Source organism: Canis lupus, chromosome 27 (genome assembly GCF_011100685.1).
Source record: "Canis lupus familiaris isolate Mischka breed German Shepherd chromosome 27, alternate assembly UU_Cfam_GSD_1.0, whole genome shotgun sequence".
Taxonomy (NCBI): Eukaryota; Metazoa; Chordata; class Mammalia; order Carnivora; family Canidae; genus Canis; species Canis lupus.
This window is the reverse complement of record NC_049248.1, coordinates 27389574-27533752: the sequence shown is the minus strand read 5'-3', so window position 1 is coordinate 27533752 and position 144179 is coordinate 27389574. Positions and strand designations below refer to the sequence as shown.

At 37.5% G+C, this 144179-nt stretch overlaps 1 long non-coding RNA gene, 1 other non-coding gene and 1 pseudogene across 7 annotated transcripts; 1 reads left to right on the top strand and 2 right to left on the bottom strand.

Moving 5' to 3' along the window:
* Window positions 1-20161: 20161 nt before the first annotated feature.
* Window positions 20162-20257, bottom strand: LOC119866486 (annotated as a pseudogene).
* Window positions 20258-37883: 17626 nt separating this feature from the next.
* On the bottom strand, window positions 37884-136692 carry LOC102156632. Of its 6 annotated transcripts, XR_005379990.1 has the most exons (10): window positions 136608-136692; window positions 134807-134896; window positions 128144-128471; window positions 115213-115446; window positions 85168-85285; window positions 67274-67392; window positions 58663-58796; window positions 42946-43038; window positions 41479-41626; window positions 37884-40916 (listed from the first exon to the last, which is right to left on the bottom strand). It is a non-coding gene; the product is annotated as an uncharacterized LOC102156632 (long non-coding RNA). The 6 variants fall into 6 exon arrangements; XR_005379991.1 differs by lacking the exon at window positions 115213-115446; XR_005379993.1 differs by lacking the exons at window positions 37884-40916; window positions 41479-41626; window positions 42946-43038 and adding an exon at window positions 52347-52626.
* On the top strand, window positions 135762-135866 carry LOC119866483. Its single transcript, XR_005380231.1, has one exon. It is a non-coding gene; the product is annotated as a U6 spliceosomal RNA (small nuclear RNA).
* Window positions 136693-144179: the final 7487 nt, after the last annotated feature.

Here is a 144179-nt window from a genome sequence, read left to right as displayed (position 1 = left end):
AGCTAATGAGAGGAGCTCCCCTCATTATGCACATATAGAAATGAAAGCATAGGTTAAATAGTTTGTTCAGATATCACATCTGGTGAAGGGTAAAGCTGACAGCTAGTTCCGTTCCTGACACCCAATAATTCCTTATATCTTCTTTTAAATATCCTTTTAAGGAATTTTTTTGATTTTACAAGGAACAAAAATGTTGGTTCTATACAGAAGTTAGAAAGTAGTAGGAAAAAAGCTCCACCAATGGATCTTATTATGGACCACCATAATAAAGGGACCATCTTCTGCATCCACATGGTAGATCTCTTCACTGACCCTGATGTAAGCCACATCTTAGGCACACTCAGCATACTTTCTCTTCTATCTAGCATTTCTCCCTCTATCCAAAATCCTCCCTTCTGAACCCAGTTCACCTCTCTCTGTTTCCATGAAGCCAGCTCTGAGTGCAGAAGACTCCAGTGGGCTGGTCTTTCTTTCTTTCTTTCTTTCTTTCTTTCTTTCTTTCTTTCTTTCTTTCTTTCTTTCTTTCTTTTTCTTTCTCTCTTTTTAATCTCTTGTTTTACTCTAGAGAGCTTCAGACAGCTTAATTTATTTAAATTTATACTGCTGTATATTTTTACTGAGCATCTTCTTATTTGCCTTGTCTCCTTACTGAGCTTTCTTTCTTTCTTTCTTTCTTTCTTTCTTTCTTTCTTTCTTTCTTTCTTTCTTTCTTTCTTTCTTTCTTTCTTTTCTTTCTTTTTTTTTTTTTTCCTTTAACACTGTCCAGCAGTTGACATGAATTGAGGCCTATAGCATGGAAAAAGTGATCGGTAATACTTGGATGAGTAGAAGTCCATTTGATTTGTTGAGTAAAAGTGTATCATTGATGATACAGTAAAGGACTTCAGCTCAGACCAGAATCCTAATCCCACCCTCAGTGACACAGTTTAAGAACAAGAAACAGTCGCAACTAAAGGTATCTGGCTTTTCCTTTCTAGTTTTGTGCTGAGCCCTTTTCTCTGTTATATAACTGCTATGGACTGAATTGTACCCCCCCCCCATCCTCCATACACACACACATTCACATGTTCACATGTTGGAGCCCCTAGGTCCCAATTTGCTATTTGGAGGTGAGGACTTTGAGAAGTGCTTAAGGTTAGAGGAGGCAATGAGGGTGGGCCCTCATGACTGGATTCATCAGTGGCTTTATAATAAGGGGAAGAGAGAGAGATTTTCTCCCCATGTGAGGCTATCGCAAGAAGGTAGCTGTCCACAAGCCAGAGGAGAGCTCTCACTAACAACCGAAATGGCCAGCATCTTGATCTTGGACTTTGAGCCTCCAAAACTGTAATATAAATATTTGTTGTTTAAACCATCCAATCTAAGATATGCTGTTATAGCAGCCTGAGCAGATTAATACAAGGATTACAATTGGTCATGTACTAAACCTATTTTCCCTGCTCCTGCTCAATTTCTTCCTATTACAATGGAGCTGCTGATACCTGCATTTTATCACTCACCAGCTAAACCAAAACAGCTACCAAGAGGGGCCTGAGCTTCCATAGCACAGGGATTTGGGCTATGTTCTGAAATTATTGAATGACCTCAAAGTCTGACCCAGGCTGGTCCACTGTATCAATCTCAGACAGTTAGGAAGGTTGCTGGAGACTTGTCCTGGCAGTGGGAACAGCCAAAAACCCACCCTCAAGTGATTATTACTCTGCTCTCTCCTCTGTTTCTTTTTAATCTTGGGCTAGGGGTGAACATCATTCTTGAAGATAGCATGAAGAACAATGACTTCTGTAAATATTGCCTTTTTTTTTTTTTTTTTTTTTTTTTTGCCAGAGAAGTATATGCCCAAAGCTAGAGAAGCATCTCCTGTGGTCTGGAAACGGAGCAACCTGGGACTCCTAGCCCTCCTAGAGAATAAACTTCCTACCTTTGGCAATCCTCCAACTGGTACTTAATGCTGAAAGAATTGGTCAAATTGCCAAAGAATCCTGTTTTTCAACTCAGGCCCCTTTAGACATTCTACTTAAGCCCCAGGGAAAACACTGCATAGATTTACTTCTTGTGGGCACCCCTTTAACTTGAAGGATGACAAGGGGTTCCTTCACCCTAATGATCCAAAATATCTTTGAAGAAGAAAAGTAGAGTTTTCCTTTGGAAATACTGGAAAAGCTAATTCGAATTTTGGAACAAAAATCGCCTGCAGCTCTGAAAGTAGAAATCTTCTCTCTTGATGGGGTTAAGTCTTTGGTCATGCCTGGCACATACCTCGTATTACAAATTGAATGGCTCAATCAATGAGACAGACAGCTAAAGAGAAAAGGAGGTCACACTGTACTACAATTTTTCTTGAAGTGAAAACCATAGATATCATGAACTGTTGGATGAGGACGACACAGATTCTATTGCAGGAGTCCCTATTCTACATTTGCTTGAAACACCAGTTGCTGGTTGTGATGGAAATTACTTGGGCAGAATCCAAAATTATTGAGCAGCCCCAACTACTTACACCGGGATCCCAAGTCCATCTCTATGTAAGGTACACTCTGCATTGCTGTGTATGGCTTTGGCTGTAAATCCATAGCTGGTGAACTGTACTAGATCCCAGAGGAAGCATTAGACCTCACATCGTCTTTTCATGGAGGAGGGCGAAAGTTGGGAGCTGGGTAGTGATATATAGGGCATACTTTCAGATGTTGTTCCAGATAAAAGGGAAGACTCTATTCAAAACTCTGGATACCGTCTGTGCCTCGCCAGTAGGGGTAGCTGCTGAGCTGCCAAAAGATGACACATTAATAGAGAAGTTCTTTCGGGCCTGGTGGGAGCTTCAAGACCTGGTCCAAATTTTCCAGTTTGTTTCTGGCCACTCCCCCTAAAATATTGTATCTTCCAGCCATGCAGAACTATTCAGTATTGCTTTACCACACCCAAATTTGCTTTCGTTCATGTTTTTCTCTCTCTGTTGGAATGTTACCTCCGTCCCATTTTTCAATGCTAGATCAGATTCGACCTTCTCTGACCAACCATCTCAGAACCCCCCCTAAGTGGAACAAATCCTCCCCTAGATGATATGGTCTACCTACCAATCTGCCTACATATTGTTCACACTATTTTACGATTGTTTCCTTACCTATCTATTCTCCATCTGGAATCATGAGGTGCCTGAGGGCAAATTCGTGTGGTGCTCACTTTCTTTCTGAGTACCTGCTACACGGATACTTCCCTGGTCAAGGAAGAAAAATTTCAAGAGAAATCATATTGTTGCTCAAAGAGTCCATGTTCCAGAAGATACCATGATTACTAATGGCTGAAAGGATTTTTATGTTTAACTTTCCGTCTAAGACATCAGAAACTCACTTCCTACTAGAGTCCATAGGCAAGCATACTGGTAAGTGTGAGGTGGGTAATTCCTGTTTGAGTCTGTGTTGTCACTTTGAGGGATGTGTTGTTCATAGGACAGGACTGGAAGGGGAAATTGAACAGTTAACATTATTAGAAACATGTAGAAGAGAGGAACTTGAGGTGCCCAAGGCATGCCCCGGACAGACAGTGCACGTATGTCTGGAGCACATGAGAGTCGTTATCCCAGGCAAGGGGAGCCTGGGCCCATCTCAGTCATCACCCCAACAACAGAGCTGATTTTGCTTGCAGGTTAAGCTCTGTGCGGCTTACAGGATTGTTTCCCACTGACTTCTTTCACCACCAGGTAGTTGTAGGAGATGAGGGAGAAAGAGTGAGAGGGAGAAGGAGATTCAAGAATCAGAATTCTTATAACAAGGAAGAATTTCCACATCAAAACCTAGATCTGTTTGTGCCAAGTGTGAAAAGGCATGAAATAGCTAGGCATGAGCTATTCCCCAAAGACTTGTATTTTACTAGAAAGAACTTTGTAAATGTTAATAGGTATTAGACTAGCTGGAAGTGGATTTGCTCTGGGCCCAGAGACATAAAATAATCATCACTTTGTTTGTCTGATTCTAAATGGGCTTAGTATTGATTTGCATTATAAGAATTCCAAATTCCCACTACTCTGGGAAAGTAATCCAAACCCACTACTTTTCAGTCCTGGTTGTTTCCTACACATGAAACGTCTTTGAAATCCTGCACCAAATGTGGAGAAGAATACATATGAGGAAAAGCCTGACCAAATATTGCATCTACTCCCCTTGCATGGTTCCATCTCAAACACCTCAGGGTGGATTTCATTTCAGCTGGTTCTCAAGGGTGTGGCTCAAGTTCAGGCCATACACAAGGGGAAGGGTTCCGATTAATAAAAGGTCTAAGAAAACTTGAGAGAACAGCTATGATGTGTACCAGAGGGCTCACCTCTACTACATGGGACTTAGGAACACACATGAAAGATACATTCCATGTCATTAAAAACATGGAGTTTAGAGTTTTAGAGTGAAAGGGACTTTAGAGGTTACTTTCCCCCTATTTTGCAGTTAAGGATTAGAACAGTGAGTTGGCAATACTAAAGCCTGACACCTGTCTGCTGTCTTCCATAGCTGTACTTCTTCCTCCCTGCCACAAACTCTCTCTAGTACAGAACATTCTAACTTTTAAATCCTGTGTATTCACAGTGTGAACTTAGTGCATACAGAAAGTCTCTTCCTTTACCTGTGAAAGTAACAAATAGTAATCATTGATCATGTACCAGAACTCGTCTAGCTGCCACGTGGGATAGTGGAGGGAACAAAACGGACTAAAGTGAGTACACTTGCAGGGTTTATACATTCTAACGGGATATGTGAGGCATGTGTATTAATGCTCATCTGACAGATCAGGAAATGGAGCCTCAAGAAAGAGAAGTGGCTTAGGAAACAAACTAATTAATGACAGCCTTGGCCCTATGATTTAGACTTCTTGCCCCAGGTCTTCCCTAGCATGGATATAAATCCATGGTTCCATCTCAAAACATGTTCAGAGCCTGAGGACGTGAAAAATTATATTCACACAATCCTTCTTATTTAAGTCAGGCAAAAATCTACCTAAGGATGGAAGCTATATGAGGAAGGAGAGCTAGAGGGTTTTATTCAAGCCATGCAGACTTGTCAGTTTTATTTGTTTTCTTTATTATTATTATTATTTTAGATTTTATTTATTTATGCATGAGAGACAGTGAGAGAAGAGCAGAGACAGGCAGAGGGAGAAGCAGGCTCCATGCCGGGAGCCCGACGTGGGACTCGATCCTGGATCCCAAGGATCACACCCTGGGCTGAAGGCGGTGCTAAGCCGCTGAGCCACCAGGGCTGCCCTATCAGGTTTATTTGTAAACCTCCACAACATTTTGTTTTCTTGGTGCTTGTTATGGGTTGGCCTGCCTCCCCGCAAAGAAGATGCGTTGAAGTCCTGGGTACCTCACATGACCTTATTTGGAAGTAGGGTCTTTACAGACATAATCAAGTTAAATTGAGATAAGCAGAGTGGGCCCTGATCCAATAAAACTGGTGTCCTTATAAAAACAGGAAATTTGGGTACAGGGCAAGACACTCATTGAAGAAGATGATGTGAAGACACGTGGAAAATGTCACTTATCAGCCGAGGAATGTCTAATGCTACCAGAGAAGAAGAGAGAGGATTGGGGCAGATTCTTCTTCAAAGCTCTCAGAAGGAACCAATCCAGCTGACATCCTGATTTTGGACTCCCAGGTTTTAGAGCTGTGCAGCGATACCTTTCTGTTGTCTGAGCCATCCAGTTTGTGGCACTTTGTTGTGACAGTTCTGGGGAACTCATGCAGTAATCCTAGCATATCCATTTCTTTTATGTTCTTATAAAATGAAAGCACCTTTTTTTAATGAGAAAAATCTTCCCATACCCGCTGAATTCTCCCACATTTTCAGGTCAGGGACACAGATCTGCTGAGGTTAGAGGCGGAAGATAAACCGATCTCAGACAAGTATTATACTGACAGAGACTGAGCGAATGTCTGCCCCACCACCCTCCCCCAGTCAGTCACTCATACATTTCATTGCTCTGGGCTACTGTCTGTAAATGACGGGAGACCCAGCCCCAAAGATAAAGGAGTTCTGTTCTCTTACTGTTTATTGTTAAGTCAGAAATTTTCAAAAGTTTTAACCATATGACTCACGCAATGAACAGACCCACACAGATGTAAGGGAAGGAAATATTCTGATATCATTTGTACCAAAAAAATAAAAAAAACCCTCTTGATGATGAATCATAGAAGAATAAAATATATGAATTTTCCTTTTTGTGCACTACCTTTGAATCTCATAAAGAGTTTTTCTTACATGTTCTCAGATACCACCAGTCAAAACGAAGGACTTTATTTATTTATAGTTGTAAATCAGTGTCAAATTTAGGGATGGCTAAGTCTGTGCCCTAAAATGATGAAAATTATATCAACTTGCTGGACTGAGTAAACTTCTTGAGGACAGGAACTCTCCGGGACATAGTAGGTGCTCATCATAATGTTTGTTGAATTGAAGTAAACTAAAAGCTAATGATCAAGTGAAATAGATACCACTTTATTATCAATCAGAAAGGTGTGGAGGGGGCAGCCTGGGTGGCTCAGCAGTTTAGTGCTGCCTTCAGCCCAGGGCGTGATCCTAGAGTCCCAGGATCGAGTCCCATGTCAGGCTCCCTGCATGGAGCCTGCTTCTCCCTCTGCCTGTGTCTCTGCCTCTGTGTGTGTGTGTGTGTGTGTCTCTCATGAATAAATAAATAAAATCTTAAAAATAAAAAGAAAAAAGGTGTGGAGGGCTGAGAGTAAACAGGGGACAAAGGTACACTATTCTTACTGTGCCTACAGTATAACTATTAAAATCTACGTTATAATGTGTTTCCCTGCACAGGGTTGTTTATAATCATCTCTATACACGTTTACATGTATAGATGCCTTCAGGAAAGTACTCGAAAATGTCCAGTCACACGATGCTACCTGTCAGGGGTTCAGACTTAACCCATTCAAGTGACTGTATTTGAACTATCACATTCTATTCCCTTCGAAAATCTCATTATTGCCACAAAATGAACTCAATACCTGTGAATCTGGTCTCTTCTCTTAGTGCATTCACTGTAACACAATAAACTGAAGGGTGCAAAGCACCTGCTTAGTGCATAGCAGTTTTGTACACACTACAGGAACACAACAAAAACAAAGTAAGGAAATAGGTAATTTTTATTGTAGTTGTGCCTGACGTACTCTCCTATGAAAAGTTGACCTAGTAGGTCAACTTTTTTCAAAACTTCTATATCTTGGTGCCATCACTATGGCACCATCTTTTTTCTTAGTTTCCGCCTCTGTCCTTCTCAGAACATGATGCTCCTAAGAGCACAGACTTTGGAGCTGGTAAGTCCAAGTTCAAATCCAAGCCCTGCCACTCATTTGCTCTGTTACCTGGGAAAAGTCATTTAACCTTTCCGTACTTGATTTCCTTGTGTGTTCAATACAGATAATGACAACACCTGTATCATAAGGTTGATTTAAGTAGTTAGTGTGTTAATATACATACAGTGCTTAGAACAGTTTCTGCTACATAGTATATACTGTATAAGCATTTCCAGCAATTCTTACTGAACGGGCTCACTAGATAATATATAAGAGGTGGAAGAAGGAGAGCAGCCATATAGAACAACATTAATAGAGGCTTAGAAGTCTTCCTGTTGTCATTGAAAAGGAAAAGAAAATGGACAGATACTGGAAATTCAGAAGAGAAGGTAATTTTGTGGCTAAAACGCACTGGTCTTTACCAAGGAAAGGGGGGCAAAGTATTTGTATCATTTTAAATAGCAGGCTCTTGCTGAACACGGTTCTACAGTTCAGCACTTGAGGCAGATGGTAAAAGCCACATGCTTGTGGATTTTCCCACTTTTTCCACACTCACAGACTCACAACCACTTTTGGTGCCCGTGGTTTAACCTCTGTTTCTCTAAGTCCTGTTTATGAGTCAAGCGGTTTCATGTCATCAGATTGATGGGGAAAGTGTGAACAGGGGGTAAGGATGTGGAAGCAGTTTCCACACTGGGCAGGACCACAATGTGCCAACGCTAAAAAGGAAAAAAAAAGAATTCAAAGTCTCCAGGCTTTGAGGGATTGGGTTTAGTTAACTTTGAGAGCTTGAATGCAATCAAAGTAGCTATCTGAGCATTTGAGAGGCATTTTTTTTTTTTATTGGAGCATAAATAAAGGTCTCAGTTGTTGGAGGAGGCTATGCTGAGGCTATGATGGCAGCCAAGCAGGGTGGGACTGGGGTCAGAGACAGGCAACCAGATTCTTGATAATCTCTCTTCCTTTCGGCTCCGAAAGGCCATAGGTCAAAGTCCACCAATGATGGCAGCATTCTGTGTGGTCACAGCAGAGTTCAGGAATGAGGGCAGCAGGGCACTGTGATGGGAGCCCACAAAGCTGTTTGTTTCAGCTGGCACGCTTATGCAACAATTTGCTGGTGAAAGCTGCTGAGGAAAAATCCTATCCTTTCTTCTTTGCTCCTGCTTGACCCCCAGAAATTGTCTCAGAATCCCATGGACTTGTAACTGATCACAATGCCCTAAGCCCTCAGAGATCCCTCATGCTCCCATTTTCACCTAATGTCAGAGATGAAGAAACAAAGCCTAAAGAGATTAAGTGACTAACCACCAGTTTTTAGAAGAGCCGGGACTGGAAATTTCCTGTCTCCTAAAGAGGAGATCTTTCACCTTTTCCACTGTCCCATCCACACCTTGCTGGATTCTGGTGGTCATCTGCTGCAGTATTATTGAAAGAACAGAATATTTTTAGTTTCCAAATTACCAAAAAAGATAGTTGACAGCAATTCCAGGGTCAAAGACGCAGTTCCTTTATGGGCATGTGGGTAGGTCCTTTCCCATTGACCCTATTACTTGTGTTATGTCTAAAGACAAGTAAACTTTCTTTGTCGGGAAGAGTGAAGCGCAAAGGAGTATTGAGGGGAAGGATGGTTTATGAGAAACTTCCATTTAGAAAAATTTTCTTAACCTCCCTAAGTATTTCCAACACTTAAATAATTAATGGATCTTTCAAAAAATCTAATCTGCCCTTGCTGTAGTTAAAAATGACTTTCCTCCGGTTTGCCTCATATCATCTTCTTCTTAACCTAGCACTATTTCTCCTTTTGCTGAATAAGTCTCATTTTTCTTTCCATTTTCCTTTACAGACCATGGTTTCTAGAATTCCCATCATTTTAAGTAGTTTCCATTGTAACCTCTCCAGTATATCCACATCCTTCTTAAATTGTATTACTCTTAACCAGACATAAAATTCCATTTGAAGAGTTCCCAGGAAGGAAGTGAGACAGTAAGAATATATTCGTTATTCATGTGCATTATATAACATACAAATACAAGTATAATACATTTGGCAATTTTCTGCTTCTGAGGTGAGGGCATATCAGGACTTTTGCTGAACTTGGTATGAGCAGCTTCTGTCAGTTTTCCCCACCCAGCTCAAATGCTATTAATTTATTTTTTTTCAATCCACCCATTAAAACTGTAATTCCTGAAATAATTTAAAAGATTTCCATAATGGAGATAACATTTGAAAAAAAATCAAAATTCAATAGATGGAGGGTTGAGATAATTATTTTCAAATTTTAGTGATACAATTAAGCATAAATTTAGCTCAGAATTTCCTGGAAACAAGGCAAAAAGAGAACATTTTCTACTTTAAGTAATTTTAAGAATTACTTTGCTTCAGAGGAACAAACAAGATAAAAGCTTCTCTGCTCATAGCTCAGCTAGTGATTCAGCATTTAAATAATTTCTACTCCTCAAGGCTGTGGGCCTCTTGAACACGGGTTTTATTTCTTATAATGCAGTTTGTACTGGGTAATGCTTGTTGAATGAAAGAATATTACTTTTTCTGATTTCCCAGGAACCCTTTAACAGGTCCTCACATTTCCTAAAATATAAACTCGCTACATTAATGTTTTCACTGTCTAGACTTCTTATACTTGAGTGCTAGATGCTCTTGGTTAAAAAGTGGGCTTTGAATATATCTGTGTATTTTTAAATTTCCTTTTGTAAAAAAGGTTTTTAGGACACTTGCTTTGAGTGGTTTGTCTGCAGATTTTGCATAACTTTACCCTGATCTACACCTCATCTTCCACAGCAGGTGAGGATTAGGATGGCATGGAGCAAGAGAGCTCCAGCTCTGAGATGAAGGCAATGGTCTTACTTATTAATCAGTCATTTAGAAAAATACTGATTCTTAATTGTGTTGTTTTTTAAGCCAAATCAATATACCTTTATCAAAATATTTGATATCAAGGGAACTTCTTCAGATACATGTAGAGTCCTAACATGAAAAGCACTTAAAAATTAGCATGCCCAATTTCTATAATCTCTTAAAATCTCACTTTATTTTCATTATTACTTGATCCCAAGTCTACTAATCATTCTTCTTCCTCTTATCCATATAGCAATAACAAATAAAATTGCTAAAAGAGACAACTAAAAGGACACACATACTCAAAAGCGAAATATACTTTCTAGTAAACTAAAAACAGAATTGAAATGCAAAGCAATAAGCATGATGGAAGTCACAACCTTGCTGGCCTCCATGCCCAAGAGTAGGTATGATAACCAAATCTTGACTTCTCAAGGAAAACTGATACTAAAAGTCTTCCATGCAAGATAGAGGATGAGATCGAGACTTACTCCTTGATATCAATGCCCTGAACTCTATGTTAAGATATGTTTTAAAAATAGCTATTAGCCTTTTGCGTGGACTGTGGCTTTGCAAAGTATTGTAGGTCTAAGAGAAAGAAATACTAAGACAGTTCTGTGATCAGGAACTAAGCCAAACTGCTAACTAGCCTTATGACTGTATCTAGAATAGTCCAATGTCATTGTAGGACAGGAACCCCAAAGTCATTAGAAAACCTGGTTCTAAAACAGGGAGTCCAAAGGAATTGACACATGTACAAACAAAATAGGAAAACCACTGAGGTGTGAGGAGAGAGAGAGCACATTTAACAAGGAGAAAAAAAAGAAGAAAAAAATGACAAATGAACAAAAACTAAATTTCTCATTGAAAATGATTCTGCCAATCCCAAATCCATGACCTAACACAAATAAAATTGGTGAGAGGATGGAGGGAGGCAGTGAGGAGGTAAGGGCCAAGAATTAGTCTGCACTAAAGAAACACATGAGTCTTTAAACTGAAAGAGCTTCCAAGTACTGAAAGGAAACATTTTTTTAAAGATTTTATTTGTTTACTCATGAGAGAGAGAGAGATAGAGAGAGAGAGAGAGGCAGAGACATAGGTAAAGGAAGAAGCAGGTTTCTTGCAGGGAGCCCGATGTGGGACTCAATCTCAGGACACCTGGATCACACCCTGAGCCAAAGGCAGATGCTCAGCCACTGAGCCACCCAGGCATCCCAAGAGGAAACATTTAAAACAAACTTGGACAAATACACACTTTTGAGAAACTAAAGAATATAGAGAATGAAGACAAACTTGTAAAAACTACAGCGAGAGGAGACATTGATACAAGAAGAAAAATCGAAGGCACTTTCTTAAAAGAAAAAGAGAAAGAGATTGACTATAAATGAATAAGTGCTCCAGATAAGAAAGAAAGGGGCACCTGGGTTGCTCAGTTGGTTGAGTATCCAACTCTTGGTTTTGACTCAGGTCATGATCTCAGGGTTGTGAGATAGAGCCCCACTCTGGGCTCTGGGCTCAGTGGGGAGTCTGCTTGATTCTCTCTCTCCCTCTGCCTCTGCCCCAACCCCTGCTCATGCTCACTCTCTCTCTCAAATAAATAAATACATATTTTAAAAAAAGAAAGAAGAAAGAAACACAACATACGAGAACTAGATGGCAGGAAATAAAGGTAAGGGCAGACATCAGATGAATTAGAAAACAAAGGCACAGCAGATAAGATCAATAAAAATCAACAAGTAGTTATTTGCAAACTGCTACATGAAGCAAAACATAGTGAGACTAATCAAAAGGAAGAAAAGTCATGAATCAACAATACTGGACCATAAAGGAATAATAACTAAAGATAAAGATAAGTTGAAATTTAAAAAATAAGAGTGTTATCAATAAATTTGTCAATATATTTGCAGACCAGTTTATATGAATACCACTAAAATCAATCATTAAATAAGTTGAATTGATGATCAAAAGTCTCCTCCCTCAAAAGATAATAAGCTCAGAAAGTTTCCCAAGTGATTATGAGATAATTTCTATCATATCCAAACTTCCAAGTACAGAAAGAGGAGAAACAAAGAGCATTTTATGGTTAATATAATTTTGGCACCAAAATAGAAAGGTAAGGTACAAGAAAACAAAATTATAGATTTATTTTACTTACAACATATCTTCAAAAATCCCAAGTAAAATATTAGTAAGTAGAACTCATCAATGATTAAAAAATATAACATCATATTCAAATGGAATTATTCTTAGAAATCTAAGGATGATGGCTCAACATCAACAAATCTAATAATGTAATAAACATGATTATAAATTAAAAGAGAAAAATATTATTCTCTAAGTAAATGCAAACATTTGATAGTAAATGTACATGGGTGATATAAAGCACTTAACCCACTTAGTGTAGAGAGGAATTATCTTCATCTGATGAAGCCATCCATTAAAGACCTGCAATAAAAATCATATTTAATGGTGAACTTTTAGAAGCATTTCCTACAAAATTAGGAACAAAGTAAGAAGCTCAGCATTGCCACGTGTATGCAACATTCTACTGCAGTTTCTATCTAATGCAGGAAGACAACAAGAGGCATAAAATGAATAAAAATTAGAAATGAAAGGTCAAAGTATCTCTATTGTAGTTAATGTGATTGTCTATGTGGAATATGCAAAAGAGTCCACCAATAAACTTTTAAGAAATAAGACAATTCCACACTACTACTCATTAAAATATCAACATAAAAATTATTCAAAAATGCAATGAGAAAATAAAATCCATTCATTCACATTTGCAACAAAAACTTAAGGTATCTAAACATAAATAACAAGAGACATGAAATTTTTATAGGGAAAATCACAGAAACATTGCTGAAGACAATAAAAAGAAGTAAAGAAATAGACTAATAGTTTCACAAATGGTACAACTCATGATTAAGAAGATGTAATTTTGACAATTTCAATAAAGAACAAAGTAAAAGGGTTTGCCTTATGTAAAATCAACATTCTGTGTAAAATAATAGTGTGATAACCTGCAATCAGCCCAAGTATAGACAAATAGACAACTACATCAGAATTAAAATCCTAAATGAGATTCACACATAAAAAATGATTTGGATAAAAAAAAATAGAGTGCCAGCTGCCCTAATCCCAGAGTCTCCATAACTGATTAAAATGTCAAAATTTGTGGTTTTACACACAGTAAAAAATTAACTTCTTTATTCTCTTTGGAACCTCAAAGGAATGATGGCATCAATCCTCCTCAAGCTTGCTTCCCTGAATTATTTTGACCTTGTTAAGTACATCTCCTGTTAAAGTTCTCTTCTCCTTTGAACACTATAACACTTTACTTCCTGGCTCTTAGTTCTTGATTTGCTTGGTTATTTTTCATCATCTACCTCCTTAAATAGGTGTTTCTCAGGATTCTAGCTTCAGGAACCTTTTTTCCTTAGATTAAATTCTTTACTGTTAGAGCCCCAGCACCTAGTGTTAGTAACTATCAAGATTCTTTGCTTTCCATAAATTGAAGAACTAACCATTTTATTAGCAGATGGTTATTAAAAACTATTACTGGGGATCCCTGGGTAGCTCAGCGGTTTAGCACCTTCGGCCCAGGGCATGATCCTGGAGTCCTGGGATCGAGTCCCACATTGGGCTCCCTGCATGGAGCCTGCTTCTCCCTTTGCCTGTGTCTCTGCCTGTCTCTTTCTAGGTGTCTCTCATGAATAAATAAATAAAATCTTTAAAAAAAAATAAAAACTATTATTATGCTATATCACCGTGTGATATTTGGCATCAAATTCAGAAATTCAAAGGGAGTGATGTTGCTATAACAAAAGCCCTTCATTTGTTTTTTTTATGAGAACAAGCTTTCTCAGCACTTACAGCTATCACAATAAAAATAAATACGGATAAGAGTGATGCCAAATACAGCTCATTTTTATAATAAGCAATAGCTGGACACATCAACTCACTGAATAAACAAAAGTCCCAACCATCTTAAAAAGAAATAACTTTGTGGAGCACGTGGGTGGCACAGTCAGTTAAGTGTCTAACTCTTGATTTTAGGTGGCTCAGGTCATGATCTCAGGATCCTGAGATTGAGCCCTGCATCTGCTTCATGCTCAGTATGGAGTTTGCTTGAGATTCTCTCTCTACCTTTCTCTCTGCCCCTCCCCCCAACTTGTGCCTCTAATTCTTTGTTTCCGCTCAGGTCACAGTCTCAGGGTCCCGAGATAGAGCCTCATGGTGGGCACCATGGTCAGCACAGAGTCTGCTTGAGATTCTCTCCTTCTCCCTCTCTGCTCCTCTCCTGCTGTCTCTCTCTCTCTCTCTCACAAATTAATAAATAAAATCTTTTTTAAAAAAGAAATAGCTTTCCAACAAAATTTATATTAATATTTAATAATTTTTCTAAAATTTATATAGTTTTATTAATTTTGTGATAATTATAAAGACTCAATTCAAAAATAAGCATTTTGAATTTAGAATCTAATGTCAATGTAATTTTTTAATGGATTTATATAGTTTTTTAGTTGTGAAAAATATGATGACTTGAGCAATAAAATAATTTCAAGTCTAAAAACATTGAATTAGAAAACAAATATTGTGAGAAAGTGGGACAGAAATACAAGTTCAAGGAGAAAAAATTCTCTCTATTAAAGATCAGCTTATTCATTAAAAAAAGAAAAATTGTAACATGAGTATTTATTAACATACTATTTAGATGCCATTTGATTAACTTAAAATGCATCTAAAACATCAGTGTTAAAAAATTTTAAAAAAATTAAAAAATAAAATAAAACAGTGTTATAAACTATCATAAATTACATTTTTTAAAGATTTATTTATTTTAGAGAGAGAGAGTACAAGTGGAAGGGAGGGGCAGAGAGAGAGAATAACTTCAGCGGACTTTGTACTGAGCGTGGAGCCTGACAGGGGGCTCAGCCTCAGGACCCTGTGATCATGACCTGAGCGGAAACCAAGAGTGGCACCTAACCAACGACACCACCCAGGCGCCTCATAAATTAGATCTTTTGCAACTATTTAAACTCATTTTGAAATTTTTTAGATTTCAACTTGAAAATATGTCCAAAAGTACATGTTTTTTCCAAATATTTTTAGGGATTTTATGAGAAAAAATGGCTTGAAGTGTCCTCCTTTACTTCATAGGGCCAATTACTGCTGGTGTGCCTTGTCTTTCAGTGTATCCTTACTAGTTTTAAATCCATATTATAAAAAAGCTTTTTAAATTAAAATTTTTAATTCTTTTCAATATAGATTTAAGCTGCTGTCTTCAAGCCAAGAGAAATATATGCATCACACGTTTTCTGCAATTAATTTTAGCTTTCCATGCTCTCTTCCCCTTTTAGGTGAATATTCATATTTAAAATTGTAAGACTATAAATTCACAGAAAATAGGTATCTCCATCGAAGCACACACACCTATTCAAGCTCTGTCTAAATGATGATTCATAAGAAGCATATGCTTGTCCATCATATGCTATCCTAGCTTCCGGTTTCTGCAGCCTCAACTAGTTCTGCAAGTACCAGTGCCTGTGTTATTCCCCCATGAAGCCTTTTCCTGCACTGTCAGGCAGAGTGGATTGCTTCCCCTAAGGTGCTTCCAAAGTACACCGAGACCCTCATCCATTTTGGTCAGGTCTAGAGCAGTGAACACATAGTTGGTCAAAATTGCTTCAGCTGTGAGTTCAAAGTCAATTGGAAAAATAAACTGGAGAGGAGAGACTGAGAGGTAAAGACCACAATCCTGAACATGACACTACAAAGAGTGGCCATTGGGATGCCTGGGTGGCTCAGTGGTTGAGCATCTATCTGCCTTTGGCTCAGGTTGTGATCCAGGGTTTTGGGATCAAGTCCTGCATGGGGCTCCCCATAGGGAGCCTGCTTCTCCCTCTATCTATGTCTCTGCCCCTCTCTCTGTGTTTCTCATAAATAAATAAATAAATAAATAAATAAATAAATAAATAAATACAATCTTTTAAAAAGGGGGGCCATTGATGTAGGCTTAGGGGTCCTGGAATTGTCACATCTGACAACTTTTCCCACTCTGATCATATGGAAAGAGGAGTTCAAGGTCTCAGAGAGAAGGGGAATAAAGTAAAAGGAGTACGAGCAGAATGAAGCAAAGGGTAGGTCATTTTCCATCCAAGGCCATCCCACAGATGCTGGAGCAGCCATTAGCCTACTTCATCTTGTAAAGCTGTGTTTGTTTACTCAGAGCTGGCAGCTTTGAACCTTTGCCGAAGTCTGGCTTAAAAATGCAAACCCATAGAGAAACTTTCCATCTTGTTACACATCCCATCATGAGATCGACATTTTCTGTTCTGTTTGCTATGGGTCGGTGGGTGGCTCTAATTTGGTTTTCCCTCCAGTCCCCAAGTCCCAGTCTTGGCCAAATCAAGAAGCAGGCAGGGAGGGGAAAAGAGGGAATAATACATATGCATTTGCATTCACCAAGTGATCTCAGAAGTAACTTAATCCTGGTTCGGGTTGTCCATGTCTTACAAATCAGCTTCGTTCTGTGGATTGTTTACATACCACTTCTAGTATGTCTCTAATAAATTAAAATCTGCTGAAATGGTAAAATATACTGAAGATATAGTGAATGGTCTACAGGCTACACAGAGGGGCCATTATTCTAAGAGGAAATAGGAAAAGCAATCATAAAATTTTGAAAAATTATGCAATAACTTTGTACTTATTGCCCATTTGTATTCATTACAATGATCTACTTCATAGACATATAAATAGAATGGGAAAGTAACAGATCTACAGTGTGCTCTAGACATGGCTTTCAACTTCAGTCAATGAAATTCAATTAGAGTCTTTAATAAAGAAAACTCGAAAAAACGCCAAGTATTTGTCTGCATATTTCTCCATGCTGTCCTGGAGTCACTCGTGTTCTTTCCAGTTCTTTCCCTTTTTCTTCTCAGAAAGTCTCTTTTGTGGAGAGATGAGAACACACCTTTGCTCAGGTTTGCTGGGGGTGTGGGTACATCAGTGGCATCATTTTTGATGGGCACTAAGCTCTCTATATCACATCGTCCATAAGCAATTAGTTGAGCCCCAGCAGGACAACATCATGCTGAAAGTTCTCAAAAGGAAAGGACCACACAGATAAGACTGTAATTGCCAGAGACTCAGAACAGGTTTTACGACAGGCAGGCCGATCAAAAGGGCTTAACCAAGATGGTTTTTAATCATGTTTGGGCACTGGAGAGTTCTCAGGTTCAAAGAAATTGTTCTGCATTTTGTTTAGTTTTGGCAAACTTCTCTTTTCTTCAATAACCTCGGAAAAACAAAGCCAACAGAGTGAGGCCATGCTTGATTTTGTTTCCCTATTCAAGCAAAATATACCACCTTGAGGAGGTCTTTTTCTTACAGTCAGTTCTGTATATTTTTAAGACTCTTTTGAATAGGACATGCTCAGTTGAACATTTACCCTTTTGAAACTAAACCACTTTTAAATTGTGCTGGGAACCATACAAATTAACTGTTGTGGAAAAAAATGTTCTGGCTGTGTCTTTTATTGTTTTGCAAAGTTCAATGTCAAAAGATTCAGCATCACTGTTTTTTTTTTTTTTTCCAGCTTTTTTTTTTTTAATCCCCAATACAAAAGAAGTAGATATAAAGTGAAGCAATCATGTGGCCTAGAGCAAGATGGGAAACTGACCACTACTGTACTCCAGGGGCCAACAAGTGAAGGAAGATCTTAAATTAACTGAGGCTCACTGTGAATACATAGCTGCTTGCTTATCTTCTGCTTGCTTCTTTTTCTCTCCCCTCTTTTTCTCATTCTCCATTTCCTTCTCCCCTTCCTCCCTCTCTTTTCCCCCACTGCTCGCCAGTCAGCAAACCTGTGCAAACTTTAGACACTCTGCCTAATTCCCTGATGGGGTGGGCAGAGGGTGACTTCACTGAAGAGAGAGCTTCCCTTTGTTTACTTAGGAAAGTACTGATCTTTGGGAACACTGTCCCATTGGGCTCTTCTAAAGACTTTGCCAGCTTTTTAACAAGGAGAGAAGACAAATCTCTGATTTTCAACTACCTCTTTATTTTCTTTTTTTGTAGAAAATAAATTTTTTGTAGAAAAATAAAAAAAATGAATATGCATAAATAGTAAAAATATTTCAGGCATCTGGAGTTGCAAGAACATTATGTAGTACATCACTTAATCACAGAAACCACAATGCAGGGGAAAAAACCCTAACCCAAATGTGCTGTTTAATAATCACCGAGGGTCAGAAAGAACCCACAAGCATCCCAGAATCTGTGTCCTTAGCTTACCTCAGATTTGGAAGGGGGTGGGGAGATAATGGACAAGGAAACACGGTATGTATTTCGAATTGCTATTTACAGGTCCCCACACAGCTTTTAGTCATGAAGCCAATTAAGAGAGGAATTGGAGTCTGGACCTCTTTCCTAGCTTAGTAGATCTGTAGTAGGTCCCTGAATGGCCTGTTTTTGTTTAGTTTTGTTTTGCTTCCCTTTACCCAAAACTCTGAGAATTAGTCTTGGAAAGAGGTAAATATTGAGGAAACATTGAATGAGGGGGAAAAGAGGAAAATTTCAAAAAATGCGTTTGTAGAACATCATCGTGGAGATGCTGTGGCGGCCAAGGGAATGGGGTAGGGTGAGTGTAAGGCCAGCCGGAGGTGAACAAGGTCAAGAAAGTGGGCGCCTGAAGCCAAGGTATTAATTTCATCCAGCCCCACAGAAACATCTTATAAAGAATCAGGGAGAATCATCCCCAAAGATGAAGGCTTGGAGGACATTTGAAAATCAGACAAGGAGGAGCGGTCAAATCTGGCAGATGGAAGAAACCCAAGAACAGAAGCTGGCAGGGCATGGATGGGTTTAGGGATGTGAAGTTTGGGCCGGGAAAGAGACGCCCACGTGGAGATACTCAAGGCCTTCTTGCCATAGTAAATGTTCAATGCTCTCAAAACCAAAATTCAGAAGTTTCTAGGGTTTATCATGTAAAAGCATACTTGAGGTAAACATGATGACATTCTGTATATTCATTCACCACAATGTTTGCCTCCATCCAGATCATTTTAATTGGTAGGGGTCTGCACTGGGCCCTGTTCTATTCCTATAAGGATCCTGCAGAGTGACTCTGATGACCTCATTCAAACTAATAAGCTTCACTTTCTTCCTCTCTTAAACTCACATCACTAGCCTCTTAAACATCATGGAAAGAGAATGTGATATTTTGGAAGGTGTTGTGCTGACAGCCCCACAAACCGAGGCTCCATCTAAATGAAAAGGAAGGCTTACGCTATAGCCATTAAATAAAAATCTTCTCTCTCTTCAGTGTCCTCCGTAAGCTACTTAACCCAGCCAGGCTGGCATCATGAAATAAATTAAGTGCATTCGGTATTAGGAAAATGCAGACTGCACTGTAGGTATTATTCCCCTCTTTAAGTGCTAATCCATGAATTTCTTGAAGGCAAAGGCATTGTCATACTCATCTTTGAGGAAGACAATTATACTTACTGTGAAAAAGACAGCATCTAATACATTGCCTTAGACCATAATAGGTTCTCATTAATTGCTTACTGGACGGTTGGAAATTATTTGGCTCCTGGAACTCAGTTTCAGAGACAAAAGTACATCAGTGGAAAACTTCAGAGTAAGAATGTTTTATTAGCCTTGAGTAATTTTTTTCTTTGTCTGAGGAGTATTATCAGGTACCCCAATCCCTGCCTCTGAATTTTTAGAGTTCTTTGGTACAAAGCCGTTACTGTGATTTGGGTATTCAATTAACACTCTCATAACATCAATCGAAGATTCATGGTTCTCTCTCTCTTTCTCTCTCTCTCTCTCTCACCTGCCTTTGTGTTTTATCTACATCCGAGTGACTTGACACAACAGCTTGAGAGAAAGAACCTATTCCAAACCCTCACCAGGGAGTGAGAATGCTGGCGTGTGGCATCTCAGATCAAGTCTCTGGACTGAATAGGGTCAAGAGTCTCACTCCATGGTGACAGGAACATCTTCCACATCTAAAAAATATGGAACACTTCAGGAATTTGCACGTCATCTTTATGCAGAGGTCTTCCTAATCTTCTTTGTATCATTTCAGAAGTTAGCACCACGGTTCTCTTTTATATAAATGTTCAAATAGATCCTCATGCTTTTCTTCTGACAGCCTTTGGAACAAGCCAAATCAAAAGCAAGTGTGTAATACTGTAATAGAATTTTGTATATCATACTAGATCTTTATATACCTTTATGTTGCCATTATTTCTTCATTGCTATATTTCTGTGATAAAGAGATTTCAATGGCATTGCTCTTCATTGTGTAGTTTATGTCTTTGGTGCTCTGTTTAGGAAGGTTTAAAAGCTGTAAATTTATACACATATTAAACTACGGTTATTTTTATTGTTTTTATTATTTCACATTTTGAATTCAATTTATTTGGAACTGAATTTGATGAGAAAATACAATTTTATATCTGTTTTTCCCCAAACAGCCAATTGTTCTAAAACTACATATTAAAGAATTTAACCTTTATCATTTACTAAACTCCTATATATATTTGAGTCCACTTCTGATCTACTTTGTTTTTCACTGTAATAAGTTTCTATAAAAGTGGGAACATTGTCTTATAATCTCTTTGTACTTCTAGAAACTGCAGCAATGCTTAGTCCCCAATAATTATTGAATCAATGGATAAATTCTCCAATTCACTTAATCAATCCATCAGACTTGCCAAATTTACTGTATAAATATCTCTGCAGTAATTCCTCATCCTTTTTTACCCATTCTCCTTCAGGCCCTAATAATTATGGAGATGCTCCAAAACATCTTACACACAAATGGAATATGGCTCTAAAATGCAAATCTGATCAAATAACTTCCCTAATTAAAATCCGTGAAGGACTACCCATTTCATCTCATGTTCCATATCTTGGAGGATCACCAAGACCCTGAGCTCAACCAAGTGAAACTTGCCTGTAGCTTTCCAAACATGCCTGGTTGGTTTTTATTGTATTTCGTTTTGTTTTAAATCTTTGCCTTTGTAAAAGCTGCACAGCTTGGTAAGTGCTACAATAGAGGTTTGGACAAAGTGGACCAGGATAAAAAGAGGAGGTTCTTGAGAATAGAAAAGTGAGCTTTGACCAAAAACAAAGATGCAGACGTATGGAAGAGCATCGGTACTGTCCTAGGACCAAGGTCTTTGAGAATGACTAAGGGGGCCTAAGAAGGTGAAAACACCACTGGGGCCAGATCACTAATGCTTTTGCATGCCATACCATGGACTTTGAGTTTTTCCTACAGGAATGTGGAGTCAAATTTAAATGGAGGAGGTAGCTTGATTACAATTTTTATTTTGGGGAGGGAGGAAAGGTAAGTTTAACAACAGTCCACTAGAGGGATTGACAGAGAATGAATCTAAAAGCCAGAAGCCATATCTTCCATCAAATAAGTGACATATGATAAGGCCAATAGTTTTGAGACTCAGAAGAAGGGATACATATGAGGTTAATAAAGAAAATTCTATAAAAATTTGTGACTTATTAGGCAGAAGTGTGACTAAAAGGGATAACTAATGAATTATCTCCTCACCCCCACCCCCAAATCTTCCACTTACTGCCATTTCTGGCTTGACTAATTGGATAGATGGTGATGCTCTTTGCCAAGACAGGAAATTTAGGAAGAAGACTGGTTTAGGGGATGGTGAGGTAGTGGGGGAGAAAGGAGAGACAATATACTTAATATTGGACATGTGGAGAGTTTCCAGAAGGAACAAGCTGTGAAGAATGTCAAACACGTTCAACAGGGCAAATCAGATGCAGACAGAAAGTGCCCATTTGGACTTAACAGTGAGAAGGTTTGAGCATTCCTCCTATGAGAAGTTAAGACAGTAAAGACTGTCAATATGAACTTTTCTAGAAATGAGCTTAGCTGTGAAGGGAAACAGACAGGTAGCTCAGTGGCTATAGGAGGCACCTGCCCTACACCTTTTATTTTGCCATGGGAATCATGGGAGCTAATATTGTCTCCACTCTGGAGTGGAGGCCTGATACTGTGTCGTGGTTTCCTGGATGACCACTTGGTTCTCAAAGCCCTAACATCTTACAAGTTCTTAATCCTCCGCAGTGTCTATAATTATCCTGGTACTTGGGCAGTAGCATTCAATTACATAGTTGCTAAACTGAATACTGTGGATGGGTGACTCACAGCACTGAACTGGATTATTCAAAATGTCAGTGCCTCAATTTCCTCCTCATCAACAGCAATTACTACTGGAGTTCTTTTAATAGTAAATTGAACATGGAAACATTGTCCTTGCTGTCAAGAAATGTTCACATTCATCTACTTAATGAGAAGGCCAGTCTTCCTTCCTTCCTAGAAATATTATGAGAAGTAGCGGATATATGAGGGCGAATGCACGCATAGTGCGCTAGGACATGGCTAAGACATAAAATCTTTTTTCATATGTTATGCGCTCTGGGTAGGTACACCACGAGTCAGCTAACCACACGAGATGCTTTTAGGTCTGGCAAGTGGGATGGAAAGCTCGCTGCATCAGTCTCCTCTGTGAGTGCCTGCACGCTTTCTGGTTTCAGGCTGGAAACGTCCTGTGGTGTGTCTGGCCTGGCCAAACCCAGGAAGTACTGAACTTATTAAAATTTAAAAACAAACCAAAGATGTTTGGAACCTCCCAAAACACTCACGTTGTGTCTGAGGGTGAGGGCTTGGATTCAGTTCTCATTCGACATGAGCACCATACATCAGGAAAACACAAACAGTGCAGGGCAATTTTATGAAAGGGCTACACCCTTGCATTCAGTCTCATGACAGTCTCAAAAAGCAGCTCCTGTCCAGGGCCTAAGGGAATTTTCTGAAGCATTCCATCTTCTTTCGGTTCTTTTTTGTTAGGCTGCCATAGGAATCTGTGCTTGTGAACACACTTTTAAGCAGTTTGACATGAACGTTCTGAAACAGAGCTGCAGATACCTTGCCTTGGGCTCTACCAACCTGTGGAGACTGGCATGGTTCTGGCTCTGTATTTGGATGAATCTGGCCTATGCTGGGGCTTGAGGCAGCCCCCAGTCTACTCTATTGCTTATGAAGAGCCAGACCACCCATGGGTAATCCACAGGCATCTGTGAATGGGTAATCAGAAGTTGGCTAAATCAAGCTGATGACCAAGAATGAACCTAATGGTCAGAAATGAAGCTTCCGGAACAACATGCAAGGGTGTGTTTGCCTACAAATTATGTTTAGGTCATCAAAAAGAATTATAGAATTATCTAGAGTTGGAAGTAACCAGAACAACTATGTAGCTCCACCCCTCCATTTTTTGCATGAAGGAAGTGAGGCACGGAGATTTTTATGTGAGTTATCCAAAGTCAACAGCAGTTAGTGATGCAGCCAGAACTAAGAACCCTGAGCTGACCTTTCTCCTTTTCAGTGCTAACACACACACACACACACACACACACACACACACACACACTGATCAAGTTATTTTTAAAATAATTTGTAGTTCATTAGAAATTTATAGAAATCAGCTCTTTAGCATATAAAAGGACATCTAGTGTATGGATGGCTTCTTTAACTTAATTCTGACACAACCACTTATATAGTTTGGAAGTTGTAGGAGGCAAAATAAATTATTTTACATAAGATTATAGAGGCCTTCTAAGGAAGAAATGGACTGAGATCTTCATCTTCTAAATTAAAAAGAATTAAATTATACTAGTTCACCTGAGGTAGCCTTGTTTAAGGAGAGGAAGGGGCACCTGGGTGGCTTAGTTGGTTAAGGCATCTGACTCTTGATTTCAGCTCAGGTCATGATCTCAGGGTCTTGAGATCAAGACCTGCATCAGGCTCTACACTCAGTTGAGTCTATTTGAGATTTCTCCCTCCTTCTTCCTCTAACTCTCCCTCCTGTGATCTCACTCTCTCTCTCTCAAATAAATAAGCAGATTTTTTTTATAAATGAGATGAAGTTATTGAAATAGAATTTACCTGAAACAGAATCTACCATGATGATGTACCAGTAGATAAGCCTGGCATCCAAGGACTGGGAAGAAAATAGTTGTCCATACCAGCATACCTGACCAAGTCATTCTAGAATCAACTTGTTTTGGGGATGTGGCTGTCCTGATGTATTCATAGAACTTAGGACAATTTTGATTCAGAATGCCCTTAGCTTAGTGTACCATATAGAAAAGAAGCCACCTTCTCAACATTGTAAGGAAGTGATACATTCTGAGCAAAGATCGATTCCAGCAGCGGTGATCTGCACACAGGACTGCTATCAAGCCACATTTTTGAGAGCAGGCACCCTGCTGTGGTTTTAGTATTCACAACTGCAACAGGTGGGTACAAGGGACTTTCTCAGTTTATAGTTGCAGGCCAAAGACTGCTGGGATTTTTAGGATTTTGGCTTTATCAATCAATGAGGACAGCAATGATGCCATGGTTATTTAGGCTATGGGGTTGGGTAGACACCTTTAGCTTGGAACATGTTGGGGTGACATCAGCATATTAAACTGAAGTTTCTAGCTATACATACTGTCTAAATATCAGAAGAGTGATTTCCTCTAGAAATAAAATATTGAGAATCATCAACATACAGGTAGCATTTTATGCCATGGTAGTAGGTGATACTGATTAGGGAAATTTATAGAATAAGAATAGGAAACAGTGTTGTCAGAGTCCTAGGGAACACTGTTATCTAAGAAACAGAGGAAGAGAGAGCATCAAAAGACACTTAAAATAAATTTAGAGAAATAGGAGAACCAGATAGAAGAGTATCTCATAAACCATGGAAGGAAAACCACTTAGAAAATCAATATTACTAAAATCACAAATAAAAGAAGATATGTTACCACTGATCAAGTAGAAATACAGAATATGATAAACAATTATATGTCAAGAAACTGGACATCTTTGATGAAATGGATAAAGTTGTAGAAAGACAAAATTATCAAAAATGATAACAAGAAATAGAAATTTGAATGGTCTATAACAAGTAAATATATATATATATATATATATTTTTTTTTTTACAAGTAAATATATTGTGTTAGTAATCACAGAATCTCCCATAAAGAAAAGCCCAGGAACAGATTACGTCATTGGTGAATTCTATCAAATGCTTATAGAAGAATTAATATCAACTCTTCACAAACTCTTCCAAAAAGAAGAGTCAGGTAACGCTTCCTAACTTATTCTATGGTTAGTATTATCCTGATATCAAAATGGATAGATATCACATGAAAACTATAGAACAATATCCTTTATGTATATAGATGCGAAAATCCTCAATAAGATACAAGCAAAGTGAATCCAGCAGCATAGAAAAAGGAATATATGCCCTGACCAAGTGAGTTTCAACCCAGGAATGCAAGGTTGGGTTCAACATATGAAAATCAATGAATGTAAATATTGCATATTAAGATAAACATCCAACACCATATGATATCTCAATAGATACAGAAAAAACATTTGACAAAATCTAGCACACTTTGGATTTATGACAAAAATATACAACAATGAATCACTAAATTCTACCCCTAAAAGTTATAACACAGTATATGCTAACTACTTTGAATTTAAATAACAATTTTTTTTTTTTTTTAAAGAAAGTCAAGAAGAAAAATACAAAACAAACCGGGCATAGAAGGAAATTTCCTCACCCTGACAAAGGACATCTTTGAAAACATCAGAACTGGGCAGCCCCAGTGGCCAGCGGTTTAGCGCCGCCTTCAGCCTGGGGTGTGATCTTGGAGACCTGGGATAGAGTCTCACGTCGGGCTCCCCGCATGGAGCCTGCTTCTCCTTCTGCCTGTGTCTCTGCGTCTCTCTCTCTCTCTCTCTCTGTCATGAATATATAAATAAAATCTTAAAAAAAAAAAAAGAAAGAAAAACTCACAACTAACATCATAGTTAGTAGTGGAGATTGAAAGTTTTCCCCTAACAGGAATAAGACAAGGTTGTCTATTCTTAACCACTTCTTTTCAACCTTGTAATGGAGGTTCTAGCCAAGGCAGTTAGGCAGTAAAAAGAAATAAAAGGCATTAGGATCAGAAAAGAAGAAGTAAAACTATATCTATTTGAGGATGACATGATAATATATATCCTGAAGAAACCACAGAAAAACTATTATACCTAGTAAGTCCAGCATGTGTTGGATATGAGATCAACACATAAAAAAAATAATTTGTATCTTTATACACTAGCAATAAATAATCTAAAATGAAATTAAGAAAACAAGTTCATTTACAGTAATATAAAAAATAATATAATACTTAGGAATAAATTTAACTAAGACGTATAAGACTTGTATATTGAAAACTACAAAATATTGTTGAAGGAAATTAATTAAGACCTAAGTAAATGGGAAGACTTTCATGCTTGTGAATTGGAAGACTTTGTTAAGATGTCAGTACTCCCCAAATTTATCTGTAGATTCAGCACAATCCCTATCAAGATTTCAACTGCTGTTTTTTTTACAGAAATGGACAAATTCATCTTAAAATTGATATGAAATTGGAATGCGCCCAGAGTAGCCAAACTATTGTATAAAATAAAAACTAACACACACTTCCCAATTTCAAAATCTACTAAAAAGCTATGGTAATCAAGAGAATGTTGTGCTAGTGTACTGACAGACATATACATCAATGAAAGAGAATTGAGAGTCCAAAAATAAACCATTAGGGGATCCCTGGGTGGCGCAGCGGTTTGGCGCCTGCCTTTGGCCCAGGGCGCGATCCTGGAGACCCGGGATCGAATCCCACATCGGGCTCTCGCTGCATGGAGCCTGCTTCTCCCTCTGCCTATGTCTCTGCCTCTCTCTCTCTCTCTCTGTGTGTGTGACTATCATAAATAAATTTAAAAAAATTAAAAAAAAATAAAATAAAATAAAGTACTTAGTCCTTTAAAAAAAATAAAAATAAAAATAAACCATTAATCTGTGGTCACCAGATTTTTACGAGTATGCCAAGAGCACTCAATGGTGAAAGAATAATCTTTTCAACAAAATGTTGAAGGTACAAGTGGTTATTCACATGCAGAAACATAACTGGAGCTCATACTTCATACTTTACATAAAAATTAATAAAGCGGCCAAAGGCCCAAATGTAGCGATAAAACTTTCATAATAAAACATGAGAGTGAATCTTCATGACCTTGGATTAAGCAATGGTTTCTTATATATAAAATCAAAAGCATAAGGAGCCAGAGGGGAAAAAATAGGTAAATTTAACTTTATCCAAATTAAAAACTTTTGTGCTCAAATAATGCTCTCAAGAAAGTGAAGAGACAATCCACATTATGGGAAAAAGTATTTCCAAATTGTATATATATATTGTATATATATATATATAAAAGTATTTCCAAATTGTATGTATATATATATATATATATTCCAATTGTATGTATATATATTTCCAATTGTATATACACACACACTTACAAACGTATATATTTGAAAATATTTGAAAATCATATATATGTACTATATTATACATATATTTAGTAGTATATGTAAATATATACATGTATATGTATATATACTATATATACTATATATACACACACAATATGTATATAGTACTCTTACAAAATATAAAAAGTATTCTTAGAACTCAACAATAACAGGACAAATAACTCAATCAAAAATGGACAAAGAATTGAATAGACATTTGCCCAAAGATGTTCCAATGGCCAATAAGCATTTGAAAAGATGACCACCATTATTAGTTATTAGTGAAATGCAAATCAAAACCAAAACTACTTCTCACTCACTAGAATGGTCATATTTTAACAAAAGAAACAAACAAAAATATACAATTTGTTGGGAAGAATTCAGAGAAATTGGTAGCCTAATATATTGTCAATGGAAATGAAAATGATTCAGCTGCTGTGGAAAACAATTTAGCAATTCCTAAAAAAGATAAACCTAGAGTTACCATATGACTAAAATATTTTATTTCTAGCTATATATGCAGAAGAAATGAAAACATATATTCATACAAAAACTTGTACTTAAATATTTTTAGCAGCATTATTCATAACAGGCCAAACGTGGAAACAACCCACATGTTCATCAACTGATGAATGGATAGACAAATGTGATATTTGCATAAATTATTCAATCATAAAGAGGAATAAAGCACTACATCCTACAGAATGGATAGAGCTCGAAAACATCCTCCATGAAAAAAAGCCAATCACAAAAGCCCATATGATTCCATTTATATAAAAGACCCATAATAGGTAAATCCATAGAGAAAGAAAGTAGATTAGTGGTTGCCAGGGAATGGGAGAGGAGAGAATAGGGAATGACCACTAATTGGTATGGGATTTCTTATTTGGAATGAGGTAAATATTCTGGAATTAGATAGTAGTAATGTTATCCAACCTTGTGAACATACTAAAAACAATTGAGCCTTACAATTTAAAACTGTGAATTTTACTATGCAAATGATATCTCAATAAAAATTGCATTTCTCTGATGACTAATGATGTTGAACATCTTTTCATTGTGTTTGTTTGCCTCAAGTATACCTTCTTTGATGAAGTGCTTGTTCAAATCTTTTGACCAGCTTTTACTGGATTATTGGTCCTCTAATTGAGTTGTGTTATGTGTTTGGAATTTTGAAGTTCTTAACAGATGCATGTTTTAGAATTTTTTCTTCCCAGTTCCTGTCTCCTACTATTAATCATCATGTACTCACTTACTCCATTAAGAGAGATTCTTTATCTTTTGTGTTGACTCCATTTTTCTCATGCATGTATGGTAGAGATTCCATGCAAGAGAGATTGTGAGTGACTGCTAAGCCCCTTTATGCTTGAGACCCCCAGATATTACAAACAAATATGCTGGCCCATATTTAGTTTGTCTTTACAAGTGTGTTAAAATTTTAGCAGAATTTTTCTTACCAATTTGGATGATGACCATTTCTTCCATTCTTTGCCAAAAGGGAGTTTGGTTATTCTATTTCTCCTTAGTAGTACTTAGTCACTCTAGAATTCAGATCTGTTGCCCTCTGATGGGCTGAAGAAAATATATTATTCAAGTATTTTATTTTTATTTATTTTGTAAATTATCCCAGATTTTCCAAATGTTAGTGAAGTGACGTTCACCTGGGACTTTCTATATCATATACAGAAACATAACCTTCCATTTCTCCTTATGTTAATTTCAGTAATTTATCTCTTTCAAACTGTCCATTTCAGCTGTTTTCAAGTTCAAAATATTTTTAATGCCTTCTGTCTGTATGTAGTGATTCATTTCTGATTCTAGTAATTTCTGATTCTCTGCACTTTTTGATCAGCCTACTTACATGATTACCAATTTTGATGATATTGTAAAAGAGCAATCTTTCATTTTTATTGTTTTTCATCTCTTGTGCTCTTTATATTAATTGACGTTATGCTTATATATTCATATACTGAATGTGTGTTTATTATGCCCTTCCTTCTAATTTGTAGTTGTTTTATTTCTAGTTTCTTGGACTGTTAATATAGAATTTTCCTCTTTTCTAAAATGAATATTTCAAATTATAAATTTTCCCCTAAATATTTTTATATGTATTGTGTAATTTTCATTCAATCAAGGTATTTTCTGTTTTGTGTTTTCTTCTTTGATCCATGAGTAACTAATAGAGAAGTGTTTTTATATTTCAAAATATTTGAAGTTATTTCAGATATTGTTATGTTATTTATTTCTAATGGAATTCCATAGAGATGAGAGAACAAACTATCTGATTTCAATTCTTTTAAATTAATTAATATTTGCTTTAAAGTCCAGTATATGGATTATTTTGGTGAAAAAATCCATGTGTGCTTCAAAAGGATGTGTATTTTGTAGCTACTGGATATAGTTTCCAGAAATATCAATTAGGAAAAGATATTGATAACATTGTTCAATGCTTCTAAATTATGATTTTATTCCTAGTTTCTCTACCAGTACCTACAAGGAGACCATTTTTCACCCTTTGGTTCTCAGTTCTTGCTTTATCTATAAAGATTTATAACTTTATATATATATAAATATATATATTTATTTTTTTATTTATTTTTTATATTTATTTATAATATTTTTTATATTTATTTTTAATATTTTTTATATTTATTTTTTATATTTATTTATAAATATATTTATTTATTTATTTATATAACTAACACGTATTATGTCCTCTGAATTAATTGACCTCTTTATAATGAAAAAGTGTTCCTCTTGATTCTTAGTAATATTCTTTGTTCTCAATGCTAATTTTTCTGATGTTAATATGGCCATTTCAGCTTCTTATAATTGGTGTTTTCATGGTATGTAATTTTCCTCTTTCCTTCTAACTTATCAATGTCTTTATATTTAAAGTGGGTTTTTTTATAGGCAATGCATAATTAGATCCTGATTTTCTAATCAGTTTCATGATATCTGACCTCTAATAAGAGTTTTTATGGTTTATATTTAATGTAATTATTAATATGATCAGTTTTAATTTTATCATCTTGCTAGTTAATTTCCGTTTGTTCTTTGTCTTTTCCCCTTTCTTCTTCTTCCTTCTTTTGAATTTATTGGCTAATCTTTATTCTTCTACTTTACGTTCATAATTGTTATATCATCTATACATCTTTTTGTTGTTACTGATTCCTGCATGGCTTGAAAAAAAATGAGTCTTTAAAACATTTCAATCTGCTATCAACTAGTACTGTTCCACTTCATCTACAATGTGACAATCGTTAGCCCTATATTTATATTTATTTCCTTCCCATCCTTTGTACTAATTTTTGACAAAATTTACTGTTACCTGTAAATGTCACAATTCATTGTTTGTTTGCTTTTAAGATTTCATTTATTTATTCATGAGAAACACAGAGAGACAGAGACACAGGCAGAGGGAGAAGCAGGCTTCCTGCAGGGAACCCAATGTAGGACTCGGTCCCAGGACCCAGAGATCACGACCTGAGTCAAAGGCAGACGTTCAACCATTGAGCCACCCAAGCATCCCCAGTTCACTGTTAATATTTTTGCTTTAGTCAGTTATATTCTAGAGAAAGTTTTAAATGAGATAAAATATACTTTAAGATTTTTATTTATTAATTCATGAGAGACACACAGAGAGAAAGAGAGAGAGACCAAGGCAGAGATACAGGCAGAGGGAGAAGCAAGCTCCATGCAGGGAGCCTGACATGGGACTAGATTCCGGGTCTCCAGGATCATGCCCTAGGCCGAAGGCAGGCGCTAAACTGCTGAGCCACGCAGGGATCCCTGATAAAATATTTTTTTATATTTACCCACTTATTTACTAATTCCACCATTGTTTTTTGTATATAAATTTCCAGTTAGTACCATTTTCCTCCTACATGAAATATTTCATTTAATATTTTTTATAGTGTGACTCTACTGGGGATGATATTCCCAACTTGTTAAAATCTGCCAAATTATTTATTTTGCCTCTAATTATTAAAGTATATTGTTATTGGCTGTAGAAAGATAGGTTAACTCTTTTTTTGTAATTTTAAAGATTTCATTCCACTGTCTTCTGTTTTGCATAGTTTCAGGCAAGAAATGTGTTACAGTTCTTTTTTTTTAAAGATTTTATTTATATATTCATGAAAGACACACAGAGAGAAGCAGAGACATAGACAGAGGGAGAAGCAGGCTCCCCGTGGAGCGTGATGCAGGACTTGATCCCAGGATTCTGGGATCACGACCTGAGCCAAAGGCAGATGCTCAACCACTGAGCCACCCAGGTGCCCCTGTGCTATAATTCTTATTCTTACTTTCCTGTATATAATGTCTCCTCTGGTGGCTTTTATTTTTTTTCTTTAATTAGCAGTTTTCAAAATTCTCTATTTATCCTGCTTGGGTTCGTTGAGAATCTAAGATCTGTAAGTTTATAGCTTTCATTAAATTTGGAAAATTTTTACCTGTTGCATCTTCAAATACTTTTTCTCTCTTCTCTCGTCTGGGCTTCTACTTACACGTAATGTCTCCAACAGTTCACAGAGGCTCTATTACAATTTTTAGTCTTTTTTTCCTCTTTGCTTTATCATGGATAATTTTGACTGCTATATTTTCAAGTTCACTGACCATTTCTTTCACAATTTCTAACTTGCTTTTAATCTCTTAAAGTGAATTTTTAATTTGAGATATTGTATTTTTCATCCTTAGAAGGTCCGTTTGGAACTTCTTTTTTGAGAGAGAGAGAGAGAGAGAGAGAGAGAGAGAGAATGAGCACAGGCATGCCTGGGGGAAAGGGGGAAGGGGTGAGGGAGAGGAGAGAGAGAAACTTAATCACATTCCATGCTCAGCACAGAGTCCAAGATGGGACTCAATGTCACAACCCTGAAATCATGACTTGAGCCCAAACCGAATATTGGTTACTTAATTGATTGAACCACCCAGGTGCCTTTCCATTTGGAAATTTAAAAAACATCTTCCATTTTTCTATTCATTATGCATATGCTTTCTTTTTAAATACTTGAACATTTTGTTTTTTATTTTAATTATTTAAAAGATTTTATTTATTTATTTCAGAGAGAGAGTGAGACCAAGAGAGAGAGAGAAAGAGAGCACAAGAAGGGGAACGGAGGGAGGAAGGAGAGTAGACTCCCTGCTGAGCAGGGAGCCAGATGCAGGGCTTGATCCCAGAACTCTGGGACCATGACTTGAGCTGAAGGCAGATGCTCAACAGACTGAGCCACTGAGGCGCCCCAATTCTTGAACATTTTAAAAATATATCTATTAAGTGCTTTAAACTTCTGTTAATTCCATCATCTCTGTCATTTCTGGATGTTTTTTTATTGGCTGGTAATGTGTTACATTATTTCTAGTTTTTCCTGTTAATGTGTCACATTTTCTGCTTCTTTATATGTGTAGAAATTTTTATGGATTGTGTTTTCATGTTCTCAAGTTCTAGATTTTATTGTATTCCTCAAAGACTGTTGGCTTTTGTTCTAACAGATAGTAAATTACTGTTACCAATTTATCATTTGGAGGCTTGTTTTCAAGCTTTTTAAAAAAGAGAATCTAGAGTAGCTTTAAACTAATGGAAGTTTAGTTCTGCTACTAAGGCGTGATTTTTCTGGTTCAGGTATTTAACAAGGATGCTCTACTCCGGGTGGTTAGAACTTGAAGGTCTCCCAGATCTGTGAGAGCTCTAGGAACTACTTATGACTCCACAATCTTTTTTTTTTTTTTTTTTTTTTTTTGCCTAGCCTCATAGGATTTTATCCTATGTATATGCATAATATTCAGCTGCCATCTAAAAGAGAATCTTTATGCTGATCTTTGGAGCTTTCTCTCTATGGATCTCCCTTTTCTTGGATAGTCTTCCCTAAAAATTCCAGGCATGCTTTCCTGAGCTCTATCTTGCTAATTCAGCAAGTCTGTATGCTTTATTTGGAATAGCTCCATCTGGTCCCTACCTCTATAAAGGCCCAGGAAAGCCTGTGAATACAGAACCAGAGCAATTGCAGGGCTCCACTCATTCATTTTTCTTCTCTCAGTGATCAGAGCCTTCTGTTTTCTGTTATCCAATGTATGAAAACCATTGCCGCGCATATTTTTTTAGCTTTTTTGTTGTATACCGTAGAATGACAATATCCCAATTATTCAACTATAGCAGGAACTCAGTAATTAAATTTTAAAGTTGTCTTTTGATTATAAATCATAAAGCATACTGCTACAAGACAATATTCCGTAAGTCTCTGATACTTTTGTATGTTTTGTGAGCAAGGCATGGATTACCTTTTATTCTTCCCACTATGTTTTTTTTTTTTTTAAGATTTTATTTATTTGTTCATGAAAGACACACAGAGAGAGGCAGAGACATAGGCAGAGGGAGAAGCAGACTCCAAGCAGGGAGCCTGATGTGGGATTCGATCCTGGGACTTCAGGATCATGCTCTGAGCCAAAGGCAGACACTCAACCGTTGAGCCACCCGGGCGTCCCTCTTCCTACTATATTTTTAAGGGTGTTTGTATAGCAGTCTTGAGAGGTGGAGTTAAGGTCCTTCAGAATTAAGGGTAGGTTTCTTACAACTTTGGGAAAAAGCTCCCTATAGAACAAATGGCAGACATACTTACTTGCCTTTAAAAAGAACTGGTTCCCCCCCTGTAAAGCAACTCACTGTATTTACAGACATTTTCTGGATTTCTTCACTGTGGGAATTGGTACTTGAAGAACTGATATCAAAATGTTGATAATCTGTCCACTGCCATTGCTATCAGTAATAAATTGTCTTTTGTTTCTGATCCAGGGGTATTATGTTTACCATGAGCATCCATGAAACTGTGACAGGCTAAATTATTAGCTTGCAAGTAGGGTAAAGTCTCAGACCCTTCCTAATTTTTAATACACACTTTCTGAATATACCATTTATATTGAAGGGGATAAAAATAAAATATGTGACAACTTATAATAGCTAATATTTGTCTAGGGAATACTTGCAAAAGTTGCCTTTACATAAAATCATTCAAAAACTGAGCAAAGTTAAGTTTTGTTTTCTCATTTTTCACACGAGCAACCGAGGTTCAGAGAGGATGTGATTTGGGCAGAGCCAAATGGGTAGTTAAGAGCAAGCCAACATTCCATTTTAAGCTTTTCTGTTCCCCTTCCGATGTCTTGAAAGCTCCTCACATGCACAATTACAATATTAACATAAAAAAGCATATAATTGAGGTTTACATTATGTGGTAAGCTAAAATAACTATAGAAATTCAGAAGAAATGAAGTATAGTGCCAGCTATATTTCTGTGAAAAGACTGACCGGAGGAAGAGGGACCAAGTGACCTAAGCTAGTGCTCACAGCTGAACACGCCTCGGCGTTCTTGGGAGGGTTTCTATAAATCCTGCAGTCTGCAATGGAGCTGTGCTATTTCCTGCCTTGCAAGTGAGGATATAAATGAGAGCATATACACGAAACATTTTGAGTGCTAATTCCTTTCCCTGCATATACACCATACACAACTCTCACTTACCCACTGAGCTGCTCATGATTGGATTGCAAGCTGACAAGAAGGGGTTTTAGTGGTTATGGGCAGGGTGGGATGTACCTTGGTCTCCACAGGTACTGGTAGGGTTGTGGGATGTTTTCTGGCAAATGATTTGACAAAATTTGTTTTTTAATTCTTACTCTGAAAAGTAAATAAGTTAAAATACTCATTACCAAGTAAGTACTTACTTGTACTTTAATAACCCATTTATAAAATCTTAATAAGGCATTTAAAAGTCCTTGTGCATACCAGAATGTTGAAAATAAAACCTTCTCTCTTAAATTCTCTGCCCTCCCAAATCCTAAATCTAACATGACAGGACCCAAGAAGGAACACAGGAGCCAATAGGTCCTATTGGTCATTGGTGTCAGAGGGGTATAGAAATTGACCAATAGCAAATGTCCTTTGAACATGTTCAAAAATCAGTCTTAACACCATTTTTTAAAAATTTTAAAATTTATTTTAGATAGATAGAGAGAGAGAGTGAGTTCAGAGAGGGGCAGAAGGAGAGGGGGAGAGAGAGAAAGAATCTCAAGCAGACTTCCTGCTGAGCACAGAGCCTGATGCAGGGGTCGATCTCAGGACCCTGAGATCATGACCTGAGCCAAAATCAAGGGTCAGACGCTTAACTGACTGAGCCACCAAGGTGCCCCAAAAATCAGCCTTAAATTGCTATTTTAAATCTAACTTTTTCCTCCAGAGGGCCAAGTGGAAAAGAGGGGAACAATATGATCAATCTTCCAAGTTCTAATGGGAACATTAATAACTTACATAAACAGCAAATATGACTAGCAGAGAAAAATGGATATTATCTTGAACGGGATTCTATAACCAGAAGCTTCTTATATTTGGCCTTGAATCTCTGGAAATCTGCTACGGAGAAACAAATTGGGTTCTTTTACAAGTTAAAAAAAATGACACCTTAAATACTTTTTCGCAACTGAGGGGTATTTCGCAGCTACAGAAGATGTGAAGGCAAGATATAGAATATGTCTCCAAAATTCAGGGAGAAAGGAAAATGGCAGAAGCCGAGAAATTTGCAATGGCAAGAAATGCATTTGAATGAGTGTGTGGAGTCAGGGCTTAATAAGGAGGTAAGTGAAGTGGACATAACAGAATGCAAAAGGAGAGCTAGTATTTACTGCCAGATGAGGTACAAAGAGCCATTCCTGAGGACATGGAGTTGTAGGAAATCTGAAGCTGGAGTCACATTGGAGCGCTCAAGGTCAAGATCTTAAAGACTTTCTATCACTCTCATGGAAATGATCCTTCAGAGAGTACAGATAGCAGAAGGAGGTAAGATAAGCATGATTGCATTTGGAAGTAAAGCAATAATATTAAGACAGTGCCATAGAGGTTTGAGATTACAATATATTAAATTGTATTCTATTCTATTTTTTTTAAAAACTAGCACATTATAAAATTTTCCTAAAATTTAAACAATGAAGTCATAAACCAAAAAAGTAAACTATCTAACCACAAAATGAGATAGATCGAATTTCATTTCACCCATGAGAATAGTTGATGGGTCTAAATGTAGTCAGTAGGCACTAGACTACAGCCATTTTTAGGAAAATATTGTGACAAAATATTTAGAAAAGGAAAGTGTGAGCCTGAGGACACGGATTAGATATTCCCTACAATGGGAAAACAAACCACTCTGTCCAAGAAGTCAACTAGACCTAGTTGAGAAAAACAGGAGAAAGAATAATGTAGAGGCCAGAGTGGTGGGTAACTGGAACCTCAGTTGGTGAAAGAGGCCAAGAGGGCTTTTGAAGAACGAGGCAGTCTAATATACAGTTCGAAATTAACTGTGGGATGATTCCATATCCTTTTACTGTTGCCATTAGACCTCTAGTTAACGCACACAGCTGTGGCACGAGAGTGGTCTTCAGAGGAAAGGGAACCAAGGGAGAGGGGCTCTGCAGGGAGAACTGCCCAGCTGCCAGAGACAGATTGGACAACCCTGGCACATGGCAGAAACCAGAGCCAGATGAGTCAGCTGTAGCTAAAAGAAACCAAACACCTACAAATTAAAGGAATTTGGGGGAAGGCATTGGACTTCTTAAGGGCAAGGTGACCCAAGCTGACATCTGAGTAACATGGATAAGAAAGGACTCTTTTTAAACATTGTCTAATTTGTATCTTGAAATGGCAAGGCCCTGATTGTCCTGCGGAAAAAGTTTAGATATATGTAGTTTGGCAAACTTTAAAGCAAAGTGTACCAATTAACTGTTCATGTGGGCTTTAAGAGTTTTACTGGATGAAGATTTGTAGGAATATCAAATAGCAGTATATATTTTCAATCAAAAAAATAACTTCAGGGGCACCTGAGTGGCTCAGCCAATTAAGTGTCAGCTCTTGCTCTCAGCTCAGGTCATGAGCTCGGGGTCCTGGGATCGAGTCCTGCATCCAGCTCTGAGCTCAATGGGGATTCTGCTTGAGGATTTCTCTCCTTCACCCTCTGCCCCTCCCCGCTCAGATAAATAAATAAATCTCTTTTTTTTTTAAGATTTTATTGATTTATTCATGAGAGACATAGAGAGAGAGAGAGGCAGAGACACAGGCAGAGGGAGAAGCAGGCTCCACGCAGGGAGCTGGACGTGGGACTCGACCCTGAGTCTCTAGGATCAGGCCCTGGGCCGAAGGCAGGCTCTATACCGCTGAGCCACCCAGGGTTCCCTCTACTAGTATTTTTAAACAATAATAATGCTGAGTGATTAACAAGTACCAGTTTCTTTTTTAATGACAGGCTTTATTATGTGACTAGTTGGGCTGAGTAGAACAGAGGCCCAAATAAACACAGCTTGAAGAAGATCAGAGGTTCTCTTTTCCTATATAAATGCAAACATATGAGGCAGCTCTGCTCTGCAATGGTGTCAGGATCCAGGCTTCTTCTGATTTATTGCTCCACTATTTCTGGGGTATCTCCCTTTCTGCAACAACCAAATGGCTCACCAGCAGGTCTTCATTATGCCAGCAGGAAGGGGAGAAATGAAACTAAAAGGGGGGCATCATTCAAGAAAACATCCTTGATGTTAGACATATCTGTTTCTTGTCTACGCTGCTAGCTAATCTTAGACTCAGGGCCACACCAGTTGTGAAGAACTGCGACAATGGCCACTTTCACAGGTGATGATGAGCCTAACTGAAAGAGGAATTTCTGTTGCTCTGCACAAGAAGCAATATGGGGGACTACTAGCCATCTCTGACTCCCTCACTAGACTGGGGGGTTCCACAATGGGGAAATAGAGAATTTCCATATCCTCTGCCTCTGAGTAAAAGTACACTTGTTTGGAAATGGATGAAATTGAGGCCACTTGTGGGTATTCTTTAATAACCATCACAAAAGTCACCACAAAATCTTCCCAGCCACCGCAAAATCTTTCTATTTGCTTACCAAGTTGGAAAGTGGAGTACGTCCCATGGAAAGCCAACTCACGTCAGAAATGTCTAAAATGAATTTTGAAGGGTGGCAGTACTTGTTGAGCTCTCCACATGGCATGGCCTTATTCCTTGCTCTGTAAGTGATCAAACTGTGGCTGACAATAGCTACATCCTCAAAAGCCTGGTGTAAGGAAATTTAAATGCCAATTTGCTAAGTTAGAGTAAAACTCACAAATCTTGAAGGTGAAGTCTGGGTGCTGCTCCAGTATTCTCTCCCAATCACTGCGTGCTGACTTGTAACTGAGTTTTAAAAGTCCTACAGTTTTTATCTTTAACAGAAGCTTCTTTCTTGTAGACACTCCTCACTCTTGTCGAGATCCATATTATTAGTTCCATGTACTGCACTTAAATATTGAGCCATCGCACAGTGTCTGTGTTGTCATTAATTATGAGCATGTCTTACATTTTTTTTTAGATGGTAAGCTTGCAAGTCTCTTCAAAGTAGGGGTATTCATCTTTGTGACCCCACTGAATAAAACACGATGCTTTGTGCACACAAGGGGATGAATAATTTACAGGGCAAATTAAGCAAAAGAGCGACACAGATTCCTATATGGAGAGTATTTGCTGTGAGGATGGAGGTGTTCTGTATCTTCTCTAATTTGGTAGTCACTGAGGTACAAGCTATTGAGCACTTGACTTACGGCTAATGTGACTGAGGAATTGAATGCCTAATTTTAGTTAGCTTTAATCACTTTCAATTTAAACATAACTAGCTGCATGTGGCTAGTGGCTACTTCGTTAGACAGGGCCAACAGAATATCCAGCAAAAATCTCCACCTTCTTCATTTTTTAAGTCATGTTTTTCTTTCTACTCAAAAATAAGTAGTGTTCTCAGGAAAAACTTTGTTCTGGATGCCAGGCTTGGCTTTGGGTTCCAGGCTCTGTGCTGAGAGCTCTGCTTTTATCAATGATTCATACCTCACAAAAACCCTGTGTGGCAGATTTTGTCATTCTCCACATTTGACCAAAGCAAGGAGATGTGAAGACTATTGATCCTGGTCATCATTTAGCTGGAGCTGCTTCCCAAAAATTGAATGGATTAAGAAGTGGGTGAATGAATGGGTTAAGATTAGTGTCTCAGACATTGTGCCAGGGCTAAGTGAATACACTTTCCTGTAATCAGGGTCCTTGGCCTGGATGAGAAGATGAATTCTAGAACTCCCATATGCCTAAACACAGAATGTGAGTTACAGCCCAGCCTCTGACTCTTTCCACACTGCAGATCTAAGTGCCCTTGCTTCACTTGGAGAGCACTTTGCAAACACATTTTTAGATGAAGGAGGAAGCTGGAGCACGAATGTTTCCTACATTCAGGTCCTAAAGAACAGCAATTAGAAAACAGTCTCCCCCCCCGCCACCCCCGGGAACTAAACTGACTGGCACAAAAATGTTTGCTCAAGGAGGGCAAACTTCCACAGACAAAAAAGATTATATGCTTTTTATATGGCTTTTTTTTTTTTTTGATGGAAAAAGGATCTGGAGCAGGGAGAAGGGGGCTCAGAAGGACCTTTTTTCTTAATATATAAAATGTTCTTAGGGTTTCTGTTTGGGCCTTGTGTGTGTTTATTTGCTTTTTGTTTCTTAAAGTCATAATCCAGTGTCTAACTAAGGTCTCACAGACTAATTTCAGTAAAGACCAGAAAGAAGCATTCCTTCCACCTGCACACAGTAAGGCTTGCTTTAAGGTTGGTGCTTAAAGAAGACATTAGATCATGCTGTTTGGGAGAATAGGACTAGAAATTCATAACACAAATGGCTCGTTATGTAGGATACACAATGGAGCAAAAATATCTACCCCAACTGGGTCATGCATGATCTTTTGAGGTTAACAAAAGGCATGTCATGGTAGGAATGATGGAAATTTGCAAGAATCAAGTCCTTGCAGCCAATCTTGTCATTCTCCCTGCTTCTATTTCCCCTAGAACTGGCTCATCATTACTAGAACAAAATATACCACAGAATGAAGTTATGTTCCAAAAACTAAGAAAAAGTATTGCCTTGAGCATTCTCTATACAGGGATATTATTTTCCTTTGTGATATTAAACATGTATGTAGTTAAGTCAGCCTAGCAATTAGTTGGATTGATGCAAGTGTTTATCCTGTTCTTGTTAAAAGATGACTCTGTGATTTGGTTTAAGTGTGTCTGTATAAAAAATACGTTTTCATCTCTAACTGTTGATATATATTTGGATAGGCTGCTGTAAGCATCCACTACACTCAGTGACTTCCACTGTGATGTTACTTACTTTTGCATATTGCGCAACAAGCAGGTGGTGATGGTAATAATATTCTTGAAAGAAGACCTATATTCTCATGGCAACAATTTGCAATAGTGCTGTAGGGGTAAACAGGGAAGCCAAGATGGGAATTACTGTTAACAGTTGGGTTTGCACACCTGTATTAATGACACCCACCTACAGAGGGAAAAAAAGCGAGGGGGGACATTCCTGTAGGCTCCTGGCAATTTGTAAACATACGTACAACAACTGCCTACTGAGACCCTACTATGTGCATGTGTGCAAATCAATGAAAGCATCAGGCTCTATCAGAGGGAAGAAGATATGATTTGATATCTACTATAGTAAACATCTGCTATTTTTGCCCAGAATCCAATGTCTGTTTGGATACAACATTCTGATTTTGCTTATGGGAAATCCCAACATAGTCAGGGTACATGTATATGTGCTAGTACCCCTGGCTCCCAAGTTTGGTTTCTTGACCCAAGGCTGGCTAACGAGTCAGAGTGCTTAGTTCACTGTGGGCATATGACCAAACCCTGGGCCAATGAAGAGCCAAATTGTTGTGGAGCCAGTGAAGAAGAGGCACTTAATTTCACAGGAGGTTACAAAACTGGGATTTATCTCTAGATGTCTTGCCACAGCATGAAAAGCACTTACCTAAGAATAAAGCCAATAGAAAGAGAAACAGCTGGGAGAAAGAGACCTATATTCATTGAAGGTCTAGATTCATCTGTGCTAGAAGTTCAGCTTCTTGAATTTCCCAGTTACTGGGGGAATATGTCCCAAGACTTCCTCCAGTGGATGCCTGAAACCACAGATAGTACTGAACCCTATATATACTATGTTTCTTCCTATACATACCTATGATAAAGTTTAATTTGCAAATTTGGCACAGTGAGAGATTAACAAGAATAACCAATAATAAAATAGAACAATTATAACAATATACTATAGTCAGTTATGTGAATGTGATCTCTCTCTCTCTCAAAAATCTATACACTCTACTCTTCTTATGATGAGGTGAAGTGATGTGAATGACATAGGCATTGTGACATAGCATTAGGCTACTCTTGCCCTTCTGGAGGTCAAGATCTGTTAGAAGGAGGATAATCTGCTTCGGGACCGCGATGGACCACAGGTAACCGAAATTGCAAAAAGCAAAATCTCAGGTAAAGGGAAATTACTGTATCATCGGTGTTCTGTTGAGTGGTTGCACTGTAATTTGATTACCACATTCACACAGTTTTAGACATTTAGATTGCTTTAGGTGCTCTCATCACCAAATAATAGGGTAACTATGTGAGGACCTAATATGTTAATTAGCTTGACTGTCTAACTATTTTACTAGGCTTCTATATATCAAGTCATCATGTTTACTTTAAGTATATATAAATGTTATATTAAAAAATAAAAACAAATAAGACAAATAATACCAATCCAAAAATGTATTTTAATTTATGTAATACACAAAATTGTTTGCCTTAAAAATAAATAAATGCCTACACAGTTATAAGAAGGCAAACCTAACAGGACGATAAAAATGATGAAGGTGTGTTTCTAGGCATTAACCTTGCCTGTGGTTCACAGTGGTTTGAGGTATGTTTGGAAATTAATGATAACTTTTATTTTAGTGACAAAATAAGTGCTAAGGGGAATTTAAGTCTACTTTAAATGAGGCTATGAAAAAGAAACATTCTTTTAAAAAGAAATGTGATAGCCCTCAGGTAACATAAGCATTCAAATTTGTAAGTGAACTGCTCCCTGTTGACACATATAATGGCTTTCCATGTGATATCCAACAAATACTTGTACATTTACAGCTCTTTTGATCCCAAAGATTCAATGAAGAAATCTCCTTTAAAATATAATTAGATTAAAATAGATGTGGCAAAGAAAACCAAAATTGCATATCTTGCCATTAAGCCCAGTTACCATGTCAAATCTATAGATTGCCCTACAAGCAAAATCTCCATCTTGAGAATTTTATTTTGTTCAAACAAAAAGTGAAATAATTTTGTATGTTATAGAAAGCTCAAACAATTTGGCAAGGATTGGGAAAAATCCCATGTTTTACTATTTTATCAGATTCATTTTACCCAAATATAAAAGAACCATTTTTCTTACTTTGGCAAGATATTTCCATAAAAGTCCTGGAATTAATGCGATGGCCTGCCAGGTGAAAGACTTTGTTTTCCTCCATTCTGAGAATCAGCAGACCTGTTGATAAGATCATTATCATATCCACTAAAAATGCTGAGTCCAAAAAAAGCAAAAAGCTCTGTTTTTACGAACTGGCAAGTTGTGATTGTACGTTAGTGGAAACTAGATAGTATATATTTCTAAAATTGTGCTAATCTAATTGTATTTGATATTTTACTAGATGAGAAAAATATTCAAACACAAGTGTATGAAAAGAAATATAAAAATTATTTTTAAAATTTTATTCAAACAAAATACAGGTAACTTTTGTTTCTAAGCATATATTTTTGAGAAACTTGACCACTGCTAATAATAATAATAAAAGTAATAATAATAAACTGGTTGTTATAAGCTTATTATTATATATATTTTTTGCAGTTGGAAACTTTCAATTTTAAGAGTTCTTGAAGATACTATTTCAGAATTTTCCTCCCAATTTTTACCATGTTACCAATCTCTTCCGCAGAGCTATTTTCAAAGTATAATATAATATCAAAGTGGAACGTATGTACAATAACAATTCTCACCTAAATTTAGAAGAAAGAAAAAAAATTCTAAAATTTGGCAATTCAGAGTAAAAGAATTAAGGATAAATATGGCTAATAATGTACAAACAGCTATTTGAATCTGTTATAACCTATAAAGACTGTTGCTCTGGAACCAGATATTTTAGTCAATTGAAAACTTTGAAAGAATGATCTTAATTGTCCCTATCATTTATTCTAGGATTCACAAGGCAAAAAAGAAAGATTAAATGGGATACTTGGGGGATGAGGGGGAAATATTTAAAGTAAGCTTCTCATTTATTTTTCCTGCAGTTATCCTGGAGATGAGTTTGCATTTAGAGTTTTCTCTTAACAATTACTAAAAAATGATCAATGAGAAAGTGTTTATATGTCAGAGGGCTTAAAGATATTTTAATGTTTTAGCATGTATATGAGAACATCAGAACAGCCATTTATTTCTTCTGCTGCTTAAGTTCTTACAACATGAATAGTCATGATTTGACCTAATACCGAGTAAACGCAAATTACATTACGTGGGACATTTTATTAATCTTAATTGGGATCTAGGACTTGCAACTGACACCTAGGAGGAAAGGCAAAAATGAAAAAAAAAAAAAACATAGAGACAATAACATAACCAACAAAAAACAGCTATCCAATGCAATTGCTTTGTTTGTGACTCTGGGTTTTATTTACCATAACAAAAGAGACTTCTAGAAAATGAAGTGATAGGCACAAGTTAGACATACTGATTAGTGCTGCTGGTTAAGTGGAAAAGACATCAGTTTTGTAGGAAGGGAGAATGTAATCAGAGCTTGATTTTGCTCAGTAGTTGTAGCTTTTATAGCTATATCCTTATGGTTTAAAAAAGGAAAACTTTATTAAAATTTCCACATGATATTTTACTGTGAATATGAAACTCTCTCTCTTCTATCCATTTGTACTTTACTGAAACAATGAGTTTGTTGGGTCTTTTAGTCTTTTGCTTTTTTAGTAAAACAAAATTTATTAGGATGTCAAGTATTGGGTTAGAATAGAACAAACTGTATTTAAAACAAAAGAAAAAAATAAAGCAATCTCTTGCCAGTGTTATGATCATTTCCAATAACTTACAATTTGTAAGGATGAGAAGAGTCATTTGATAACTGTTGAAACTCTAAAATGCCTCTTATTAATCCAAAAGAATTAGAAGGCTGCCTTGAGACATTTGAAAAAAATTAACAATAACTACTTTTGAGTTTGTTAAGTTCCTCAAACAAGTCTAAAGGGAACAATATCCTATCAACATGAGCAGTGGATGAGTGAAGAAATTAAATGACTATTAAGTATTGTGTGAGCTGTTGAGATGGGACTCACATAGTGGCAGAGCTCCCACTCCGGCAGGCAACTCCCTGCGGACAAATCCCAGCCCTGCTGTCACCACCGTGTGATCCTGGGCCAGTTCTTTACCTTCCCAAGCCTCAGTTTCCTAGTTTGTCTTAGATGACAGCACGGTTATGAGAATGAATGTAAAGATGTCAATAGTGGGGACCCCTGAGACTCTGAGTGGAGTCCTGCTATTGAAAACTATTTTCATAAAAATGTGAAAACGTCATTTGCTGTACCCTCTCATTCTCTCTTGAGGGTCCACTGGAGTTTTTCCGAGGCTACATCATGTGAGATATCACAACAGATTCAATGAATGCAGAGCAGAGATGAGAATCCAGCAGCCTCTTATTAAGTCAGAGGAAAAAAGATATTTACAAAAATGGGAAGGAGTGCCTCTCCTCTCACTGAATCATTTTGTCTTCAAAAACATAGTTATTGTTCATAAGACTATGCTCTTGGTGTGAGCATGCATTGGATTTTTTAGTTATTTGTTAAATGAATTAATATAAAACATATTTAAATTTTCTCAATCTTAATTTCTAGAACAGTAATACTGTAAATATCCATAGATAGAACTCACATAATGAAAAAAGCTCTTTGAATCCTCATAAGACCATAATGGTCCTGAGACCAAAAAGTCTGAGAACTATTCATTTAAATCAGTGGCCTGACAAAAAGTTTTTTCCCCATAACTAAATTCACAAGTCAGAGAATAATTCTCTGTTAAACTATACATAGCCTAAATTTGTTTACAGAATACATAATGACTATAGCTTTTAATAAACTTTTTTTTTTAAAACAATTATATGTATGTTAGGCTCTTATCCTTATGGGGTGGAGGGGTTCTTAAAGGATATATATTTTTTAAGATTTTATTTATTTATTCATGAGAGACACAGAGAGAAAGACAGAGAGAGAAGCAGGCTCTATTCAGGGAGCTCGATGTGGGACTCGATCCCGGGTCTCCAGGATCACACCCAGGGCGGAAAGCAGGCGCTAAACCACTGAGCCACCCAGGGATCCCCTAATAAACTTTTTAATGAATTGTTGAGAGCAGTGGTTCTCAACTCTGGCTGCACATTAAAATCCTCTGTGACTTTTTATTAATAAAAATACTAATGTTTTGGGGGACTCACATCCTGTCAATAACATTTTATAAAAGCTCTTTGCCTCTATGGATTAATTTCATCATTTGGATAATAGCTTTAAGAACTACCTTACCTAAATAGTTATCACAGGCTCCAAACCAAAGTGCACCAGATTCTAGGTTCATGCCTAACTTCCTAGCAGACCCTAAGCAACTCCCAGGCAGATTCACTGTGTGAAGCTTTTCCCCCCTCTGGCCCCCTTGGAATGTAGCAGAGTGTGTAGATATTACACTAATGTTAAGTGGATAAAGGACTGAATAAGAGAAGTCCTAACTGTAGACTTCTACTCACTTTGTAGACCAAACAAAATGCCCCAAGTGGCCCTCAGGATACAGTATTCAATGTCCCCCATTTCACTGGGAAAAGCAAAGAGAAGCCTATTCTAATCCCCTTCAGGTCGTCATCCATCCAGGGAGGTCCACAGTCTATGAAGACCTCCAGCTCTCATCCATTGTGCTGGCCCTTCAAAGTCCTGAGGCACTAGTTGCCCTGCAAAAACCAACACTAATGAGTCATGTTGAAATATGGAATGGGGACCAAGTGAGAGTCACAATGATGAGGCGACTTTTTCTTTGCTGCAGGCTTTCTTCAAAGACAGGATGGCATGTGCTGCTGAGCTTAATGAGAAGGTTTGGAAATACACATGATCTCTCAAGAATATGGTAGCAGAGGCACTGTTGTGGGAGAGGACACAGCTCATGGGGTGAAGCCCAGCTGTGCCAGTAGGGTCAGCCTCAGAGGCTGCACCCAGAGGATGGCTATAGCTACCGATCTATTTCCCAACTGCCTCTTGCATGGGGCTAGGACAGAACCTCTATAGGCAATTCCTTGGTGAGAATTGACACTCTTTGATGAACTTGAGCCTTAAAGTTTACAACTCTTGGTCAAAGTTTCTTAAATACACATGTGTTGCAAGCTCATGCAAACATACCTTAGGAGGCCAATCCTGAGGTCTCACCACACAGATAGATGCCCAATACCAACCCTTTCCTCCTGTAGCCAAACCTTTATGGAGGGACTAGATGTGTTTTGTTTTTAAATAATAGCTTTACTGAGACAGAATTTACATAGCATAAATTTACCTATTTAAATTTTATAACTCAATGGTTTTTTATGCAACCACAAATGTTTCAGAATAATTCTCACCTCTAGAAACCTCCTATACATATTGGCAATTACACCCATTCACCTCAACCCTCTCCACTCCCAGTCCTAGGCAATCCTAATTACTTCCTATCTCTATGGATTTGTGAATTCTGGATATTTCATATAAATGGAATCACACAGAATGTGATCGGCTGTGCCTGACTTACTTCATTTAGAATGTTTTGAAGATTTGTCTTTATTATAGCATATATTAGTACTTCATTTCTCTTCATTGCCCAGTAATATTATATTGGACAGATATACCACATTTCATTCATTCACTCAGTTAATGGATATTTAGGTCATTTCACTTTTTGGCTATCGTGGATGGATGATGTGGAGACTTGTTTTGAAGCTACCAAAACACAACAAATTTTCCTTATATCCTTCTCCCAGACCCGATAGGTGGATACTAATCAAGAGATTCTTTCTATGGTTGGGAGGGACTTAATGGTAAAGATAACATGTTTACTTTTGTCTAAAACTTGAAACTGTTAACAATGTCTCTAATAATGAGAGAAAAAATGCAAATAATACACAGGAATACAACTGGATTTGCTGAGTTCAGTCATACAGTCATAGAATGTTCAATGAAAAGAGGCTGAGAGAAGAGTGTATCTATTTCACAAGTTAGGGAACTTGAGTTCTAGAAAGTTTGAATGACTTTCCTATCTTTCTTGACTTCTGATGCTGATGGGTTAAAATGTTATGCTCGCAGGTTAAAAAAAATTAATAAAGCTCAAAAGCTTCACAAAGTGAAAAGAAATAAATGTATTTACTTGAGATTTTAAAATGAAACACTTGAAAGCTATTTCTTGTCTTCCTTGCCAGCTTGAGGAGACACGCCCTGGTGGTGATAAAAGAGGTTACATAATTCTGGCCCCAATGAGCGTCTGCACCTTCCCCTCCCAGGCTGTGGCTCACCCCCACCATGGGTGACAGAAGAACCAAGTGTTCCCTGGTGATAGACTAGTGAGCTAATGCCACCGCTCCAGGGTCCAAACTGGAAAGCAGAAGCACAGGCAGTCCCTTCCATCCCTGGGACCCACCAGCCAAATAACGTGGGGATGACTTCACCTGCCCCACCCATCCCCGCCAGGCACCTAATAGGGGCCAGGACGCACCAGAAAACATGTGTTCTGAAAGCCCAGACAGCGAAGGTCCTCAGATAGTGGTATGAAGACCCAGAAGCACTTTGGGGCTAAAATTCAGTTCCTGGGTGCAGTGGCAGCAATAGTATAAATAGCTGCACATGCCAGCTGTGTTTAAAGTACAAACTGCCCTGCTTTGTGCTCAGCTAACCAAGGACTTCTGCTGTTAGACCACTTCTACTGCGAGCATTTTTTAAAGTGCTTCTGGCCACCAAGCCCCTGTTCCTCCTGTCCTCCAAAAAAGGCTTTCCTTTTCTTCCTGAGTCAGCCAGAGATGGTTCTGTTGCTTACAATTAAGAATCCTGACTGACACACTAGCTAATCTAAATACAGTAACACTACTGCCTGCACATCTCCACTGGTTACATGCAACTTTAAGCCCTGTGTTTAAGGGTTCACTGTATTTTTTAAGCAGGGAGAGTGCCCAGCTTCCCATTTTGTGAAAGGAAGACACTAGTACTCTAATACTTGCTTCCTTCTTCTAAAATAAAAATATTTCTTTTTGGGGCAGCCCGGGGGGCTCAGTGGTTTAGTGCTTGCCTTTGGCCCAGGGCCTGATCCTGGAGACCTGGGATCGAGTCCCTCATCGGGCTCCCTGCATGGAGTCTGCTTCTCCCTCTGCCTGTGTCTCTGCCTCTCTCTCTCTCTCTGTCTCTCAAGAATAAATACATAAAATCTTTAAAAAATATATTTCTTTTCCATTCTCTATGGCTGTCTTCTGTGCTTTGTTTATAAATTGATTCTCGAAGTCAAAAACCAATTCACAACCTTTACATCGTGCCCATGTAAAAATTATTCAACTCTGAAAGCATAGTGAGCTATATTTACATTTCTTTGCTCTATGGCTTATATACATCATACTTAAATATCAATATCCCTATGCCACTCAAATAGAAATGATCCTGCAATAAACCTGGAATGAATTCTCTTTGTTTTTGTAATCTGTCTTTTGCCACTAACAGAACCTCAAATTTTCCCCAGCCATGGAGAGAGGGCTCTATCCTTCTGTTCCAATCTGAATTTTCTAAGGCAGCTACAAATCAATGAATATGGGATAAAATGCCACTTTTTTCCTGCTTGTAATCCAATGATTCCTAGAAACCACATCTTGCTTTTCTTGATTTACAACCTTGTTTTATTGGTGTGATATGATATACTAAGATACAGACACACATATAATACGTGTATGTATATATTTGGTCTTTGTTCATCATTCATCCTCATTTCTGACATAGATCTCCCAAAATGCATGGAGTTTCCTAAACAATAAGAGCAACGGGAGCATATTTTGTTATAATATTTGGTCTTTGGTCCTGAGTTCCTGAAATCCCTTCAGAATCATAAAAGAGAAATGTGTGTCTTGTTATTCATAACAAACCCCTTTCTACCACAATTTCTACTGGGTTTATGTTAATGAGGTGATTTCTGGACCACAGCTAAGGGTGGGGGCTGGTTGACAAGAGAATTAACTATAAATAGAGGATTGGAAGCTTTGACCTCCTGTTTTCCGGGGAAGGGAGAGGGGCTGGGGGCTGAGTCAATCACCAATGGCCAGTGTAAGGAAGACTTCACAAAAACCCAAAGGAAGATGTCTGGAGAACTTCCAGGTTGGGGAAATAGAAGGGTTCTATGTGCCATCATGTTGGGACTCAACTTCACTAGAACAGACGCTCCTTTGTTTAAGACTTCACTCTACCTGTCTATTCATTTGACTCTTGATTCTTAACCTTTAATATCCTTTGTAATGAACTGGTAATCTAGTAAGCAAATGGATTTCCTGAGTTCTGTGAGCTGCCCTAGCAAATTAATGAAACTCAAGAAGGGAGTCATGGGAACCTCTGGTTTACAGTTTACAGTCTATTGGTCAGAGGTACATGGAAAACCTGGGCTTGAAAGAGGCACCTGAAATGGAGGGAGAAAGAGAACAGTATTGTGGGACTGACCTCTAACCTATGGAATCTGATGCCATCTCCTAGAAGATAGTCCCAGAATTAAGTTGGATTGCAGGACACTCAGGTGGTATCCCAGAATTGTTTGGTGGCATGGGAAACCACCCCCTAGCCCCTCCCCACCACCACCAGAATTGAGAATTGGTTGCAGAACCATTTTAATAAGCCTATGTGTCCAAGAATCTTTCGAAGAAATGGTCTGTAGAAGCTATCTTTTGGGTCTTTGCCTTGCTTTTCTGAAAACAACTTTCCTTATGCCCTTCCCTTTGATTGATAGTTTAAATATGAAATTCTGAGCTAAAATATAAGTCTCATATATAAGTCTGAAGATCTTTATTCCTATGAGATACCTGGTACCGAATGAAATTGTTTATTTCTTTTTGGTCACTGTTTCTGAAGGAATTAATGATACAGTTTGAGAGGAGGTAGAGGGGAAGATAGTAAGAAAGGTTCAGAGCAGTGGTAGTGTCCAAAAATCCCAATTTGAGGCATTGTACGTGCAGAAGTTAGTATGTTATCTTTGGCAGCTAGGGTAGGAGGGGAGAATTTTCTAAAAGAAAGAAGATTGAGTGGGAATTGCAAATAAACTCCTCTACTTGACAGTTGCTTAGTTATTCTGGATTCCTCCCGTACAGTAAACTCCACAATGATGACTATTCTTTTAGAAATAATTCTTTTAGAGAAATTTCTGATTAAAAACCAATAAGGCAAGTCTTTTTCCCCTCCAAAACACACATACATATGATGTGTGATAGTACTGAGCTTTTTGCCTCTTCTGAAGAAAAGAGGTAGCAAATCAGAATATAATATGAATAGCTTGCATCTTGAAAAGGAAGGTGAAGAGAAAACTTCCTGAATTACCATTGCAGTATATTGTCATTAGAACATTTTCTTCTCCTGAAAATATGTACTCATATACCAGTTCTAACTCACACTATTGGTTATTCAAAATTTATTTTGCTTTATGAACCATGTAGAATGAAAAGCATTCATGTTGTAACATGGTACCTTGTGACATGATAACGCCTACTACCATTACAATTTCAACAAACTTGAACTGGGATTCAAATGAGTAGCGTGACTCCAAAGGAAATGGTTTCATAATGGCATTCAGTGTTCTCAATTAACACAGGAAGGATTAATGGCTTTTTCCCCCCCTTTGGTGGTCTCTGTTGTGGAGGAAAAAACATTAGTTGCCATTTGATCTTCCACTCAATTGCATTTACCAACTGGCAGACAGACCAACCAAGAAAGTTCTTCCATCTAGTAGCTGGATTCGCTGTGGGTGTGGCCCAGGAATGTTACTGCAGCTGATTCTCCATAATATGAATAGTCCACAGATAGTAACTCTCACCAAAGGAAGACTCTAAGACTGAACTAGTAGGAAATACCTCAGCTATGGATATCGGATGCCCCCACCCCCCTTCTCTTCTGTTTGTCTTAACTCTCTAATTAGTCGTCTCTTCACTCTTGAGAACATCCCAAATCTATGAGTAGCCACCTCCCAGAAGGGAGTGAACTGCATATCCAAATGGATTTGATGCCTCTCAGTAAACTGACAAATCAGCTGAAGAGTGAGGAAAATGAAAATGTTAGGAATATCCTACAGGAAAAAAAGGCAATGACTGCTATAGGTTGGAAGAGTTCTGATTTGTCAGAATCTTCTGTTGCGAGGAACAGCTTAACCATATACCAATGCTCCATGGCTGCTGCAGTCAAGAATCTGAACATGGCCTGGAATCCTCTGAGGATGTTATTCATAAAGGCACAATTAATCAAACTCAGACCTCTCTTCAAAATATTACTGTACAAGCCAAACTTATTGCCAGCAGAAGGAAGGTGCCAGACCAAAAAAGGTAAGCTAAAATCTGTGTGCCCTGGCTTCAGAACCATGAGGTCTCAACCCATTTTAAAAAGTAAGAAAAGTTTTGTGTCTGTATGTGTGTGTTTACATTGATCAAATAGCTAGCTTTCTACCCATACAATCAGAGCTTTGTACTTATCCAAGGATTTTCAACCTGCATAAGTAGATATTTTTGTTTATTTTAATTTAATTTACCAAAAAGGAAAAAATCACTCCTCCTCTCTCTCCCTCACTCTTTAGAGGAATTTAGAAAGGATGAGTAGGAGCCAAAATCACTTCTGGCTAGAGTCCATGGTTACCAAGCTGAAAGAGTAGGCAGTTTTCTGGGTAAATGGTCTTGCCGCAAATGCCAGATGCCTGCTAAAAGTATCACAGGCTCTCAGAAGCTTTCTGTGCCTCCTCTGCCATCACAAACACAAATGGTGGATCTTTCAACAGAGATGCTGGCGTCTTCGTTGATTACACCCTTGGGTTCTGCGAAGAATAGTTTTCTTTATTCTTGGCATAAGGAAATCTCTCTACCAAAGGTGGAGGCACTTGATTTTGGTTGCTTAGAACTAACTCAGAGTGATGAGAGACTCTAAAACATGGTCGCACTCTTGTCATTGAAAGGAAAGATTAAACATAAGGAGATTTGGGTTCTCTGTACAAGTCCTCTGCAGGTTCACATACTGACTCTTTGCTGAACATTCCTTTTGTTTATTGATTGGTCGATTTGTTTGGGGTTTTTTTCCTAACTCAGGGACAAATTTATCCAAGGTCCTTGAATGTGAATGTGAAGGAAAAATGTAAATAAGTGTGCGTGGGTTTCTTCCACGGGAGAGGAAATGAGGCAGTACAGGTGAGGGTCATGAGCTCTGCCTTTGAGTCACAGATCTGGGTTTACCTTTAACTCAGCTTCACACCTCTCATTCTTCAATTGTAAAATGCAAATGAATAAATCCTACCTCATATTGCTGTTGAACTTTTTTTTCAGGAGTAGACTTTAATTTGAGAGCAGATCTAGGTTTACAGAAACATTGAACAAAGAGTACTGAGTTCCTATATACTCCCTTTCCCTCTGCTCTCAGTTTCAACTATTACTAACATCTTGCATCGGTGTGGTGGGTTGTTGAATTTTAAATTACATACTACATAAAAACATGGCCTTTCAAATGTTAAGAGGTTCTTACAGGTATGAACTATTATTATCATAATTGCAGACTCTCTCATTCACTAAATGCATAAGACTTTTATTTCTTTGATGACATTTTATGGGCCGCCCTTATCAAAAATCTCCCCTAAATCCCTACCAGACAACCATACAATTTGTGAAATATCATCTGTGAAGATCTGTTTCTTTATATTTAGGATCTGTTTCTCTAATAACCTTTCCTTGAAATGCTAATACTCCTGAAAAGAAAGACTATTATTATCATAGATAACTGTATTGTGGATTAGCAAAAGACACAATCCTCATTCAGGCTAAAAAGATCCTGACTGTCAGTGTTTTAATAAGAATGGGTTAGGGTCTCTTCAATAAATGGTGCTGGGAAAATTGGACATCCACATGCAGAAGAATGAAACTAGACCACTCTCTTGCACCATACACAAAGGTAAACTCAAAATGGATGAAAGATCTAAATGTGAGAAAAGATTCCATCAAAATCCTAGAGGAGAACACAGGCTACACCCTTTTTGAACTTGGTCACAGTAACTTCTTGCAAGATACATCCACGAAGGCAAAAGAAACAAAAGCAAAGTGAACTATTGGGACTTCATCAAGATAAGAAGCTTTTGCACAGCAAAGGATACAGTCAACAAAACTCAAAGACAACCTACAGAATGGGAGAAGATATTTGCAAATGACGTATCAGATAAAGGGCTAGTTTCCAAGATCTATAAAGAACTTATTAAACTCAACACCAAAGAAACATACAATCCAATCATGAAATGGGCAAAAGTCATGAACAGAAATCTCACAGAGGAAAACATAGACAAGGCCAACATGCACATGAGAAAATGCTCTGCCTCACTTGCCATCAGGGAAATACAAATCAAAACCACAATGAGATACCACCTCACACCAGTGAGAATGGGGAAAATTAACAAGGCAGGAAACCACAAATGTTGGAGAGGATGCGGAGAAAAGGGAACCCTCTTGCACTGTTGGTGGGAATGTGAACTGGTGCAGCCACTCTGGAAAACTGTGTGGAGGTTCCTCAAAGAGTTAAAAATAGATCTGCCCTAAGACCCAGCAATTGCACTGTTGGGGATTTACCCCAAAGATACAGATGCAATGAAACGCCGGGACACCTGCACCCCGATGTTTATAGCAGCAATGGCCACTATAGCCAAACTGTGGAAGGAGCCTCGGTGTTCATCAAAAGATGAATGGATAAAGAAGACGTGGTTTATGTATACAATGGAATATTACTCAGCCATTAGAAACGACAAATACCCACCATTTGCTTCAACGTGGATGGAACTGGAGGGTATTATGCTGAGTGAAGTAAGTCAGTCGGAGAAGGACAAACATTATATGTTCTCATTCATTTGGGGAATATAAATAATAGTGAAAGAGAATAGAAGGGAAGGGAGAATAAATGGGTAGGAAATATCAGAAAGAGAGACAGAACATAAAGACTCCTAACTCTGGGAAACGAACTAGGGGTGGTGGAAGGGGAGGAGGGCAGGGGGTAGGGGTGAATGGGTGACGGGAACTGAGGGGGCACTTGATGGGACAAGCACTGGGTGTTATTCTGTATGTTGGCAAATTGAACACCAATAAAAAATAAATTTATTATTAAAAAAAAGAATGGGGGTGCCCAATCTGTTAAGCATCTGCCTTTAGCTGCTATCATGACACCAGGGTCCTGGGATTGAGCCTCACCTTGGGGCTCCCTGCTAAACAAGGAGCCTGCTTCTCCCTCTCCCTCTGCCCCTCCACCCCACTTGTGCTGTCTCTCTCATTCTCTCTTTCTCAAATAAATAAAAAAAAATCTTTTAAAAAAGAATGATAAGGAGAAGGATTAAGGTTCTTAAGTATGGTGTATCCTAACAGGAGGCCTGAAATGGTCTTATATGGTTCCATGACCTCAGAAAAGGAAATTATGGGCAAGGCATGGGAAAGGGGAAGGAAGGCAAGTCAATTCTGAAAGAAGGAAGTCTTGACTCAGAGCCTTTCTCAAGACAGACAGAATCAACCTCTAAACAGGGCAGCAAGGCATCTGCGAATCTGGCCCCAAGGGAGTTCACAGTGGGATGTTGTTCACTGCCTTGACATTGGATGAACATCAGCAGGAGCAGCTGGAAGAGCTTCAAAATAGTGTCAAGATCATGGTTATAGGAAAAGTGAAGGTTGAAATGAAGTTTGGAGTTCGGGAGGACAGAGAAGGGAGCTTAGCATTAATGATAACACTGAATCCATTTTGGAGCTGAATCCCTGAAACAATTGTAGCTGTCTATAACTGAGGAAAAAAATATAACTGTATGCATATTGCTTAGTTTTCAAGAACAGGTATGAGGCTCTCAAGGGGTTCTCAGCCATGTTTGACCATTAAAACCCCCTGCAAAGGTCTTTGAAATACTGATAGCAGAATCTACTCCTAGCAGATTCTGATGGTGGGGAAGGGCAGGTAAGTATCTTTGTTTAAGCCACTTCACTGTATCGTAACTAATCATCCTCCCGTTACTAGAACTTGGTATATTGCTCAGGTGACCCAGAAACTTCTAGGCACTGTCAATTAGAATCTAGATGGGACCTAATAATTCCCTTCCTAGGAATCTATCACAAAAAAATAATCAGAAATGAGGCCAAATTTTGCATTCAAACATGTTCATCAAACCTTTATGGGTATGCTAGTAAAAACTAAAAATAATCTCAAGTCAAATAAAAGAGAATGGCATATTTCTATTATGAAATATTACAAAATATTTAAAATGTTTTCTGATAACTGTATGATAAAGAAAAAGCACACACATGATGTAATGCTAAGCATAAAAAAAGAGAAAAAACCCATGAAGATACATCTGTACATATGATATGAATCTCTATCTAAAATCCTGATCACTAATACTTACACTCTAGATACGATACTCCAAGAAGTCAAGAAATAGAAAAATGTCAACCATGGTGTGTTGCATTAGTCAGGGCTCTCCAGAGAAACAGAACCAATAGATTATCATAGAAAGAGATTCATTATAAAAAAATTGGTTTATGAGATTACTGAGGCTAAGATGTCCAAATCTGTAGAGCCGATGTCCAAATTTGAGTCTGCAGGACAGAAGCTGCTATAGAACCAGGAGGGGTTATAATATCCCAGTTCACTGCAGAAGAATTTCCTTTTATCTGCAGGAGGTTAGATCTTTTGTTCCACTCAGATCTTCAACTGATTAGATGAAGCCCATCCATATTCTGAGGGCAATCTCTTTACTCAGTCTATCGATTTAAATGTTAGTCTCATCCAGAAACACCCATAGAAACACTCAGATCAATGTTTGCCTGAATACCTGTGTATCTCATGGCCCAATCAAGTTGACATATAAAATTAACAGTCACATGTACTGTCACTGGGTCTGCAACTTTAACTACAGTAGGAATCATATTTTTTAGTATTTTAATGATTTATAAAGTATATCACTCCTAATATTTGAGAAAACTAAATTGTGTCTTCACTGATGTATTTATTACCTGACGCAGTGACATTTTCCCATTGACATTTGGTTACCTTTGTTAGGCAGAGAAAAGTAGTTAAACTAGTGAAATCTCAGAGGTCATATAGTGTGCCTGAAACATCAAAGCTGAAACAATTGCAAAATGACTTACTTAAGCATTAAATATCTCAAAATATTTATGTGGCACAATTTGATTATAAAATGTGTCTTATTATTGCTTGTATTTCATATCGTGCAAAAATCATGTGCAACTCTTTTACCTTCCAAAGAATATTATAACTTGATATTGAGCAGAAACTTCTGCCTCAGCTCAGATTTATAGATAAATTTTTATTCCTCTCAAGGTGAATGAAAATGTTCTTCCTTAAAAACTTATCTTTATAGAACTAACTTCGAGGTGTGTGTCGCTGATTGTGATGGTAGGTGGGTCAGAAGGACTCTGGAGAGAAGGGAAGAAAAATATTAACTTTCCCAATGAGCCTTTCTTCAAAGGCTAAATTTTGAGAAGAAAGGTTATTTTCTCCCTCTTAAAAAATAAACAAACACAGAAGCTGATCAAAATAGCCCACTAGAGTAACAAGAAAAACAAAAAAGCAGCAATTGGCACTTCTATTCCATTTTCCTCTGCAGTAGTATTCACTCCGTTGCCCACACTGAGGACCTAAGACAGAACCTTCACCATAACTTTATGGTAGAAAAAAGAAAAAAACCCATACTTTGTGCTAAGCTCAAGAAGCCCGCAGCCCAGGCTTCCTCATACTATCTGTGCAGTATCACCCAATTGGTATACAGCTCACAAGGAGACAAGATCTGTCTCTTGGGATTGCCCATTTGCCTGGAGCATCTTTTAACAGCCCCAATCAAAATCTATTCTTGTGTAATGCAATTAAATTTAAGAGGGAGTAAGAGGAACTATCTCATTAGATTAGGAATTTAGTGATGTTCAAACAATAGCTAATACGTAGGCATGAACCTCTGATCAGTCTTGATCCTGTGAAAAAGTTGGAGATAAACTCCCTTTTTTAAGACCCTGGTTTCTTCTTCAGCTGGTGATGCTAAGCAAGAACCTCCTCTAAATATGGATTCTAGAAGGCTCACTCCAAGACAGACCTCACTCCTAAGCATCTAGGTAGTGCCCACCCAGCCCAGTATGAATCCCCAGATCAGGTCCTATCAAACTACCTTATCTTGAAATGGCTTTGTTTTCATCCATCAAACCCAGATCCAAACCTAGAAAACAGAAGCTAGGGTATGAATGTGCTGGTCCACCTGGGTAGCCACCCTGGGACACAAGGTGTGTCCCCTCAAATAGGGTAGGAGGTGAAAAACCTTCAGATCTAAACCTAGGTCCACAGGAAAATCACTCAAGCTTACTTGCAACTCCTGTTCAGACTCACAGATCGTCTAGTTACATTCAATAGTGATAATATATGTGTTTCTGGCTTTAGGGTTTACAAAACACTCTCCCCTGCACTCACTCTGTTGATGGCCTGGATGATCAGAGCACAGTGTGAACAATGTAAGCAGGAGCTGGAAGGGCTGCTTCATGCTCACTTGTCCCATCTTTTTAGTTTTAATTCAAATGTCACGGTGATACAGTATTTTCATACCAAATCTCTTTTTTCACTCTAAAAACAAACCCCATTTTCTCTTTAAACCATTAGTTTTTGATTTCGCACCTCTTCCACCACCTGTTATCCTCATATATTCCTCCTGGCAGTATTTCTTTCTCTTTGTCCATGCCCATTTTTCCCAGTAGCCATCAAAAGCCTTCCACGGGGCTGGTGACTTGAGGCAGGAGGGGAGGCTATTACCAAATAATAGAAGACAGTTTTCCCTTCATGGGCTGCTCACCAGCAAAGTAGGAAGAAGTGGTAGCATCAAGTGCTGGCATTCACACACTTCTGAAGCAGTTTTTATATATTCATGCCATGATTATCCACAACCACGCCACATGGTAGTCTTCTCTCCTGTGTCAGATCAGGAAACTGCAGAATAAAGAGATGGTTAACTGGTTGGCCAAACATGCAGCTACGAAAGCAACGGCCACAACTTAAAAGGGAGTCTAACGTCCTAACCACTTTCTTCTACTGTGTCCACCATATAAATGAGACAACAATTGGAGCTATATCATAACATCCCGTAGTATATTTAATAGTATGATCAACACAGTCATGGAAATGGCTAAGTAATTACTGTGTTGTGGCATGAACATCAGGAATAAAATGAAGTTGAGAAGTGGCTGGGGTTCCCAGAGAAGGTTTGTCTTCTTTCCCTTCTTTCTAAAGGTCGTGGTTAAGGCCACAGTGGTTAGAAGCCCCGCTTTCTTATCTGCCATCCTCGCCCTGTCCTCCCTTTGCAAGAAACACCCACTGCTCTGTTGCCACAGCTCAGAGCAGCGGCTCCCTAATTGCTGCATCCAGATTTTGCTTTTTAGCCTCAGCCATCCTGATGAGGTGAGTCACGACTTCTGTAACGAGGATCAGGCCTCTTTCAAGTTGCTCTGCTGGTTCTCTTCTCCAGCATTCCCTGTGGGTTTTTGCATCAATTCTGTGTTTTAAATATTGTATTAAATATTAAAATGTTATTTCTGTTGATCATTGACTTTTTTTGGCATCCCTCTAAATTATGCACCCAAGAGGAGTGCTTCATTCTTTCACCTTGATTGTAGCCCTGGTCAACATCAACTGCTCAGCTCGAGCTGATTGAACACGCCATGGCCATCTGACTAAGGGCAGCCCGTATATGAGATTGGTACTTGTTGACTCTCTTTCACCATTAAGGTGAAAGGAAACCGCCATGGAAAATACATTCTAGAAAGTCCTTCAGCCATCATACACACTTTCACACATAGGATGACATCATCCCTTCTCCTCACTTCTCTCTCATTCTTACTGTGTGACCAAGGCGTCTCCTGTGGAAGGGAGAGGCAAGGGAGAGGGTGGGAGAGAGAGTTCCCAGGCTGGAAGGGAGCAGGACCTGGGAATCTGATACAAAAGTGGGCTTGGTTAAGATAATGAGGGAACCTAGACCCTGTGATGTGGGAGTTCATGCAACTTATTTTTCCTGTCCAATTTTCTTCTGTTTTGACTTAATTTTATACTAAGTACCCTTCATTGCAAAGCACAATGGACCATGCTCCAAGGCCTCGATCCTTTGATGAATCCTGCCTAACTACCATGATGCTCATTGACCTCCTTTTGTACTCATTGTGGTACCAATAGTCTGTCTCTCCTACATCGTGGCCCTTCATATTTTAGTCAGCTTGGGGAGCTCCTGAAATACCTTTCCCAGCCCCTTAGGATAGATTTCTGGGGTCAGTCTCAGGAGTCAGAAATGTGAAACTATTCAGTGACCTTCTCCACCAAAGAGCATAACCACATTAGCCACCCACCAATTACCAAGGAAAAATGTGTATTTTAATAAGTTACAAGTTTTAATGAGTTACAAATATTAATAAATGACCACTTACATTCTCAACTTAAGAGCATTCACCATGGGCAATTTGTATGACCCCACTGACATTATTAAAAGAATATCTTTTTTCCTCACCCTTCTTCCTCTGGTGCCAGGAAGTGTAGCTATATTCACTCCCTTCCTCACAATCATAAACTCAGCTTATCTCCTGGGAACCAGACCTTCTCCTAGGGTGGACCTAAATCTCCCCTGGCCATAAACACATAAAGAAGTTTTAATGCTGTTGAAAGGAAATATTCACTCCTAGCAAGCTGGTAGAAATTTCATGTAGGCCAGCTTTTGGAACCTTTCCCCCAATAGCTATGGAATCCAGAAGCCTATCTTTACTATTGCCACACACATTTCAGTTGTATGCTTGACCTCCTAAAATAAATTCTAAGTTCCTTCTTGAAAGGGCCGTGTTTTAAATGACTTCTGCTCCCTAGAGTGCCCCACGCAAATGACTATATAAAGAACTCTGCAAAGAGTAATAAATCAGACAACTTCAAGCATTGTTGCCTCAGTTAACATTTGCCACACCCTTATCCGGGCTAGGTAAAGGGTGACGTGTTACTTAGGTGAAGTTCCTGCTAGTCCTTAGGGCCTTGGAAGACAGAAGGAAAGAATAGGCCTGGAGGGCTGATCCCTGCAGGGTCAGGACTACTCAGCAGCAGCAGTGCAGAGAGGAGGGGGGACATCTGAGCTATGCCCCACAGGACTGGGTAAGTAGAATATCCATTCAAGAGATCTTGTCAGATACACATTCTGAACAATCACCTTCATTAGAAGGGCAAACAGGTGCTGTCCAGGAAAAACAACAACAACAACAAAAAAAAAAAAACAACGGAGGTCTCAGCATCTGTAGGAGAGTCCTGCACTCTATGCATAAAACAGATGATCCCGACCTGCAAGAAGGAGCACTTGCTTTGCACATCGCAAGCTGGATGGATGGAGTGGAGAAAGGAAAATGGGGCAGAGGACGCTCTGATAAGCAGAAACCTGATTTGGGATTATTTCACAAATTCGGCCCATTTGCAACAGAATCCTCCTTATAAGGAGGCTTTCCTAGACTTGTCTCAGGGAGCTTAATTAAATTCCTCAAAGTCGCAGAGTTAGAAAATTGTAGAACTGGGTTTTGGAATCTAGTGAGTAGGATGGACTTTGGAGTCTGCCCTCTTAATCACTATGCCTATTGCCTCTAGAGAAGAAATATGTCATCATTGCCTTCACCAAAAAATGACATTGAATCATTTTTACATTTTTCTCATACTCCAGTGCTCCGTCAGTCTTTGTGTTATTTTTTCACTATTTTAATTTCCCCAATCTTACAAAGACTTTTATTCTAGTAGATCATAGTGCTAGGGAATTATTTTCTCTTCTAATACCTGAAAGATCAAACACATTTCAAGTGACTGAGGGGTAAATCATTGCAACAATGGTGCAGTTCTAGAAGCCCAAATAATTTAGAAAACTTGTTTACCTGTAAATACCAATGTCTCCTGTGACATTTGATATTTCCTATACGCAGTGTTGATGACAACACACTTTCACCGGACTGTGTGGTTCAATAGCATTCATTGCATCAGTAAGTTGACATAAAAATTTAGTTTCTTATGGTCCCACCCTTAGTACAGAAAATTAAGCTCAAACTGACAACCCTTAAAATGCTTCTTATTTATTTATTTATTTATTTATTTATTTATTTATTTATGTTTAAATAGTGGTTAGTTTCACTAGAAGGTAAAAATGAAAGTGATGCATTTCCATTAAATTGTCTGAAGGTATGTTTCCAATACAGTATGGCATCTAATTTCTCTTCCTTAGAAATCTGACTGAATGGAAATATGTGTGTGTTTGTTTATTTGAGAAAGAAATATTGGCATGAACTTGAAAAGCCTGAAAACTCAAACTTCCGCACACACAAATCAACCTCACACACGGTGGCGTTAAGATTGTGACACAAAGTCATGATGCTCTAGACAGAAGGTCTGTGTCCCGACATGTGTATGTTGAAACCTAAATGCCCAATGTGATGGCAGTAGGAGCTGGGGCCTTTGAGAGATGGTTAGGTCATAGAGTGGAGTCCTCACCAACGGGATTAGTGCCCTCATAAAAGATATACTAGAGAACCTGGTTGCCCCTCTGCCACGTGAGGACACAGGGACATGAGCACCGTCTGTGAACCGGAAAGAGGTCTCTACCAGACACGGAACTTGTCTGCATCTTGATCTTGGACTTCCCACCTTTCAGAGCTGTAAGTTCTAGGCCAGCCAGTCTATAGTATTCGTTACAGAGCCCTACCAGACTGACACAGGACTTCTTCAGAGAGGTGTTTTTCAGCCCACCAATCACTGTGAAAAATGCTCCCAGCCATGGCCAAAGTCAGAGGACGGAGAGGGCCAAACTTCATAACCTGATGGCACAGCAGCACCATCCAATAGAAATTTCTGTGATGGTGAACATATCCTATATCCTGTGCTGGTCAGTATAGTTGCCGCGAGCCACAAGTAGTTATTGAGCATTTGAAATGTGGCTGGGGCCACTGAGGAAGTCATTCAAAATTTTTAATTTTATTAAAGATGTGTTTATTTATTTTATGGAGAGAGAAAGACATGGTGGAGGGAGAGAAGCAGACACCCACCCTGAGGACAGGGCCTCACCTGAGGCTCCATCCCAAGAGCCCAAGATCATGACCTGAGCCGAAATCAAGAGTTGGTGTCTTCACCAACTGAGCCACCCAGGTGCCCCGAATTTTTATTTTATTTAAATCGAAATAGCCACGTGTGGCTGGTGGCTACCATACTGGGTAGCACAGCTGAGAATGTACCAAAGATGTTCCTGTATCCTTCCCTGCCCATACTTAAGCGAAGGGCAAAAATAAGTTCTTTGAAGGGAATGGTTTGAGTGAAGAATGGGACAAGGGGTGGGGAGTGGTGGGGAGGGGGACCACATTCAGAATCTCAGCTGTATCCCTTATACACTTCTCAGTTTCAGTTTGCAGACCAATAAAACCCAGTACAAACTTCACCACGGTTTTACTGTGAGAGGCAGCCCGTGACGTGAACAGAGCATTTGACAGGGTGGCAGCTGATCTGGAACTTGGTCTGGGTGTCCTATTACCTGAACAGTCCCTTGTCCCTCTGAACTTGAGTTTTCTGAGCTGCAGAATGAGACGGTTGAACTCAACAGAGGCTAAGGCATCACCTGGCCATAATGTTTCTACCTTCCTGTCCAACTGACAAGATATTATGAAAACATTTTTAAAAATAAGTATCATTATTTGACAGAGATAGAAATAAAGATCCCAGATATCTACTGATTTAAAAGAAAGCTTTAAGAAAGTGCCAGGAAGGCTTTGAATTTGCAGCAGGAAAGCTTCTGCGATAGATGAAAAATATAATATTGGCCCAAAGGCATGCTTTCCTAGGAGCATAGAAGCCGGCAATGGAGGTTATTTGTAGGCTCACAGCTGGCCCGCTGACTCCCACAAGCCCCATTTCTTCATGCACAAAACAACCATAACAGATCTGCGAAATTGTCTCGGCCCTGGGCTCTGCACAGCAGAGGCAATGTTTATGCAACGCGGTTAGCTATCGTGTTGGGAAAGGCCTCTAAATCAAATTTGCACATACAAGCAAGGGTTTGCAAGGACTAATCAGATAATTATACCCCAGGCAACCAATTTGCATGGCAAGTGGGGCAGAGTTTTATTTTATTTGCTTTACATTTCAGCCCTGGTAAAATGAGGTAGCATGTAAAATCTCAACTTGTGTGGTGTTTTGTTTGTAATTACTCATGTTTGCTGAAACAGGTTATGAGTTTATAAGGACCACGTTGTGCCCTGTGACTTGAAATGCAAAATGACCTCCCACTGTAGCCACCAGCACCGTCCTCCGCCATCCAGAGCTGTTTTTCTCCATACCCCTCCTCTAGCATAAAGTTAAGTTTCCTACTTTGCTTTGAAAAATAGACAAGGAAACTCCATCTCTGGCCTCTGAGGCTTATTATTCTATCTTCAGATGTGTGGTTTGTAACATAAAAAAGTATGTAAGCCAGTCTACACCTAATATTTTAATAGCTAGATGACCAGTTGAAACTTTAAATGTCTAACACTCTTCTCCCTGCCTTTTAGCAAACTCTCTATATAGTTCTAATGGGCTCTTAAAATATGAGGTAACCACCAGAAATAGCTGCTTTATTTAAAAAAGCTCACTGTTAAGGTGCTTTTGCTAATCTGACATCAGGGAAAACGCAAGTTCAAATTTCATGCTTTGGAAAGCAATAAAAATCACCACCTGGAAATCCAGAGGCACAGGCGAATTGATATTCAAAGCAGGTGTGTCAGCCTCATAGAAACAGGGAAGAAGTCGTTCAGTGGTTCTGGAAGGAAGGTTAGGGTCCCAGCAGGGCAGCAACTTCCTGGAGGGCCGTTGCTGTGGGAGTTCTAGCTGGGCATGTCATAGGTATCCACTGTCTAGCAAAGAAAAATCCTGTAGATGTGCCTGGGACAGGGATCGGTGAGTTAAACTGACCGGTTCAAACCATCGAGTTCAAATAAAAGAACTGCAAACTACAGACCCCACATGTTTATGAGCTCAAATACTAGAGGGCATTTCTATAAATCTTTTCCATTTTTGTTTCTTCTTTTTCGTCTTGGCTCAGGGCTGGATCATGAAAAAGAAATGCTATACACTGCCAGAAAGAATATTTGCAGAGCTTTCAGCTCCATCTTGGTTAAGTCCTCTGGTTCAATCACTGGAATAATTTCTGGACTTCCAATTGTTTAATATTTACTGACCACTAACACTATTCTGAAAAAGCAAAACAACAAAACCAGAGCATTTGATGTAGTCATTAGTTAGGAACGCAAAAGAGGTATGAAGAGACAGGGTAAGGAACGTGAACTTACTAATTCTCTAAGCTTCTGTTGAGTACCTATTGTGGCAGGCTGCATTAGCATTTCTAGTTTTTTACTCTATTTTGTTCCCAAAGACTTACAAAATTCTGGAGACAGCAAACAAGAAAGTGAGGAGTGGAAGATTAGATATTAAAATTGTTGAACTCGGTTGGGGAAAAGCATGTACTATAGGGCCTTTCAATGAGAAGCAAGATCGCATCTGTCCCCAATCTGTCCTACCCTGCTAGGAGTCCTGAGTAAGGTATCTAGGCATTATATTTTAAAAAATGTAAACATTCGTCTGGAACTCAGGAATGCTGGAGGATTCATTCTATCAAGGTCAGCAGACACTCAGTGTGCATGCCTGTTCACCAGACTTCCAAGCTCTTGGCAATTATTAATAATCAATTGATTATTACACAATTGATAAATTATTGAACACTACATCTGAAACTAATGATGTACTATATGTTGGCTAATGGAATTTAAAGAAAAAATGGAAAAAAAAAACAATCATGGAGTTATTTCCTATTGAGATTTTCACATTTTTCTATAAATGATGTTGCAAAAAGCCACCAAAGTTTGAAGCTAAAGCACATGAACTTTAGAGCCAAACAATCGAGGTTCAAATGTTGCACCTGAGGTGTTATCTGGGAAAACCAATATTTCTCCATATCTCGATTTCATAATCAGTAAATTGCATATACAAGGCCATCTATTTTGTAGGATTGTTGTGAGAAGAAAATCACATAATGTGTGTAAATTGCACAGAAAAGACTCTTGCACATACAAAGAGCTAAATGATGGGTGGCCATTTCTATTACTCCCCATCTATGAGATGTTCTAGATGTTCCATTTGACCGCCCCTGCATTAGGACACCATTATCAGAGATGTCTGAACTGAAAAGAGTTCAAGAGTGAAAACACTTCGTCTACTGCTACGCAGCTCCCCTTGCCCCAGCCCCATCACATCCTGTAGACCAGGAAACATGTTCAGAGAGGTTAAGTGATTTGTTCAGAGTTAGTAGCAGAGTCAGTATGAGAACTGGGTCATCTCAGTTCCCAATACAGTGCAATTTCCACTAAACTAAGCTGAGGTAAACAACTTTATCTTGGGTGGGGTGTGGAGTTTGATAAAAGCTGATCAAACCTGGGTAGAGGGCTCTGTGCAGCCTATCATGTAAAATCACAACCAAGGTCCGCAGAAGGGTAAGGCCAGTCAGGACCATCCTTATAGCCTCCCAGCAGCACTACCATTTCTTTTGGCACTTTATAACTGGAAGGACTGGAAGAAAAGTTGAAAGTTGAAGCATGGCAGATATCTGTTTCCTACACTTTTAACTTCTCTTTTGCAGAGGAATCTGTGGGGTGAGACACTCAGAAATCCCTTATTCACAGAAATTGTACCAAAGGATTTAACGCTTTTGCCTCTGCAGATGATAATTAATGTTCTAGCAGGGGCTAGATTCTATCATGAGTATTAATTTAACTCTTCTGTGGACATGGGATCTCTTTCCAATGCGACTTTGCACAACGCAAAAGAACCTTTCCACCCTTAACACACACACACACACACACACACACACACACACACATACATTCATCCCCTAGCAAGGACTAGCATGACTTTCCTTGCGACAGACCTGTTAGGTAGATAAAGATTAAGCTCCCTTTGGCAGTGAGAAAACTGGAATTTAGACAAGTTTTGAGGATTTCTGAGGATCAGAAGAGCAGCACAAGGACTCCTACCCAATCTTTGATCTGCAAATGCCTTGTTTTTGAGCAATGATGAGTGTGTGTGCCATTCTGGTATGGGTGTCCAGTGTCAGTGTTCATAGCTGCTACTCAGCGCCAAGGCAAGGCAGTTGATGCCAAAGACTCTTCTATATTTTTTTTTCTCCCCAAAGAAGAGAGCTCAAGAAAAACTCATTTTTGACAAGTGATTTAAAACAGATAACATATACTTTCCTTTCTCAACTCCAGGTTGGTGTGGTGTTACTCTCGGCCTCCGTGCTCAGATCTGAGCACTCTCGGGAGAGGCAAAGTGTTGACATTCAGTTCTGTGTTTCTAAGTATTAACACACATGGTGGGGAGCCTTTACAATTACTCACTCATGCTGAGGTCGTGGGCGGCCCATTCGAGTGGTTCTCTCCCCGATGCCCCATCAAGCTGCCATGAGCCAGCATGGATATTGTTGTCATGCTGGCAGGAAACCTGGCCCATTGGAACCCTTACAGGAGAGTGAAAAATGTAAAGATGAGCAAATAAAATGGGAATGCAAATGGCTCTTTAGAAATGTTCTTAATTGCACAAAGAGAGCTAAATGAAACTCAACCCCTCCAACTCTGAGTTGATTGTTTGAAGCGAGGGCATCGAGTGGCCACATGCTCCCCTCTTCCATCTCTTCATTCTCCCCTTTCCCTCAAACCTCACACATAGGAGGGAAACCCCCCGCAATTTCTGTATGACCTGAAGGAATGAATCCTGTCAAGTTAGTTGCATTTTCCTAATACGGAGTTGTTATAATAAGTTTAAGAGGCCACCAGAGCCCTTTGAGTTAGGAACAAATCGCAAATCATCATAACACTACACCTATTCCTGTTTTATGACAGTAATAAATCAAAAGCAGCCTCACAGTGCGAAAACTAGCTACAGCAGTCACAAGTGCCAGGTTCTTGGAGATGCCAATGCTCAAACGGCTTTAGCTTTGCAGTGTATGTTTTGGCTCCTGGAGGCTCAATTTTTCAATTAAGGATTAAAAAAAATGTGTGTGTGTGTGTGTGTGTGTGTGTGTGTAAAAGAGAGAGAGAACAGCTTCAGGTAAATTTGCCAGGGCAGACAATGAGGCACTTGTTCTTTATGAATTTTATTTATTTATCTTAGCTTCACTTTTTTGTTCATTTGACTTTTGAAAGGGGTATTGGATATGGAGTCAAGCCAGAGTGTGTACACAAAATTTAATGACTGTAAATGAAATGTAAGTCTCCAGAAGATGCTACATGGTTTGGTACCATCAGGGGCTTTTTAAAAGCCTGCTCAGATTTCACCTACAAGCCATGCTTCCCAGGTATTAGAACTCCCAGTGGCTTTGCAAAACATTTCCTGCATGATTCTAGGCACTTAGCGTCACTTCAGAAGAGACTTGGTGCATACCCATCACGTTAAGCTGCTCTTTCCTAGTAGCAATTGCATTTTTTTTCCAATGCCACCACCATTATCTATGAATCTGAGCATCCTATTTCAGCTTTATGCTTGCTTCTCAAAATAATGTATCTGCTACTACTGATCAGTGAAAAAGCAACAGAGCTAAGGTTTTGAAACAATGAAATTGCTCTTATAGTCAAGAGCATGTCTAGGTACCCTTTCTTTGAGTTCATACTAACAAATCTCTTGAAAATAAAATGACCTGACTTCTTTTAAAGAAAATTATTTTACAGCTATTTCACAGCTTCAATTTAGAGACCACTGAAAAAAAAATTTATTAAACATACAACCAGGGGTGCCTGGGTGGCTCAGTGGTTAAGCGGCTGCCTTCTGCTCAGGTCATGATCCCAGGGTTCTGGGATCTAGCCACACACTGCCCCAGGCTCTGAGGGGGAATCTGCTTCTACCTCTCCCTTTGCCACTCCCCCTGCTTGTGCTCTCTCTTTCTGTCTCCCTCTCTCTCTCTCTGTCAAATAAATAATTAAAATCTTTAAAATAAAAAATATATTTTACTGAATATAGATCCTATCAGATTAGCCCCACTGTGGTGTCCCTGACCAAAACCCAAGCCTCATCTTCAGTGGCTGCTTCCTCTACATACTCACATCCATGGTAGTCCATTTCTTCCTTCACGGTGTCTTAATATCACCCACTTTCTGTGTTTAGTGGTCCAGGCCCTTACCCATTCAGGGCAGTATTTTCACAGCCACCTTACTGACTCCCTTCTGTCTTTCCTAACCCACTAATCCCTTAGGCATGGTGACATCAGATTAATCTTTCGAAGTCTCCATTTTTACCCTCTTACTTCTCTAATGATTTAAGAAGCTCCAGTGACTACCGATTGCCTGCCACGTAGAAGAATCCCAACGCTTACGCAGCACAGCTGTATGAGTCAAAAATTAACCATCCCAGGAGCACTCACAGACAGAGCCACAAGCACAGACACGCCTCAGAGAGGTTACATCCTCCTGGGCTCATTGTGATGAAGGGCTGGTCTTTGATGTGTTTTTAGATACATTATATTTATTAGACTTCCCACTTGGTCCTGGAAAATTGATTCATTCTAATAACCACCCAAAGTTATAAACTAGGGCACAGTTTATTCATCTGCCGTAGGCCAGCCACCAGCAGGCCTGGGAACCGGACTGGTCAGATGTGAACCAGGCACTCCCTTCCTGGTGAGTTGCTCCCCTCGGAGACGAGACTGTTTATCAGCGGGTGTGTGGGGAGCGCAGATCGGAAAAAGGAAATTGATTGTTGCCTGAAGGAAATGTGCGTCACACTCATACAACCCAACGTTGACCTACTCCACCCAAGGGATAGCTCAAGCTAAGAAGGAAATAGGACTATCCTTATCATCTAAATCAAAACACCAATCTTCCCGGAGAGTGATGGATAAAAAAGGATGGAGTTTTTTTAAATTGTTGTTATTTATTTGTTTTAGTTTTCTATACTAAGATAGAGAAAAAGAAAACACTTCTTGGTTTTTGGATTTTGTGTGGTGGTGATGTCTCTTTAAGACGTGTTGTTACATATAGCCTTCCTTTCATTTTAGGTTCTCTTCCTAATTAGGTAAAGTTTATAAATGAGCTATTCCTAAATTCCAACGCAGTATAAAATAAAATTACACAAATTCCAGACATTGTTGAATTTAGTTAGTTCATTGTGCCCATTTCATGGGGTCTGGTATCTCAACCTTGACTCGAAACATTGGTATTTATCTGATCTTCACCCATCTATCCCTATCATATCATAAAATGGCCCTCAAATTCACTTCTCCATCATATACACTTCACCTTGCTAATAAAACCCTACCAAAATTCTACCTCCTCTGCATTTGTTAATTCAACAATTTTTCTTTCAGAGCTTTCCTCTTTGCCAGACACAAAGGCCTTTTCCACCTGGAATAAAGGTGTCAGACTATTATACAAATAACATGGAATGATTTGCTAAGGGCTGTCATAAGAGGTAGTCACTACATGTGGAAGAAATGCCAAGAAGGACATGATTCACTTTATCCTGAAGAGTCACTCTATGCTCACAGAAGAGGTGATACCTACATGTGACCTGCAAGGATATGGTAGGAAGAATAATGCCTTCCAAAGAGAACTATACCGGGATCCCTGGGTGGCTCAGCGGTTTGGCACCTGCTTTTGGCCCAGGGTGCTATCCTGGAGTCCCGGGATCCAGTCCCGCATCGGGCTCCCTGCATGGAGCCTGCTTCTCCCTCTTCCTGTGTCTCTGCCTCTCTCTCTGTCTATCATAAATAAATAAATAAATCTTTAAAAACAAAACAAAACAAAGAGAACTATACCTTATACTCGGAGCCTGTGAATAGGTTATGCTACATGGAAATAAAGTAAGAATGAAGATGAAATTAGGATTGGTAATTCAGCTGATCCTGAGATGGGGAGAAAGTCTTGGATTATGAGTGGGCCCAGTGTCATCATAAGGGTTCTTAAGAGTGGGAGAAGAAAAAGAGTCCATATCAGAACAATGAGATATAAGACTCATACTGCTGAATTCATGAATGGAGGGGGAAGAGGAGACAACCAAAGTCGGAAGCCTCTACAAGCTGGAAAAGGCAAGGAAACAGATCCTCTCCTCCAGAAGAGGACACTGTTCTGATTTTTAACTGATACCTTGATTTTTAGTCCAGAGAAACCCACTTGGGACTTCCAATTTCTAGAACAATAAAATAAGTTTGTATAGTGTTAATTGACTACGTTTACAGTCATTGTTTTACAGCAGCAGTAGAAAATTGACAAAGAGTAAGCAGCATTTTGCTTGAGGAAGGGGTAATGACAGGCTTGCAGTCAAGGAACATTACGTTTAGTTGAGTACTTGTCATGGAGAGGCACTCTGTCAAGTGCTTTTCATGCATCATGCCACAAGAGAAGAGGGACTTTTGTATAGTAAACGATGATTAGATAAACTATCAATAAAGGCTTTTAGTGATAGAGACTAGGAAGGTTGCTTTGGGATCAGCTGAGCAACAGTACCAACAAGAAGGTTGTTACAGATAAATTGAAGAGATTGTGTTTGTCAAATTCTGGGAAACCAAGCACTGGGATATAGTGAACGGATGCCATGAAATCACTCCCCTAGCCTACAATTCCAACTGCCATGCTGACATTTACACCAGGAGGTTCTGCAACACCTCATGGTTACTAGCTTTTAGATTAAACTCATTCCAAGCCTCCTGAAGAATCTAGTAGTTCTTCACAGCTCCCTGTTCATGGCATTGTATATTGCTCATCACTTGAGCTTGAAATTTCCAAACCTTTGTCTCCCCATACTCCCACACTCAACCAATATCATGTCAGAAAGCCTTCATCACCATGATTTTCTAATAACTTCCTCCTCTTTTGCTTTCCTGATGTCATTCCTATATGGGCTATTTTATTTTATTTTTTTTATATGGGCTATTTTAACCTCGAAGTATAATTTGTGCTCTTTTCTTAATAAGTCATAAATTTCTCTTCCCCATCATCATATCTCCTTTATAAAGTTTCCTTGCTCTTTTCCTTCCCTGAACTCCTACAACACGAATTGTTCTTCAAAGCACTTAAAACTTCCTGAGAGAAAGTCTCTACTCATGTTTCCCCATGTCCCCTCTTACTCACTCCTTAACGCAACACTGCTGACCTCACTGCTGTTGGCTATTCTATTGAAATGGTTCTCCCTGAAGTCACAAGTGACCTTCTATTTACCAAATTTCAGGATCTATTTTGAGCCTCCCTCAACTTGACCTCTCTGTGACATTGACATCACTGACAACTCTTTTATTTCTTCCTTGGACCCTGAACGATCCTATTTCCAGTTTCCCCCCCTTTTTTTTTTAAGATTTTATTTATTTATTCATGAGAGACACAGAGAAAGAGAGAGAGGCAGAGACACAAGCAGAGGGAGAAGCAGGCTCCATGCAGGGAGCCTGACGTGGGATTCGATCCCGGGTCTCCGGGATCATGCCCTGGACTGAAGGCAGTGCTAAAACACTGAGCCACCGCGGCTGCCCTCCAGTTTCCCTTTTAATTGTTTCACTAGCTTCTTTAAATCTCCTCTTGCTTCTGTCCAGCTCTGTCCCACTAAGGCTGTAGCTTCCTACAGTCGGGATCCAAGTCCTCATAACTTTTCACCACATACTATACCTCTCTTCTCTAGGTATTGGATATAAATGTCATTTGGAAAATGGAAAGGAACAGTAGGACTTCTTAATTCTGATAATTTGAATTCTAAGTAATTTTTTAGTATTTACTTTATGTTTAGTAGCATGCTGAACAGAGAAGAGAGTTCGAAAGCAATGAAAGTAGAGTTTCTATCTTCTGAAAATTGAGAGTCAGTTGAGAAGGGGCAGCATATACACATAAGCATTTTGAAAAGCAATCCGAGGCAGCATTCATTCACTCATCAACTGACAGTGACCCCTCTACGACACCAGCTGAGTGTGGTTACTAACTAAATGGCAATAGAGGAATGGCTCTTCTTTCATGCATAGAAAGAGGACAAACTCTAAGCTTTTCCCTCTCTGTCCTTGAATCAAGGCACACAGAGGAAATTCTCTGAAGAAAATACCATTTCCCAAGTTGTATCCCACCTTAGATGTTGCCTCCTTTTTGCAGTTTTCACAGTTCCTCACCTGCAATAGATATAACTTAAATTAAGTCTATTTTTCTGATTTATTAAAATATTTTAGGGGCACCTGGGTGGCTCAGTGGTTGAGTGTCTGATTTTGGCTCAGGTAGTGATCCTGGGATCCTGTGATTGAGTCCTGTATTGGGCTCCCCACGGGGAGCCTGCTTCTCCCTCTATGTCTCTGCCTCTCTGTGTCTCTCATGAATAAATAAATAAATATATTTTTAAAAATCATCCTTATATTGGAAGAAAAAAGGAGGGGAAACCTATCTGAGGAATTATAGCAGGGAAAATATTGCCCAGGTAAATTAGAATGGGACCTTTAAGATTGTCCAAGCTCTTTTTGGTGAACTATTTGTTCACTCATCTGCAACTACAAGTCAAACACCTGCATTTCTAGCCATTTCTTCCTCTAGTAAGATCTCATCAAGTACCTTATCAGATAACCAATTTTAAACATTGGTATTTATAATAGATGTAGACTGTACATCTCTGGTATATAGCCACTCCTGGCAGACAATACGCCAGTAACAAAACATTTTGGTTTCTGGCCTAAATGAGAATCAGATTAACTCAGGAAAATCATGATGAAAATTTCCCTTTCTGGTCCATTAGGCTGTAGTTTCAAATGGTCTGGAAAATTTGGAGTGACATTCTTTAAACCTGATTCTCCATCTGGAAATTTCAAGCCCACATTTTGTACTATTCTTTCCAATAAGAAAGTTTTTGTTTTTACACAAAACAATAATTATTCTATTATATAAATCTTGGGCAGAAGGCAAGGAAGTAAGTCTTCTATACACTGATGCCTCTCCTAAATCTTGGTATGAGAACTATCAAAAACTATTATACACAGCAGATATCACCCTAGTAATAGATGTAATCACTGAAGCTTTGTGGATTAAACTGAAAGAGAAATTTTGAACTGCAAATACTTTAAAAATAGCTTGCCCAATACACTAAACTGGAAAAAAATAGTTTTCCTCATGAGATATTTATTTTGATTCTTAGTCCAGTCAAAAAATAGCATGAAGTAAACTTTTGCCCTGTTTCAAAGTCCTATTCTCTGCAAAAAATTCACTTCGTTTGAGAATCTACAGGTTCATTCAACTTGATCTTTACCACATCTCTCTAGGCACGAAAACAGGACTAGATATTAACTCTCAAAATGAAGACAAAACTAGGCTATAATATTTTCAAGATTATGTCAAAAATAGTATAGAAACAGACTCAGACATATATGGCTGTCTGATTTATGACAAAGGTGAGACCATACCACAGAAAGAAAAGGATGTTTTGTTTTGTTTTTGTTTTTTTAATAAATGCTACTTAATTAATTGGATAGCTGTAAGGGAACAATGCATTTTGATTCTTATCTCAGTCTTTTCAAAAATACAGCTTCCAAATGAATTATTATTTTTTATAAAAGATAATATAGGGATCCCTGGGTGGCGCAGCAGTTTGGCGCCTGCCTTTGGCCCAGGGCGCCATCCTGGAGACCCGGGATCGAATCCCACGTCGGTCTCCCTGCATGGAGCCTGCTTCTCCCTCTGCCTGTGTCTCTGCCTCTCTCTCTCTCTCTCCCTCTCTCTCATTGTGACAATCATGAATAAATAAATAAAATCTTTAAAAAAAAAGATAATATAATAAAGATATTAGAAAAAAGACATAACTATATATCTTCATGCTCTTGGGTAGGCAAGACTATTTTAGTAGACACAGAAAAGATTAAACATAAAGAAACCTTGATAAATTGACTATTACAATTAAAAAGTTTTATTTTTCAAAAGACATAATTGAAGGATAAATAAGTAGTTCACAGAGGGGAAGAACATATTCATAATGCATATATTCAACAAGATTCATATCTAGAAACATAAAAATCTATACATCATAATAAGACCGACAACCCAAAAGGAAAATAGGAAAGACTTGAGCAGCCATGTCACAGAATAAGATACCCAAGTGGCCAATAAGAATTTGAAAAGTACTGAACTTCATTTAGTGTAATACATTGCAAACATGGCTCACTTCTTCCACTCATGTCTCTACTCCCTTTGCCATGTAACTTTGTAGTACTGACTGACTCTGAATCCAAGCAAGGCTGTATGACTCACTTTGACCAATGGAATATTAGCAAATGTCATGCAAACAAAGTTTTGAAAAGCACTTGCACAATTGGGCTTGTTTGCTTTTGCACCTGTGCCATATCCATGAGAATCTTGGGGCTAGCCTGCTGGATGGAGACTGAGAGATGTGTAGAAGAGAGATGAGTAACCCCCGTTGCTCCAGCTGCAGCCGGCCTAAATCAGATGATAGTCAGCTGACACCCACAGGTATGTGAACAATCCCAGCCAAGGACAGCAGACCTGCCAAACCAGCCCCCAGCTGACTTTCTACTCTGGATCAACACATGCTTACTGTGAAATGTCACTGACATTTTGTGGTTGCTTGCTATGTAGCACTATTGTGGCAATAGATAAATTATACAATTAGTCATAAGAAAGATGCAAATAAAAACTCAATGCAATACAGCTATATACACATCAAGATATCTGAAATGAAAAAGGAGGATCCCAAGTGTTAGCAAGAATTTATAGCAATCAAAACTTTCATTCATTGTTGGTGGGAGTGCAACTTGGTTCAGTCACTTTGGAAAACTGTTTGCAATATCTTTTATGGTTGAAACTATGCAAACCCTATGGTTCCACTCCTAGGTATATACCAGAAGGAAATGTGTATGCCTGTTCATCAAGTGACATGTACAGAAATGTTTATAATGGAACTGTTTGTAGTAATCAAAAAATTAGAAGCTACACAAATGTCCATCAAGTGTGGAATGAATAAATAAGTTGTGGTATAGTCACACAATGAAATACTATTCAGCAATGGGAATGAATGATCACACCTACATTTCACGATATGGATAAAAATCACAAACATAATATTGAACAAAAGAAGACTGTAGGAGACTATTCATTGTGTCAACCCATTTGTCTTGTAAAGTAAAACAATAAAAGGTAACAAATGCAATTGGGAATCAGGAAAGTGGTTATTCATAAGTGGGGAAAGCTATTGGAAGAAAGAGTAGGGGCATTTTGGAGTGCTGGAAATAGTCTATCTTATGTAGCTACTGGTTATGCTGCTGTGCTATTTGTAAAAAATTATGGAACCATAAACATGACATATATACACCTCTGTGTAGTACACCTCAATAAAAAGGTAAAAAAAATCATAGGTTTGCACCAAAGAGGGGGAGTACAAACTGGACATCAGATATATTAGATAGAAATTCTCCTAGAGTTTAGTTGCATTTGACAGAAAAGCCAAAATGGCATTAGCATAACCACAGTAGTTTATTTCTTTTTCACAGAAATGAATTTCAATGGGAGGTAGTCCAAAATTAGCATGATTGGCTCCATAAATCAGAGTCTTTTCTCCTCCCATATCACTATTTCCGGATTTCAGGGTCCTAGATGGCTATTTGAGTTCAAGCACTGTAACCAGCAAGGTCCATGAAGGATCCATAAACAAAGATCCATCCTCTTCTTTATGGAAACTTCTAAAGAGTGCACATAATATTTCTGCTTACATCTCATTGGCCAGAATTGAAATGCAAGGTCATCTCTATCAGCAAAGAAGACTGGGAAGTGTAGTCTCTATTCCAGGTGATGCATGCCCAACTGCAAATGGAAAGTGTTTTTTAATAAAAGAGTACAGAGTGAATATTGAGAGTCAACTGGGAAGCTTTGATATACTCTTCCACAGAAATCCTTTAATGGCTGTCTCTTTCTTTAGCTCTATGTATAATAGGAACTAGTTTTCCTTCCTGGGCAACAGTTGACAAATATTTTTTGTGAAGGACCAGGTGGTAAATATTTTAGGTATTGCCAACCCAATAGTTAAACTGCAGCTATTCAATTTGGCTATGGTAGCACAAAAGCAGCTATATACAATTTGTAACTGAATGAGTATGATTGTTTCAATAAAACTTTATTTCCAAAATATGGCAATGGACCACATCTGTCCCATGCATCATAGTTTGTTGACTTTTGTTCTAGGTGCTCCGGAAATCCAGTAAGCCCCATGAAGACAGAGACAACATTTGACTTATTCTCTACTGTGTCGCCAGGCCTTGGCATATAGTCATGGATAAAAATATATTGTTTAGGGGTGCTTGAGTGGCTCAGTTTGTTAAGTGTATGCCTTTGGCTCAGATCATGATCTTGGAGTCATGGGATGGAGCCCCAAATGGGGCTCCCTGCTCAGCAGGGAGTCTGCTTCTTCTTTTCCTTCTGTCTCTGTCCCCCATTCATGCTTGCTCTCTCGCTCTCTCAAATAAAGAAAATCTTTAAAAATGTATTGATTTTAAAAATATGAGTATTTAAATGTAGCTTCTTCAAGATATTACAGTTTTTTGCACTGAAGTTTATTCAAAGAAAGAAAAGGAGTTGAGTTAAAATTCACCAAGAGATGGTACAATGTTCAAGACAAATGGAGAGGGCAGGAAATGTGTGTTTGGAGGGGAAATGAAAAAAGTAATCCAAAAAGAATAATTTATAAGCCTGCTAGGGTCATGAGGACTTTATAGTTAGTAAGCAAACAAACAAACAAAATCTTCTCTACTTGCTATGTTCTTTTGGATAATTTTCACTGAAAAGAAATGGTACCAAAGGTCTAGGAAAGGTGTTATTTCTCACAATTAGAGGATCTAAATGTGCTGTAAGCCTGGGGAAGCATTATTTCTTCAAATTGAGTGACTCTTTTCTTCCGGGGTCTACTCCCTTACCCCATTCATCCTTCTCTCTCTGAAAATGATCCAGGGAAACTCTGTGTGCTCCTTCTCTTGGCATTCCACAAATAGAACACAGCAAGACATTAATGAAGAGAGAAAACAGTTTTCCATTTATTTTGCTTTCAGAAATATACTTGGAATGGCCTGTGCCAGAGTTGTACTATATCAAAGAAACCATAATCCAAAAGACTAACCTTTTTAAAATGATAACCAACTGTATTTTGTATTTTCATAGAATTACTTTATTTCCATAAAAAACAGAATTTCCATTTTTCCAATCAAGGAGCTGAGTTTCTAAAGCTTCCTGTGGTCTATTTACATTTCCTACAGTAACCTTCTTAAGCAACAGACCAAGGAAAATATGAAACTTATTTTTTTATTTCATTTTCCCTTTTTAAAGGAGCCTCTATATTTTCCTGCCCTCATTAAAGACCTCAGAGACAACATTAATTTCCAAATATAAATTAGCAACAAATTAGCAGGCGCTTCTTTATTACAACAATTATCAACCATTTTCAGTTATACCATCACCTCTGGCTATGTCTCATGCATCAGATACTGCTCCTTTCCCATCTTTTTTTCAAGAGCAATGAATTAGAAAAGTAGGATATTAAGATGAATCTAAATTTCTATGAGCTGAAGAGAAGGTTTTTTTTTTTTTAAGAGAATGGGCAGATCCTGTTAAAGAGAAACTTATTGCTGTTTAAACAAGATAATGAGGATAGGAAATCAAAACCTTAGAAGGTTGATTTTATTCATTTGTTTAAGCAATATTTACTGAGGACTTCTATTTGACCATCACAGTTCGGTGGTGATGAAGAAAAGAGAAAGAATTGCTAATCATGATGCTGCAGACCTGTAAGAGCTGCTCTCCAGGCTTTTGGGTTATTGCAGAAGAAATTATTATGATAAGAAACCTGGAACTTCATCAAACAGATTATTTTGAGAATGTTCTTGACTTTCCCACATCCTTTGGGGAGCAACAGAGCGGGACCACTATTTAAAGCATGAAGATTTTAAATAGCTGTGTGAATGTCACTCAACCTAAGAATCCCACTGCTTTCTTCATCTGTTGTATCATATGTTGCCTATGCATGTCAACACAGAACAGTCTTTTGGAACTCATGGCTTGGGCTGACATTGTTTGTTGGGGAATGCTCCTTTCCCCTTTGGAGAAAACCTCATTTGGTACAGTACTTCTAGACCTTTTTGGCTGCCTCCCTCACTCCTGCCCAGGCTAGATGGAATTACTTACCTGAAAGGTAAACATGGAAAGAATAATTAAGCAGAGCCCTTCCTTCTTCCTTTCTCTGGAATGCAAGCTGCCCATAGGGAGCAGGAGTTCTAGGCTCATAAGAGTGTCTACATTTGGGACTCACTCTATACTAGGAAACTCACAGCCTCTGATTTGGTCTTTCATGGCAACAAAAAGGAAATGTTGGTCTCCACATGTCAACTTCCTTGTTTCATTTCTCAAGTGGTTCAGAGCTTGGATAAGGAGACAAGGTATTATTACTGGTCTTTCCCATCATGATCCCAGTATTTGGTTAAAAGGATCATGGATTTGGAGAAGAAGAAGACAGGAAATAGAATAGTAGATGAAGACATAGAAAATTAAAAATAAAAGCAACAAAAGACATGCTTAGAGGCATTTTATGGAGTCAGAATGCATGCCTTGAACCTTGGGCTTTAGCAAGAGACATTTATATCTATGACTTTGATTGTTTCTTTAGTTCTTTCAAAAGTCGACTTGAGAATAGCTTCCATGTTCTAGTTGTCCAGGCATTAAAACAGGAGTTGGCAAACCATGGCGCACATGTCAAATGTGATCTACCTCCTGTTTTTATAAACAAAAAAACAAAAGTTTTATTGGAGCACAGCTAAGCCTATTCATTTACATATAGTCTATCATTGCTTTCATACTACAATGGAAAAACTGAGTGGTTGCAATAAAGACCATAAGGCCCACAATCCTAAAATATTTACTATCTGGCCTTTTATAGAGAAGTTTACCAACCTATGTATTAGTAAGTTAAACAGTCTGCTACCCTCTGCTGTATTTCTCAATCAGTTGTGTAAACTAATAGGAGAATATTGGAATATTCATACAATACAAATAAACCGACTTAAAAATAGAATATAAGAACAATATATAATCTTGGAATATTAAGTATTGACCTTCATCTTGGGTTAAAGCAGGATTGATCCCAAAATTGAATGGCTTATCTACCTTTGATCCACCATGTGTTAATTATACTTAGGAATCTTGGAGATCTATATTTCAGCTTTATCCACAGAAAAGAAAAGGACTTTATTATGGAACAAATAACAAGAAATGAAGGCCTCTCCTATACCATAGGTATAATTTGCATTTGGACAAGAGTAGAAGGAAAGCTAGCTGAAATCCTCTTTAAAACAAAGACCAAAAATCTATTAAAGACAGCTGATACTAGTGATGTCTACCCCCTGAGAATTATGCTGACACAGAAATAGTACAAATATTTAGAGTATCAGAGACATTGTGGAAAGCTTTAGATTAACAGAGTTTAATATTTTTTAAAAAAGATTCTCCCCCTGGAGATGCAGAAATACATAGCTAGGATATGGTTTGATCCAAATATTTTTGAAGATGTGTCTAGAAAAGTACATGGAAGAGTGGTTACCAAGATAGAAAAGTAAGTGAGACTCAAAGTACCCTAAGAGAAGAAATGTGGGATTAAATGTTGAGAGAACTTGCTAAAATAGAAGAACAAGAAAATCCAGAAGAAATGATTTGAGTTTTGGATGGTAAAGCAACTGTGCCTGAGTGGGAGTGAGAGGCCAAATGGGACATGCTGCAAAGGGAGAAGGCAGTGCCTTTTCAGGCATGAGAAGGTTGAAAGACATTGCCACTTAACCAAGCCAACTATACTCCAGAATCTGGGTTGACCAAAATATATCAGCACCAAGAAAGGTAAGCCAACAGCCTTACTGTGTCCAAATGGAGGAAGCACTATTGGCAGGTATCCAGATTACATGGAGCTCATATGAGTGAGCTAGATGTAGTTTAGCAGCCCTGTTCAGTTCATTCCATTTATATAATCCCAGTTCAAAGACCCAAGATATTCAAAGCTCCACCACATAGAAGGCAGGATGTTACCCACCCTGATCAATGTGAGAGCAGATAAATTGACTCAAGTTTGCCCACATAACTGGGACGTTGAATTTCTTGACTACAACACTTGAAGTCAAAAGACTTTGGCTTAAATTCTATTTTCAACATATGCATTTATGAAAAAAGTTTTACATTTCCTATGACTTAGTTTCTTCATATAAATGTAAAAACACCTACTTAAAGGGTTTTTATCAAAACTAGATAGAAAAATTTTATGTGAAAATGCCCTGTGCCATATCTGGCATACATGACATACTCAATATTCAGGAAATGTCATTTCCTTTATAGCTTTTTAAAATAAAAGAAGATAAAAAATGTGATAGACACAAGCCTGGATTCAATACAAAAGGCATCTAAAAGGTCAATGTCCTCTCTTAATCCCACAGCCTTTCATTAAAACCAAAAAAGAGGCTAAGATTTGTAAGTTAAGATAGTAACAGACACTATGTGTAACACAGCTTTTTAAAAAAATTTTAAAATTTCCCATTACAGTAAAATATCCACAAATTTAAACAAAAGGACAAAGTAATGACAGTTCTGTAAATAAAAAAAATAAGAAAGACCATAGCCCAATGTGCAGAGAGAATTTCCACTGAATGAATCACCCATGAGAATGGAATTGAAATGCATATTCTTGGATTACACAACATATACTCCACCCTCTGAATCAGAACTGGACAGAAGGCCTCAAAGAAGGTAACAAAAACTTTCCCCAATCCAGAGGGTGAAAGTGTGTACTACTCAGGAAGATCAGAGCCCATTCAACAAATGCGTAGGAACTGTGGGCCAGGCAAAATCACTGTCATTTTCTGCTTTCCCAACCCATTCAGTACTTCTCCTTCATTGGCAACCTTTTCTTCTTATCTCCATTTAGAAACTAGACTCCTAGACATCATTGCAGGAAGTTGAGTAGCATGTGAAGATAAAGAAACTTTGTATCCTGGGACAATTTAGTCACCTAAGAAAAAGATTGTAAGAAGGGCATAACAAAAATGCATACTGGCATAGCAGGTACTGAAGGTGATATTTTTTATGCACTATATAGGAGGATACCTATAAACTGCATTAAAATCTCTAGCTGTCACAAGAATTTAGATTCCTACTTAGAAAGGAAAGATCCCTACCTAGGATCTGTAGAGTCACAACACATGAATGCTTTTGGGGCATCACATTCAACAGGTATTGAAGACCAACCTTAATGTCAGTAAATGGGCTGCAGTGGGAACTTCTAACATCCATGGGAACAGAGAACTGATTTAGGGCATTTGTCTACTCTGAGAGCAAATCCCAGGGCCTGAAGGGACCTCTTCCCAAGAAAGAGTTGGCAAATAAAATCAAGAAAATAAGTGAAGCCTATAAAAAGTCAACACAAAGTAAATGGAATAGGGTCCTTAAAAGTAAATGTTTTTAACTTACTTATTATAAATATCTCAAAATACATAAAAATAGAGAACAGTGTATTAGTTATTTATTGCTTTATAACAATGTTACCACAAAGTTTGTGGCTTAAATCAACACACATTTGTTAGCTCACACTTTTTATGGGTCAGGAGTTCAGATATGACTTAGGTAAGCCCTCTGCTCTGTATCTCACAAGACCACAATCAAGGTATCATCCAGAGCTGTGCTTTCATCTAAGGCTTACATGGAGAGGATCTATTCTTAGACTCACTCAGGTTTTTGGCAAGATTCCATTCCTTGTGGTTGTAGGACTGAGAACTTCAGCTCTCTTGCTGTATCTTGGACAGAGGTCACTCTTCACTTTTTACAGCTATCTGCTGTGACTGCCATGTCAAGTTCTCCAAAGTGGCTGCTTGCTTCACAAAGCCAGCAAGGAGGAGAAAGGCCCCAGTAAGATGAGAGCTATTATCTTGTCTAATGTAATCACATAATTATGTACATGCAGTCACATGCATCCCTCACCATTGCCATCTTCTGTTGGTTAGAAGTAAGTTATAGTTCCTGTCCACATTCAAAGGGGGGATCACACAAACGCATGAACATTAGGAAGTGGGGATATGGAAAGCCATATAACAAGGCAGTCTGCTACAGTATGTCCTCTGGTCCCTAATGATTCTTTTTCCTGTCATCAGCAAAATAGATCCACTCTTTTCCAGGGACCCCTTGCCCCTAGATGTTGTCTGATTACAGTATCTATTCAGAAGCCATAATCTACAGGTCTTGGTATGGATGAGACTCTTTGGTCCCATGAGATTCTATAATGCCTCTCATGAGATTCTATAATCTGTGGATCTGTAAAACTAAATAGATAAATTTTCTATCCCCTAAAATATTTAATGGTTAGATAGGGATAGGATAGTGGCTATAGACATTCCCATTTCATAAGGTGAAATAGAAGATACAAAGAAGGGATCCCTGGGTGGTGCAGCAGTTTGGCACCTGCCTTTGGCCCAGGGTGCAATCCTGGAGACCCGGGATTGAGTCCCACGTCGGGCTCCTGGTGAATGGAGACTGCTTCTCCCTCTGCCTATGTCTCTGCCTCTCTCTCTCTCTCTCTCTCTATGTGACTATCATAAATTTTAAAAAAAGAAAAAAAAAAGATACAAAGAAGTCACTGCTCCATAGCAATTCTGAAATTTAGCCAAGTAAATATTGAGTTTCTTGATTATATTTCAGGGCCTGAAATAATTCTTTTGTGGCTCTTGATTCCTTCCTCTGGGCCTTTGGGTCTGTTTTCAGAATTACCTTTCTTTTTTCATGAAAGGTAGCATGGGTTTACAGCTGAGTAGTTTTGTTAGCCTACTTCTTGTCAGTAGAATTTGGTGTGCCTTGTAGCCTCCTTTCATTTTGCACTCTGTCTCCTTTGTGGGCCTTGCAGAAGCAAGAGGTATTCCTGGGGAACTTCCTGACATGATGGGAATTGTGAGTGGGTACTAGGAGCTGAGCATGGCTCCTGGCCAACAGCCAGTAAAAACTGAAGCCATCAATCCTACAACCATACATTCCTTCCTTCATAAATTTTGATCTAAGAGTAATTATAAAGCCATGTAACCTGAGCATTATGCGAGAGAAAGAAAAACATTTACATAAAATAAAGTTGAAATGTAAACAAGAGTCAAATCCTATGGAGCCTTCATAGAACATCATAAAAAAGAAAGATCATTATCGTAAGTGCAACAGGGAGGTTTTGAAGGAATAAACCATATCAACATACATGTAATAGAAGTCCCAGAAAGAAATATGAGAGAGAAAAATTATTTAAGGAAATGACTGAAAACATCTCAATGCAATACCAAAAACAAATCTAAGCATAAAAGGCATGAAGAACTCAAAGTAGGAAGGATGCAAATGTAGAATGATGTATCTAGATCCACTCCTAGATAAATCACAGTCCAACTGTTAAAAACCAAAGAGTAAAAGGAAATTATGAAAGAAGCAAGGCAAAACAAAACAAAACAAAACAAAACAAAAAAACAAACAAAAGCATCTCATAAAGGTGACTAGAAAGTCTCAATCTAGAATCAATCTCTTCACTCAATAAAGGGGAATGATAGGGAGTCAATAGATTACACAACAAGCAGTGGCAGAGAATAGTGTAGGTGAATGGCCTAAGTTTCAAAGAAGAGCTTTTGTTCAGTCTTGTTTTTGTTTTAGTCTTTGCTTCCTTGGAAAGGGGATGGATTGTTCGGAAGTGAAGACAAGCAGGGAGATCCCTCACCTTTTGGCATTGATGTATGTGGGATGCAGAGGACACATGGAAGAACGTGACCTCAGGGGACAACCTGGTTTAGTCAACAAAGAAATGAAAACATGCAGAGAAAATGTTGAATTTATAGGGGATATTTCAGTTCTCAGATAAAGATAATAAGATGTTACATGTGAAAGACAGAAAAAGGAGAGGTTGTTTGAGAATTATAGGTATTCTAGAAGAGGCATAAGCAGAATAATAGAAAGAAAAAAAGGTTAAATATAGCAATTAATGAAAATGCTCTTGGTTAAGCAAATATTTGAGTGTACAGATGAAAAAGATTCCCGAGTTTCATGTAAAATAATGAACAGTGTTGCAGAGAGGGGAGAAGGAGATAGATGGATTTCCTAGTTAAATTTTAGAACTTTTTTATTTAAAGTAAAATAAAAATGTATCTTCCAAGACTCTAGAAAGAAAAAAAGTTTGTAATACATTTTTGTGATTAAATTATGATTAATGTGAAAGCGATAGAGAGATATTTTCATATTCAAACATTATACATACAGACCTTTTCCTGAGAATATTATTTGGTTGTTCATCCCAGCTGGCCAGGAAATGAATCAAAATCCAGAACAGAAATGTAACAGTATAATTGATATATGGTGATAACCATGTTGATAAGAAACCTAGGGTTATTGAAAAACATATTATAAAACAATACTTTAAATAGAAAATTGATGTTATTTTTTCACAGAAATATTACTAATAAATGTAGTTTAGAGCCATTAGACTTCATAAATGTGAAACCTAACATTACTGAGGACTTCCAGTAATTGACTACAGTTAACTTTATTCATTTTTTTTTATTTATCTATGATAGTCATACAGAGAGAGAGAGAGAGAGAGAGAGAGGCAGAGACACAGGCAGAGGGAGAAGCAGGCTCCATGCACTGGGAGCCCGACGTGGGATTCGATCCCGGGTCTCCAGGATCGCGCCCTGGGCCAAAGGCAGGCGCCAAACCGCTGCGCCACCCAGGGATCCCCAGTTAACTTTATTCAAGAATGTTATTCTTTTTTTTCCTGTCACCAATAACAGGAGCATAGCACAATGCCTTTTACATATTCTTATCACTGTTATCATCTGCTGTCATGATAAATTGATAAATTATATCATTAAAAATAAGCAGGCATATAGCAAAGCAACAGTGCTTTGCTGGATTCAGTTTCCATGTGCACTTGATGCTAGATCTCTACTGGACTAGATTTATAACCAAAAGTATTTTCTGAATCTAAAATGTCCTCGCCATTCAGTATTATAAAGAAAAACTCAATGCAGAAAAATTTTATATAAAAGGAATGGAGGTGATTACAGAAACCAAATAAAACATTGAGTTAAGGATAAATCAAGAAATTACATTTCTTGAGTAGTTACTGTATGCTGGACACCATCCTCCCACTGTCCTAGGTTCTTTGCCTGTGTTATTTCATTCCATCCACAGAACAACACTATAAGGATTATGTCCTCATTTGATAGATGAGGAAACGAATAAAGTCATATAGCTAGTAAGTGGTGGACACCAAGCTCAAACCCAGAGTCTGATTCCAGAGACTATCTCCCTTCATTATCAGATATACTCTTTCTAAACAAAATTGGATGCCTTGATAATTAGAAAAAAGTAGGATCAAATATATATATGTGTGTAAAACTCAAATGCAACCACAGGCATAATTTAAAATAGTACTTTTACTTTGCATGTCATGCCAAAAGATTAGAGGAAATTAATCCTTTTATGTAATAAAGGAAATAAAGAAAACTGTGCAAATGAGCTAAACTCCCTATTAAAGAATAACTATGTTAACAAGTATTCTGTTGTTTCTGCTTTCATTTTTCAATTCAGATCCTCCTCTTTAGTGGTAGAGCAGCACCAAAAACATGGCCAGAGCCTGGATGTATGTGCTGAACCATAATCTCTACAGAGGCACAGGGATTTGTTCCCTCCTGGACAAGATGGGAGTCAGAGAACCAACATAGGAATAAGGATCAGAGTCGTCTGTACTCAAGAAAGATCCGTGGATCACCAAATACGTGTTCCTCGAAACACCTGCTAAATCTCCCAGACCTCTGCCAAGCTGTCCCTATCCTTGAGACTGGGAATTATAATCCATGAGTCACAAGAGTACTGGGGTAGAGAGCTTGCTGCTGGTGACTCAGCTGAGGACTGTCAGTCTATTAGCTGGTACATCAATTGTTCACCAGAGCACAGATTGCTTTGCCTTTTTCCATGTGTCTGTTGGTCACTGTTTAATAGACCCCAATGTCTTGGTGTGAACCCTGAGATATATCAAACCATAAATATTAAAGACATACATAGGAGGATTGAAAACTCAAAAGGAGGATAATAGCAAGAATACCTAGGCTAGGAAGCCTCTCATGAAATAGAATTGCTGGATGAGACAGATCATAATAACAAAAATAATGGGGACAATAATACACACACTTAAGGAGATCCTACTCCTGAATGGAATTGCTGATTTTCATATTAAAGATTTTAATGAGGGGCGCCTGGGTCACTCAGTCGGTTAAGCGACTGACTCTTGATTTCACCTCTGGTCATGATCTTGGGGTCATGAATAGAGGCCCAGATCAGGATCTGTGCTGAGCATGGTGCCTGCTTAATATTCTCTCTATCTGTCTCTCTCTGCCCCTCCCCACGCTATGTGCATGCATGTGCTCCCTCAAAAAAAGTTTCTTTAATGGATAAACCAAAAATGGGATGATCACAGAGCGAATACATAGGATAGAATCTGGTAGTCAATCATGCAAATAGTAAAATCTCCAGAAAGATAAAAGGAACAGAAATGGGGAAGCAATAATAAAAGAAACAGAGAAAACTACCTTGATTTTGAGCTCTTCCAATCAGTACACTGACATCTTTATGCGAATCAGAATATCATGATTTGATACATATCTAATATGAGAGAGTATGAGTTTCAGGAGTAAGGTAATGATTAGTGAAAGTAAAAAACACAACATGACTCCTAAATTAATAATGGGAAAATACAAATGAATAATAAATTTTTAACAATAAGAGGACAAGAAGGAACACTTAAGTGATAAAAGAACTTAATAAAGTCATAAAATAAAAGAGTGGGCATATACTAAGCATTCTAGTTTTCTGATTTACTCTACCGAAAGCCAGAAATTGGGGCACCTAGGTGTCTCGGTTGGTTAAAAGTCCAGCTCTTGGTTTTGGCTCAGGTCTCTATCTCAGAGTCGTAAGATCAAGCTTCATATTAGGCTCCGTGCTCAGTGAGGAGTCTGCTTGAGATTCTCTCTCTCTTTCCTTCTCCCCCTCCCACTCATGCTCAGTATCTCTCTCTCAAATAAATAAACAAATCTTAAAAAAAAAGAAATCCAGAAATAGTCCAAATATAATGAAACAAAAGCTAGTTTTATATTGTTTATATTACTCTTAAATCTAAGTGATCTAGGAGAACTGAAAACTGCTAAATAAAGCAATCATGTGAAATGCAAACAAAGAGGAGCAGTTTTGGCTGCTGGTTTTTCAAAACTTGGTGCTTTAAAGAGGGTAAAGAGAGATATAAGTAATTATAAAGGGCAAAATTGATGAAGACAATTTGCCAGATATAAATCCAAATATACCCAAACCAAGAAATAGTAGAAATTCATGGAGAACTTAATGTAAAAATTCATTCATATGAGACTTTTTTTTAAATACAGCTTTTTCTGACATGAATGATCAGACAATACTTTATAATATGATAAACAAAATTGTGTGTGTGATATTGAATTAAGTTTAAAAATTATCCTTTTAGTTAATTTTTTTTTCAGCTCTCTGTTGGAAGCTAAAACACATGCTCCTGAATAGGATCTAGAGCAAATGATAAGTCAAAACTAAAGTTAAAAACCAACTAAAAGCAATGGAAGATGAAAATCCATTACAAAACAGATGGAATAAAGCTAAAAATTTACTGAGAAGAGAATGTACAGCATTGAATGTCTTTAGGAGAGTAGCAATAATGGTACTTAAAAAAAGAGCAATCTTTAAAAAGAAGAAAACGGTGGGAGGAAGTTAGTAAAGTTAAAGGTGAAATTAGAGTGAAAAACAAAACAAAAATAGTAGAAAGCACATCTGTACAATTTCTAAGGCAACTTCTTTTTTTTGTTTTTTTGTTTTTTTAAAGATTTTATTTATTTATTCATGAGAAACACACACACACACAAAGAGAGAGAGAGAAGCAGAGAGAAGCAGGCTCCACACAGGGAGCCCAATGTGGGGCTCGATCCTGAGACTCTAGGATCATGCCCTGGGCCAAAGGCAGGTTCTCAACCGCTGAGCCACCCAGGGATCCCTAAAACAGCTTATTTGGAAGAATGAAACAGATAAAGAATAAAAATGAAAATAGATGAAACCCTTAGAAAACCAATTAAGACCAAAAAAAAAAAAAAAGATACAATTGAAATTGGATGAGAAAGGAGACATAAAAAGAAAGAAAAAAAAGAGAGAAAGTACAATTTCCTTTAGAAAGCTAGCCAAATTGACAATGACAGAGCTCTCTTTTTAAAAAAAAGTAACTGAAGACAACATAACATGCCCAAAATACTTAGATTATGTTCCTAAGCATGGTCTGTCCACAGTCCCTTTCTAGGGAAATGGAGGCTCCAATTCTCAGGTCTGGGCTGCAGGACCCGGAGCCAAAGAGAAACTACAGACAGCCGCAAGGTGAGACCGTAGCAAGAAGCAAAGCATCAGTTTCAAAATGGTCGAGCACCAGAGCAAGAATGGAATCCACAGTGAGGAGTTCAGACAAGATGAATTAGGTTTAGGAGAGCAGAGTGGAGGTGTGCATTTTCCTGAGGCCTAGCATACAGAGGAAGGGAGCCCTTCACCATGTGCCTATGGCTCAGCATTTCAGTGCTGCGGAGGCTGAGCTATCTTAGTTTCCTCAAGGGCTCCCAGCAGATGAAGGGTTTTCTCTGGTTCATCTGGGGACATCTTTAATAACTCTTGAAAGCTTCAAACACTAGGAGGTAAATTTCTCTAATGATTCTCCAAACTTCTCCCTTCCCTCTAGACTATTTGCAGGATCTGACCATAGCATCACTGGTCCAATGTGACATCCTACTGTGCTCTGTACCTCTGGGTAATCGCTGAGTCACAGCAGGAAATGGGGGGTCACGCTGCATCAGAAATATGATGGAATTTCAAATTTTCCAGCTCTATTAAGACTGTTCTTTAAGTCCCTGGCAAAGAAATAGGACAACAAAGCGGAATAAGGCTTTGAAAAGGAGACACATACTGTCATCATTTGCATCTGATATAACTGTATATACTATTGAAATCTCAGGGGTATTAACTGAAAGGGTATTTTTTTAGTGACAAAGTGTATATGACCAGATATAAAATCTAAGTGCAGGACAATGAAGATTTTTTAAAAGATTTTATTTATTTATTTATTTGACAGAGAGAGAGAAAGAGCAGAAGCAGGGGGAGCAGCAGACAGAGGGAGAGGGAGAAGCAGACTCCACGCTGAGCAAGGAGCCCGATGTGAGGCTCAATCTCAAAACCCTGGGATCATGACCTGAGCCAAAGGCAGACACTTAACCCATTGAGCCACCGCAGTGCACCTGAGAATGAAGTTTTTTTTAAAAAAAAAAAAAAAAAAACAAGGAAAACAGAAGATAAATGGACTCAAAGAACTAAGTGCTATTCCATAGAAGCCAAATTTTAGAAAACTTTGAAAAGAAATGATTAAGAAGGTTAGAAGTTGAAGAACACCCTGAGCTTCTGGGTGATGCCACCCTGAGATGAACTAGCCACAGTTCATCTAAAGCCCCTGGATATGAGAAATCTGATGGCTTCTCAACTCTATGAGACTCTGGCCATTATGCTACTGATGATTTAAATTGATGATGCAAACAGACATCCTTGTCCTCTAAAACCAGAACCAAATGTGTATTTTTACATTACATCGCTCAAAAATGGTCTCATATTGCAGGTCACATGTGTCAACAGTGGATAAGACATGTGCTGGGGTCTACCAACTCCTGGCACTGCAGTGTTGATTCTTTTAACTGAGGAGAAATAATGTGACACCTCCAAAGCAGCATATTTGACAACTGCACTCCATCATCTGGGCCATTCGATCACTTTTCAAAGAGTCTTGGTCAGCAGAATCCACACCATCGTTTCCCCTCATCACAGCAGCTCTTTCTCCTTCGTGGTGTGCTCTGGAAGATGCACTTCCTGCTAGGACTGTTAAATCGTTGGTTTCTTTTTCCATATTCACTATATAGAAGGAATTACTCCCTTCAGACGCCTCTTCAAATTATCTGTGAATGCTTTTAACAGCCCCACGAATTGTAGGCTAAGGCCATCCTAACACAGTTCTAAAAACCTGAAATCCAGAGAAGAAAAGCAGGAATTTTGCCTACAAGATTTATTTTGTTGTAAACCTTCTCTTTCTTAAGTTTAGGAAGGAACGCCTTGCTAAATCGGGTTATAAGAAATACCTCCCTTTATGAATAGCTTTGTTTTGAGACTGTTTAAAACAATACTTTGGATATGAAGTTATAGAGTATTTGATCAAGTTATTTTTGTGTATGTACTCTCAACTATGTGATTTTAAGGTTCTCTTTCAAAGCAGACCTTCAGGAATGGTGCAATGTAAAATCAGGTTTCGAGAACTCTAAACTTTTATAGAGTGAGCTAAAGTGAGAGGTCCCTTTTCAGGGGATCCACACTGAAAGTGTTTGACCAAAATATAAAAGGATGAATATGGGGGAAAGTTCTATTATAAATCATTTCTTATGATATAATTTTTATTTAATTTTATTTTTAAGTATACAGATGTCATGCTTAAATATATAAAACATTTACATAAGTCATAAGTCAAAACTTCATATTACATTATCCCTTTTTCTATTCTCTCCCCATTTTTACCTTAGAGGTAATGATTATCTGCTTTCATTCATGGCTTATAGACCTTTCCTTTTCATAAAAATAAGCATTACAAGTATATGAATATATGTGTATTATATTCCCCTTTCATATGTAAACCGTAGTGTGATGTATCTACTGTTTTGCTCCTTGACTTTTTTTTCTGTTAAAAAATCCTGAAAACTATTTCATATCAGTTCACAGAGATCCTCATCCTGTTTCAAATGGCCACACGGCATTATTGTGTGATATACCATGGTGCGGTCAACCAATTTTCTACACATGGTCATGTACATTGTTTTCAATATTTTGCTATTAGAAATATGCCTTCTACCTATGTTATTTTGTATTTTGAAAGGTGTTTCTTGAGGGAAAATTCCTAAAAGTAGGATTACTAAGTCATTTGATATTTTGGGAGGTGTTTCTTAAGGGTAAATTCCTAAAAGTTGGTTTATTAAATAAACACATATTTAATTTTGTAGGACATTACACAATATAACTGCACACTAGGAAGTGTTCTTGTACAACAAAGGAACATACAAACAAAAAGAAAACTAAACCTCATCAACTCTAGACATATCTAGCACTTTACAGGAACTATACAGAACAGAGGAATATTTTAATGACATCTCACTGTCAATTAAGGAAAATCCAAATGTAATCAGAAAAATCCAAAATGCAGACAACTCTATTAAGCAAATAACATGGCTTCCCTAACAAATAAACTTCAGGGAAAGCAAGGTGGGTGCTCATAGGGAACCTGTAGAATGCAACAGACTTAGAAGACATACCAACTAAATCCAACGTGTAGCCCTTATTTTAAGGATCCTGAGTCAAATACACTGACTGATATCATATATATGCACATTTATGTATAAATATAAATATATATTTAATGTTTAGTATATATAGTATATTTATATTTCATATATATAAAATGAAGTTGGGGAAATATAAACTCTGACTAGATACTTGATAGTAGCAAGGAATCACTGTTAATTTTTCTAAATGTGATAGTGTTATTTTAGTTACATTTTTTTTTAAGTTTTTGTTTTTAGGGGTGCCTGGGTGGCTCAGTCAGGTAAGCAGCCAGCTCTTGATTTTGGCTCAGGTCATGATCTCAGGGTAGTGAGACTGAGCCCTGTGTCTGGCTCCATACTCAGCAGGGAGCCTCCTTGGGATTTTCTCCCTCCCCGTACCCCTCCCCCAACTTGTGTAAGTGCTCTTGCTCTCTCTCTTCTCAAATAGATAAATAAATCTTGAAAAAATAAAATAAATAAACGTTCTTATTTTTAGAGCTACGTACTGAAATATTTTTGGATGAAATGATAAAATATCTGAAGGCAATTTCAAAATAATTACAAGGCGTAATGAGAAACTCTTCATAATTATCACAAAGCTGTGCAGGTAGAGACATTGGCTAGTCTTCACTGTGCTTATACCTACCTATCTGCAACTCTTCACTTAGGCAGGTTCTCCCTTATCCACTCTGCAAATTCCTACTTATCCACCTCACAAAATGCTTCCTCTGCAGAATCTTCCCTAGTCTTATCTGACAGGATATAGCAGACACTTCGGGTGCTCAGCTGAGAGCCACTTGAATCTTTTTCTGTTTCTACACACGATGCCCCCAGGGTACTGGGCCACCATTCCCTCAGCTTTTTTGTTGGTTTACTTCTCACATTTCTGTCTCTACACCTGAGACTCTCTTTGAGGGGCTACCTTAGGGCTCCCACTCACTTTATCTTGCACCTAGAGACAGTGGAAAGTATCTGGGAGTTTATACCCACCCTCTTGGGCAGCCTACAGCCAGTCAATCAGTGCCAAGTACAGAGTATGAAAGCCATCAGAGCACATGGTTTCTTGTGACTTTCCTTTTGGTCTGCACAATGAATATTTATTGAGTATCTATGTGCCAAAAGTTAGTATTTATTAACATAGTTATTAACTATGTCCAGTAAATCAACTTCACTGTATCTCTATCCATCACCAGCCTGATTTAATTTACTTTTATCTCACATCTGCATGATTGCAACAAGTTCCTGACTGCTCTTATCCTTCCTGAAGCCTTTTTTCATACAGAAGACAGTAAAGCTTATCATTCCCAGCTTAAAATCTTCAAAAGTGTAATTAGGAAAGCCTAAGCTTTTCTATAAAAGAAGGCTCAAAACTCAGTAGCTTCAGTAACATAAAAGTATTATTTCTCTTTCATGTAACAGCTCCAAAGAGAAAAGTCTAGGTTGGTAGACAGTTTAGTTCCACAGAGCTGAAATTCCTTCCATTTTATTTCTCTTTCATTCTTAGGGCAGGGTCCAACAAACTTTTGGGTCATGTGGTCTCCTGGCTATATTGCAACCGCTGCCATTTTAACACAAAATTAGCTGTATATGGTATGTAAATGAACAGATGTGGCTCTGCCCCATTATAATTTTATTTATAAAAGTCAGTGGACAATCAAATTTTGTCCATGGGCCATAATTTGTCTAGAACTCTGTTCTCATCTGCACATTATAGAATTTTGGTCATGGGCACTGGTTTCCCAACTCATGAGAAGAGAAAGAACATGGAGCAGTTTGCACCTATGTTAATGTTCAAATTAAAAAGTGGCACATATCACTTGGCATTGGCTTTAACAATAACTTAACAATACTTAGCTTCAAGTGATACTGGAGATACAGCCTCTTCCTAGATGGCCCCATGTCCAGCTACAACCATATTACTAAGGAAGAAGAGGAGAAGAAATCTTTGTGGTCATTTAGTATTGTTCTGCCACAAATGACTCCTGGTTTTCTAGGAAAAGTTCCAAAATCCTTGATGATCCAGATCTGCACAGTCTGGTCCCTGCCTTCTTCAGTTCTATTTTGTACCACTCTCTTATACATTCTTTACATTCCAGTCATGTTCTTTTATTTCTTTCAATACACTATGTTGATAGACTGAAAAATCTACAAAGACAGGATCTTTTTTAATGCTGCATTAGCAGTGAGTGCCTAGAATAGTAACTGACTTCATAAGCCCTAAATAACTAGTTGGTAAGTGAATAACTGAGAGTCAGGTCCTGTGCCTGTTATATAAAAAATCAAACAAAGACATGGTTACATGTGTCAATAACACTCATTGGTTCTAAATCTTTCAAGTGGTTCCTAATGTCCTCCTCTTATCCAAGCAGTCATCCAGATCAGTCAACTTCATCTTCTAAAATACTCTTATACATTTACTTCTCTCCTTCTTTGCTGTTTCCATCCTTTCAACAAATTATATTCCTAGATGCCCATTTCTTCCTCATAAACATTACATTATTCCCTCTGCTAGCAAAGTAATCTATCTAGTGTAGGGACCCCGATGTGGGAATTGATCCTGGCACCACGGGATCACGTCCTGAGCCAAAGGCAGGTGCTCTACCTCTGAGCCACCCAGGCATCCTTGTTGGTTCTCTCTTTAAAACACTTTGCTGGATTCCCATTCTCCTCAGCATAAAGGCTACACTTTTTAACCTGACTTGAGAGATTCCTCATAGTGTATTGATTCCCATCCTCTCCAGATATACTGACTTGTTTCTAGTAACTTGATTATGCTGTGATCTCTTGTTTCTGGGACTTTGACTATGCTGTTTCCTCTGCTTGAAATACTTTGGTCATTGCTACCCTCAACCCCCAACTCTTTCTTTTCCAGCTAACTCTTACATAGGCTTTGAGTCTTAGCCAAGATGAGAGCCTCTCTAGGCAATCTTACCTGACCTGCAAGTGCATCAAGATCATTATCAAGAAATTGAAAAGAACCTACAGAATGCAAATAATAATAATAATAATAATAATAATAATAATAATATAGCTGATAAAGGTCCAGAATTTGTTAGGAATCTGTAAAACTTAATGAGAAAAAGACTAGTAACCCAATTTAAAAATGGACAAAATGCTAGCTCTAGTCTCAATGTTTGTGTTCCTCCCACCCAAATTCATATGTTGAAATCCTAACCCCCCAGTGTGATGGCATTAAAAGGTAAAGCTATTGGGAAATACTAGGTCATGAGAGAAGAGCCCCCATGAATGGGATTAGTGCCCTTATATAAGAGGTTCCAGAGAATTTTCTCACCTCTTCCATCATGTGGGGTTACAGCAAAAAGACAGCCTTCTAGAAAGTGGGCTCTCATCAGAGCCTGATTCTTTTGGCATCATGAACTTGAATTTCCTGGCCTCCAGAATCATGAAAATAAATATTGATTGTTTATAAGTTACTGGTTTATGATATTTTTGTTATATCAGCCCAAACAGATTAAGACAGTATTCAAATAGATTTTTTTCCATAGAAGATACCCAAATGGCCAAAAATCACATGAAAAAAATTACTCAACATTATTAGTCATTGGGGAAATGCTAATCAAAACCGTAAAAAGATACTGCTTCACACCCACTGACATGGCCATAATGAAAAAGAAAAAGTATTGGCAAAGTTGTGGAGAAATTGAAATGCTTGTACATTGCCAAAAGGAATATAAAATGTTTTGGCCACTGTGAAAAACAGTTTGGTTGTTCCTTAAAAAATTAAAGATAGAATTACCATATGAGCTAGAAATTCCACCCCTAAAAATGAAAGATAGAATTACTATTTGAACTAGAAAGTCTACCCCAAAGAATTATTTTTGTTTTCGAACAAAACATATGTATACATGTTCATATCATCACTATTTACAATAGCCAAAACTTAGACCAAATGTCCATCAATGGATAAATGGATAAATAAATCATAATATATACATACAATGGGATATTACTCAGCCATAAGAAGGAATAAAGAACTGATAACAAAATGCAACATGGATGAACCTCAGAAATATTGTCCAGAGTTGGGACACCTGGGTGGCTCAGCGGTTAAGCCTCTGCCTTTGGATCAGGGCATGGTTTGATTCCAGGATCCGGGATCGAGTCCTGTATTGGGCTCCCTGTGAGGAGCCTGTTCTCCCTCTGCCCATGCCTCTGCCTCTCTCTCTATGTCTTTCATGAATAAATAAATAAAATATTTTTTAAAAAAGGGAAATATTATGCAGAGTGAAAGAAGCCAAACACAAAAAGTCACATATTATATAATTCCATTTATATAAAATATTCTAAGAGTTCTTCATATTTGGAATTAAAGGATGTAAGGAGCAGAAGAAGTCTTTATGGGACTCACTCAAAGTACATAGGCAGGCCTATCTTCTATATTGAATTGTGCAAGTATTAGTCAGTAGAAATGTTTGTTTCCTGAATAGAGCTATGCAGGCACGTTTAGCAGAGACCATAGTGTTGGCCATATCCATACTGAATAAGGTCCTCCACTCTAGAAGATGGACACTTTTGTCAGGAGTGTCCAGAATATTTGTTAAATATTCTTTAATATTTATTTTAAAAAGTCCTTATTTTTTCCCACAATCATAGGAAATCTATGAAACAGAAAAAGCATTCTTTAACAAGTAAACAGGGACAATAAATACAAAGAAAAATACAATAAAACAAGAAAAAGCAAGTCCATTAAAAAGAAGCATAAAACTCAATATATGTAAAAGTGTTCCTCCATTTTAAATGCGCATAAAAAACCTGAAGATTTTTTTTTAAATTTTGATGCCCAGATTGCACCACAAACAAAAATCTAGGGTGGGCCCAAAGTATTAATATTTTTTATAGATTCCCAGTTGGTTCCATTGTGCATCTAAGATGGATTATCATTAGAAGAACAAGTATCAGAGTGCCTGGGTGGCTCAGCCAGTTAAGCATCTGCCTTTGGTTCAGGTCATAATCTCTGGATTCTGGGATCAAGCCCTGCATGGATCTTCTTGCTCAGCGGAGAGTCTGCTTTTCCCTTTCCCTCTGCCACTCTTCCTCCTTCTGCTCTCTCTCTCTCCTTCTCTCTCTCTCTCTCTCTGTCAAATAAATGAATAATACAGATGATCGAGGTAGGATTCTAAAAAAAGAATGATAGCTCAGAGTGGCATTATTAGCCATGAGAAGCTATATGGATCCTCTCCCTAGCAAAACAACTGTAACAGGTAAAAATTATTTTTAAATAATGATTTAAAGTGCCTGAAAAGTGTCCTAAGGGTATATGGCAAATGGAGAAATATTTATTCTAGAAAATACATTAACTCTTGATAAGAACATGGAGTCATGGCACTTGAGCCACAACATGCCCTTTCCCTGACCCTCAGCTCAGCAGCATAATAGCTCTACTCCAATTGGGTGCAATCAAGAACACAGGGCTTCCTCTCCTCACAGCTCCCTGTATAGAGTGATAGTTTCTCTCCAGGAGAAGCAGACTGCCAGTATTTCTTATTATTCCTGGAGAAGCAGACTGCCAGTATTTCTTATTACTCCTAGTTCTGTATTGCAGAAGCTCTGTAATAGACAGGTGCAGATGAGAGAGGTCTGGGCTCCCTTCTACCCAGACCCAATTTGTTAGACAGAATATTTATCCCAAATGCAATATTAAACTCCAGTCACCCTTGTCCTGATCACTTATAGAGCAGGGGCTGTGTACTGAGACAGCCAAGAAGTCCAAACATTATTACCCGATATATCCCTCTACTTATAGAGTAAGGGTGTTACTCTGAGAGAAGTGAGCCATTGTTCCTATCACGAGCTCCACAGCAAAGATACCATTTGTACCTTTCTTCTTGTACCTTTCTTCCCAGGAGGAAGAGACAGATCATAAAAACAGAAAACTCTGTAGCTCTCCTTAATAGAAATGATGCTATCTGGTACAGAACACAGAAGAGCTCAAACTATTCTATTGAAAAAAAGTGGAGATTTTGGTAAGAGAAATTAAGAAGAGACTTGTAACTCCATGGTATCCACAAGCAAAACAGTAGACAAGCTAGAGTTAAATCAAGAAAATCAGGAAAAAGACAGCTAACAAGAATTATATTGTGGTCAGAGCAAGTCTCAAAGACTGTCCTCAAAGAGTACTCCTACAAAGGGGCCTGAGTTTGGTTGGATCAGAATGAGGAACAATATACGCCATAGGCTGTTGTCAGAAACAATAGGCCTATTTCTTAGCAATTAGTCTGGACCAACAGCCTAGTATGATGTCAATAGAGACAAAACATCAAGAAACCAGGCAGCCCCGGTGACTCAGGGATTTAGCACTGCCCTTGGTCCAGGGTGTGATCCTGGAGACCCAGGATCAAGTCCCATGTCAGGCTCCCTGCAAGGGGCCTGCTCCTCCCTCTGCCCGTGCCTGTGTCTTTCTCTGTCTCTCTCTGTCTCTCTCTCTCTCTGTGTGTCTCTTATGAATAAATAAATAAAACCTTTTAAAAAAATCAAGAAACCTAAAGGTAAGGTTAGGAAAAGATACATTAAATGAAAGCCCACTGAAAACAACTGCTATCTCCTGGGGAGATGGGTCAGAATAAAAGTGCACCTGTCCAGTCTATGCCCTGTAAGGAACAACATCAAAAGCTGCACACTGTTTTGAAAATAAATTGTACAAGCCAAGAAACAACAAAAACAAGGCCAGGGAAGGGTAGAGTTCATAGAAATCAATATATTGTATCTAAATACAATATATTACTAAAATTGTCCAGTTTCTACAAAAAAAAAATTGATACATATACAGAAACAGGATAATGTGTTCCACACACAGAAAAATAAAACAGGCAAGAGAAACTGCTTTTGAGAGCGGCCAGACATGAGCTTTTGTGGATAAATATTTAAAAGAGCTATTGTAAATATGTTCAAAGAACTGAAGGAAAACCTTCTAAAAGAAGTAAAAGAAGATATGGTGACAATGTCTCAACAAATAGAGAATAGGAATAAAGAGAAATTATTTCTTAAAAGAAACAAAAAGGATATTTTGAGTGGGAGAATATAATATTTGAAATGAGAAATTTATTAAACAGGTTCAGCAGTAGATTTGAGTTGGTAGAAGAAAGATCAGTGAATCTAAATGTCTAAGCACAATGAACTCCAAGCATGATCAACACAAAGAGATCTACATTCAAATACATCAGTCAAAATGCTGAAAGACAGAAACAAAAAGAAAACCTGAAAACAGCAAAAGAAAAATGACTCATCACATACAAAGGAATCTCAGTAAGATTAACAGCTAATTTCTCATCAGAAGTAATAGATATCAGAAGGCAATGAGATATATATTCCAAATGCTGAAAGAAAACTAAGAATCTGATACCCAGCAAAACTGTCTTTCAAACACAGATGAAATAAGGATATTCCCAGATAAACAAAAACAGAGATAACTGATTGATGGCTGACTTGACTTAGAAGAAATCCTAAAAGAAGAGTTTTAGGTTGAAAACACATGACATCAGACAGTAATCTCAATCTACACTGGCAAATGTAATTATTTAGGAAATTAGAAGACTCAGTATAGCTGCATGCTTCTTCTTCCTTCTCTTACAGACTTTAAAAAGCAATTGTAGGTTGCCTGGGTGCTCAGTGGTTGAGTGTCTGCCTTCTACTCAGGTCATAATCCCGGGGTCCTGGGATCAAGTCCCACATCGGGCTCCCTGCAGGAAGGCTGCTTCTCCCTCTGTCTATGTCTCTGCCTCTCTCTCTCTGTGTCTCATGAATAAATGAATAAAATCTTTAAATAAATAAATAAAAATAAAAAGCAATTGTATAAAACAGTATGTATGTAATTGAATTGTTAGAGCTATAACATATAGAAATGTAACATATTTGACAATAATAACACAGAAATGATGGTGGAGAGCAAAGCTGTATTACAGTAAGGCCATGACACCAGGTGAAAATATGAACAATTGAAGGGAACCAGAAATAATAAATAATAAGGTTAATATAATAAATTATAAATATGCACTTATACACCTTTCTTCTCTCAGCCTCTTTAAAAGACAATAAATATTATAAAGTGATAATTATAATAATGTGGTGTGGGTTTATAGCATATACAAATGTAATTAGTATGACATTAACAGCCCCCAAATTGGGAAAGGAATAGAGTTATATAGTAGTAACATTTGCATCTCATTGTATGTAAATTATTATAAATTTTAAGAAGATTACGAGAAGTTAAGATTATTGTGAGCCTTTAAACAACTACTAAGAAAATAGCTCAATAAAATACAGTGAAAAAAATCAGTAAAGGAATTAAATATTACACTAGAAATTTTCGCTTACTGCTGAAGAAAGCAGTAAAAGAGTAACAAAGGAACTAAAAATATGTAATACATAGAAAAGAAACTGCAAAATAGCAAACATAAAGAAACCATACTGATATTAACATCAAATGTAAATGAATTGGGCAATCTAATCAAAGGGTAGAATTTGCCAGGCTGAATTAAAAAAAAAAACCCACACAAGATCTAACTATATGCAGTCCACATAAGAATAATCTAGATTCAAAGATGGAAGTAAGTTGAAAATTAAAGGATGGAGAAAGATATTTCACTTAAAAGCAACAATAAGAGAGCTTTAACTGAAGGGAGAAATAGACAATTCATTGGGAATAGCTGAAGACTTTCATATTCATTCAGAAATGGATAGAACAGTGGAAGATCAACAAGCATACAGAAGATTTGAGTAATACTATAAACCATCTATAGTTAGCAGATACCTATAGAATACTCTACCCAAAAACCACAGAATAATTGTGGTGATAGTTGCCTGACTCTGTGAACATATTAAAATCCATCAAATTGCAGACTTTCCATAGATTAGGTTTATGGCATTTGAATCTTATGTCAACAATTTTTTAAAGAACAAGGGGTGTCTGGGTGGCACAGTTGGTCAAGCGTCTGAATCTTGATTCAGGCTGAGGTTGTGATCTCAGGGTTGTGAGATAGAGCCCCACCTCAGGGCTCCCTCTCAGTGCAGAGTCTACTTGGGTTCTCTATCTCTCTCCCCCTCTGCCCCTCCTGCTTGTGCTCATTCTCTCTCTCTAAACTAAATAAATACAACCTTTAAAAACGTTTAAAGAATAATACATCTTCTAAAGAATGACAGAAGATCTCACATTTATGACATAATGAGAGGTTATAAAAGAACAAACAAAACCTCTCAGAAATGGAAAGAAGGATTATATAAAAAAAAAAAAAAAGACCTCAAGGAAGGACCAAGTATCAGAATGGATTCTGTTCGAGGGAAACTATAGAGACAAGAGATTAAGCCCAGTAATTCGCTGAGGATGCAATGCAGAAGTAAAACAAGGAATAAGTGAATGAGGAATTAGAAGACATAAAGCTGATCCAGAATTTCTCACAGCCACCTAATAGTAGCTCCAGAATAAGGGCACAGAAAGATTTGAGGCAAGATAAACTCCTCAGAGAACAATGTATCACACTGTGTTCTACATTAGGAATCATAGGCCCAGTATCCCAAACCCATGAATATGTTGGAACTAAGAAAAAAGGTTTTTTCCCCCCAAAAAACCCCTCAAATATTGAAATTTTAACAAATGTGCAGTCACAGTCCTAACAACATACCATATATCAACTTTATTAATTGCTAAATATGATATTCAAAAAATACTTTTGGAGGTTCACTTGGGTGGCTCAGCGGTTGAGCATCTTCCTTCGGCCCAGGGCATGATCCCGGAGTCCCGGGATCCAGTCCCACATCGGGCTCCCTGAATGGAGCCTGCTTCTCCCTCTGCCTGTGTCTCTGCCTCTGTGTGTGTGTGTGTGTGTGTGTGTCTCTCATGAATAAATAAATAAAATATTTAAAAAAATACTTGTGGAAATCATTTATAGATTGATTTTTTCACTTAATCAGAATATCTGACTCTACTTAATGATTGCCAAGACATCAGAACTGAGCACTAATTAAGATTTATTCAGAGCTAACCACTTTCAAAATCAAAATTACAAAGAAATCCTTCAAAAATTATAATGGAAAAATAAATATATATAGTATTTGATTTGACATATGGGGGGAATCTCTTAAATACAAGTTTCTAGGGTCTGCAAAGACCTTAAAATAGCCCAGAAGAATCTAATTCAGAGTGGGTGGAAGTCACTGATGGTTATGTCTGCTCATGGCTAGTCATTTGGGGTTCCTGTTCTACCTCTTGTGTTTACTGCTTCTCCTCTCAGAGTTTGGCCCAGCAGAAGTTATTCTGGATTCTCTGCTTCCTGTTGCTAGGAGGCTAGGACCCTCGGGCAAGCCTCTTGCTCCCCGCTCCTCTTCTGATAGGTGGGGAAGGAATAGGAAGCTTTGCTTCAGCTTCAGGCTCAGCTACTTCTCTAGCCTATTTTAGCAGCATTGAGGTAAATATTGTTTTAATTCCTAGCAGGATGTTGCTGTGTCTGTTTCTCAGTAAGTCCAAGATACAAAGGAAAAGGGATAAAGAATTAGGCTCCTTCAGTATTCTAAATAAATATTTTTATTAAATGCTGAGTATATCTATAAAATAGTAGGCATGTGATATATCATTCCCAAACCACTAGAAGGAAAAAAATCTGGACCAAAAAAAAAAAAAAAAAAATCAAATGTTCCAACAAAAAAACTGGAAAAATACAAAATAAGAAAGCATAGGAAATGGGAGACATAAAAATATTAAGAATAAAGCCATACAAGTTATTAATTACAATAAGTGCCACTTATCTTAACTATACATATATATACATATATATATTCAACTATATATATATATCAGATTAAGTAAATGCAAGGAGTATTATTAATCTACAAAGACAAGTTTAACTGTATTTCAGTAGAAGAATTAATATGTGAAATCACATGATGGGCAAACAAATTAAAATCAACTGAATTATTGTATTGGTCTTCAATACAATAACAAATCAGAAATTTGAAAGGGCTAATTAACAAATACCTGCAGTGAAAGTTATGAAAAGAGTATTATATACTTAATTTTTCTTTGGGGAAAATAGCAATTATATTGTATGTAAAGAGGTCTGGCAAAACAACAACAAACATTAAAACTAGAGAATTTTTTACTGTAGTTACCTTGATCTCATCACACCTGTGCTGGTAAATATCATCTGGGAAATAAATTTGGGAAACAATCACAGGCTCAATTCAAAGGACTTGTAGTTACAAGAACTGTCTTCAGCATCAAGAGCCAAATTCCATGACAAGAAAATGATTTGATATGTAAGGTTATTTTGATATAATCTAGTATTAGTCTTTTGCCCTTACGAAGTACATGGCATAATGGAAATCACACAAGTTTCAGAAAGATTCTAAGCCGCCATCCTGGTTTTACCACTTCTGATATGTGACCTTGGGTAAATTACTTAGCTTTTCTGAGCCTCAGTTTCTTCACCTGTAAACTTACCTAATAGGTTTTTATGGAACTAGATGAGCTAATTAGATGAGAGAGTACTTGACTCATAATAAATGTGCCCAAATGGTACTACATTCATTTGTTAGGGCTGTCATAACAAATTACTTAAACAGGATGGCTTAAACAACGGAAATTAATTGTCTTACAGTTCTGGAGGCTATAAGTCCAAGATCAAGGTGTCAGCAGAATTGGTTCCTTCTAAGCCTATGAGAAAGAATGTTCCATACTTCTTCTTAGCTTACAGATGGCCACTTTTTCTCTGTCTTCACATTGTCTTCCCTCTGAATATTTCTATGTTGAATTTTCTCCTTTTTTTTTCAGGATCCCAGCCATATTGGATTAGGGCCTACCTTACTGAACTCACTTTATCTCAATTACTCCTGTAAACACCCTTTCTCCAAATAAGGTCACCTTCTGAAGTCCTGAAGCTTAAGACTTCAGTGTATGAACTTTGAAAAGACACAATTCAACCTGTAACAGGTACCTTTCATTATTATTCTCCCTAAATGTTCCCATGAAATGGAGGAAATCATCATTTGAAGTCAGGTCAGAACAGCCCAACATGGTATGAGAAAATAGAGTGCAGAGCTCTGAGACTCCTGCATGTGAAGATCAATTCCCTACCCCCCTAACTCTTTCACCATCTCCCCTTTGCCCACAAAACACTCCACTTGGGACACCACAAAAACCAAGGAAAGCCACTGTAGATGAGAGTCCCTGCCTACTGCAGAACTCAAACCATTTCTCTTGAGTCATCTTGGTAAAGGCTGGCCCTAATTCTATTTGTATATGGCTCAACCTCAAACACCAGCTATAGATGAGTACTTTAATTTAAACTGGTGAGTGGCATTTGTGGTCATCCTCCCCTGGAGAAACCTGACACTGCCGTTTCTGGCAAGGAGAAAACTATGAGTGTGTCTTTACTTAAAAGTTTTCCTTAGTTAGGGTGAATGAGTCCTCTCATAGGAGAAAGTTCATTTAAGGAATCTAGGCAATGGTAATATATAAAAATATATGTCATACAATTTGTTTAGGAATATGCCTATTGTGGCAAACTCTTAGCCACAAAATCATAGAGAATTAAAATGTTTTTCCTTGGACAAAGTACCCATCCACTCTGAGAAGAATATGGCCAACCTTGGTGCTATTGATGATAAACCCTCTCCTTCTTTATAAATAAGCTGAGAAATCCGGGGCAAAATTGCAAATTCACGCAATGAATTCAGACAGACTTAAATTTCAGATCTTCCCTGGTGGCCAACATATGAGCTGTCTGTATTCAGGGTGAAGTCTTTTTTTCCTTCTTTTCTTTGGCAAGAATGCTGACTGTTGGATTATTTGCCTTGCATATTTTTAATACCTGAAACAGTTTATATAGAATATTTTTAAACAGATATGCATTTATCTTCAAAGAATGAAGTACTCACTTGCCTGGATAAATGAGACAAGGACAGCTTAGCTCTCAACTCCTCCCAGTTTTTAGTAAAAATTATGAAGATTTTCTTTATCCTGTTTTCACTTCATTGGTAAAATAAGGAAATGCATTGAGACCTCTCCCAAAATGGGACCTGTCAATGTGAGTGTTGCTGGAGTCTGGTTTGCTGTCCAAACACCAAACTACAAAATCAATTTCCCAGTATGTGTACCTCTTATGTGTTGTTATATAGACACAGAGAGAGAATGACTGGAAAGAACGCAGATGTTGGATTCACATAGGCTCAGGTCTAAAGCTAACACTGTAATTTATCAGCTGCACCCTTGGGCAAATTGCTTCACCTGTCTGAGCCTGTTTCCTCATTTCTAAAGTGGTGTTTGGGGGAACAGAAACAACTGTGAGGCCCCAACGGCAAATGATGCAGTGAGAAGGGAGAGAAAATGCTGTTTCTAGGGAGATAGAGCTAAAGGGTAGTAAGTTGGATATATTGTTGCTCACAGGGAGATTTTGTAAGGGGCAAAATGGGTGGGCCCTGAAGTGAGAGAGAGGGACATGATCATTTACTGTCAGAGCTGTGTCCTGAAGAGGATGGCAGCCCACTCACTCAACAGGTCTCATTTGATTTCTGCATTAATCCTAGGACAGGAGATCACCATCCTCATCTCACAGAACTAAGTGAAGTTACATAAATTACCCAAAGCCACAGAAGGTATACAATGTGGAACCAGGAATTAAAATTGTATCTGTTTGACTCCCAAACCTGTGGTTTTCCATAACGCCTAACTACATTCAATAACAATATCAATAATCACAATAACAATTTTGTTTCTGCAGAATATGAAGGGAAACTGGACCTCTATCCCTAGGTTAATCTTCCTTAGCTCAGGCCTTGCTCATATTCCCAGTATCCATCCTCCTGCATGTTGCTGTGCTCTGTTAATGGGTGCTCCTAATGTGTTTCTCCATCTTCCCAGTCTGACCTTCACCCTTCCCAAACTCTTGACCAGAATTTCAAGTCTCTATTTGTACCTTCACAATTCTGTCCTTTTTATTTGGCCACCAGTGCTGCCAACCAAGTCCTGATTCTGACAAGTTTTCTGTGGAAAAGTAAGAGAAGGAGGAAAAGGCTTTGAACCAGAGGAAATGTTTTTTATCCTGTTCACTGCGTCCTCCTTGAGACCTTAAATCCTTCAAGAGACTTTACATGAGCTCCCAGGCTGGGTTGGAGACCTCTTTATAAGTTCCCCAAATCCTCCCTTCCTAGTTCCATCAGAGATCTTGGCAAACTCTGCTAGGTCCCATTTGCTCATATGCCTGGCTCCCCTCTGCCCTCAGATTATTAGTACTTGAGAGAAAATATCTACATTACCCGTCATCAGCTTCTCTGCACTTTATATGGAATCTCACACATAGTACATATTCAATCAATACTTGGTGAAAAAAAGAGTGGATATTGAACAGAATTGAATAAAAGTGGGTACATTACACAAGTAAGCTCCAGGAACATTATAATTTTACATTATGACTTATTCCCACAGATCCTTGATGTGGTAACAAATGAAGTTATTTTAAAATGATTTTTGGTGATTATGTTTTAAATAGTTTAAATCTAAATTTGAAGAGTATTTTGTGAATGGCAACACTTAAGTTAGAAAATGGAGTTCAAAATTTTCATCCAAAATTTATAATATTTTGGCATTTTTGCCATGAAGCAAACAAAATATGGTTTGCTTAAGATAGTGTCCTTAGTTTAATTCAAAGAAATGTCCAGTTTATTGTCATTTTATTTCCTTCCTTCTTTCTACCATCTTAAAGCTTTTTATCACTGCCTATCTTAGATATTCTCCAAATAATAGATGCAACATTATCCAAAGTTTATTCAAACTTATCTGAACCTTTTGGGGCTGGAAATTAGGTGGGAACTGTTTTCTTCATGAGATTTCCAGTGCTTTTTGGCTTTGAAAGGCTGGAAATGCAACAAGAATAGCTTTTCTTGCGGTATTTTGGTTTCTACTCCCAACCAAAATCAGGAAGTGCAGAGATGCACAAAAATTAAAATAAAGGGGAAAAAGTTAACTCAACTTTTTGAACCTTAAACAAGATTCAGGTTCAATTTCAGTTTAAGGCAAAGGTTCAACTGAGATCTTGTTTTATCCAAACCACTTGGCCCTTCCATTGAAATAACTGGTAGGCTCACATATGGAATTCTTTTCTAATGTAAGGATAAAGGGAATTGCTGGTGTTTAAAATCACTATGTCAACAGAATGTTCCATGATATTATCATTGTGATGCTCCAGTTCTACTGGACAGTGACTACAGTGAAAGCACAGGGCCTTACAAGTGCAATTTTTACTTCTCAGAACTCCTCTTTTTTTTTAAAATATAATACTTTATAGAATAGAACTCCTAAGATGAGCTTTGTCCAGCCTGAATTCAATCATTTTTCTTTGATCACATACAGAAAATAGGAAGGTTATTTTATGACTCCTATTTAAAGCCAAAAATTGGCTTCTGCAAGCATCTGACTGGTTAGCGAACTGATCAGGAAGACAGAATTCTTGCCTAGACATCAAGAGTTAGGGTGAATGAGAGTTAAAAAGCAACTGATCAAATCATTAGGACAGTGAATGTATAATTCCTTGAAATTGTGTTTTATTTTTTAAGACTCCAAAGTTTTAGAGATCACCAAATTCTATTAATATACAGCCAAGAACAGTAGGGATTTATGAATGAGAGAAAAACCAGGTTTGCTATAAACTGTGAGTGGATAAAAACAAGATTCAAGCACTCAGGAATAATTGGTATCCCAAGAAGAGTCTTCAGGTTAGATTTATTAGCTGTTCTATTACTGGAGAACAACTTGACTACAGGAACCTATTTGCCTGATAAGTGCCAAAGGAAATAAGTAGAACTATTTTTCTCTTAGACTGTGTCTACATGAAAAAGAAGTTGGCCAAACAGCAAGCCAAGTCGCTCAATTCACTTAAGAAATGTCCATCAAACCAGTTGCCTGGCACTGAATGCTCACTTTTCAACTAGTTGCATTGGTGTCACTTAGATGCTACCACAATCAAATGTCCACACAGACCGAAGTTTTAATAAGAAACAATTTGAAATTTAAACCTTACCTGCATTTTGATAAACCTGCAAAGGGATGCTGATAAGAATGATTGCCTCAGTTATACAAAAAACTCTCATAGCCTCTCAGTACAACATTTCTGATATTTTGCCTTTTATCATAGTCCCAAAACATTTAAGTGACAGACACTTAAGGTATGTTTTGATATTAATATCTTATCTTCTATGACTTTGAATAAAGGTGCTTTGTATACACTATTTTGTACAACATACTAACTGTCTGAAATCTCTTTTCCAGGATCGGATTCAAAGATGTTTGATTGGGTATATAGAGAGGTTGCTTTATCAAATACCACCAACATTGTCAGGGTACTTGTAGATAAAATTCTTAATGATATCTTGAGAAATTTCTTATGACTTAATATGTTGAGAATATTTTAACAAGCTTTAAATTACTATAAAAATTTAAGGTAAATTAATAGCATCTACCCTCTCTTATTTGAATACCTAATAATAATCTACCAAAACGAGTTTGAGAAAACCCTGTAGCAGTGCCAGATTGAAAAATAAGAAGTGGTATAATATTCTAGGGAGGAAAATTATTGGTATTGGTAGTCAAGAGGAATCAGCCAATTGTCTCGTGAAGACCAATAGTTTCTCTCAGAATATATAGTATCTTTGTACCAGATCGAATGCAGAGGAGTACCAGATAAGCAGAGGAAGTTCCTAAAGACATCTAAACAATTGACAAATTTGGTGGGTACTCTTCATGTCTTGATAACCCCAAGTGCATTCTATGCAGCTATGCCTTTAGACTTGCTTTAAAGTTCTCTGACACTGTGTGGAAATGGAAAGTAGACCTTTTGTAGAACTGCCTTAAGTGCCAGGTTAAAAAGATGCCAGACTTTTCAAGGAAAGTGGATTTCCCTTGTGTGTTCTGGCTTACAAAGTCTGTCTCTTTCATTTTAGGAATAAAATTGTCGCACCTTCTAAATAGCAGAATAAGCCAAACTCAACAAAGTCTTGTTTTTCTGTGAATGATCTTGACCAGTCCCCTGAGAAAAGGAGTCGGGTGGGGAATATAAATGTATAAAGGAGGAGAAAAAAGATTAGCTCATATTATTGAAGTAAACATTTCATCTGTCCACTATCTGCCTGTGTTATAAAATATTTTTTGACTCAAGATACAAAGTGCTGGCTGGTATAACAGAATCTTAGATGTCTCTCTATTCAGAATGGGAAGTGGAAAGAAATAACCAAGGGACTCTCCCCACCCATGTATATCTCAAAACTTCAGAGACAATCCCTTTGAAGTAAAGAACGTTTGAATTACTTTAAACAATTAGCTTTTGAGGGGGGATCCTGGAAACAACATCACCCAGTTATGTTGATGACTTCATGACACTGATATCTTTCTACTTAGAATAAACCAAATCTAAGTACTTATCCACAAAGTATCAACTTTTATGCTTCACACTCTCATTCATATATATATTAATATACACATACATATACACTTTTGCATATGTATTTATTATATACACGTTTTTGTAAATGTATTTGTTATCATAATTGATCCATAGTTGTCTCTAAACAGTTACTTGCCTTTACCAAGAAGGTGGCAAAATATAAGAAATTAATAAAGACAGAAGCCATAGAATTATATAAAACTTAATAAATCACCACAACTGGTAATGAATCGTCTTTCAATATTTGGATAATCTTCTGCCATGTGAAATCAATATATCTTAATTTTTAAAACACTGTAATGGAAAGAATCAAATGATGACCTTTCTTTTGTTATTGATGTTAATCACCGTGTCCCACTGCCCCACAGCTATTCAGCAGTATTAGAAGAATACAGAGAAGGAAATATTTTCTAAGATGACTGTGTTGAAAGGTTGTAATGGAGTTTAATATAGTTTTGGAAGCTCAATTCCACTTATTTTGTCTGGTGCGTGTATGTGCCTAAGATCAGGTTACTACTGAGAAAGAAAAAAAAATACGCTGTTCTTTTCACGGCTGAGACAAAGAGTGAATGACAGCTAAAACATGAGGTGGGGATGAGGGCAATTGGTGTAGTCAGGAGAGAGAACTTAAGATATTCTGGGATAGGGATATAGCAAATGGTTGATTTGCTGAGCCAGCCCTTTTCACCATTGGGAAGAATCATTTTCCAAAGTTCCGTCCATCCAGATCCCACCGATGATTTTTCTCCTGAGAGCCCATGATTCTTGCATGGGCTTCTCTTTCAACACTTTTCACACTATGTTTCCTGTGTTTAGGTTGTCTGTCTTAGCATCACAACCATGAACATCTCTAAAACCACATCAACTAAGTATTTGTTTTCCTCTCATTGTTTTTCACTTGTAGAAATCCATTAAATCAAGAAATATTTTTAAAGAGAGTTTTGATGCTTTTAAGGTAATGTGGCTTTAAAGTATAGCTCAACAGAGCTGCCTGTCGAGCAGCAATTCCTTGAAAAAAAAAACCAGACCAAATCCCCTATTTCTCTTTGACTGACTGCTGTCTGTCTCTATAGAATGAAAACATATTTGGTGAACAAATCTTAGTCCCATTTTAATATTTAATTATTTAGAACAGCTATTCTCAAAGTGTAGTCTGAGTCCTCTGAGTTCCAAGATCCTTTCATGGGTCTAAAGGTTAAAAACTAATATAATGATATTAAGCCATGATATGGTTTTTTAAAAAAGATTTTATTTATTTATTCATGAGAGACACAGAGAGAGAGGCAGAGACACAGGCAGAGGGAGAAGCAGGCTCCACGCAGGGAGCCCACTGTAGGACTTGATCCCGGTACTCCAGGGTCACACTCTGAGCGGAAGGCAGACACTCAACCGCTGAGCCACCCAGGCCTCCCTGTGATATGCTTTTTTACTAGATTGACATTCACACTAATGTTGCAAATTCAATGATGGATAAACTGCTTGTGTTTTACCACAAATTAAAGCAATGACATCAAAGTGTATAAGTAGTTGTGTTGTTCACTTTCAGGCACTGGTGACAAAAAAATAGCCAGTTTCACTTAAGACTGTCATCAATGCAGCAGTAAACATTTCAAACTTAATTAAATCAATTGCTTAGACTTTGCAACATTTGTTGAAATGGGAAGTATTCATAAAGGCATGTCTGCTTCATATCAAAGTATGGAGGTTGTTTCAAATATAAGCTCTTCTGTGATTTTTAAATTATGAACTGAATCATCAGCTCTTCTTTACAGAACACTGCATTTACTTAAAAGCCCAATCTATAGACAAACTATAACTATTCAGATTTAGGCATTTGGTTGACACTGTCTCCGAAAATGGAAAAAAACAACAAAGAAGTAAAGCTGTCACAACAAAGAAAATGACGGATAGTTTTATTGCCAACAAACTTTTTCCCACCTCTGGTGGCTTTACAGCTTTCCTATACTTGAAACTTCTCAGATGAAACAGGTGAAGTTATTAACAAGTGTGATTTTTTAACATCATGTAATAAAATGGGTCAATATTTGGAAAATCTGCATAACTCAATAAACTAAGTTTTTGTAAATGACCAGTAAGTGATACAAGATCATGAATGTATAAAAGTGCACAAGGTCGGTCAGTTGATTTTAATATAATGGAGGATGTTTACATTGATAATGGTTCCAGATGCTACATAGCACTAACCTTTAAGAAACTATCACTTAAAAAAAAAAAAAAGAAGCTATCACTTGTCAAGTTTGAGTATAATATCAATGAATAACCATAATTATCTGAAAATTTTGTAAAATGCTCTCAACTTTTCTAACTTCACATAACTCAATGGAACAATCTATTACAACAGATTGAATATAGAAGCAAATACAAGAATCCAGTTATCCTCTATTAAACCAAAAATTTTTTTAAGATTATTTATTTATTTATTTATTTATTTATTTATTTATTTATGAGAAACACAGAGAGAGAGAGAGAGAGGCAGAGACACAGGCAGAGGGAGAAGCAGGCTCCATGCAAGGAGCCTGACGTGGGACTCGATCCGGGATCTCTAGGATCACACCCTGGGATGAAGGTGGCGCTAAACCACTGAGCCCCCGGGCTGCCCTATTAAACCAAAAATTAACCAAATGTACCATACTATAAAAATAATGTCAATCTTCTAATGCTTTTGTTTTAAAAAATTACTTTTCATTAAAAATATTATTTATACTAGTATGTAATGGGTTTCTAATTGTTATTTAAATAGTCAATGGTATTACAAGAATAAAGAGAAGGAAATATTTTCTAAGATGACAGTGTTTAAAGGTTGTAATGGAGTTTAATATAGTTTTAGAAGCTTGATTCAACTTATTTTGTCTGGTACATGTATATAATATACAATAAATAAATATTTTAAACTCTCTTGGTTTTAGTTTCCAAGATATTAAAAAGTGATACACCCTGTGTAAAACTAAAGCACTGTGTGGTCCTCACTAATTTTAAAGAGTATAAAAGGGTCCTGAAGCCAAAAAGTTTGAGAACTGATGCTATGGAGAAATGAGGGGGCAGTTTTGATCTCTAGGAGAACCAACCAATTGAGAATTACTTCCCTAGAATTTATTGGCCAAAAATAAACTTTAAAAGTTGAAAAGAATGAAATTGCTACATGTTAAATTCTAATTAGCACAAAATTTTTAACATGAGACCTCTAATAAATGTTTCAAAACATCTAATACAAGAAATCTTTCTCTAAATAAAAGTAATCAGGTATTCCATAAAAGTTCAAGAAATCCTCCTTAATTCTTTACTGTCACAACATGGGTTTAGAGACGACGTCCCTTCTTTTTTGTCATCTTAGTAATTTTGCAAGTAAGCTTTTAGCCTTTAATCCTCATTTGCAAATTAGAAAAGCTTATGCCATTGACTTTCAGTCTCCTTACTATAAACACTGGTATTCCTTCACACTTTCTCATTTCTTCCCTTGTTCATTCCAAAACTATTTATTGAGCAACTAGTCTCATCTGAGCAACATGAAAAGAGCCAGTAAAGGCAGAAACCACAGGATTGCAAGAACTGTGTAATGGTTAGCAAAGAATATGCACAAAGATGCATAAGAGATTGCCTTCACACTTGAAAATTTTTCTGGGTAGTATTTGAATATAAATTCATTTTACTATTGTATTCAAGTTTTTCCAAATGATTGTTTCACACTTGAAAACCTCAGTATGATGGGATGGGAAGCCTTGGGAGGAGTTCATCAAGGAACACAGGGTTCCATGCCACTGACAGACACAACCCCCTTCCCTTGCACCTACACTTGGTTACCTCTACTGGTTCTCTAACCACATAGGAGGTAATGAAGTGTCCACTGTGATTGCGAAGAGAAAATATAGGGATTCCATTTTCATGCCTCAAATCTGCGCTTATTTTAAGTCAATATGTGGTATTAGTTATTCTAGCTAAAACAACTTACAGACTTGGTTGTTGGCAATACTTGTACATACCTGGAGAATTCTGCCTAAAAGCCAAAATACTGCAAAAGTCATAGTGCATTTCAGGCACACTCTGTTTCATATGGCACCAATAACAAATACTGTTGGAAAGCATTTTCAAAGATTCCAGATTCTCTTAAGAACTCCAAGTCTAATTACCAAGCAAGCTGGAAGGTCTAGAAATATTTATAGATATTTACTTATGAGATCGTAATTTCCAGCTAATTACGGAATAATTACACAGGGCCTTTTGCTTTTGTACCTGGAAAATGAAACGAACATGCTAGCTACTGGATGTACTGGTGAACAATGGGATGTGTGTAGCATGAAGAGGCATTCTCTTTTCATTTTTCCTTTTTTTTTTTTTCCAAAAGACAACTCATAGCCAAGGAGTCCTCTTTTTCCATGCAGAACCTGTGCATAATCTACATGATAAACATTTTCTATTCCTCCCTGAGTGTTCAATCCCATCACACCCACAGAGAAACTTCTGCCTAGCTTTAGCACTCTTATCTGCTACTACTATCACCAAGATATGTTATTATTCACCATGAACCAGAAGCAGCAGTCGTATCCCAGAGAACTCACAAGGAAATGCAAGAGTCAACCAGCTATAAGCACAGACCACCATGACTCCTGGAGTTACCCATAATATGAGTCAATCATCAATAGATAGAAAGTAATCAATAGGATTCTTCTTGGATTCTTGGCAGAAATATTACTTTGAGTATCAGCTCCTCTTTCTGAAAATGGCTTGGTTATTTTAAGAAAAGTAAATAGGAATGGAAATGGAAGCTTGTTTCTGGTATTGGGCATAGGCAAGACATTCTTCTTCGAGGGATAGTGGTAGAAAAAGCTTGGGACTGGGATTTAGACAGAGATGGAGTCAAATCTTAAGGGCATGAGGCTGGGATGTGTATTTCACCTCTCTGAAATTCAATGTTCTCATCAGTAAAATGAAAATTAATTTATCTACTTCAGAGAGCTGCTGGGAGGAGTAAATGAGTGAACAGATAGTAGTCTCTTTAGTTAGCTTCTTTCCCTTTCGTTTTGGGTGTTAGTTCTCTGCCAGCCCTGCCCAAACACTCCAAGAGTACACCATATTCCCTGACACCTCCTTTCTGTCCCTCCAGACAGATGGTCTGGCCATTGTGAAAAATCAAATAAAATTTTAATACATATTTAATTATTTTATGCCAAAGTATTTCTGTATTTTTAATATAAGGAATTACCCTACCCCAGTTTGACTTAATTCAACAAATAGTTATTGAAGACCTACTAGTTATAAGGTATCCAGCTCAAGCTCAGTGAGGAAAGTACAGCGCCTGCTTTTTAGAAACTCAGGAGAGGGGACTGATACTCAGCATGTACACAAACCATAGTAATATGTGATGGGACAAAGAAGTGCCTCAAGGGATGTGCACCTGGTGTTCGAGGAGTTCCTGGTCAAGCAGATGCGGGACAGGGTATCTTCATGCACCCTTTCAACTGCAAGGACCTTGAAACGTTTCCTTCTGCTCTGAACACGTATAGACTGAGCACTCCTGGAGACTTTAGAAAACACTTTGTTCAAAGTGGGGCTCTGCAAGTTGGTAAATGTGCAAGAATCTCTCCCACCTCTCACTTCACTGTTAGCACTCAGCAGATGTGTGGCAAACCTGCATTAGAATGTTAAAACACATTAACACAATGCTGTAGACTTTTATCCTCTTCTGGAATCCAAAAGTTTGCCTTCAGTTGAATTTAGAAAAAAAAAAAAAAAAAAAAGGTAAATCTATATTGCTCCATAAACAGTACAGCACAAAGTCTGTTGCAATTCTGTGCAATTTTCTGTAATCATGTATACTTAAGTGAAATTTACATTATCATTATGGCTGCACTATGGAAATGATTCTTTTAGCCTAGAGCTATTAGAACCACCCTGGTGCCAGGACCAAGTTGTCAGCACCAGGGGAAGCAATTTCATCGGGTTTCTTTTTACACCGACACACGGCTCCTATTAGTGCTTTTGCCTCTTATTTTGTTTTTTTTCCCCCAACTCATGCAGTTTGCCTCTTTGGGTGGAAATGAAAACAATTTCAAGAATGAAAAGTTTCAGTTTGTAGCTAAAAATATCCCCAATCATCAGCAGGGGAGGTAATTCCTCAGCCACTTGCAACAAAGATGACCTCTTTGCCAGGCTTGGTCTACAGCAGGAGGTGTCTACTCATGAGCTCCTTTTACATGGGCTCAAAAATAAACAGCCAGCTCCTCTGGCTGGCCTCCCTCCTTGAATGGAGGCAGGGAACGTTCTGTACAAGGAAATCTTTTCCCATCAAGTGAGGGGCCGATCCTAACCAAGTCAACTGAAGCATCCGATGCATGTTGGACATTTATAGCTTTCAATAACAGGTGCCCAAGCAAACCTATTTAGTATCTTTCAACCCTGAAGACTCAGCACGTTGAGAGTATTCATATACAAAGGTGAGGCAGTGCATCAAGTTATTTTCTAAAAAATAAAATCAAAGTCTTTTTTTTCCACATCAGCCTCTACCTTGAATATACATGATTCCCAAGGTCATGGGAATACATTACCATATCATAAGGCACCAAGTAAGCAAAAACTTGGAAAATGAATGCCAAGTCCAGGAAAAGTCTTATTTAAAATTCTCTCCTATCTTTAAGGCTGATGGTAAAACTTACACAGCTGAACCAGCACTGAAAAATTGAAACCACATGGTGTCCTTACCCTAGGTACCATTAGTGTATAAGAAGGAAACATGCCAAATTTGCTTTTACAAATAGAGAAATTGAGGCAAAACACCATAAGGAACTGATGGAAAAGTTAGAATTATGACCCTGAGAGCCCTCTTCTTAATCTCTTCAAGCTGGTAGCTTAATCGACTTTCCTAGAATAGAGTAGAGTGCACAAAATTTTGTATCATGTATTCAGATGTGCAAAACCTTTATTTTTTTGCAAAACAATATGATACCTACTTTGAATTCTCATTGTACCCAGTGTCAGGAAATGTAATCTTCATCAATATCAGGTAAATCCAGTAAGATAAGATTTATTGTTGGTAAATTAAAAATTTCCCCATGACTTTCTCCCCAGAATGGCACCCAAGTTCCTGGGGTATTCCAAGTTGTGTCAATGGAATTTGTGTGGAGCAAAGAAAGGCATCTATCATTGGATGATATGCTTACTATTGAATCTATTGTACATTATTGTATATTATTGCCTCCTCGTTATTGTTCTTCCTCCATATTTGCATCTGCTGAAATGTCTGATATCCCATCCAATGAGAGTATTCCTTTATCCTGACCACCCTGACAATGAGACCCTCCAGGTGTTCCAGTCTCAGCATCACATCTGACCATTTACAATGGTCAAATATATAATGCATCCTTGAGGGAGTGTCAGGGACTCTGAGAAGATGCCCTTCTGACTCTCTTAGACATACCACACAGCTGTTTCACCTTTTCTCTCCCAGGCCACGATGAAGCTTACCCACCTCTATCCCTGAAGGTCACTTTGGGATGTGGGGAGGGCATAAGAGGATGAAAGTCTGGCTGAAAGATCTGCATAAGGATCTTAATACTTTCTTCTGGTTCATCTCTTCTTCCCATTACCAAAACCTAAGGATCTTAAGCTAGTCTGCAGAATTAGCAAAAGAAATGAGGAGAGCTTGTTCTGTTCAAACACATATTCTCAGATATTTTAATTAATACTTCATAGTATTGTCCTACTTCAGTAAAATATGTTTAAGATAATGAAATCAAAACCAAATACTATTCTCCCTTTCCTCAAAGAACTAATGTCATAAAACTATAGAAAAGTAGAGACAAGATAAAAACACTGAACTGGAAATGAATTTAAAGACTAATATTTTTATTTGAAAGACACTCTCTATAGTATCCTAAGTTTTTAGGTTTTTGTTTTTATTTTCTTTTTTTCTTCCTTTCCTTCCTTCCTATTCTTTTTTGACCAAACAGTATTACAAATAGGCATTGTATTTGTATAGTGACTGATCCAAGTGCCACTCCACAATCTCACAACACTTCACATGTCTGAGCTTTCTCAGGTTGTTCATCACAAGCTTCCCCTCTCTATTCTGCTTATTATCCTCATTTGCTTTTCCTGTATCTGATTTTCCCTTTATCCTAATCCTTTCACTTCCTAAAAGATGATATATCTATTGGATACTAATAGATAAAATGAGTGATTTGTGGTCCTTATTAGGCATCCTGAGCACGAGGGGACTTATATCTTGATACACCTCTAATCCTTTTGTGGAACACCCCTGAACCTCAGCAAACTAATTAGGAATATCTGATCCAGTTAAATCCTCAATATTCATCAAAATGTTGCTCTTCTCACATGTCATCCATGAAGAGCTGGTCAACTATTCTATCTTATTATGATCTCTTAGGAAACAATACAAAGATCCTCTGTGCCACCTCATTTACTTGGTCCTATGCTTCCTTGTCCTATTACATATTTGAAGTGTGTTTATGTTCTTTTTAACTGCATTTTAAGATACTTAGGATAAAGATTGTGTTTTCTAGAACTAGGACCACTTCCAAGGCACTTTAATTCAAGGCTAGAAACATTGTATATGCTCAAAAATTATGAAGGAAAATAATAATGCATCATGAAAGGAACATGCATGGAGTGATATAATCAGAATTCAGACTCCTCTTCTGTTACTTATTCACTGGACAAATTTTAAGAAGTCAAACTGAACATTGTGAGAATCAAATAAGATGATAATATCTGGTAAGCCTTCAAACAATAAATTAAATGAATGAAGAGATTTCAATAATAGGATGTAAAAGCTGACAAAGAATGTGTCAAGTAAAAAATGAAGGAGAAATATGAAAGAAATGGGATAGCCAAAATCTGCAGAGGCCAGAGGCAAGTGATATTTACACAGCATATTATGGAAATCGCAGGTGGTTCCGTATAACTGGAAGTTAGAGGACAAAAGTGACAGAGGAGACTTCCACTTTTGACCAAAATGGACTAACAGAGACCAGGTTTATTATCCTGCCTGAAAAAATAATACCTCCAAATATACGAAACAATATTTTCAAACATTGTGTGGGCATCAGGTAATGAAAGAGAATGGTCCCAAAGAACTGGAAAATTAATCAATACTACTTTTTCCTGAGCTTAGTGCCTTTAATGCATTTATATATCTCAGAGGAGACAAAGAGACCACTAGCAGAGTCTTAGTTCTTAGTTGAAGACACAGAGCTGAGAGTCTGAAGGAACTAAAATGATTAGAGTTAGCAAGCTGGAGTATTGGGAAGCCAAGTGCTACATTGAGGAAGAATTCAAAAGGTCTGTAGAGGGTCCTGCTTGCCTGTTCTGCAGTGTACTGATCACCATATTTATGTAAGAAAAAAATTCGAAGCCAGGGAAAGAATCACCCAAAAAGGATTAAAGGGAATAATATCCGGCACTCAGGCAGAAATATTGTTTATTCCACAAGCCAGACAGGAAAATCTCATAGTTCATACAGCATTAGTTAGAGTACTCGGAAGGGTCTTGCCTCAAGAGTGGAGAATAATTTGACGTAGACTAAGCAGCATTTGGTCCCACCTAACAATTCTTAAAAGCAAAACCAAAAGGATCAAATGGTTTCCAAGTAACATAACTGCATCCCACAACAAAGCTCAAGAACAAAGGTAAAATTCAACATGTCTGGCATCCAATCAAAAATTATTCCCGTGCAGAAGAATTCCAAACAATTTATGTAGATACTCCACCCTCAAGGAGTGGGAAAGCACAGCTTTCCTCTTACTTAAACATGGGCTATGCATAATAACTTCCTTCAAAAGAGTACATTATGGAAAGGAGGGAGAAAGATAACTTTACAGTGGAGAGATCTGGCAAATGCTACCTCTGCTGGGTGATCAAGTTTAACATCAACAGTGCTAAGTCATGTTGATAATATGTGTCCTTGATATGATGTGATTAGAATGGCAGTTCTCCCCTCAAAGAGACACAGCCCCAACCTAATTATGATATATATATATACATATATATATATATGTATATATATATATCAGACAAATAATTGAAGGCCATTCTACAAAATACCTTACACTCCTCAACACTGTCAAGGTCATTGGAAATAGGGTAAGTCAGAAATTATCACAGCCAAAGGAACCTAAGAACACATGACTGCCTAATGGAACATGCCATCTCAATGGAATCCTGGGACAGAAAAAGGCATTGGGTAAAAAAATAAGGAAATATGGAGGTGACTGAATGGCTCAGTTGGTTAAAGGTCTCACTCTTGATTTCGGCTCAGAACCTGATCTCAGGGTGGTAAGATCGAGCCCCACATTGGGCTCCACTCAGTGGAAAGTCTGCTTGAGATTCTTTTCCTCTGCCCCTCTCCAAGCTTGCTCTCTCTCTCTCTGTCTCTCAAATAAATAAGGAAATTTCCTTATTTTTAAAAATAAGGAAATATGAATAAAGATGGACTTAGTTAATAACAATGTATCAATATTGGTCATTTATTATCACAAATGTGCCAAACTTATGTAAGATGTTAATAGTGGGGTAAATTTGGCATGAGGTATATAAGAACTCTGTAGTTTCCTCATATTTTTTCTGTAAATCTACAACTATCCTAAACTGAAAATTTTATTTAAAATAGTATACAGTTAAAAGACAACAACAACAACAATCTACCAGGCATCCAAAGCAGGGAAACATGACCCTCAACCCCAAAAAGGAGAAAAATAAACCTATTACAGTTACTACTGATGTATAATTAATAGGAAAGAACATTAAAATGATTTTAACTGAATTCCATATGTTCAAAAAGTAGAGACATGGATAAAAAAAAAAAAAGGCCCTCAAATTTCCACAGCTGAAAACTATAATGTCTGAAATAAAAAATATACTGGATAGGATAAATGGCAGATTAGATGTTGCAAAAAAAATCAACTTACCTTGAAGACATAGCAATAGAAATTGAAACTACTGGAAGAAACAGAAAAAATATTTTTTTCTTTTTAATGTATTTTTTATTGAAGTTCTATTTGCCAACATATAGTATGACACCCAGTGCTCATTCTGTCAAGTGCCCTCCTCAGTGCCCATCACCCAGTCACCCCATTCCCCCACCTGCCTCCCCTTCCACTACTCCTTGTTCGTTTCCCAGAGTTAGGAGCCTCTCATGTTTTGTCACCCTGTCCATTTTTTCCTACTAATTTTCCCTCCTTTCCCCTATAATCCCTGTCACTATTTATTATACTCCTCTTATGAATGAAACCATATGATGATTGTCCTTCTCTGATTGACTTACTTCATTCAGCATAATACCCTCCAGTTCTATCCACGTTGGAGCAAATGATGGGTATTCATCCTTTCTGATGGCTGAGTAATATTTCATTGTATATATAGACCACATCTTTATCCATTCATTTGTCGATGGACACTGAGGATCCTTTCACAGTTCACCAAAGAAGACATACACATGGCCAACAAGCACATGAGAAAATGCTCCATATCACTTACCATCAGGGAAATACAAATCAAAACCACAACAAGATACCACCTCACACCAGTGATGATGATGAAAATTAATAAGGCAAGAAATAACAAATGTTGGAGAGCATGTGGAGAAAAGGGAACCCTCTTGCACTGTTGGTGGGAATGTGAACTGGTACAGCCACTCTGGAAAACTGTGTGGAGGTTCCTCAAAGAGTTAAAAATAGAGCTACCCTATGTCCCAGCAATTGCACTACTGGGTATTTACCCCAAAGATACAGAAAAAATAATTTAAAAAATGAAACAGAGTATCAGTGAGCAGTGAGATAACTTCAACTAACCTAAAATACATGCAATTGGAATCCCCATGGCAAGGGTGGGGTGGGAATATTTGAAAAAATAATGGCTGATTTTTTTCTAAATTTGATGGGAAATACAATAATCCCACAGATTTAAAAAGCTCAGCAAGAGCCAAGTACAAGAAGCATACAGAAAACTAATACTAACGTACACTATGAGCGAGTTGCTATAACTCAATGATAAAAATCTTAAAAACAGCCAGGGAGAAAAGATACATTATGTACTGAAAAACCAAAATAAGGATGACAGAAGATTTCTCATCAGAGGTGATGTAAGCAAGAAGACAGTGAGCAACATCTTTAAAATACTGACAGAAAAAAAAAACAAAAACAAACACTATCAACCTAGAACTCTATACACAGTTAATATCTTCCAGAAATAAAGACACAGTATTTTTTTAGATAACAGAAGTTGAGAGCATCCATTACAAGGCAACCTGTACCATAGAAATGTTACCTTTAGATAATCCTTCAGGCAGAAGAAATAGGATACCATACTTTGACCCACAGAAAGACATGAAAACTCTCAAATATGATTAAGATAAATATAAATACTTTAAATGCATTTTTCCCTATTTTTAGTCATTCTAATGGATAATTCACTGAGAGCGAGATACGGGAAAAGGTAGATATTCAGGCCAGTGAAACAAAAGGAATCCCAGGCATATCACTCTCAAGCTGGAGATTCAGGAAAGCCAGGAGTCAACCAATGATGTTGAGTATCTTCTCATTGATCTCAACTTCTCAACTTCCCAAGTTGATGTTGAGTATCAACTCATGTTGAGTGCTTCTTATCATTGTGTATTTTCTTTGGTGAAGCCTCCACTCATATTTTTGCCCATATTTTTACTGAATTGTTCATTTTCTTATTGTCAATGTTGAAAGTTCTTTATATATTCTGAATACAAATCTTTATCAGATATGTACTTTGTACACATTCTCTTCCAATCTATGGTTGGTCTTTATAATCTTAATTTAAAGAAAGCAATCAAAATAGAAACTATTTATCTATTCAGTGTCTTTCAAAGAACAGTCATTCTTAATTTTGATGAAGTCCGATTCAACATTTAAAAAAAAATTAGGTAAGTCAGTTAATTTAGTCCTTGTTACTCTGTCTAGACTGGAAGTGGTAGCCTTTCCTGTATTTTTGGGGGGGTTCTATGTATCTGTTCTAGCTGGAACTTGAGAAATTAATTCAACTTGTTTATATTACAAGTGAGAAATATTGAAGCCCATTTGTTTTCCAACAAGCATTTATTGGACATGTTTTAAGGACTTGAGATACATATGAGTATGTACTGGAGATTAATAGGGTAGTCTCTCTGGTGTGGGATCTGAGCACACTAGCAAATTGACAGACAATTCTGATATAGCCTTTATAGATCCAGAAAAGGTACACGTACATGATCCCAAGTTCAGATGAAATTAAGAGAAAGAAGCAGGAATGAGAGACAGAAATGACTGCTTTTTAACCAGAAGAACTCTTTAGAGAATGAACATCAACTTTAAACCTAATGAGCTGTGACATGTCACCCATCACAGGGAGCACAGGACACTAGCAGACCTCCACACACAGGAGCAGAATCTGCTCCACTAGCTGAGCTAATTTTGAAAGAAAGCAGACTTAAAGGCACCCTCTCAGGAGGCATAAGATCCCAAACCAAATATAGAAGAGATTGAACCAAGCACTCTCAGTTTCTTCTCTTAAACTCAGAAAATCAGGCAAGGAAGAGTGAGCAGGCAAAGAGAGGTCACTAGAGTTACTGAAGCAGTGGCATCTTCTACAGAGCACTATGAGGAGTGGGAGATAAGTGTTCTCCCAAACACCCATCATTTTGTATATTTATTGGCAGTCTCTCAAACTCCAAACCTCTTGTCAAAACCATTTAAGCCCCATGACTTATACTATCGTCCTACTACTCACATATGTTAGACAACGTGTAGGAATACAAACAGCATCCTTATATAACTAATTAAGGAGAATTAAGAAAAATTAAAGAAAAGCAAAGAATATAACCATCTTACTATAGAATATGTGGCCTTTTAAAAAAACTAATATTTTCTCAAAACTTATAACAGTGCCTGGCACATATTAAGTGTTCAATAAATGTCTGTTGGATGAATGTGGAAATAATTAGTATGAGCTCATAGGATAATGATCTAGTGCCAAAAATTTCCAAAAAAAGTGCAAAATAATTCAAGTAATAGACATTAAAAAATATTGACTTGTACTACAGGGTCAAGATTAGGTGGAGATTACATTCTAGGATTACATTCTAGGCCCCAGGCTTAAATTCTGGTGCTTTCTTGCATAGATTGCTATGACCGTCTGAGCCCCAAGGTCTCTATTCTGTAAATTAGGAACAATAATATTATCTACCCCAAAGCAATTTTGTGAAAGTAAGTGAAATAATCCATTTCAAGTGTCTAACCCAATGTCTGACATATAGTTACTCAATAAATATTAGCTTAAGTGATAGAAGTATGGTATTAACCAGTCAAGCAAGACAATAAAAATCTCTTGATTTCTGATCAACAAAATAGAATGATTGTGACTTCATTGCCTCCATCACAATTTGCAAAGAAGATCAAATGAAAGAGCTGCAGGAAAGAACGATATGGAGACAAGATCTCCCCAGTAGACCATATTTTTTCAGGTTCCCACTGCTCTTCAACTGATAACCCTAATAAAGATACAGGAATATAGGGCTATTTGGGTGAGATAAGTGTTTTATAGGCTAAGAGGCTTTCCTGAGCCCATCTGCAAAGCTGCTGACAATCTTTTTATTGGTGAGGGTTGTGCCTCTTAACTAGGCTGTCATCATTTCTTTTCTCAAACTGGGTGTGGGTATGGGGAGCCAGCAGGGAGCCACCACTGAGAGGCAGCCTCTCTGGGTGGTCTGTCTGCTGCTTCTCAGGTTGATGCAGCTGTCATTTCTTAAGTAATCATCTCTTCGGCTTTTTTATGACTTTGATTTCTCTTGCATTTATTGACCTCTTGCAGGGTATACAGTTATTAAATCATATTAGCTGCAAATATTGATGGTCACATGATTTTTGAGGGAGGAAAAGCTATTTACAAAGCACACTTCCCTAATTTAGCATATATATATATATATATATATGCTAAATATATATAGATATGAATACATAAATATGTGGGCTATATGTATAGCATAATATATTTATATTAAGAGCAAAATATTTTCTTTGTATAGATATGTAAAAAGGAAGAAGAATATTATTTCAGTACAGTGAATTTCTTGATAACTTTTGCCCTCTTAAAACAACTCTGTGACACAATGTTATAATTTAGGATTCTGACATTGAAAATTGCAACATACTCTGGTAATTCCTCTCAACATGGATCATCCCAATCTGAAATGTTTTATTTACTTACAGTTAACTCATCTCTGTTTATCGGAATGTTCCTGCCCACAGCTACATCATGTTCTAAGTAGTAAATACTAGAACTAAGTAGAAAGTAAGATGCATTAACAGAGGTTTTGAATGTAATAGATGTTCATCAGTTGAATGTGGATTAAATTTTGTTTTAATTAAGGCTTTCCTGGTTGGTAGTTTCCAAAACCCACATCACATTATTTTTTTTAATTTTTTTTTATTTATTTATGATAGTCACAGAGAGAGAGAGAGAAGCAGAGACATAGGCAGAGGGAGAAGCAGGCTCCATGCACCGGGAGCCTGACGTGGGATTTGATCCCAGGTCTCCAGGATCGCGCCCTGGGCCAAAGGCAGGTGCTAAACCGCTGCGCCACCCAGGGATCTCCACATCACATTATTTTAAGAGGCAGTTACTCACAGATTAGGTTAGGTTGACTGGCAATCCCAATTTGTCTGGAATTTAAGGATTTCCCAAAATTCATGGCATTTGGGCCAAAATTGGGACAGTTGCTGGAAAATTGAGTTAGTTGATCACTATAGCACAGGTGTTGCTATGGTAAAATATATTGGAAAGATATTTGGGTACATATAGAGTTCAAGGGCAGGAAACAGATCTGCTCCTTAAGAATCAAAATAAGAAACTGGATATCTGGGGATCCCTGGGTGGCGCAGCGGTTTGGCGCCTGCCTTTGGCCCAGGGCGCGATCCTGGAGACCCGGGATCGAGTCCCACGTCGGGCTCCCGGTGCATGGAGCCTGTTTCTCTCTCTGCCTGTGTCTCTGCCTCTCTCTCTCTGTGTGACTATCATAAGTAAAAAAAAAACAAAAACAAAAAACTGGATATCCAAATGCAGGCACACAGCTGTTCTTTCTTTCTCTACCTTGTCTGTATACTCTAGTTCTCTCTGAATGTATGTCATACTCCCCCCATCCTTTTTCCATTCTCTCTCTCTCTCTCTCTCCAGATAAGCCTATTCTTTTATTATGGCAAAAGAGATGCAAGGATATAACTTAGTAGAATTTAGGAGTCCATATCCCTATAACATATAATCTTTAAGGTTCTCAAGCAAGAATATGTTCTAATGTCTTTCCAGAAATGTTAGGAAATGTTCAATGACTAGAATGCTAAAAATGCTCATATTTTCTCAGAATTCATAGGTCACAATCTAAAATGTACCTCAATTACCATATTGTTTATTGATCATATGGTTTGAGGAAAGACTATAGAATATTACAGTAGTAACTTCTTCCAGCTCAGTGAATTCTTTTTTTTTTTTTTTTAGATTTTATTTGTTTACTCATGAGAGACACAGAGAGAGAGGCAGACATAGGCAGTGGGAGAAGCAGGCTCCCTGCAGGGAGCCTGATGCAGGACTCGATCCCAGGACCCCAGGATCACAACCTGAGCCAAAGGCAGACATTCAACCACTGAGTCACCCAGGAGCCTCTCAGTGAATTCTTAGGAGCCCTTAAATGGAACTACTTCTGTCTTCTGACAGAATATTTTAAGCCTTTATTATAGTTCTCTTGTTGATTTCACATCAACACATCAACAAGATTTAGAGAGCCTTGACCAGGCAGCTTCAGAATAAAACCCTGACGATATACATGAGAAAAAGTTTAAAAACAGGGTTGCATAAGCATAGAGTAGCATTATTTAATTGAGAGATAAAGGAAATGTTTAAAATTTATAAGATCATTTCTTTGTCAGGTGCCAAGGGAACAATAAGATTGAGAACCCAGTGATAGTATCAAATATGAAGGATAAGACAATGTGCTGTATGGTAGACAAAGTATATTTGAGGCGTCTGTTCTTCATTCAAACAGGAATTTAGAAATCTGATTTGGATCTATGTATGGAGATCAATGGTGACATATGGTTTGAAAGGCTATCAGTATTCAAAATGGTAGTAAAAAGCTTTGAAAAAGATGGATTTACCATAGACACTGAGCATATACACATTGTTCAGTCTTCATCACTGAGCAGGAAAGATGTTTTCGTACCTCTTAAAAATTGAGTCAAGACAAGGAAAATGTGGGGCATGTGGATGGCTCATGGTTGAATGTTTGCCTTTAGCTCGGGTCGTGATCCTGGGGTCCTGGGATTGAGTTCTGCGTCAGGCTCCCCACAGGGAGCCTGCTTCTCTGCTTCTCCCTCTGCCTGTGTCTCTGCCTCTCTCTGTGTGTCTCTCATGAATACATAAATAAAACTTTTTAAAAAGGACAAGGAAAAGGTCAAAGCAACTGGCTCAATATGTAAAATATAGTAAAAGAAGAGCTTGAAGTCTAGGTTCCTGACTACAAATTTTGCCATTTTCACTAACAATAGTAATAATAACAACAATAATAACTTTTACAATACAGTTTGGTAGCTTATAGATTATGCAGGTACCTAAAATGGAGAAACAACTCTAATAGAAATACTAAATTAGGCAGTCATTATTTAAATGATCACTAAGCTTTCATTCAACTGTTATTTTCTAAAACCATACCAAAAAACAAAAACAAAAAAACTTAATTTCCAGAAACCTTTAGGCAGAATTGCTTGTTGAATCCACTTCAACAATAATAAAAAAAATTGTCTCTTTGGAAAAGAGAGGGCTCAGAGCCACACAAGTAGAGGCTTATTATCAAGAGAATGATCACAAAATCGTGTCTTTCATTTTGAGGAGTTCCATCAAGACAAACATTTCAGAAACTCAGCCAGCGGCATTCCAGCATTTTATTTTGTTTTTAACCATTTGAAATTTTATTATAACAAACAAGACAGTACCATTCAATTCAATATCATGGAATGTTCCAATATTTAAATTTAAAACAAAAATGAAAGACTAGAAACATTAAAAAGGAAGAGCCAAAACATTCAGTTTGGAGACAATTTAAATTAAACAGGAAGAAAATCCTTTGTCATATTAGCTGTTATAATTCTTACCATTTATTGCTAATATATAAGAAGAAGGTTTATTTTGGTAAACCAATCTTGATTCCATTTACCTTGTTAAACTCTGTTACTAGTTTTAGTAGTATTTTAGTTGATTCTCTTGAACTTTCTATGTAGGTGGGGGAGGCAATTTTAAGAGTTCCCCAAAGTCATTTTATTTACCTCTTGGGCTTACATGAAGAGTCTTTCCTTGCCTCACTTCCAGCAACGTGGAGTAGATGACTGAGTTGTGAATGCAACAACAGTTATGCACACGACTTCAGTCTGGCTAAAAAATCTCCGAAATTATCCTTCACACTCTCTTCTCTATTTGCATATTAGATGGTAAGACACAGAGCAATCTGGAAGTCCTCATTGACAATGGTAGACCCGTCAATCTAGGTTCCCAAAATGTTTGAGTTGAGCATAACACCAATCAACTTGGTCCACATTGTACTCTGATGTAAGGAAGATTTGGGGATTGTTGAGTGCAGCATCTAGTGTAACTTGTCTTGACAAATACATGAATTAACATAAAAAGTAGAAGAGATTTATTGAGACAAAATTAAAAGCTTACTAAAAGAACTATATTTTTATAATCAATCAGTATTTTAAGGAATATAATATCAATAGAATATTAATATATAAATCCATGTTATCCGGATAAAAATCCCAAAATAAATATTATGGAAATGTTTAAGCTAAATCAAAAATTCACATGAAAGAATAAAATAGGTTAGATAATTCTGAAAAGTCTGAGAAGAGAAATACTTTCTCAGATACAAAAACATATTTTAAAGGTATAAAAATGAATACAGCTTTATAATTTTACAATCATTGGAATAAAATAAAAAGCAAGGAAAAAACTCATGTATACATTAAAGTTTAATTTATAGTAAAACTAGCATTTGAAGACAAAATGAATCATTTAATAAATTACTTAAAAATTAGAAGTCAAAATTAAAAAACCAAAACTACAAAAATAGATTAAGGAAATACAGAAGAATATGTTTATGACCTCAGGGTAGACAAGTTATACAAATTAGAAAGCATAGTGTCCAGATTGAGGGAAAATCAAATCAAGGAGGATAAAAGAAATCAACTCAATAAAAATTGAGCAAAAGATGTAACTGGGAAAATCATAGATGAAATTAAAATACAAAATAAGCAAAAAAATATGCTCAATCTCACATATAATCAAGGATATACAAATTCAAATGATACAGTAGAATATTTTACCCATGAAAGTAGGAAATTTAAACAAGTTTGATAATATCCAATGCTGGCATGGGTCTGTATCAAATATTTGCAAGAAAGTAAAACCCCAAGAAATAGAATTACAAAATTTGTGTAGGTATTGCTAGACATTATGGGTGAAAGAATAAATTGGCTTAGCTACTCAGGAAAGCAATTTAACAATTCAGTAGTGTTTATTAAAACTCAAGATAAGCATGCCCTATGATTGAGAAATTGTACTTGTTGGTTTCTATGCTGGGTAAAAACTCTCAGTGTGTGCCTTAGGAGGCTGAATCAAAGATACTCCTTTCTGCATTGTTTAAGTTCCTGGAAAATAACAACCTATGTCCATCCTATGGGAATAGTTCAACTCTGGTCTATTGCTTTGCATTAATCATAAAAAATGTCATACACCTAAATGTATTAACATGAATATAAGCCTAAGATACATCACAGGAAGGCAGAAGGTGGTGGTCCTTATGGCTGCAAGCACAGTGATGGCTGTATATGCAGTTTCTGCCCAGTACCTGGTCACCAGGCTTCATACATATCAAGAAGCAAAATATAAGGCATCTGATTGCTGGCATGAATCATGGTTGCTCTAGTGAGGTCCTAAAACAACCATTGTGGTACAATTCCTGATTTCCCAAATAATTAACCATGGCAGAAGTAATAGACCCCTTGGCAGGTCAATAGTGCAATGTTCTGGGAGACCTTCATAGAAGCCAAGCCTAATGACGTTTTTCTAGATCATCCAATTCTTTTAGAAGCATCTAATTTCCTGTATTATATCCATTTTTCTTAAACTAGGTAGAGAGATTTCTGTTATCTGCAGCTGAACCTTGACAGATCTAGTATTTGATTCCAGAGAAGTAGCTATGGGCAACAGATTTTCGAGGTTGAGAATTTGAGATTATTTACATTTCACTTGCTGGTTTTGAGCAGTGACAATCTGGGTAGCATTAAAGAATAGGATACTGATAATCTAAGGAAACAAATTATTACCTCTGCTCACTTGGAGTAAAATGCCAATTAAAGGTGTGGTGATGTTGACAGATCAAGTGGTGACTGCTTTGATATACTACATATAGCATGTGAAACACAAGGACTGTGGGATGGCATGGTCACCTCTAAAAACCCCAGTGAACAATTTTTTTATTACAGAATTATGGTTTTAAATTCTTAATCCCAAGAATGACATGATAATTAGGAAGTTTATATGACTGTCCTGACAAATCTATCTCTACTGGCTATAATGTAGACGTAGTCAAAATCAAAGGCAGAGACAAACTTTCAAATACCTAAATTACAATGAAGGTTTAATCAATCTCTTACTTGAAGGTTGTGAAAATCAAGACATTGGGGGAAAGTGAAATCCCAAGAAATAGAATTATCAAATTTTGTCAGATATTGAAGATAGAGAATATCATCAATCCCTAAATCCCACTGAGCTTTTCTCATTCTGTCTAATGAAATGAGTCCTTGATAGCTAGAAGACATAGACTGATCTCACTGGAGAGAGTAACTTGCAAGAGAATGTCACTTCTCAGAGGACCAACAGGAAAGTCAAACTTGGAAGGGAAGGAGGGCCTACAAAGGAATTGTAAATATTTACTCATTTATATCAGAAGGAAAACTGGATAGTATGTACAGAAATGAATTCTAAAGTTTTTAGAAATGGGATAAAAATATATGATTTTGCTTCATGCTGAGTGTATCAATATGTACACATAAAATATTCTTAATTTGGTGCTAACTCAAGAAGTCAGGAGTATCTATGTACAGATAATTAATCAAAACCTGACTCTAATGACAACTACAATGCTTTTGTCAGGGAGGAAAACCTTCCTCTACCCTGTACTTAGCTGTACTTAGAATCAGATTAACATGAGCGAGATTAACAGGAGAAAATGAAAGTTAATAGGCATATGTACAGGGAACTCACACAGACATGAAATTCCAAAGACAATGAGGCAACAGGAAGCTTCTATGAACCATGGAGAGGGGTTGAGTCAGAGGATACAAAGGGGAGGATGGCCAACGTGGACAGTGAAAGGACGTTTTATGAAAAACAAAGATTGCCTAATTATGCAGATAAGTTCCTTAGAGGTAATGGGGAGTCTGTTAATAGCTCTCTTCCTGGCACAGGCTCTCCTTTCCAATGTAAATTGAAGCAGTTGAGGGGGAGGCAGAGAGCTCTTCCTGCACCTGCTGGGTTTTTTATTTCTTTCAACTTAAAATAATCTTTATACCAGAGTGGATATCTTGGGGTAGCCCGTCCTTGGTCCCTACACTTTATATATGTTAACCCATCTATTCTTCTCAATGACCCTAAAAGGAAACTATAACTATTATCCTATGGAGTGGGGAGAACAAGTAACTTACATAATACAGCCACCAAACAGCAGAGATAGGACTTAACCATTACTCAGAAAGAATACACCAATCAATTCTAATGAGGATTCTATCCCACATTTTACCCACACTAAACTATGCTATAGAATTATCTAGGAGGACACATATTATAAACATTAGTAAAAGCAAATAATGCTTTCATCTTCTTTCCAAGGAAAGTCACCCAAATGAATGCAAACTTACAACAAACAGGGGATCAGTAAGGAGAAGATATAAACATGGGAGCAAAAAATAATAAAAAAGGAAATAAATATAAAGAAGAGAAGCTGAAATCATAGAAAAGTATAGATAAGACAGCAGAACTAAAACATATGAAATTTTTAAAAGTTCTTCAGGGCACCTGGGTGGCTCAGTAGGTTAGCTTCTGCCCTGGGCTTGGATCATGACCTCAGAGTCTTGGGACTGAACCCTGAGTCAGGCCTCCTGCTCAGTGGGGAGTCTGCTGCTCTCTTTCCTTCTGCTCCTCCCCTGCTCTCAAATAAATAAAATCTATTTATCTCTCCTTTCTTTCAAATAAATAAATTAAATCTTTTTAAAAAACCTCTTAAATACACTTTATTTTTTTAAGGATTTTTAAAATTTATTTATTCATAGAGACAGAGAGAGAGAGAGAGAGAGAGAGAGAGAGGCAGAGAGACACAGGCAGAGGGAGAAGCAGGCTCCACGCAGGGAGCCTGAGGTGAGACCCCATCCGGGGTCTCCAGGATCACACCTGGAGCTGCAGGCGGCACTAAACTGCTGCTCCACCGGGGCTGCCCAATACACTTTCCTTTAAAATAATAATATGACTATGCAATTTAAAAGCTTAGTCACTGGGCAGAAAAATGATGGTAAGATTCCCTGTACCCTTTTCTTTTGAAAGTAAATCAGAGTTCACTTTCTCTTAGAATCATAAGATAATAGACTATTAAAGCAGGAAAAGACCTCGGAAGTCATCTAATGCAAACCCCACTTTTGCTCTGATGGTTTATACCCCAAAGTATTACATAAAGAGCTTTCTAATTCATTTTCACTAACTTGCTCTCATGTGCTATCAAATAATGTGTGAGTGGTTCAGGGAATTCTCAGAGATCATAAGCAAATAAGTCTGATGTACTCCTAGTCATTGTATAAAGGCCAGAATAATTGCTAATACTTTTCAGATTAGGACTCTTGATAAGATCAATGTCATAATTTCAAAATGAAGAGATTATCCTGTCTTGATGTTGGAGGAAAACAGTATCTTGGGAATTATCTTCCTAGATAATGTGGACAATGGTATTAAAAGTCTAAGAAAGTATAGCCATTATATTGATATGAAAATGTTTGAACTTTATGTATTTGATGGTCAGAGAAAGGAAGCACCATCCCTTTTGGCTAAGGAATAAATTGTCTAAATGTCTACTAACTTAGTCATATTGGTTTATAGTGGTTTTTTATCAAAACAGATTCCAGAGTTAATTTTGACATGTTTATGCCTGCTAATTGAGAAGATGTCACTTTTTTCCTTAAGACTACTCGTTTTGTTTACATATCCATCTGGCGCTTAGCATTGCCTTACCACTCTCATCTTTCATTTTCCAGATCTTGTCTCATTTCCGTGTAGTTTACAGTCCAATTAATTATAACTAACAGATTGCCTGGAACTTGTTTTATGAAAATGTGATTATATGGTGTCATAGCAATATTCTCTTAAGTTTGACAAGAATATACTATTCAGTTGAAGGAATCCTGTATTTACATATAAAGGGACAATTACTGTAAAGTCATGATTAATGTACATCATCAAGTTATACTCAGTCTTTCTTGTAAACATGTCAATTAGAAGATTAAACTATTAAGAGAATTTTCACCTGGATTGTAGAATAGTGAGGAAAAGGGGTGGTTGCACTGAGTGATATATATTAAGGAAATATTTTCTTTTCTAAAAATATAGAATAAAAATGTATTTAGAAATACATCTAAGAGAAAACAGGTTTCAAAAATCATAAGAGATACTAAGAAAAAAATTTATGTCAAAATTTAGATGAAAGGATGAGTTTCCAAACTGATTTAAGAACGATAAAATCCAATAAGCAAAAAAACCATTAAAGAAATTAAAAGTCACTTTATCCCAAGGGAATCAGACCTAATAACTCCAAAGGTGACTTTGAACAAACTTTCAAAGAATGGGTAATCCTAAATTATCATAAATTTGTTTCAAAAAATAGAAACATTGGAAAAGCTATTAATTTGTTTTATAAAATTAAAATAAATTTCATGCCAAAGGCAAACATGATGAGTCCAAGAAAAGGAAGTTATGGACTAATTCATTTATGAACATAGATGCACAAATACTAAATATTATACTAAAAACCTGATTTAGAGACTGTGTAAAGAATATGCTCTAATCAAGTAAAGCTTATCTCAGCAATTCCCATATAATGCAACATCAGACTACCTAATACTATTTACTATATTAGCAGAATGAAGGCAATAAGACATATGATATCTCAACATATTCATTCATCAGTAAATGGAGGGATATACCCATTCAGGTAAACATTCATAACAAAAACACTTCATGCACTAAAAATAGAATGGAATTTCCTTCAGCCTTCCTTTTTCTTTCACTTAAAGTGACAAACTTTAGAATTACTCACCCTATATCAGGAATAAGAATGTCTGCTATTATGGCTTCTCCTCAACATTATTCCACTTTTAAAAAAGATATATTTATTTATTTTAGATAGAGAGCATGGTGGGGGGGGGGGGCAGGTGCAAAGGGAGATAGAATCTCAGACTCCCCCCTGAGTATGGAGCCGAAAACAGGGCTCAATCTCAGGACCCTGAGATCATGATCTCCTCCAAAACCAGGAGTCAGAAGCTTAACCAACAGAACCACCAATATGTCCAAATATGCTATTTGTAAGAAGCCATCATAATCCAAAAGGAAAGGCAAAATTATTCTACTTTGTTGATGATATCTATGTAGAAAATACAATAGGATATCCATAAAAAGTATTAAATGTATATGAGGAATTAACATGGTTTCAAGATAAATTATCAACACCTAAAAATAAATAGCATAACTAAAGAGATCTATGCTATGGTCCTACATGATAAAATTTAGAGATACCAACTCTCCCCCCCTCCCCCCCAAAAATGCACAATAAGGAAGGAGCAAAGGATATGCACAAGCAGTTTACATAAAAGGAAATTCAAATAATCACAAACCAATGCATGTAATAGTGGCAAATTAACTTCTTGGATTGCAGATAGAATAAATTCTCAGACCATTGACAGTTCTTGACACCATCTCAAGAGCTGATAAAACAAACACACAAAAATCAGTGAGACTATAAAAGATTTGAATAAAACAACTAACCAACTTGATATTCTCAAATAAAGAATGTTACATTCAATAACTGAAGAAATAAATACAAAAAAGACATATTTTAAAGTTTATTCTGGGGCATAAAGCAAATCTCAACAAATTTCAAAGAACTGAAATCATAAGTGTATGTCCCATGACCAACATGGAGTTAAATTATGGAATGGAATTAAGAGAACTAGAAAAATCTGTAATGTGTAAAAATTAGGCAACATGCTTTTAAATAACCCATGTGTTTGAGAGGAAATCACAAAGCAAATTAGAAAATGTAAAAAAACAACATAGCAAAATTAGTGGGATGCAGTGAAAACAATAGAAGGATATATATTGACTTAAATAGAGGGATTAGAAAAGAAAAAAGATTTAAAATCACTGACTTATACTTCTAACTTAAGAATCTGGAAAGGGGAAGCAAATTAAACTCAAAGGAAGTAATAGAATAAAAGTAATAAAGTGGTGAAATCAATAAAACAAAAATTAACAAAGTTTTGGCTTTGATTCTTTGAACACATTAGTAACACTAATCAACATTTAATGAGAGGAAGAGAATGCAAATGACTAATATGAGGAATAAACAGAGGACATCCATACAGATCCCATACACATCAAAAGGATAATAAGAGCATATTATAATCAACTTTATGCCAACAAACTTGAAAAATACAGAGCAGAAATTCTTGAAAAACACAATTTACCAAAAAATGACCCAGAAGAAATGGAGCATCTGTGTATGCCTACATCTTTAAAAAAAAATCAAGTCCATTGTAAAAATATTTTCTCATAAAAATTCCAGATATAATGCTCACTTCAGCAGTACATATACTAAAATTGGAAAGATACAGAGATTAGCATGGCTCCTGTACAAGGATGACATGCAAAACTCCAGGTGTAGATGATTTCACTGGTGTATTCTTTCTATGAGTGAAAAAAGAAATAATGCCAATTTTACATAAATTCTTCCATAGAATAGAAAAAAACAGGCAACTCACCAACTCCTAACTCATTTTATGACCCAGCAAAACCCTGATACTAAAGCCTGAAAATAACTAAGAATGGAAAATATGGCCAACATTTCTTTTAAATACAAATATGAATATATTAAGCAAAACCTTAGCCAACAGAATCTAGTTTTATATAAAAAGGATAATACATCAAAACTAAGTGAAATTTACCTTAAAATCAACCAATATAATTCACCTAGTAAATGAACAATGGAGATAAACCATGTGATTACTTTAATAAATCCACAAGACTTGTTTGATCATATTTAACATACATTTATCTTTTAAAAGAAAATACTTAACATGCTAGAAGTCAAGAATTTCATTGATCTGATAAAAGATACCCACAAAATAAAATCTTAATGGCCTACATAACATGATAAAATATTGACTGCTCAACCCCCCAACCACTGAGAATGGCAAGAAGACAAGATTTCCACAACCACCAGTTCTATTCAAAATTGGAAGTCCTACCTAGTTCAAAGAAGCAATAAAAAATATTTTTTAAGAATAAATGATTGAAAATAGTACCCTGTTATTATTATTCACAGATGATATAATTACACATATAAAGTTAAAAATAATTTACAATTAGAAATTGTATGTGAATTTAGGAAGGTTGCTAGATAAAAGGTAAATATACTCTGTTTTGGGTTTGCCCCGCAGAGGCAGCTTATAACTCTCCCCAATTAAGAGGTAGGATGTTGAGGCTTTATGACATTCCAGAGACCCAGAGAATTTAGAACATTTATTGTTAGCACAAAGGATTCCTAGTGAAAGCAAGAAGGGCATAAGCAGGTCCAGGCAGGCTTGAATGGAGCAAAGAGAGTGGGTTAGGCCTTTATAGTGGCAAGAGAGCAGGACCAGGGACAAGTTCCTGAAGAAGGGCTGGGAATTTGCCAAATTTGAATTTCCCACCAGTCTGAAAAGAGGGAGCTCATTTGTCTTTCTTATCAATTATATCTAGATATGGAGCAGAAGGGAAAAAGGAAGCTGGGTCTTATAAAAGTCAGAAGTCAAACATGAAAATATGGAGTCAGACTCTTACATGACCCAAATCAATCGTATTTCTGTATGTAAGTAAAAACAAAACCAAAACACTTGGAAAGTGAAATTTCAAAAGACTGCTATTTATAGGAGCATCAGAATGCATCAAATACCTGCAACAAATCCAATGAAAAAAAATGAAAGCTCTTTAAACTGTGCAAACTACTAAATGTTACTGAGGAAAATGAAATAATTTAGTAAATAGAGGAATAGGCTATGTTAATGGATTGGAAGATTCGGTGTTGTTAAGATGTGGATTCTCCTCTGTACTGATCCATAGGTTTAATGAAATTACAATAAAAATCCCAGGAAGCCTTTTGTGGTGTTGACAAGACTGCCCGATAAATAGTCAGTCTGAACCAGAGGATTGAGCTGGGTGATTAAAATAGCAGGCATTATCAAACTGAAATTACCTGGATAAATTGATTCTATGCTTGGAAAAGGGATTTCCAGAAGGAACAAATAATCTTGTTTGTAAATCAGAGCACACTTTCTCCTATAGACGCTGCTGAGATATTATACTCATGTTTGCCTCTTGATTTTTTTCCTTTATGGTAACCAATCTTCCATTTGATTGACATCTCTCTTTGAAAATCAGTATATTACACTCTGCTAACTTGGTAATGCTGAAGTCCTATCCAGTTCCAACAAATAGTTCAACCTTCTTCCCATCCCTAATCTTATTAGCAGAAAAAGAGGCTTTCCTCTAAGACTTTTCCTTTTCCTACCCATTTCCAAATTGTCTAAGAACTTTAGGGCCTATTCCATGTACACAGTTCTGCTTCCAAAAACAAGGCAAGGCATGGAGAGAGCTTGAGGTCAGCCTTGCCATTGCTTCTGGCTGCCATCTGTTGCCCCAGTTCACAAACAATCCTATATTCAACATGTCTGTTATTTCTGGGACCCCACAGAAAGGTTCCCATTCAGGCTGCAGAAGACCACATGAAGGGTCCAGTCTATTTAAATTCATTAATTCAGTGCTCAGCTAGTATTCCCCAAGCATAAGCGCTGTTCAAGACATTACATTTGAAGACCTTCCAGCCTCAGACATGTATTGGGCTAAAATCTGAACCAACTACCAAATCTGTTTACCATGGTGCAAACCTGAGTTACCTACATAAATAAATACCCACCTAACTCCCACTATTGATGCACCTCTACCCTACTTCACCCCCACTTTCCATTTTCTTGAAAAAAAAAAAAAAGGCAAACAATGTTTTAAGAAAGTGCTATACAGAGTGTGGCCCAGGGAGCCATGGCAGCAGTTAGTTTCACTTGGGAGCTTGTAGGAAATGCAAATTCTCATGCTCAATTGCTGACCTTCTGAATGAAAACCTCAAGGGTAGCACCTCAGAATCTGCATTCAACAAGCATTCCAAATGATCTTCAGGCACAATAAGGTTTGACTAGCACTATTTTGAAGTGTTTCGATATCTCTTTTTATAATAAGAACAAAAAGCATTAATATCTTCAGTTTACTGTTCTGACTCAGCCGAGGAGCCATTCTATTTAAGAGCCTATTTCTATTCTTCATAACCCCCTAATTATGCTCTTAGTAGTTGGAAGATTTGTAAAGTGCAGCCATTTTCTGAAAGAAAATCTTACCTTTAGACAAACACACACATGGAAATCCAAGGAATCATGCAAGAGAATTGTCATTTTTCCCTAGAGTCACCTGTTGGTCTAAACTGGGTGGCTGAAAGCAATAGAAGCCACTGCACTTGATTGGACTGCCATCTTTCGCTGCAATCTCTCAGTCTTTTTTTTTTTTTTTTAACTATCCTCATTCCATCTGCTATATCTTGCCTTCTCATTGTCATCCTATGTACATTCAAAACAAAAAATATACTGCATTACACATTCTGCCTGAAGCAACTCGGGAGCCCTTGATAAAGCATAAAGTTGGCACTTCTAATTATCTCCATATTCTTCCCTGGGCTATTAGAACATAGGATTTTGAACAGCAATATATTTTTAAAGAGATAGGGAAGGAATATAAACTCAGATATAGGATACTCAGTATTTGACAGTATAATATAAATAGACCATCTAAAAAACTACAGGCTGTTAGGGATACTGAGGGATGGATATGAGGAAAGGAGCATCAGTGGTCCCCTTACCCTTAACCATAAAAGCTAACAGAAGGGATACAACAATCTTGGAAAATATTGTCTTTTTCATGCAGTGTGAGCACCAAATTTCTTGAACAGTGCATCTCTCCTCCCTCTTTATTTCCTCCCTAATGCAATTGAGTATATGGAAAAGTCCCAAAATCCAGGCACAAAAAATGTCACTATGCATCCACATGAAATTAAAAACCGACTACATTTTCCTGCTTAAGGTTACACCAATGCTTTAGTTTAAAAAGCTAAAGGAAAGTTTTCACGGACTTAAAGGTTTGCCAAAATTTCCTCATTTACCTACTAACCCCAGGTATGGAAGCCATGTAAGTAGTCTCTGCATTTCAGATATATCCTTAAGTAGCAATCCCCTCTCCACCTCCTACCCCCTCATCTCACCCTCTTACTTTGCTCTCCACCAGAAAGCTGTTTGGCAAATTACAAAGAATAATGTGGTCTTTTCTGACAGTTTGGCTTGGGAGCCCCAAATGTAAACTCACATCACTGCTACCAATGAATGATTTTATTCATTTTAAGGCACTTATTTTCTTTTATTCAAATACACTTTTGAAGACATGCAATACACCAAGAGGAAGTGAAATAGGTTTATTGCAGAAGGGAGACTTACATGGTGATCTCTACATTAAAAATATTAAAAATTACTCTAAAATTCCCATTTAAAACTGCATTCCTTTTTTTTTTTTTTTTTTGCATATTCAACCCCTAAAACATCAAGGTGTATGTGGGTGTGGGTATGTTTATGGTTGTGTGGGCCTGGTTTGTTTAGGGAAAGGTTCCACTTCACCATTGCCACCCACTCCGTCTCAAAACCGAAGGTATTCTGAGGTGCCCCTGGGTTACCTGGAAGTGAATTCACCATACTTCAGTACCAGCACGTCTCTCTTCAAAATGTGGCTCAGGAGTCACTAAAGGAAACCACACAGTGTTAAGACTAAACATTCTTGAGTAAGCCTCAGTTATGGCAAGTTCAACAGCCTGGCCGTTGAGAAAGCAGTTACCGAAATTTTCCAAATAAATAAAGCAAACAAGTTACTTCAGGAAGAAGTTCACATCTATATGATTTATAATACTGGGAGTTGGCCCATTGAGGCAGGAGGAACCCAGTGAACCAGCAGTAAACCAGGGGCCACCCAGGCACTCAGAGCTGCCTCCAAGGTTTTCGTTCATGTTCAATCACCTACTGAATCCTCACTAGGAGTTACTCTGTTTGGGAAGGTGATGGCATCTTACAACATCTTGGAGGACCAACTGGCTTCAACTTTATCATTCAGTCTCTAAATGGGTTAATATTAACAGAGGTAAAAAAAAAAAAATAGGAATCCTATTTAGAGGCCCCTGGCAGCAAGCATATAGAGAAAAAAAAATACTCCTCCAAAATCAATGTTTGCTTTGCTGAGGGCCTCCTTAGGTGTACATTGGAAACAATTCTGTCTGTCTCCCACAGTTAAGTCACCCTGCAGCCTCGTATGCCAGCCAGGAGTACTTAGCAGTCCAGAATCAACAGGTTGCTGCTGTTGAGCAGTACCAGAACACAGTGGCAAAAAAAAGAATGGAAAATGTTTTATGCGACACAGCAGCCTTGATGGATGATGATGATAAAAGATGAGAAGCACCCTGAAGACTCCTGCCTCTCACCCCAGTCCATCCACTAACCTCAAACTGGGCACTATTTCCAAGCATCATTCTGGCCATTAGGACAAAAGCTACTGCTCTGTAGCTGGTCTCCATATGTCATTCTTAGGCACTTCCCAATTAAACCACACACATACATACACACCTCCTCCACCACCCTATATATTGTATTACATTATGTAGGAAGAGATTATGTGTTGATGGAGATGTGGAAACAAATTTGGAATCCATATGTTTCCTGCCTTGGTACATACTACATGTGTGTAGAATTAGGAAATCAAGCACTAAAGGTCATAAATTGCGTTTGATTAAATTATCCTATGTTAAATTGTGTTTGATTAAATTATCCTATATCTGTCCTTAAGCAGAGACATAAACTCCTACAAATGGACTGGGAATGAATTAAAAATTGACCTAATGATATTAGGTCAATAACAAGACATGGAGTTTCTAAGCTCCTAGGTAAGGAAGTTCTGTGTTTGGTTCTGTATTAGATAATTAATACGTTGATGGCAGTTTTTACAAAAATTATGTATAACCAAACTATAAGTTCTATCTCATAGAGAATTAGAGGTGTAAGTACAGACAGTAATTAGAAGAAACATTTACATTTAAAATAATAGTTCAAATAGTCTCTAGGTGAAACATTCTTTGAGCATGCCAGATACATGTGATTATTTTTGAGAATGTCAAGTATATACATAAATATTTGCATCTGTATTTATAAGACATAAGACAGTGGTTATTGTCATTCTTTTTATGACACATGACATTTTTACATGTCATTCAACAGGTGGGGAGAAACAGCATAGGCTATAAAAAAAGGGAGAAATTGTTTTTTAAAACAAGACAGTTAATGATCATGAAGAAAGGACTAAAAATAAACAATAAGAAGAAAAACCTAAGTATCAAAAAGATTTTAGAGCAGCTGAATTCTTCAATTGTCTAATGCACAGGACACAGGAAAACCATGTTGAAGTTAGAATAAGAATGTGGAGAAATTAAAACAAAACATGTCTTTCCATCAGAGTATAAATAATAAGAAAGCATCAATGGACCTGAAAAAGTGCAAAGCAAAAATTGTGACAGTGTCAGAATATTTCATAAACTTTATGAACCAGATAGAGAAAACAATGGGAAAAAGAAAGGACTAGACTTCCTTTGGAAGTTCTTAAGACTCTGATGAAGCAAGATTGGAGTGCGTGGTTTTCTCTTACAACTGTCTATACTTTAAAAAGGTTAATAAAATGACTGCTCAACTACGGAGCCCTAAATGACAGTAAAATAGGCATCCATTTGGCAAAGATAAGATAATGTAAGCTAATTAGAAGTCTAACAGCAAAATCTCCAACAAGAGTCACCATAGCAGTGCACACTCTGAAGCTTTATATGGTTATCACAGCTGAAGCAACTCTTTGGAGAGCAAATATAATAGATAATTATTATATATAGAGAGATATATATATAGATAATAATATATCTATATTATAATAATATATAATCGATAACAGTATGTAATAGATAATATATCTGTTATATATATCAATAAATTGTATATATAATGTATCTATATATATGATTTCCTTAGATAATGTGGAACAGAGCCCCTAGATGTAGTCCCAGATAGACGTGTAGCAGGAACGAGATATAAACCTATGTTTAGCCCCTGAGATTTGGGGATTGTTTGTAACTGCAACAGAAGCTGGTCTGTCCTCACTGATACAACAAAGGCAAAGAATAAATCTCCTCCCTATGAAGCATTCTCACTGTAACTATTGTGCCGCCAAGATCAAACTTCATCATGTATGCATAATATAGATGAAGATTCTGAATGCTGTTTGTGAACAAGTGGTTTCATTTTCTTAGAGATTATGATGTTTTGAAGAGTCAATTGGGGAAATTATCACTATGTAGATATCAGTGATTGAAACTTAGATCCTGCAATTATAAAGAAAGGCAGGGGTGAAGGTCATATAACATGGGATATGAGAACAGTCCAAGTACAATTCAAGAGTGTGTGTTCATGATGAATAGCATCTACAGAGGAGGGCTCTGTAGACAAAAAGAGAAAATAAACAAGAAGTTATGGTAGCAACGGTGAAGACCAAGGCAGATCATCATTTTCTAATACAGAGTCTATTTTCATTCTGTTGGAAATCTGGAGAGCACCTGCCCATGATCTTGCCTACTATCTTGTGGAAGGCCTAGATCTCCAGTTCCAGCATCCAATCAACAAACACTGGCAGTAAGCTGTGGTGAGGAAGGATCAGAGCTAACCACAGATGAGCCTGGAAAAGACTCTATCCAAGAGATTGCAGAAGGAATAGCAAAAGCAGATTTTTTTAACCAAAGGTAAAGACGCGCAACAAGTAGTCAGAGATGACATTACTGGTTTCTTGTTTAACGGGTAAATGAAACAGCGCTGGAGCCCTCCCCCCAAATCTTTTGTAGTTAGCTTGGATTGGAAGGTTAAAATGGAGTATTTGCTGTCTGTTTATTCCCTCCCTGTTTCCACAAATAATTTAAGTGCATAAGAAAGTGATATCCACTAGTGTGAGTACTCATGTATTCACACTAGTGAAGAAGGACTTTTTATATTCTCCTTCTATATGACTCAGTACTATGTGAAATTTATACAAAAGGCACGTATTACTTCTCCTCACTTCAGAGAACAAGGTTAAACATTGAATGGTGAAGTGGACAATCAGGCACTGAAGGAAGATAATGGGAAATGCAGCCAAGGAACACATAAAAAAAAAGTATACAATATGTGACAGATTAGTTATGCTCACTTGAATGTCTGGAGGGAGTAGAGAGTGTCTCATCTGAACTGTGGTTAGAGTTTTTGCCTAGAACCAGAACCATTTCCTTTTTTTTCAATAAATTTATTTTTTATTGGTACAGGATAACACCCAGTGCTCATCCCGTCAAGTGCCCCCCTCAGTGCCCGTCACCCATTCACCCCCACCCCCCGCCCTCCTCCCCTTCCATCACCCCTAGTTCGTTTCCCAGAGTTAGGAGTCTTTATGTTCTGTCTCCCTTTCTGATATTTCCCACACATTTCTTCTCCCTTCCCTTCTATTCCCTTTCACTATTATTTATATTCCCCAAATGAATGAGAACATACACTGTTTGTCCTTCTCCGATTGACTTACTTCACTCAGCATAATACCCTCCAGTTCCATCCACGTTGAAGCAAATGGTGGGTATTTGTCATTTCTAATGGCTGAGGAATATTCCATTGTATACATAAACCACATCTTCTTTATCCATTCATCTTTCGATGGACACAGAGGCTCCTTCCACAGTTTGGCTATTGTGGACATTGCTGCTAGAAACATCGGGGTGCAGGTGTCCCGGCATTTCATTGCATCTGTATCCTCGGGGTAAATCCC